Source organism: Procambarus clarkii, chromosome 31 (genome assembly GCF_040958095.1).
Source record: "Procambarus clarkii isolate CNS0578487 chromosome 31, FALCON_Pclarkii_2.0, whole genome shotgun sequence".
Lineage (NCBI taxonomy): Eukaryota > Metazoa > Arthropoda > Malacostraca > Decapoda > Cambaridae > Procambarus > Procambarus clarkii.
In genome coordinates, this window is record NC_091180.1 from 21,996,422 (window position 1) to 22,140,600 (window position 144,179).

Below are 144,179 nucleotides of genomic sequence, written 5' to 3' on the forward strand. Positions count from 1 at the left end.
GACACTCGCCAGGACCTGCTGACACCAGTACTGATGACACCACTTCAGCATCTTCTCCCCTTCTTTCTCCCATATATGGTGTCACAACTACCTATGTATTTGAAAAAAAATTTGAATTCATACCTCTTTATATTTAACTACAAAAAAAACTCAATAGTTGTTATACAGAAAAACCTATTATTGTATATGACAGTGAGTAAGATCAGTGATTCTAGCACAAATCTCCATTTTTATGTTTTTCTTCACTTGATAAGTTGAAAGGTTTTCTCTCCAAATTTAATTTTACAATTTTATTAACGCCTGATGCTAAAGACATGTTTTATTGACCCATGTCAACATTATCAAAGGTAGATTTTGAAGGGTTACAAGATTTTGTAGTACCAGATAATTAACCAGAGATGAGATGAAGAAGAAGCACCTCAATTATGAGCAAATAGGTCAGCACTACTGACCAATGATACAGACTAGTCAACAGTCCGCAGCATACACAGCAGTGCTTAACCTAATAAAACATGGGCAGTTAATTTAACAATGGCAGACGTGTAACATGACTACATACTGGAAAATTGCAGATGTAAACCAACATCCAACAAGCAAACCAATGTACACTATAAGTGAATGATTATCAAATATCCTGGACTAGTCAATAGTGAAGAGATCGATCATTAGAACATTACCCCTGTGATGCAATACCATCCAAAACATGGGAGTAATTAATACTCAACTTCATTCATGACTAAAATTTACCTTAAATAACCTCCCAACATCTTCACATGTAGTTCTACAAGCCAGTCCATGTTCAAGTTCTATCCATTTTATTTTATTAAGGTGTGCATTAGCAACTTTATCCGTTTCAAATTTTATATCACTTTTAAACCACTTGAAAATACATTGTTCCTTTTCAGCAAATGCAACCTCCAATTTGTTTGGATACACAGGAAATCCTGCCATCATATTTTTTGGTAAATCAACAGTTTTCACAACCGGAGGATTCAAATCAATGGCATACTGAATGTCTCCTATTATCAAATTGTGACTTTTTGAATTAACAACAAATGAGTCATAGCAGGTCATATCTTCCGGTACACTTTCTTCGTTATCTACTCTTAGCATCTTCACCGGAATTTCATCATATTTAAAGTCCTCGCTCTTCTTATTTTTCTTTTTCTTAAAGACAGCTTTCAGTATATTCCCACTTATCCTGGCTAATGTATTGCCCAACTCATCTTGGGTCGACCTCTGCAGATTGAAAATTCTGTCGACATTCCGCCCCTCATCTTGATACCTGAACGACAGTCCCACTGTCATCGTCTCGCTCTCGTGAGTCACCACGACCTTCCGGAGCGACATGTCGTAGATCCTGCGAAACTGTGGGGAGTAGAGGCGACAGTTGTAGAGCCTGCAGCACGACACTCCCAGGAGCAGCGCCCGGCCTCGCATGACCAGCTGTGTTTACATGTCAGTCAGTCAACGTGTTCGCATCCAAGTCACCCTCAATTTGGATACCAGCTCGGATTCCTAATAAAATAAATAAATAAATAAATAAATAAATAAATGTTTATTTAGGTAAGGTACATACATAAAGAGATTTTACAAAGTTTGTTGGGTTAATAGATAGAGCTAGTACATACAATGCCTAAAGCCACTATTACGCAAAGCGTTTCGGGCAGGAAAAACATTAATGACTAAAGCTTAAAACTAATTTACTAACTAACTAAACTAAAAGCTTTAAACAGTCTCCGTGGTGTAGTGGTAAGACACTCGCCTGGCGTTCCGCGAGCGCTATGTCATGGGTTCGTATCCTGGCCGGGGAGGATTTACTGGGCGCAATTCCTTAACTGTAGCCTCTGTTTAACGCAACAGTAAAATGTGTACTTGGATGAAAAAACGATTCTTCGCGGCAGGGGATCGTATTCCAGGGACCATAGGATTAAGGACTTGCCCGAAACGCTACGCGTACTAGTGGCTGTACAAGAATGTAACAACTCTTGTATATATCTCAAAAAAAAAAAAAAAAAAAAAAAAATAATGGGAAAAAGAATAAAATGTGTTGAGAACAAATAAAAATAGAGGTAAAAGAGGGGGGAACATGATTGAAAAAGCAGCACAAATACAATTACAAATTATTACAGAAAATTACATTCAAACAGCGTTGTTTAAAAAAAAAAAAAAAAAAACATACATGGGTTGACAACAGAGGGGTAAGGTAATTATGTGGTCCAGATGTGGATATTTAGAATTGGTTATATAATTAATTATCAATAATTATATATAATATAATTATAATTATATTAATCAATAATTATATTAATAATCAATAATTATATTAATAATCAATAATTATATTAATAATCAATAATAATCATCATATTTTATTTACAAGAAGGTACAATAGGTTGGTGAGATTACATTAAAGTGATATTTTTATTAGAGCTGATAAGTTAGCCAAAGAATCTGCCTTTAAAGGAGCCGTTGAGTGTAACCTTGGATTATCAATGAGCAATCTGAGAGCAGCAATACCCCAGTAGTATTCTTTATTATGTACCCCATAACCATCCCGTGGGCGGTGGTGTAAAGGATTACAGAGGCACATAATCGGTTCAGGAACTGAACCCTCTAGTTCGTTTAGCTAAGCAAATAACAATCTTTTGACGCTAGTTACACAATTGTTGTAATGGTTTGGCGCTTTCCCCTGATTCAGACCTTATGTTTCAAGCTCAACAAACCACAATGTAGGACTGAGAACAGGAGATGCTTTTTCACCCACAGGGTTATTAACCCATGGAACCGCCTATCCACCGTAGGCATAAATGCCAAAACTCTGTTAATAGTATAAAGTTTAACTGGAAAAGATCATCAATTTTGCACGGGAGACATCTCCCTTCACGCAGGGTGCAGTCGCACCTCCACAAATCCGGTACACTTTCTTCGTTATCTACTCTTAGCATCTTCACCGGAATTTCATCATATTTAAAGTCCTCGCTCTTCTTATTTTTCTTTTTCTTAAAGACAGCTTTCAGTATTATCAGTACTATCAGCTCTTAATACTGGTAATTCTCAAAAGGGCCACCACTTACGGCCTATTCATGCCCGTGCAACCTTTTGGGTGGCTTAATCTTCATTAATCAATCAATCGATCATCAAGACACCTTCGACAAACCACCGGCTTCCTGTCCTCGTCGAGGCCACTAGTGTTAGTGGCTCTCAGGTAAACTAAACTCAGGTAAATTCAGGTGAACAGTAACATGTCAGCATTAGCTGATGGTGAATCGTAAGCAAATTGAGAGGTATTAGGTTGCAATATCCTGGGCCACAGTTGCCGTACATATAAAAAAAAACAAATAATAGCTAAATAATGTATATCGATACTCTTAAAGGCTGACAAGGAAATTAATAAAAAACTGTACATGGATATTAGTATTAAAGATTGGCAGCACATGGGAAGGCGCGCGGGTTAGGGCAGGGTTGCCAGATTGGGCTATAAGTAGCGAATTGGGCTACGTTTGAGAGTCCTTGCTCCCAAATGTTTAATTTCGCTACTTGCGACTTTTTGTGCTAATTTAAAAGAAAGCTGGGCTAATTTGGCCTATTAATGTTAGGAAATTCAATGATGATTATTTATGCTTTTTTAATGTAATGTGTGCAAATCACAGCCGCGTCCAACAGTCTGATTGACTAGACCACTTGCCGCAGGAGGCATGGTCAGAGACCGGCCCCCTGGGGACGTTGATCCTAGGAACCTTCGAAAGAAAAAGTAACCGCAAGGCAAAGTAATCCTCCCCAGGGATCATAGTTTTCCCCAACCTTAATTGTTATTAATACTTCATCCCAAAAGCTACAGCTGGTTCCACAGATCAAGTTCAAGTTCAAGTATGTTTATTGAGACAAGAAAAAATACATCTCAAAGGGATAGAATAGTTTAGGCTATTTCTACCCCCCTCTACCTCAAGTCCCTCAAGGGGCGCACAAATTTAGTGAGTACAAATACACAAATCACAATTCAAGAATCTTTTATGATGATGACAAAGTCGTCCGCGTAGTTTAGCAGCCTGCAGTGATGTAGGAGTTTCAACCTCATTATTCTTTCCATTAAACAGTTGAAGAGAAGGGGGCTGAGAATACCTCCTTGCGGTGTGCCATTTTCATGTCTTTTGTATTCAGAGACCTTGAAGTTGTCATGCCATGAAGTTTTACTCTTGCTTCTCTGTTTGTGAGACATTTTTTGGTCCAGGAGAGCAGGTTGCCTTTGACCTATTTGTCGATGAGGTAGCAGAGAATAGCTGGAGCGCTAGCCAGTTCAAAGGCTTTCTCGAGGTCCAGAAATATCAGCATACCTGGTCTGTCATTCAAGTGGGCTAACAGAGTTGTAATACATTCCACTGTGCCAACCCCTCTTCTATAGGCATACATATCGTGGTGCAGTTTAGGCATTTTCCACTCCAGTCTGTTGAGTGCCATTCTGTCAGCCGTCTTGGCTGCACAGCTTTGGAGAGAGATGGGCCTGGGATTAGCTGGATCTTTGGGTTTTGGGATCGGCACTATATCTTCTCTATTCCAAGCTGTAGGTCTAGTTTGAGAAGTCCTGGCTAAATTAATTAACCTTAGGTATGCAGCGTCTCCCTCTGGGCCGAAGTTTTTAATCATTTTATAGGTTATTTTGTCGTCTCCAGGGGATGTATCCTTGGAGTTTTTCTTAGCCCGATGGAGCTCATCCAGCGTGAAGGGGGCATTAGTGTCAGAGACTTTTTCACATGCTGTAAGGATTCTGTGCCACCTTTCTTCCTCTAATCCTATCTGCACTGCTAATACATCTGGTGGAAGCTGATTGCTGGATGTTCTTTCTGCTGTAGCGAGTAATCCTTATACTCGCTCCATTATCTCATTATCTTAATGGCATAACTTATTACACAAGCTATAATCCTATCCCTATTTACAGGTAACGGTTTTTCCGCCCTCCTATCTTACTGTGAGGTGTAGTCACCGGGCTGCACTTTGAATCGCTTTGACAAAATCTTGTTCTGCCTGATTAATGTCTTCGGGAAGATCATAGTTTCTATGCCACTCTGAAATGAGGTTTTGAAATCGGTCCCAGTTTGCTAAAGCAAAGTTCCAGGCTTCAGATGGAAGCGGAGGTGGGGTGGGTAGGTCTAACTTAAGATCAATTTGGACCCCATAGTGGTCGCTTATGAGTGTGGGCTCAATTGACCATGTTGTTGCATCTCTTAGGGAGGCTGAAACGAAGGTTAGGTCTAATCTACCTCCTTGGATGTGGGTGGGTTCATTCTTGTTTAGGATTTAGATTTCTGGTAGCTGGTCTAGCAGATGTGCAATGTGAATGCCGGTCTCATTTGTTGTCTTCGAGCCCAGTGCCAATCGATGATGGGCATTAAAATCTCCACAAATGATTGTGTTTGTTGTTGTCGCGTGTCCAAATAACAGGAGAGATGCCTTTCAGCATGTGGAGACCTGTACACATTAAACACTTCAAGTTTGTCGTGTCTTAGCTCAATGGATACTCCCATTACCTCTGTACCTGCTCCACAATCGGGTGGGCTGGTTATGGACTTGGAGATCAGGTCACATTTTACATAGATTGCACATCCCCTGGATTGCCCGTTGATCCATGGAAGGAAGAAGCCTCAATAGCCTGAGATTTTAGGTTCTAATCCGGCTCGAAGCAGACTCTCCTGCAGTATCAGGATGTCTATGCCTTTGGTTGCTACTATGCATTGTAAGTGCAAAAATAAGATATTATGTTCCTAACTCTGCTCTCCTCTCACTATATTATGCACTAATTTATCCCTATCTTAATTATGGTATCGTGCATAGGGGGTCTACCACTGCAAACCACCTTAAGCCCATAATCACCCAGCAAAAATCTTCTATCAGAATAATAACAAACTCTGCTTTCAGACATCACTCAGCTCCCTTGTTTAAATCCCTAAACTTGCTAAATATTAACTCCCTCCACACATTCTCTTGTGTCAACTACATTTACAAAACCCTGTTCTTAAATATATATATATATATATATATATATATATATATATATATATATATATATATATATATATATATATATATATATATATATATATATATATATATATATATCAGAATGCACTCTCCTGGGTGCCCCCATTGGCCCACGAGCAATCGAGGAGGTCCTGGCTGCAAAAATCACTGACCTAAAGAGAATGCAGGACAGGATTGACAAGATTGATGCCCATGATGCTCTCTTTCTCCTTACAAGATGCCTGTCTCTCCCTAAGTTGACCTACTTTCTGAGATGTTCTCCATCCTACAGCAGCCCTAAGTTAAATGTGTATGACACCCTTCTGAGGTCCATGCTGGTGAAAGTCCTGAACCTGCCATTGGACGACTCTCAGTGGGAGCAAGCAACCCTTCCTGTAAGACTCGGCGGCCTTGGTGTCCGCACAGCCTCCCAAATTGCTCTACCAGCCTTCCTTTCCTCCTCTCATGCATCGCACGACCTCGTCAGAGATATTTTACCTGCAACCCTGAGAGATTCAGCAGGAATACACGATCCTGCTTTCACTGAATGTTCAAATCAGTGGAATGTTCTTGCAGCCCCAGAAACCATTATAGAGCCAACAAAACAACACAAACAGTCCGGCTGGGACCACCCTCTAGTGGAAAAAGTAGCTGATGCCATGCTAAGCGTCGCAACATCAGACAAGGAGAAAGCCCGCCTCAGAGCAGTTCGTGCCCCCCATGCAGGAGACTTCCTCCTGGCAGTACCCATGTCTGCAATGGGCACGCGCCTAGATCCAGAATCCCTTCGTGTAGCAGTGGCCCTCCGCCTTGGTGCCCCAATTCACACTGAATACAAGTGTATTTGCAACAGATTCAGATTCAGATTCAGATTCAGATGTTTATTCAGGTAAGGTATATACATACAAGTGATGTTACATTAATGGATTGATATATAGATAGAGCTAGTACATACAATGCCTAAAGCCACTATTACGCAATGCGTTTCGGGCAAGAAAAACATAAATATCTAGAACTTAATACTAATTGAGCATAAAGAATAAAGTTGAGAACAAATACAAATAAAGATAAAAAAAGGGGGAACATGACTGAAAAAGCAGCACAAATACAATAGGTTGACAAACAGTGTTGATTAAAAAAAAAAAAAAAAAAAAAAAGAAAATAACAGACATGGGTTGACAATAGAGGAGTGAGGTAGATTACAGGGAATTTATTAGGTAGTGTTTAGTTTTTATCTTAAACTGGTTGAGAGAGGTACAGTCTTTAACATGGTTGGGAAGGTCATTCCACATTCTGGGCCCCTTGATTTGCAGAGCATTTCTAGTTTGATTAAGACGTACTCTAGGAATATCAAAACTGTATTTATTTCTGGTGTGGTGCTCATGGGTTCTGTTACAACCTTCTATGAAGCTTTTAAGATCAGGATTGGCATTATAGTTTAGCGTTTTATATATGTATAATACACATGAGAGAATGTGCAGTGACTTAATATCTAACATATTCAGAGATTTGAGTAAGGGTACCGAGTGATGTCTGGGGCCAGAGTTGGATATTGTTCTAATAGCAGCTTTGTGTTGGGTAATTAGAGGACGTAAGTGATTTTGGGTAGTAGAACCCCAAGCACAAATACCATAGTTGAGATAAGGATAGATAAGGGAGTAATAGAGAGTCACCAGGGCAGGGCGTGGTACATAATATCTGATCTTAGAAAGAATGCCCACAGTTTTTGAAACTTTTTTTTATATATTTAGAATGTGTCCCTGGAAATTCAGCTTGTGGTCAATGAGAATGCCAAGGAATTTGCCATCTAATTTGTTACAAATTTGGGTATTGTTTATTTTGAGATTTATATGACTAGAGGATTTATTGCCAAACAGAATATAGAAAGTTTTGTCAATGTTAAGGGTGAGTTTGTTGGCAGTTAGCCAAAGATGGACTTTATTTAGCTCAGTATTTACTGTGGCATTTAGAGCAAGAGGGTCAGGACTGGAGTAAATGAAGGTTGTGTCGTCAGCAAATAGAATTGGTTTGAGGTGTTGGGAGGCATTTGGAAGGTCATTAATGTAGATGAGAAAGAGGAGAGGGCCAAGTATGCTGCCCTGAGGAACACCAATGTTGATGGGTAGGGTGGGAGAAATTGTATTATTCACAGAAACATATTGGAGCCTGTCAGTAAGGTAGGACTCGAGGTATTGTAGGGAGTGTCCTCTGACTCCATAATGACAGGGTGGAAGCAGACCAATACGGACTGCATGGGTTGCATTGCGGAAGCACAAAGGGCTGGCATGCAAGACACAACGAGGTCAATGACATCATCAAGAGAAGCCTCGTCTCAGCTGGGTGCCCAGCGGAGAGAGAACCTCGCATCCTAGGGGTCCAAAACCCGGATTTCCCAGCACTTCGCCCTGATGGCATCACCATATACTCATGGAAGGAGGGTAGACAGTTGGTGTGGGACTACACATGTGTATCCACCCTGGCTGACACCTATGTACACTTCGGAGCTGATCAAGCAGGTGGGGCGGCCAACCACAGGGAAACAGCAAAATCACTCAAGTACAGGCGACTGGAAGGTCAATACCTCTTTGTTCCCATAGCGTCTGAGACGCATGGCCCCTGGGGCAAGAGTGCCTTGGGATTTCTCAAGGAATTGGGGTCCAAGCTCATTGACGTCACCAGAGACCCAAGGGCTTCCAGTTTTTTATTTCAGCGTCTCAGTGTGGCGATCCAGAGGGGAAATGCTTGCTGCGTCCTCGGTTCCTGTCCAGAAGCGGAGGAGCTTCAAGAGATCCATAACCTTTAGGCATTTGTCTTGTATGTTTTGTAACCTTTAAATACACAATAAAGGAAAAAAAAAAAGGGAAGGGGGTGGTAGGAGAAAAGCACACAGAAACTGTATTGGAGGGAATACACATTCCCTCCAATGCGTTATGTGTGGTTTCCTCCGAGGCTATGGGTCCCCCTTCTTCCAGCCAGAGGTGGTACTCCCTTCCCTATATATATATATATATATATATATATATATATATATATATATATATATATATATATATATATATATATATATATATATATATATATATGCAGGATAATATTAATAAAACAATTAAAATCGTGTAGTATACTCTATATATATCAAAATATATTATTTTGAGACCCGTATCAGTCACTAAACAAAAAATTGGGCTACTCTTTTTTAGAAATTCGCTACTTTTAGAGGGTCAGGTCGCTACTTTGAGCAATTTGAATGTGGCAACCGTGGCTGGGGTTAGGGAGGTTGCGCAGGGCGGCCCTCAGTTGGTCAGGCCAGCATTGTGGTGGTTGTTGTTCTCGCGCCATTTCCCGGTTTATGCGGACAATTAAGCGAAACCACCCCAGTGGGACATTATCCTCGGCACCATGTCCATTAATATTGACAAGGATGCCTTCTTTCGTCGCATGAACAAAGTATATTCCACGTGGAAGGTGAGAAGTGATGGTGTATGTTGTTATATTGTGTAGAGGAAACCTAGCTTTCGATGGTGATGTATACTGTAGTGTAATGTTGTCAGATGTGACCATGTTCTTACCATGGTTTCAGCATTCTTGTGTGAAATAAGTTATAGTTGTGTGAGCAGGAGACTGGCCTCGGAGGAGGAGCTGGTGGTGGTGGTGGTGTGGGCGAGGTGTTCACTCTAGGGTCCACCACCACCAGGGTCAATACACCAATATACAAAAAAGCTAATTCATAAAACAAAGTATTTACATCCAGAATAGGTAAGAAAATGTGTTTATATCTGAATGAGGCTCTTATTTAACTCTTGAGGCAGCATTATGCCAAGATCCATGATGTGAGGTTTGTTACTGGATGGGTGACTGCATTGGCAAATCCTCGGCCTTGTCTGGGCGAACCCTGATGAAATAGCCTGGGCTCACAATTTGACACTAGACAAAAAATTGTTTTTTCTAACCAGAAACGTTTGAACCTAAGCCGTCCACGTAACCTATCGAGGTGATGCTCGTGGGAACCTTGATATTATCGTGCTTTAATTTTGAGTAAAACCCTGCTGTTTTGATAGTTTGGCAGCTCTCGTTAAAAATGCGGTGAATTGAACCAGAAGATAGGTTGGATAAAAATTGTAATTTTAAGAAAATGTATAATTATTTGTTCAATAAAGTATGCAACAGACTGTGGGCCAAAGTCACTAAGCAGTTGCACAAGTACTTACGAACGTGTACATCTTTCCTCAATCTTTGATGGCTTTGGTTACATCTATTAAACAGTTTACAAGCATGAAAACTTCCCAATCAACTGTTATTGTTATAAACAGCCTCCTAGTGCTTCGGAGCTCATTAACCGTTTAATAATTGTAAACAAAACTGCCAAAGATTGAGAAAAGATGTAATGTACAGATTTGTAAGTGCTTGCATAATTGCTTCGTGAATCTCGTCCCATGATAGAAAGGGAGATTTTCTTTCTGTATGCCATTATGTCTAGTTTCAAGTACAATAACTTGTTTTAATTTGAGTAATACTGTACAGTACTGGTGAACCTACCCTCGTGCATCCTTCACTTAAATGTGGCAAAGATGAGCACCGGCATGAAATGTCATTTTTAAAAATTCGCCCTTATAAACAATAGTACAGTACAGTATTCAAGCAGGGAAAGTTTGTCAGGCAAAACATTGACAGAAAAAACTGTCTCTGTATTAACATGAAATGGTGAGATGCTAAGCCAAAGGTATTGGTGGATCACACAATCAGCAGTCACAGCAGTCTCCATGGTGTAGTGGTAAGATGCTCGTCTGGTGTTTCGCGAGAACTTTGGCCTGGGTTCATATCCTGGCCGGGGAGGATTTACTGGGTACCAATCTATAACTGTAGCCTCTGTTTACCCAACAGTAAAATGGGTTCCTAGTTGTTAACCCTTAAAATGCGCATGGCGTATACATACGTTTAAGCCCGATGGTACCATAAGTTAAATTTTTCAAACTTGTTCTAACGCTTTAAAAAATTTTGTGCATAATCTACTAGGCAAACACTCCAACTTTGTCTAAATGATCATCAACGTAACCATTGACCATAATAACTATTTCAGCACGTAGCTTCAGGGAGCCACCGGGGTTCATCCAGAAATGGGAGTTTCATTGCATTCATCGCTGATTTTTTCCTTAATTTTAACTCGTTGCAAACAAGTAACATGGAAATTTTTTAAAGAATTGTGCATAGTGGTGAACCAGGGATGAGAGAATTACACACTCCAAGGGCTAGTCATTACTGTTCTTTACACACTCCAAGGGTTAGTCATTACTGTTCTTTATAGTTTGGATAATGACGAATAAGAAAATGTTTCTTCATTTTTGCATGTTTTTTAAGATCAGCATTATCTACCTCCTTCATTACATTCTCAATCTTTTAGTTCAGCACAGTATTGTACTGTATTTAAACACCTTGACACGACACACAATACAAACGTTCTTTCACCTTGGAATTGTTAACATTGATATGGCTTTCAATATCGCTTGTAAAAGTGACAAAACGGTACAGTACAGTATAGTAATTCAAATATTGAACTTAATTAGTTAAGCAATATTATAAGAAAACTGGTATTGTACATTATAATTTTTCTTTGTGTGGTATTGATGTAATAAAGAATGAACTTCAATTTATTACATTTTCATTTATTCCACAGAAATTGGAAAGTAATAAGGAGGATGGTCTTGGCAAAGCTGATGCTCTCGTCTCTGTTGTGGGGGCTGACCAAGAAGTTATTTATTCAAAATCAACTGCCACTCAGACCTGGCTTTTTGGGTATGAGCTGACAGACACCATAATGGTGTGTTGTGAGAAAGCTGTGTACTTCTTGGCAAGTAAGAAAAAGGTAAGCTGTCGTTCATGTATAATATATATACTCTTAAATTTAAAATAGTAATTTTAGGCTTTGTCCATTGTTCATTTGCATTGAAAGCTTTCAACCACTGTAATGTGAGTTTAATATTTCAGGTTCCCCAGTTCACATAAAATAAATTATTCCTCCAAATTTTTTTTTTTCCCAATATTGTGAAAATGTTCTCTGCTCACGAGAGGCTAAACAAAAGTTGTATGTGATGTACTTTGGCTGTGATGGAGCAGGGGAAGTGTGGATGTTGAGTGAGTACTTGCCTGGCAACAGTAGCCCCAGCTACTTTGGCCACACAAGTTGCTGCAGATAAATATGCCCATGCCCTCATCCGATGCCCACTTATTTATTGGCAGTCTGCGTTGCCGTTAGACGAAAGTGTTAATGCACATGATATTACTTGGAATGCCAGATTCAACTTTTATACAAGATGTAATTTTTATATCTAAATTCATCACAATGTGTGTTCTCTTGGCACTATTGCTTATTGAAACCCCTGAATAACTGAGGGTCGGGCAGTGCAATTTAAGTGTTAGGTTAATAAATTAACATTATTGAAGCCCTTAATTGATCAAGCAAACATACTCCAACAAGGTAAGCTGAAATCTAAATTATTTGAGTACTGTTCTGTAAGTACTGTATATAAAGATCCTCCCCTATGTAAATTGTTAATTGTGGTACAAAAAAGCTGCGAATATTAATTTTTTAACCTTCCTGGCAAGAATTCCTGCTAATTTGAATGTCTGGCTTACTCAGAGAGGGGGTTGGCTGTGAAAGGGTAAGATCGAATTAGTAGGAGTAGACAGTTTATATAGAGGTCTGGGTTTTTAAGAGTGCCATGTATATCAATTGTCAGTTACACAATTTATGACTAAAGACCATCTTAACATACCTAATTATGTTAGACAAATTGTAGTAGTAGGTACAGTAATAGGTGTGAATATAGGAGTTTGAGAAAGGTATATTTGTAGCTTTTTTTGAGCTACTGTTAGGGATGGTATTTGCTTGAGTCACTAACAACTAGCTGCACTTAATGGATTGAAATTACTGCTCTGAAGGCCAAACGTCTGGTCCACATTAGATTTTGTAAACTTCTGTTTCTAGGTACCTGAAATAATTAGGATTTTCTTTTGACTATGTCAGAGAAAGGTTTAATGCCCCAAATAACACATTCTTTCATTTTACGACCAAACATTCACAATGTGCCAGTCCTTCAGTATTGTTTACTGTCATTTAGTTTCTTTAATTTTACTTGATACATACAGTACTTTAAAAAGGAACATTTGTTTACTTTGAATTTTTTATTGCAGATACAAATTCTGGAAGGCTTGGAGAAGAATAAAGATGAGAACAGTAATGTACCACCAGTAAAGTTGCTGGTTAGGGACAAGGTGGGTAACCAAAAATTGCAATTTGCTGATGAGGATAATTGATAATCAAGACATTAAAAAAAATGAAATATTGTAACTACAATATAAGTGGACAGAATGAGGAGCCTTTTATGTTAAGACAACCTCCTTATCTCTGGATTGACTAGGGCATGATTATGGCAGAAACTCACAAGACACAGGAAATGCTGGCATACAGCTGAAGTAGCTTTGTAAACTCAAGGTAGTTTCAAAGCAAAATAAAATGTGTATTGTGAAAATGAGCATAAAATTAAATGGTTTTGTAGAAACTGCATTGATATTAGGGCAAAATTTAAGAAGCACACAAAGCATGCATAAAAACCGGCAAATCGCCAAGAGAAGGTTAAGCTACATGTCTCCTTCATGATTTGTGTGTAAGATATGGAGGGATTACTTATAACCTTTCCACCTATTATTCTCATGATCTGTGTTAAAGTAGAGACTGACATGAAAAGAAATATAAATGCCTATCAGGTATCATTGTTATTGAGTTGAAGTATGGGGTAGTAACCAACTATTAATTACTAATCTGCATTTGGCTAAAATGCAATATTTATTGACATTTCAGAATGAAGAGGTAGAGAAGTGTTCAAATAAATACAAGTCATAGAAGAATTAGTTATTAATGTACAGTTATCAACACAGTTTTCTTAAATAAAAGCTTCAGTTGAACTAAATCAAATTTGTGTGTGCGCGTGTGCACTTTTAGGTAAACATAACTGATGTGATGCTATAACTAATGAAATCGTAATCTATGTTTTGTAAATATATATCTTTTGTTTGCTAAAACTTTTGTATTTCTTTCCAGAATGATAAAGATAAGGCTAATATAACCAAATTAATTGATGCCATCAAGGGTAGCAAAGGTGGTTCAAAGATTGGTATATATGGTAAAGATAAATTCTCATCAGATCTCATTGATGCATGGAGAAAAGCAGTGAAGGAAGCCAACTTTGAGCAGGTAGGTCTTATCTGCTACTTTTACTACACTATTAATAGGATCCACACTGGTATTGTGGTCGGGCTCAGGGAGTAGAACAACTAAAAAAAAAACATAAACCAAAAACTGGGAATGCTCCAGGTATGTATACAAAATTTCCTTGACTAATACAACCATTATTATTCATACTTCAGTCTACCTTTTGATAATGGGGGCTCATTCCATTCTTTTGAATTCAGATCTGATAAAAGATCTGATATTGATACAGATACAATTATTTTGTGCTCATGCAAGATGGCAATTGTGATGAGTGAAACTTTGAGGGTAAATTGGACAATTCAAGATGTTCAGACTGTACAGAGGAGGAATGTACTGTATTATGCACATGATTGTAGCCAATTGGGAGAATCAACACTGCTAAATAAATAGAAATAATACTGTACTTTAGACAATGGTTATTATGATGTAAAGGAAGAAATTACATTTTAAAACTTTGCAACAAATTGTGTGATGTGTGTTAACCAAAATATTTATCGGACAGATCATTGGTTAGTTTTTCTGTACATTTTTAAGGTTGGCAGTTATATTGCTGATAAAATGTTTACTTCATTTATAGCTGGACATGAGCTCTCACATGGCAATTGTGATGTCGGCTAAAGAGGAATCTGAAATTGCCACCATAAAGAAAGCTTGCACTGCAACAGTGGATGTTTTCTCAAAATATCTAAAAGAACAGATCATGGATATTATTGACAGAGATAAGAAGGTGAGTTTACCTGTTCATCTTGTTTGCTATACTGTACTTCATATCATATTTCTCAAGAAAACGATTATCATAACATTCGGCTAAAAAAAGACATGCTCTGTATTGTGTTGAGTTTCGAGGAGCTTGAGTTTTTTTTTTTAACTTTTAAGAATAATTGTAGACAATAATTTTCTAAATTTAAATTAATTTGGAAAAATTAATAGATTTGTATGTATTTAGTGTACAGTAGAATGGCAATACAGATACAGTATTTACCCCTCTTAAGGAAGATTTCATTCGCTGTAGCAATTGTCAGTTTTTATCTCCATTACTGCGATGCTGGTAGTTTCTCTGCCATCCTTTCTTGTAGCTCTACTACTATTTTGTTTTCCATATGCATTTGTATACCTAACTTTAATGCCATCTCTATTGTGATGTTTGTGCTTACTGAAATGAATAGCTAAATTGACTGGGTTTGTGATGATTTTTTTATTTTTAGGTAAAGCATGCCAAACTTGCAGAAGGAGTGGAACAGGCCATGACAGACAAGAAATATGTAGGTAATTTTGACACGCAGCAGATAGAGCCATGTTATCCTCCAATTATCCAATCAGGAGGCAACTATGCTCTGAAGTTCAGTGTGTCCAGGTATGTTGTTTTACTACCCTTTAGTGTTACATAATACATTTTTGTACTCTTAAATATGACTTGGTGACAGTGTTTTGTATATAAAGGTTGAATTAAGAAAAAAAATGTTGAAATTTCAAGACCAAGTAACTTTACCAATTGATTAGTTCTCTGCCACATAGTTTAGGACAATAAGCTACATATGTACATAAACAAGGATGCAGTATAAAATGACAAAAGAGGAATGAACAAATGAGATCAGAGAGCACAGCAAAATAATAAGGGGGAAGTACAGTTACAAACAAAAATGTAAAAAATGTCAAATATAGATAAAGGGAGCCGGTCGGCCGAGCGGACAGCACGCTGGACTTGTGATCCTGTGGCCCTGGGTTCGATCCCAGGCGCTGGCGAAAAACAATGGGCAGAGTTTCTTTCACCCTATGCCCCTGTTACCTAGCAGTAAAATAGGTACCTGGGTGTTACCTGGTACCTGTCAGCTGTCACGGGCTGCTTCCTGGGGGTGGAGGCCTGGTCGAGGACCGGGCTGCGGGGACACTAAAAATGCCCCGAAATCATCTCAAGATAACCTCAAGATAGATATCGGAAGTACAGTTACAATACAACTGAAACAAAGAGGAAGTAATCATGATTACAGTATGAGGATTTATCACACTTGAGTGATATAGGTAGTAATGAAAATAACCTCCAATCACAGCTTTTAACAGCAGATATGATAGTGCATTAGAAAAGTGGGAGACATAATTACACCAGGGCACCCGAGAGTCCAGGAACTAGGCACACACCCTGTAAACATTACATGGTTAAACAAGCTCCTTACCAATTTAAGTACTAGTATATTACACACTATGCAGCAGACAGAGTTAAATACTACAAAAATCTATAGCTTTGTAGTAAAATTGGTTCACTTGCACATGTGTTAGCCCCTTTTCCCTACCTTTTACCTAATGCATTCTATTTTATTACTTTACAGTGACAAAAACCCCATGCATTTTGGTGCTATTGTTTGCTGTATGGGGGTACGTTACAAGAACTATTGTTCCAATATCTGTCGCACTTTTATGGTAAATCCGCCTGAGAAGATGCAGAAAGACTATGAACTTCTTTTAGAGCTTTTTGATAAGCTGATCAACACATTGAAGGTGGGCTATATCCAGGTTTATTTTTGTACTGTGTACATATTTGTCCATGGTGTTATCTATATGCTCAAGTGTTTGTGTTTATTTTGTAATTTTATTATACATTTCAATGCATGAAGAGGTTACCACATATGCACCATGCTATGGTTATGTGGTTATGCACCACATGTAGTAATTAATTTTTTTGTCTGATTATTATTTTAGTTCTGTAATCTTTGTCTGTTGTAAAGTGTTCCCCTATATTTTGTTAGTGCATTATATGCAGTTGTTTTTTTAATAAAGAACTTACATTAGGGTTGTGTGTGGGGAAAAAATATATAAACATTTAAAATCAGAATAGGTGAGATATACGACAATAAATATACTGTATATTGACTGATGAAGAGTGCTCCTGTTATTTAAACCTCTTCCCTTCTATGCTGCAGGCTGGAGTCAAACTTTGTGATGTTTATGAGGAAGTCTATAAACACCTCAAGAGCAAAAATTCTAGTCTGACAGATAAGCTCACAAAGGCAGTTGGGTAAGTATAGTTAAATATTTTTTACAATTAGCATTAAAGTTGGTGGAATAGTTTGGAAACCAGGATTAGTGCAAAGAACCGTGAATGTCGTTTATTTTGGAACATAGTCCCCATGATAAATGCCAAATAATGACTTTAAAACAGTGCGAGGCTTACAAAATTATGAAGTTTTTAATTTACTATAATGTACATTTAAACTATTGGGGGAGAAGACACTGCATTCTAATAACATGCTAACCTTACATGCGACTTCAAGTTTTGTGTTCCAATGACACTATCCCATCCGAAATTAAAAAAATACTGTTTTTGCACTATAAAACTTGCAAGACAACTGTTCCATTGTACCATATAGTTGATGAAAGATTAAAAGAGCTTGACCTAACCACACAGAAGTATCTCGGGTGATGTGATCACAATTTGTAAGATTATGAGAGAAATAGATAGTGTATCTGCTGAAAAAAGGAAAAAAAAGAGATGATGTTTACCATTCATGAAAAAGAGGTACTGTAATTGGTTTGAAACTTCAGGTTGGCAGCCTGTGTAACAGCCTTAGAACATTTTGAAGTTTGAATGCACTGGGTATAATAGCTGGAGGGTAAAGATTTATAGTTAGGTCTTGATCCCAATAGATGTACTGTAGTTATTTAAGCCGAATAGATTATTTGCACATATCTTGTCAGTCACTTGGCACTGTTGGATATGGCCAGTAACTGACTAGATAACTATAATGATAACCTTGCCCTTGGCAAGGAATACCTATAGCAAGCCATATACACAGGCTTCATGTCTTTGACAGGGTGCCTATATTCCATATAGTTCAATTTATATTCGCAAAAAAATAATGGCACCAAATAAAAAATTTGGGCTAGTTTTCTTACATTGAATATCAAGGTGATATTTAGGTGATACAAGGTGATGAGTAATATTTAGCCATTGTGCTGCTTCTACTGTGTGAAAGTGCATTTTTTTCTGGGGAAAGCCCCTTTGGCTCCCCCGGAGCTATCCAGGCTGCTATGTATATCATTAGACTTTAACATCAGTCAGTGTCCGATGCATTAGACACTGTTGCGACATATATGTGTTATGGTCAAAGAGATAAAACCTTCTATTACTATCATAATGGCCTTCCAGTGATACTGAAGCTCTGTTTTACTCAGCACTGATAGATTAAACCAGGATGACGTATTGCAGTTTATAAAGCACCTCTTGGTAAGTGTTTAAAAGATGCTAATATATAAGCATTATAATATAAAGCCAATATATATATATATAATATAATGCTGATATATAAGCATATATAAACATTTAACTGGCTTGGATGACTAATGGATATTTTTTTTCTGGGAAGTCTATATAATAATTTCTGTATTTGATTATAAATTCCTATTTCTCTTCCCAGTCTGTAAGTAGACTTAATGACATTATTATTTATAATAATTATATCCTTGAAATCAGATCAGATTTAAAAAATTATTGCAGCCTAACTATTAGTGTTGATAAAGATGACACAATTCTTTAATTTGTCTTTTACATCTTGGTTACAGGTACAACAAATGCAGTATTTTAATATTTTATAAATCATATTGTTACTCCACTTTAGTCTTGAACAAATCGTATAATATTCTGCGTATAGATAGGAAGATGTGAGAAAGTTTTAGCTCTTGCTACTATGCTTTTTAATGTTCATATAAATTTTGTAATGTATTCTCATAATTAATGGATTTGTGAGCAGAAAAAAGTAAGACATAACCGTAACGATGCTGTCTGAACCATCTGTAATGTTCTCGTTTTATTCTTTACATTACTCTGATCATGGTGACATTTGACGTGAGAAACTAGTCTGGGCCACTTAAATGAATTCAAGGTATGTCTTTAGTGTAAAGAAGGTGGTTGTAACTGTTGTAAATGTGCAACACAAACTAGCGATTACCAGTTCCATCTTTGTATTCAGTAATGTCTCCTCTGTTCCGTAGAGTGACTCGAAGCGTGGCTCCAAGCACTCCTCTATGATTAGCCCCCTCTCAGGTACACACTCCCTCAATCTGTTGTTCATATCACTTTTTGTTTCTTTATTCTTCACTACATCATTCTGCAACACTCGTTTAATCGTTCTATCCACATCTATCCTTTCAATGCATAAGCCATCTGAAACTTGAATAGCACTACCTGATATGTAGTCATACAAGAAATTCCTTATACTGTATTTTATCTTTATTACCTTGATGTAAATGTAATCTTTTTAAATTTAATATTAATGTTTTATTCTACTTTTCAGATTTGGCATGGGTATCGAGTTTCGTGAGTCTGCTCTTCTCATTGGTCCCAAAACAAATACTATTGCAAAGAAAGGGCAAGTGTTTAATGCAAATCTTGGGTTTTCCGATCTCACAAATGATAGTGCCAGTGATTCTGGTAGCAAGAAGTATGCTCTGTTTATTGGGGACACAGTCGTTGTCAATGAGGTGAGTGATAGTGAAAAGTTTCTTTTTCTTGGGTAATTAAAAAATTGTCCAATAAATTAATTACTGCATTTTATAATTAGAGATCAAATATTTATTTTATTATATTGCATATTTGTGGCCGATATTGTAAGAGTAATGAACATATTCATAAAGAGAGATCCTATCCATTTGCCTTATCTTCCACACTACCCACTACATAATTGCAACAACCAGTACAACACACTTTAACAATTCATCCATAACAGTACCCAGCTGCTTAATAATTTTGCATTCCCGGCGTGTGCACCCCAGCCTACCCCAAGGTGGTCCGAGCATTTTGCGTGAGTGGGCAGCCACACTAAAATGTGTATACTCTCTTTAGTTTTCTCACCGCAATTCTCTTGCTATGTCATTCATTTTGGTATCAAATTGCTCCCAATAGAATTCTCTACAGGGGTATATGCATTTAAGGTCAAAAGGCCTGGCGTGCCACCCGCAACAAACCTGAAAATCGCCCGAGCGTTAACCCATGAACGAGCACCCAGCCGCACACCACCACTAAAACGTGTATACTCTGTTCAGTTTCCTCACCTCAATTTTCATGCTTTGTCGTTCATTCTGGTGTGAAATTGTTCACAACCTAAAGGCACGCATTTTAAAACTAGTCACATAATAATCGAACAATTAATGGAATTTTAACAAATATTTTAATTTCGGACATAACATTCATCCTTGCCTGACATCTGTAAGATTATTAATGGATGCAAACTGCTTTGCCGCCAGACGAAAGTGTTCATGCAACCAGATGTGAAGTTCATCTGTTCATTTGTCATTTATTGTACTGTATTTCATAACATTCATTCAGTTTGCCATATTGTTGGCTGCTTCAAACACTCGTTTTGTTTTATCCATCTTGTCCTTTGCCTTCCTCAAATTCACTGCAAGGTTTTAATAAGGGCTTCTCATGTTTAATAAATTTACTTTCATTCTTTTCCAACATTCTTCAAGCCATTGAGCTACATAGTCTCCCTGGTTTAATGCCTTCTTTTGATAATTAGTTAATTAATTAATTACTTTGAGCCATTTATAGTGGAAGGGAGTGAGATGTGCACCTTGACTTTAGCAAAACCTTTGATACTGGGTCTGTTTTGGAGCTCTGTTATCATATATATATAAATGATTTAGACAGAATTGATTAGCAGCATTTCCAAATGATACTGAATAACGCGAATAGGATTCTGGAATTCATATCTAGAAGCGTTGGCGATTAGACATCTAATGTTATTTTTCATCTTTTTCTTGCTTAGAAAATGCCCTTACAGGTGAAATAACATCTACTATTAATGTTTATATCTTTGTGATGATTCTACATTGCTAAACATGATGCTTAAGGAAAAAGGTCTGAATAGATTGTAATGTATGCCTTTTTTCTCTCCCCCTTCAGGATCAACCAGCCACAGTTTTGACAGCATCCAGCAAGAAGAAGCTGAAGAATGTTGGGGTTTTCCTTAAGGTAGGGAAGTTAATTCAGCAGGAGTAAAGAATATGCTGCTTGTAAGAGTTACTAGACAAAAAAAAAAAATCATCATTAGAAACCACATTGGGTGGCTTTTGGTGTTGGTTATACATTTGTGAAAATTTTGTTTTGTGTGTATTAGTTGGATTTAGTAATATACTGAAAGATGGTAATTTGAGACTTGTGCTAACTACTAAAGAGTATAAAAGTAGTTAATTATTGTAAGTTAAATTATAAACTGTTTTGCAGTCAGAATGAATATATTTTTTTAATATTACATACATCATCTCAGAAATATTGTTTGAAATCATATCACTGTTGATATGGTTTTCGTATGTAAAAATTAAGATTAGCCATAAGGTCAGTCTGTCCCAATCCCGTCTTTAACATTGGTACAAGTTTCTTACATTTCGTAGTGATCATTTACCCTATTCTCATATTCTATAAACAGTTATGTCGTGCTTTTTGCATTTTTAACATAAATTAAGATAATACAAAATTGTAATTGTGATAATTTTGAATGTTCAGGATGATGATGATGATGATGGTGATGGAGATGAAGAAGACACAAAAGAAGATACGTCGGGAATCTTGGGTAGAGGAAAGCGAACTGCCATCTTGGATTCAAAGCTTCGGGTGAGTTAATAAGTCTTGTGTGCTAGTGGAATTTTATTTTATTTTCATGCATTTTCTATATTGTTCATTAACAATAAGCATCCTTATCATGGTTTATTTTGTGGGGTTTGCTTTTCTTCAATGTTTCTGAATGATTATTCGTTTTCAGGATGACTTCAAGCTTTAATCACTTGCTTTTTATTATAATGATGGAACTCTGTTAAATTGGTCATTGTATACCATTGAGTTCCTTTGTCCACACTTTCATGACAAGAAATTGGCAGATCCTTTATAAACTTGATAGCTGTCGCCCTTAGAGCCAGACCATGTGCTGACTATTTTGTTAAAGCTGTAGCCTCAAAGATACAGGTCTATAATTGAGGGGGGGGGGGTCTTCCCTGCTGCCACTTTTGTAGATTGGAACGATGTTAGCCTTTTTTCCACACATCAGTTACAACTCCTATACGCAGGGATGCCTAAAAAATCAATTTAGAACGAAAAAAATGTTTTTATTTGAAATGAAAAATCGTTTTATTTTATTTATTTATTAAAATTTAGTGTGGATGCAAGTGTGCCATTTTGTTGTAAATATCAATAAGCATCTTATTATATTCCTCGCATTTTTCTCTGGACTGATGGCTTTCCATCTCATGAAAGTGGGAAATGTAGTGGTGGTGGTGGTTGATCAACTGCTATTATAATTTGCTGAGCGACAGTTCATTTTTTCTACCAGGTAACCAAGACTTATTGGATTGGCTTTTTAAATGTTGGCAAAGTATGTTTTATGAAGTCAGGACAAAGGTCAATATTAGGGTCTGAAAGGAAATGCTAATTTGTATGGACACTTTAGATGGCCATAGATTATATCTGTTTCATATGCTCTTGTTTTATTCAGGCGATGGAGTTGTATGGACGAGAGAATTTCACAAAAGAAAACTTTTTTGATAGCTTATTTGATTTGAGCAGGCTATATTGTTTTTCATTAACATAGTAATTTGATGACCCAATAAGACAATACTAATAGGTACATTATTTTGTGATAATGCAGGGATCCTGGGAGTTGCTATTTTTTATGTTTATTGTCTGCGTGTATTTGGGTGTGTGCATGTGTGTTTGTGTATGCATGTCTTTCTAGTAATATTGTATCACAGATTGTGTCTCAATATGGTGGAACACCTTGTCACATTTTTTTTAATTATATAATATATATATGTATATTATATGTATATATATATATATGTATATATATTATATGTATATATATATGTATATATATTATATGTATATATATATATATATATATATATGTATATATATATATATTATATGTATGTATGTATACTGGCAGCAGGTTTTCTTTTAAACATATCTCAATGAATATGACTGCATATTCTGTATTTATTATCTTCTGATTTAGGGCTTCTATCCCTCTATTTTCTTAGCATCAGAGCTTGGCTGAAAGAGGAGTTCTCCAAAACTCATTTTCGTAATTTCAAGGTGAAGAAAAAAGTGAATTACTATAGAATGTATTACACTTATTTATACAATTTGCACAACGTTTCGAACCTCCATGGTTCATTCTCAAGTGAAAAGAATTTTCAGAACTGGTTGATTTATACCCGCACAGGGTCAGGTGATAAGACAATAAAGGTAAAAACATGGGGGATACATGAGGGATAAATGGGGGATGAAGCACATAAGAATAAAGGTAACTGCGGAAGGCCTATTTGCCCATACGAGGCAGCTCCTATCTACATACAAAGATTAATCAGGTGTAATTGGCCTGTTGTGTTGGACAGTGTCTTCTGTGTTGGCATCGTTATGTTCTGGTCTTGTCCTTACTCTCATGGTGGGTAGAGTAAATAGTTCCGTGATTTGAGTGTTCATGGTAGGTTGTTCTAATCTTATGTGAATTGCTTCAAGAATTTGTAATCTTCTTGCATCTTGGGTTTTGTCTATTATACAGGTATTTATCACCTGACCCAGTGCGGGTATAAATCAACCATATACAAAAATACCAAAATAAATATATAATTGCTATTATTTAGCGATGACAATATTACAGATGACCCCTGACTGATATAAATCAGTCAGGGCTATTATCACAACCCTGTGTGATCAGCTCAGCTCAGTAGAATAATAGCAGGATTGTTGTAATAATTAGCGCTGTGGGAGAAGTGATGCTGAGGGATGGAGGGAGATTGCATCGTTGCCTTGTCTGGATGTGTAGAGGGTGGCCACTATGCTTTTTGGGAACTCTACAAGCTTAGGTGGTGCATACAACATGTAGATACTTGTATATAATGTGTATATAGTGTAATAACACTGCAAACAGTATTGTTGGGGGAAAAAGTTTAGTGCGTGTGACCTTGAATGAGTGAGGGAGCCGCCAGCTGACTGTGTGTATGGTGACGACTCTTCGTGCCTGAACTAACTATATCAGCTTGTACAGTTGTGGTGAACAAAACATGTAGATTCTTATATATAACGTCTGTATATTGTGAATAAAATATAAAACAGGATGGTGGGAGGAAAAAGTGGGCGAGAGAGGTGTTGTTGAGGGAGTGGCAACGAGTGGCGGGCTGGTGTGTGGCGGTCACTCCTCATTGCTTTTTGACTCTGAATACCAACTTAGTGGTTTGTTATGGTGAACAAAACATGCAGATACTTATATATAATGTGTGTATAGAGTGTAATAGCAGCAAAACTATTTGTTTATTGTTTTATGAACATAATAATTGAATCACTAATGTGCACACCATACTTTTGAGTATAGCGATTATTCACCACTTTTATTATATAAATATATTACAATACACACTATTGAATAATAATACTGCAAAAAACTAAGAAAAAATCAGAGACATTGAAATAATTAAGTGATACCTTTGTGGCAACTCCCACCTGTCAGTGCGGGTGACGCTGACCGGCGCTGATGACCTCTCTGTCAACGCCCACTTTTTGCCAGACTTCCTCGGTCAATTGCACCCAAAATATGTCGCCTTCAATTTTTATTTTTACTTTTCCCGTCCTCAGGGAACACTAACATTTTTAGAAGACGAAATAATTTTTTAGAACTTTTTTTTTCTTGCGCATAGGGGTGTAAATGTCCTCAGGACCCCTGAGCAGTGGAAGGGTTAAATGAGCGTGCGGACGCTGCCGCCAGGGAAGCTGTCCGCTCTTGTCCCATTTGCCGTAAAGGTATTCCTTATTCCGACTTTTACCCAGTTATTCATTGCTCCATCCTTACCTGTTGGCAGGATTGTTGGTCTTCTGTTACTGGTAACAAACTGTGTTCTCTTAAGAGTTACGTGTCCTCCTGGCCTAACTCCTACTACTGTAACCGGCGGTGGGAAACGGCTCTGGCAAGGTTGCGTATTGGCCATGCGCGTTTAACTCACGGTCACTTAATATAGTGCCGCCCCTGCTCCTTATTGTCCAAATTGCATTGTCCTTCTTACGGTCCTGCATATCCTTGTTGAATGTCCCGACTTCCAGGACGAGCGTGTGTCTTGCTTTTTGACCATCCCTAGCGGTCGCTTGTCCCTCGATAGAATTCTTGGTGAATCAGATCGGATACTTTTGATATCGTTCACCTTATGCGTTTCTGTTCCTATATTGGCACCCTTGGTGATATTTAGGGCCCTCTGATTATTCCGCACATTTTATGGTGCTAACCCTTCTGGCTTGGTGCCTTTTTTGATAATTACTTACTTTCTCGGTTGGTGCATTTTCCCACCAACGACGTTTTCTTGGTTGGCGCAGCACAAGTGGTTAAAGTTGTTTTTAATGAAGCTTTTGAAAGTAGATTGGAGAAATGCATGATTTTCATGGCACAATAAATTTGAAGGATTTTGAACAGTTTAGAAACACTTTAGCAGGGATTGAATTGGACGAATGGAAAGTATTTTGTGACAAGGTGTCATGTTGTTCTTTCAAAAAGAGAAATGAACAAGTATGTCCAGTATGTGTCCTTCCAATTAATAAACCATGTAGGTTTGTAAATAATATCGCTCCTCAAAGTGCATCCCCCTGAATGCTTCAGCTTTTGAGATTGAATCTAATGCTTAATATCTCCCTTTCTTACATGTTGGTGTAGCATCAAACAGTGAGTACAGATTGTCTTTTTGCATGAGCTAGCCTAGATATTAAACCACTCGCTGATATTTTCTTCTCTTTCTGACCAGATTGTAACATTACAAAAATACTTCCAGAATGTTGAACAGATTCAGAGTCGTGATATCCATGAGCACTATAATTAAGCAAGTTGAAACTGAGGCATGAATACTCACAGAACACGTGCAGATTACAGATTGGATGACAGATGAGACCGAGAGGAAAGGAATGGAAAATGGTATTAAAGCCAATGTGATAACATAAGAAGCTTAGTCTTGTCAAAAAGCATTCCTAATGTACATTTTTAAGAGTTGCAATTATTGCACTGATGACGACTTGAAATTTGGATGTATAATTAGCGCATAATGAAGTTGCAGTGATGGCCACCATTTTCAGTTTACCCCCTTCTAAACACTAGATATTCCCTGGCTATCACAAACATGGTTCCACTCCACACACCCAGCTCTTTTCAATCTTTGTAAATTTACAATCATGCTAAAAAGACAAGAAAAGAAATAAGAGCTACCAAATGATTCGGCTAAGAGTAGCCGACTTGGTGCTGATATGTGAATAATTTAATGATATCCAACTGGACAACATATGTTGATACAGGTGGGAAATTTTTAGGAGATTGACTCTAATGAAAGATATGACAAGCTCATTCTAAGCTTGCCGCAATGAAAATTGTCGGCTCTCCAAAAATCTTGGGCATGATGGCAATGTTAGTCACAAATTGACGAATATCACAAGCTCCTGGGTTAAGAGTGCTCCAGATTTAATGTGGTCTAGATTATAAGTATTCAATTATAATTGAAAGTTTCCTCTTCTATTCTAACTTAGTAAACCAGAGGACGCGAATAGAAAATGGGACAGTACGTCATTTTTCTGAGCCGATTTCATTTCAAATTATGTCCATTTTTGGCCATAGCGCGCATACGAGCGAAAAGCGACGTTATTTTTAAGAGGATGGGTTGGAGTGAAAGCCTGAGTGTTTGCCTTAGACAAGACATATCTCCTCAGTTATATGCTTGCCTATTAGTGTCTGTGGAAAGTGATGTAGCTAGTCCTGCCTCATGGATATTGTACCTGATGCATTTCTAAATATCAGTGTTTCACTACTTGCTCGAGAGCATTCCACTCATTTACCACTTTTTACTGCAGATGAATATTTACTTACATTTTTCTGGTTGCTGTCCTCATTATTGTAGAGAAGAGAAAGAAACACAATAGGTATGATTACTGTACTTTTCTTTCAGTAAAAGATACTGAAGGAAATAATCAAGGTGGACAAGAACAGCCTCTCTGAATCAAAGAGAAAATAAATCTCAAGCACGTACGTGAAAAATCGAAAGAAATTTAAAAAAAAATACGGTGGAAAGTGGAAGCAAACGAGTCAAAGAAATATTATGAAATGTGCTTGCACTGTCTGGACCATCATTACGTGACATGTTTTAAGGGTGGACATGTTCTGGTGGAGGCCACCTCCATCCAAAACTTGATTGGCAGTTAAGTTGACTTGAGTGATGGAAGCTAAAATTAAAAGAACGAGATGCAACGAGGCGAGGTGAGCCTGAAAGTGCACAAGTCAAGACCAGAGATTTGCCACTTGTACCAGAAATATGAGATCTGTGCTTTGAGGACAACAACAACAAAAAAAGTTTAACCAGCAATCACTAGAAAACAATCATGGAGAACATGGTCACAGTGTACAGGGACATGGTGAAGGACAGTCTGTTTTAACTTTAAGAGGAAATAAAATGAATGGGCAGAAGTGGAACCTGGAGATACAGTGGACCAAAGGGATGCAAGAAATTTTTTTTTACTTGCAAATAGTTAATGTGTAGATTGGGGTGGAAGCAGAGGTGATGGTGATGGCCAACTTAATCCACAGCTTTGAAAGAGGTTTACGTATTGATGGATATAGAGCATTAAGTAAAAAGAATTCTAATAACTATAGATGAGTGAGACAGACCAGAGGTGATGTAATGAGTAAACAAAATTCCAATAGGGACAATCTTTGCTAAATGAAGGATAATAGGACAAATTAGTCAAAGATGTAAGAAAATGCTTGTATGCAGTGTGAGTGGTAAGCAAGTGGAAGGCCTTGGGAAAAGATGTGGCTGCCACATCTATCCATAGTTTCGAGAAAAAGTTTGATAAGATAACTAAAATATGAGTAGACATGTTTAATTGTTAAAGAAGAGAATAAATTTTCCAAAGTTCAACATTCACTGCTGACTAAACAGGTGCTGGTGTTGTCTTGCTGATTTATTGCCAGCTTCTTTACACTTTATATTTTAAGTTGGTATATATATTCTAAGTTTATAATGGAAACTGTGTTTAACATTAATAAGTATCATGTAATGACACAATTCAAGATAAATTTGTGTTGGTTATTTAATAGTTTTACAGTTTTAATATAAATTGTTAAAGTTAGCAGTTCAGCACTGCAGTTATTATGTTTCTTACATTTGAATAACCACTTACTTATTTTGTGATAAAGGTTTCCTCCAATCCCTGGATACCAGTCGTGGAGCAGTATTATAGCCCAAGAACACTGCTACATAGTTATTATGATATTGTTGATTGCATCTGCAAGACTCGGTTGTGATGCGGAGCTGGACTACTAGATATAAGCAGGGAAAGCAATTTAGCAGGGAAAACTTGTCACACTTTTAATCATGAGATATTACTGTACTGTATTTCCAAGATGGGGTTAAATGATAAATCTCATTTGTTGTGTGTAAAATTCCAAATGGTTTAGCTTGCTGATCAGTTGATGTTCTGAATAGTAAAGTTTATTTAATTTGACATTGCTCTTGCTTCATAATGAGGTAAAGATGTGTTATTGAAAACTTGAGTTATAGTATCGATGCTGGTATGGTGCCCAAAGAACATAGTGGCCACCCTCTACTCAGCTAGACAAGCTATGCAGACGACGCCACCTCCGTCACTCAAATGGCTCCTCCCAACATAATCCTTTTGCTGTTATTACACTAATACACATGTTATATACAAGTATCTACATTTGTGTTCACCATAGAGAACCACTGAGCTGGCATTGAGTATAAACAACAGGTGGCCACACCAGCCAGCAGACGACGCCATCTCCCTCTCTCCTTCCCTCAGCATTACTCCTCCCACCATACAGCACAGTGCTAATTATCACAACAATCCTACTATTATCAAAATCCTGGTAATTTTTATCAGTCGGGGGTCTTCTGTAATACTATCATTGCTAAATAATACCAGTTACATAAATATTTAGACATTTTTAGGCGATGCTGTGGTCACAAGCTGAACAACAATGCTGTTAGCTCATGCTGCGTACACCAACCCTGGTTGCTCAGTCAGTACCGAGGCTCTCGCATCCGGAATGTCACCCACGATTTAAAAATATGGCGTATGTTTACGAGAGCGCTGAGAAAGCTGATGTGAACCCCCGTGTAGCCGCGAAACGTTTAGATCTTGCACGGTACACCCACACATCATATGTGGTGAGCAATTCATATAATGTGTTGCGCAGTTTAAGGGTTAATTGTTGTTTTCATAAATAATCGTATTGATTAAAATTATGGCACAAATATGCCCTTGAAACAAAAATAAAATGTTCCATGATATTTTTTAATATGTAATACTCTTAAACAACTTGTTTAAAAAAAAATGTGGTTGAAGAGAAGTGGTGGAAGTTACACCTTGTGTGTCATGGGAAAACTCATACCAAGTCCATTCCATCCAGCAGTCGACCTCAAAGACTCGTTCATAAATTTTGACCTGTTCATTCAAACCAGGAATTTTCACATGTATATTAACATTGTTATATATTAGCATTCTGTGCATATTTAGGCATTGGTTAGGTTAGGTGTTTAGGTTCAGTTGGCGATTAGTTGTATTTGTAGTATGTGGGTGAAGCATTTACAACATTGTGGTTCAAACAAAAGTCGCCAGCGGAGCATTTGTTCAAGAAGTGTTTAAACATCATCAGTTGTGAGTCATTGATTATGACCTTGAACTATCTAATGCAATTATTAGAAACATACAAATTAAAGAAATTAATTCAGATTTAGAAGAACTTAAGAAATGCTCAGAGACCTGAAAGCTGCAGTATTAAAAGCTATGACAACATTTGTAATAATAGGTACTTGTATGGTCAGCACAGTAACCGGACCAGGCAATGCGATATAGTCATACGCAAATTCGGCTTGGCTATAGGCACATCTGACAGGTTAGTGAGGCTGAGCCACTACCAGAATATTCAGATTGTAAACTCTGTGGTAAACCTTTAATGCTTTCACTAGAACACTATATTGTTGATTGTGAAACTGTAAAAGACTTCAGACCTCCTGACCTATTGTATCACCAATTGTGTAACTATTTCATTGACTCAGGTTTTCTGGACGACATCCTAACAATTTATCCAAAATCTGCTTGTCCATTTTAAAGAATGAAGAACAATTTTTATGAATATTACTTTTAAGCTGCATCACTTATGAACCCATCCTTGCCCTTGTGTGGCAATGCACAATAGAAAGTTGCTTTCACATATTCATACATTTAAACATTGTAACCATGATATATATGTACTTCAGCCTACAGTTCAGACGTATTGTCTTGTGTATGACCCTCTGTCCTGTGTGACAGTGAATACCAGTATTATCCTCACTTTAATAAGATATAATTGAAATCCTCAGATTAAGCAAAATTATAATTTTGTCAATAAAGATGTTAATAATAGTTGAGTCGTGTGTAAACTGTTTTTATTCATAGTGCTTGGTGGGTACATGGAATAGACTTTGGCCTTTGTTTGAGGACAGGCTGCATGGGAAATATATGTTTGCAGTGAATCACACATTGAAACTAACTGAATATTTGTTTTTATAGTCAGAACAATCGACAGAGGAAAAACGCAAACAACATCAAAAGGAATTGGCAGTATCGATGAACGAGGCAGCCAAAGAACGCTTAGCATTGCTTAAAGGAAAAAAAGAGGATCAGAAAGTGCGCAAATCTACAGTGTCCTATCGATCATCCAACCTCATACCCAAGGAACCTGAAATATCTGAACTCAAGATCTTTGTTGGTGAGTTTTGAATATAAAATACCATAAATCAAAATTAAAACAGTATTGTTTCATAATGACTTGGGCTGACATCCATGCTCAGAGGTTTTGTGCAGTCTTATCGTTTTGTTTAATTAATTACAATTATCTCCTTTCAGACCGAAAATACGAAACTTTGATTCTACCAATTTACGGCATGCCAGTTCCATTCCACATCTCGATGATCAAGAATATATCTCAGAGTGTGGAGGGAGATTACACATATTTGCGAATAAACTTCTTCCATCCGGGCTCTAGCATTGGCAAAAGTGACGGTGTATTCCCAAACCCAGATGCTGTGTTTTTAAAAGAAGTGTAAGTACTGTATATGGAAATTGTAAAGTACAGTATCTTTACTGTACTTTAAAGTACAGTATCTCAAAGGAAATACTGTACTCTCATTCTGTGAAGGTTGTAAAAGAAAGTAAAATGAGCTAGATGATTTTGAAGCAATGACAATGCACAGCTTTGAGAACAAGTATGAGTGATGAACCATCAGGCGGTATAAATGCACTGGATACAATAGCTAGGAGACGGCTCTAATTTACATTTTGCTCACTTTTTAAGCCTTTTATTTGCAGTAGTATAGTATGTGCAACTTTTATGTCTGGATTAAAAAGTTTTTCCTTTTTTTCATCAGTACCTATCGTAGTACAAATACTAAGGAACCTGGAGAGTTCTCGGCCCCATCTTCTAACCTGAACACAGCATTTCGACTCATCAAGGAGGTGCAGAAGAAGTTCAAGACGCGAGAGGCAGAGGAAAAGGAGAAAGAAGATCTAGTAAAACAAGACACACTTATTGTCTCCAATAACAAATCTAATCCAAAGTTAAAGGATCTATATATTCGTCCAAATATTGTGCAGAAGAGAATAAATGGCACATTAGAAGCTCATACAAATGGTTTCAGGTTAGTAACCATTTCTCAAAAAAATATTTTGTAGGCCAAGTGCTCTTTTGGCTTTGACATAAATTGTGGACTTGGTTACTTTCAGCTGAACAGGCTTGTTAATTTAAATTAAATATATATTGTTTGCATTTACATAGGATTTTTGGGAAAGTACCTAGATATAAGGGGTGGTGTGTGTAATTATTTTTAGCCTGGTCATATTTTAGTTTAGTTTATTTATTATCCACCCCATACCCATCCTGTAGGCAGTAATGGAAAGGGTTACAGAGGCACATAATGGGGTCAGGGACTGAACCCCAAAATTCATTTAGTTAACCATGTTAGTGTTGATGAGATAGTTACAAAATTTATTACACATTGTCACATCAATAATAGGCTTGAGACCGACAACAGGTACAAATTAAATCTAAAGTCTAAATTAAGCAACTGACATATGTGGAGAGCTAGTGTCACAATTGATGTGTTTGTCCTGCACACCGCCCCCCATCTAGTGGGCAGCGGTGGATAGGTTACAATCACTCACTACCTACAGTTAGCAAACTGGGGATGTTTGGCCAAGACTTCTGGTAGCAGATCATTTTGAATTAAATTTTCTCATCTCATGAACATTTCTTATAGAATTGTCTCTGAATTCTCACATTTTTTGCACTCGATCACATTGTGATGGAAATTTGTTTAGGAAATAAATTTTTTGGATTATTTTCTAGGCTAGATTTAGACTAAATTGTATATTGGATTACTTAACATTTTACTATACAATAATAACCATTACACCGCCTCAGATACACAAGCGTCCGTGGCGATAAAGTAGACATTCTCTACAACAACATCAAGAATGCTTTCTTCCAGCCTTGTGAGGGGGAAATGATTATTCTACTTCATTTCCATCTTCGGGTGAGTTTGTAGTGGAAATGTTATTGGTTTTTGTTCATTATATAAAGGCATATGTTCTTTATCCATAAACATTTGAGAACAGTGTAGGTTGATAATTGGTAATGCACATCCAGCTGAAATTGCTTAATGGTTATGGTAAGAAGAAAAAATATACAGATTGATGTTAAAAATTAGTTGTTGGATGAAGCAAATATTCATTCGTGGGGGGGAGGGGGGGATCATAGGTGACATATTTTGGCCTCAATAGGGCACGGAAGTCTGGCAAATTTGAGGCGCTGACAGAGCAATCGTCGGAGGTGGTCGGCTCCGCCCGAGCTGTCAGGCGGGAGTTGTCACAAGATATTACCTAATTATTTCAATGTCTCCAATTGATTTTTTCTTAGTTTTTTGCAGTAATATTATTCAATAATGTGTAGTGTGATATATAATATAGTGTGTGAACCATTGCTATACTCAAAAGTATGGTGAGCATATAGTGATTCAATTATGTTCATAAAACAATAGACATAGTTGTGCTGTTATTATGCTATATACACAGGTTATATTCAAGTATCTGCATGTTTTGTTCAACATAACGAACCACTTAGTTGGTATGGTGAGTCAAAACAAGAGTGGTCGCCACACACCAGCCGGCAACCGGCACCACCTTCCCTCCCTCACCAATACCTCATTTGCCAACATTCCTCCTTCACCATACTGTTTTTGCTTCTATGCACTATATACAGATGTTTTATATACAAGTACACATTTTGTTCACACAACTGTACAACTAAGCTGGTATGGTGAGTTCAGACAATAACAGAGGTCGCCACACAGTCGGCTGACTCTCCTCCCTCCCTCACCAAAATGGCTCCTCCCAACATACTCCTTTTGCTGTCATTACACCATATACATTAGTTCAGGCACTAAGAGTCGTCGTTATACACAGTCAGGTGGCGGCTGCCTCACTTACTCAAGGTCACAAGCACTAAACTTTCTCCCTCAACAATACTGTTTGCAGAGTTATTACACTATATACACATATAAGTATATACATGTTGTATGCACCGTAACTGTACACCTAAGCTTGTAGAGTGCCTAAAGAGCATAGTGGCCTCCCTCTGCACAGCCAGACAAATCATGCAGACGACGTCACCTCCGTCACCCAAATTGCTCCTCCCAGCATAATCCTTTTGCTGTTATTACACTAATACACACATTATATATAAGTATCTATATTTGTGTTCACCATAGAGAACCACTGAGCTGGTATGGTGAATGCAGACAATAACAGGTGACCACACAGTCAGTAAACGATGCAATCTCCCTCCGTCCCTCAGCATCACTCCTTCCACAGCGCTAATTATTACAACAATCCTGCTATTATCACAACCCTGGATATTTATATCACAGTCAGGGGTCACCTGTAATATTGTCATCGTTAAATAATAGCAATTATATATTTATTTTGACATTTTTCGGCGATGCTGTGGTCACAAGCTGAACAGCAATGCTGTTCGCTCATGCTGCATGCGCCAACCTTGGTTGTTCTAACGGTACTGCGCCCCTCTCACCTGAGAATATTGCCCACGATTTAAAAAAAAAATGGCGTCTGTTTACAAGAGCCCTGAGGAAGCTAATGTGAACCCTGTGTAGCCGCGGGCCATTTGAATCGTTCCTGGCACCCTATGGCGTATATGTACGCCATGTGCACCGTGGGACATGTTACTCATTGCGTATATATACGCCATGCGCAGTTTAAGGGTTAATAACCGAACGAATGCTGGCACACGTTATTTCGATGAGGGTGATGGTTCTGTATCTAGATAATCAAAAAATTTACAGTATATAAAATATTGCTCTTTGTAAATTGTCACTTATACCTTCTCTTTTTTTTCCAGCATGCAATTATGTTTGGCAAGAAGAAACATATTGATGTACAATTTTACACTGAGGTTGGTGAAATAACTACAGATCTGGGTAAACACCAACACATGCATGACCGTGATGATCTGTCAGCTGAGCAGGCAGAGAGAGAACTGCGCCATAAACTAACCTCTGCCTTCAAGAGCTTTACAGAGAAGGTGAGTAACTTCATTGAATAATGGTGAGACTAGTAGTTCATTTAGTATATTTTAACAATTGCTGTAGCTACTATTGTTTATTGATTGTCTTTGTATTTTGCAGCATTGATCTTGTAGTTGGTGTTATTAGGTGTATGCTAGTTACGTTTGTTTAATGATTATAGTATATGGGGGGAGCCGTGTGGGTCGCCAAGGTAAGAATATTGGAAAAGGATGCAAAATTAATGTATGTTAGAAATATAATATGCATACATGATGAGACAATGTTGGAAACGTAACCATACAATATTCAGCACCATCGTGAAATGTGCAGGTAGTGAAGGCAAAAAGTAAATTGAAGATGCACAAAAGTTTGCAATAATGGTAGTGTCTAAACTAAGAGGACAGGTTAAGTGATCTCATTCTAACATTTCTATAGGAGAGAAGCATGGGAGAGGAATGATTATTGTATATAAACTATTAAGAATACATAAGGTGGACTTAGGTGGATGATGGAAGCTCATTTGAGCCAGAGAGAAAAGAGAAAAATTATTACGTATAGAATACTATCTGTATTCTCTAGAGCATAGGCATGAGAGTTACATAATAATCTACATGGGGGAAGATATTAGAGGGACTGGTTCCAAATCTGAAAATTGGGCTGTTTTCTGTTAGAAAATTGGGCTGTGTTCTGTTGTTAGGATATAGGCCGTGGTTTCCGTTCGGTTAGGAAATGGGCTGTGCTTTCCGTTTGGAAATGGGACGTGTTTTCTACTATAAAATTGAGCCATTAAATAAAATGCAAAAATTATTATTTATATCTTATAATCTCAGTCAGATGGTTAAATTAATATTAGAGATCAGGTATGAGTAATGAGGCCAGGCTAAGAGAAACCTTTAACAATAGAAGAAAGGCAAGAGATGATGCCTTAGGAATTGCTCATATATTGTACAATGAGAATGGTAAACATTCATAACTTTAAGATCGTGTGAAAGAATTCTGGAATGTTGGGAAGTTTTAATACACAGTAGGTATGAGACAGAGTTCTAGTACTGTTATCTGTACACGATTAGTGTTCTGGTAACCAAGTTTGTGGTCTCAATCCTGACGAATACGATCTGATTGACTCGGTGTGCGAGATGGCCAGGGGGCTACTGTAAATACAGGTACTGTACTTTGCTCAAGTGTGATGGTATTGGTTTTGTGATGCTGCTGCAATGTTATCTGGAAGATGGGACATATGCTTGGTATATTAAAAATTATGAGATTCGTGCATTTTAGGCTGATGCCTCCCCATCCAATTTGTCTGGTTCGTGGGGTGGTGGTGGTGAAGGGCCTTGTAGGCCTCTCACGTATCATATACATGTGGTCTTAATTCAGACACATTTTTTCAATAAATTGTTCAATTTTTTTTGTACTTAGATTTTCTTCTTGTCGGTTCTAGGACTGGTTGTTTTGAGGAGCAGTTGTCATGGTGGTTCAGGTTTAGTGGGAGAGGAGAAAGAGTAATTACCATAAAAGCAGTTAATCAAACAGCATAATTAAGTTATAATGTATTCACTTGAATTATAAAAAAGGTTGAGGGTTGTGTAAGGCAGAGTTTATGGCTTGTGGAGAAGATAATGGCTGAGAAAATTCAATTGGAATTACTGTACATTGAAATAATCACAGCAAAAATTATAATTTTATATCTTTGACTGAAAAGTTGAGAAAGTGCCATTTTCTTAAATCAATTACTAAAGTGTGGTAAGTAAAGAACTAATTATCATTATTTTTATTTTTTTAGGTTGAAACTATGACAAAACATCAGATAGAATTTGATACTCCATTCCGTGAACTTGGATTCCCTGGTGCTCCCTTCCGTTCAACAGTGCTTTTGCAACCTACCTCAGGTATGGTATATTACTACAGTATACGGTGTACTACTGCTTGAATGAACTAATTGGGACTGACCTCCAACCATTCCCATCCCAACTTCCATTGCATCCTGCAATGACTGATCCAAACATCTTAAACACTAAGAAACAAAAATCTGGAAACCATTCAGTATTCATTAATTTATATCTTAACAAACTCATTTTTGTTTTTCTAAGTTCAACCTGACAAATGGTGCTGCTAGACCATTTCTTTTCAGTTCATTTCAAACATTCCTCAGTAATGGTAATTTACATTTGGAAATTTATTTAACCTCTGGATCGTCCTGCCATATATTGAGTGTCTGTTTTCAAACAAACCTGACATCTTTAACACAAACTGTCAATAATTTCAAATCATTGTATGACATAGAGCTGGAAAGATGGGACACCACAAGCATAGTTCTCATCATGTAACTACGCTATATATTCATTTATTCATCTTTACCAAGTGGTGCTGTGGCCCCAAGCTGTACAGCAGTGCTATGAGCTGTTTCTTCATCCTCCAGCCTTGGTCGCGTTTTCAGTAAGGCTCTCACAGCTAGCACGGATGCTGATGATTTTTTTTTCAAGATGGTATCTGTTTACAGGAGACCTGAGGCACAGGATGTGAGCCCTGTGTACCCATGGGAGTTTTGAATCGCTCCTCTATACCTAAAAGTGCCATATGGCACTGTGCACCCCTGATCGGGTGCCTTAAGGCAGTCTGTGCAGTGCAGTGGTTAATGTATTGACATATGTTTTAGTTTTTATGATATCTCTTATTGACTTTTGTCTGTTTTGTCTATGCTCACAGGCTGTGTTGTTAATTTGACTGAGTGGCCTCCGTACGTTATTGTTTTGGATGAAGTTGAGCTGGTTCACTTTGAGCGAGTTCAGTTCCACTTGAAGAACTTTGACATGGTGTTTGTGTTCAAGGACTACTCCAGAAAAACATCTATGATCAATGCAATTCCCATGCAGATGCTTGATCATGTTAAGGAGTGGCTGAAGTAAGTGTTCATTTTAAGCCAAATCTTGGCTAAAGCTACTTCCTGCTTATTATAATAATTGTTCATAAAGCTTTAGCATGAATATAGTAATCTATTAATTTTTCAGCACATCATAACCTGATTTAACACTTTTGTTAGGCGGGGACACGTATTGTCTATAAATTACTACGGAAGTCGGACGTGGATGAATGTTGTGTTCAAAATTAATATTTGTTAAAATTTCAATTATCGTTTGATTATTATTGGACTAGTTTTAATGCGCGCCTTTATATTGTGAACAATTGATACAAAAATGAACGACGTAGCACAAAAATTGAGTTGAAAAAACTGGAAAGTGTAAATATTTTAATGTGGGTGGTGGGTGCGCACTCACAGGTAAAACTCTGCCGAACACTTTGATACCAAAATAAACGACGTAGTACAAAAATTGGGGTCAGAACACTGAAGAGTGTAAATACTTACATGGTGATAAGCAGCCAAAGTGAAAATATTTGTTAAAATTCCATTTATTGTTTTATTATTGTGGGACTAGTTCTAAAATCCTCACCTTTCAATTGCGAACAATTTTATACAATAATGAATGACAGCACAAAAATTGAGGTGAGAAAACTAAAAAGAATATACTGTACACATTTTTGTACTGGTGTGCACTCACGAGAAACGCCCGGCCAATCTTGGGTGTGCTTGGGCTCACGTCCCGGGTCAGGCAAAGTGTTAATATTGTATTTTGGTTCATTCCTAAGGCACTGGTATGTCTTTCAATTTTAAAATGATATACTCTGTTTTCATCTTTGGTTTAATGTTCATATCATGATATTAAATGTTAAGTCTGCTATATTAATTTCATTTTTAAAATCTTGGTTAGGGTATTATACAAAAATTGTAGAGAATAATTTTTGGGTTTCAGTTTGGTCTGTGTTTCAATCTCATGGTTATTGTTTTTCTTCATTGTCTTTACAAGCCTTATGTAAATATGTATGTATGTACTGTACAATATTTGTGTCAAAAAAAATATTGAAGTAATGCCGTGAATTGCTAACCCTTCTACTTTTCACAAAATTTTGGGATCCACATCCTTGTGCTCATTAACACCTACCCATATGCTCCTCGTCTCTGAAGTTTTCTTCTCCTACCCTTATAATCACTCATCATCAGTCTGTCATAAACCTTTTTTCAATCTTTCAATTTATAGCCTTGCAAATAGCTAAACTGTGATGAATGTGTTTTCATTTAATAATAAAATCAACAGCTTTTATCATTTTTTTGCCTTTTTTCAGCTCTTGTGACATTCGGTACTCTGAGGGTGTGCAGTCACTCAACTGGTCTAAAGTCATGAAAACAATTATTGATGACCCTGATGGGTTCTTTGATCAGGTATGGCAAAACAAAAATTCTGAATTGGTAGTTTTATTACAATTTTGAGTTAAATTGAATGAGGTACTGTATTCAATTTGTATAAATGTCAGATTTTCCGCACTGCTATGTACTATTCAGGTTTGCCAGGTCAGATTTGTCTTGTAGATCAAATGCTACCTAAAACATGCTTTAACTTTGGCATTTCTCTTGTTTTTTATTGTATTACATTTTCGTATCATGGTACCTTCCAACTATTCATTACCTCCAAATTAATTATATTTGTGCCTGGCAAGTATTTAGTAATAATAATTTCAGGTATGAGTTTTTTTTATGTAACTGTAAATCTTCATGTATTGGCTGTGCACAAGAGTTAACATAAATACACTTCTTTTCTGAATCAAAGGTTTACGAGTTTTTCAATTTGTCACGGTCCTGGTGAATCATGTTAATTCACATCTGCAATGAACCGGCTCAATCTTAAATAATATGAACAAGATCTCAACATTATCTATTTGTTGAATGTTAATTTGTCAATCTAAGTAGGTATCCGACATGCATTCGGTTACTTTTGGAACTGAGAGTTTTGTGCTTACAAGTTTGTCTTTAATTTACAGGGCATTTGGCCTATTTACTCACCACAGCTGTATTGAGTAGATAGGCATCATTCAATAAGAGTATTTTGTTCATAAATACAAGGAGGACATGGGAAAGATAAAAAGAGAATAACAAGATTAACTCATGTTTCAACTGACAATGCAAGAAGGCACACGGTTAAAACAAGGCTGCTTAGAAAATGCACAGCAGCAGATGCTAGTATGAACAAGGCACTGAGGAGGGACTGAAATAAGTCCTAGCTCATGAGGGAAGCAGAAATGCAGTTTGAAAATTACTCAAATTATTCTCCGCTCAGCAATTACGCAATATACACATGGAAAATAATGGAAGATCAAGTTCCGAACCTGCACAATAAAATTAACATGCTGTAACATGCTGGAGTGAGAGAAGGACGTAACAAAAGGTCATCCTGTGACCTTCAACCTCCTACCAACAGATATGGGAATTATTGTTAGAAGAGCAGTAGAAGCTTTCAAGAAGGAAATATACACATTTCTACTGTTGGAGTTACCAGATCAGCCTTGCTGTGGTGGGATGTATTTTGCTGACATATATCACATTTAGAATACTGATGAACCCGAGGATTGTGGAATATTTGAAGAAAGTAACTTTGTAACTAAGACTGGATGCTCTTAAAAGGGAAGAAGCATGCCTGACAAACCTGATAGTGCTCGGTATGGATGCCAAGATTCATAATGATAGAGAAGGATGGATGGATTGTATTGTCTTTAATTGCCAAAATGCCTATCAAATTTTGATAAGACATATTAGATTCTGAAAATAGACAAATATACAGAGATGTCCTTTTCCAGGTAAGGGACAAGAGAATGAGGTAAGTTAATATGGAAGTAAGAAACAAATGAGCAAGAGAAATGGAAGGAAATATTTGAATGCTTTGAGAGGGGTAAACTGTTGGAATTAGTTTTAACCAGGTGTGATGGAATCGACTATTATTCACAGCTTCAAGAGCAGGTATGACAGTAGTGGAACGTTGGAAGGCATAAATGCACCATTTACAGTCCTAATTACCTGGTGCAGCTTCTGGGGTTCAACAGCCCCGCGGCCCAGTCTCCGACCAGGCCTCCCATTTAGTCGTCTGGTCAACCTGGCTGTTGGACATGGCTGCTCTCAGCCTGACATATGAATCACAGCCTGGTTGATTAGGTATTCTTTGGCCAAGAGATAAGGCTCTAGAGCTAGACTTCACTTCCCATTACCTACTTCCTAGTAGGCAATGGGCACTGATTTTGATGGGTACAAGTTTTTTTACTTAGATTTTTGTACTTTTATTAGGGAGGCTGGTCTTTCTTGGACCCTGACTCAGATGATGAGAAAGCAGAGCAGGAGGAGGAGGACTCTGAGGATGATGGAGCATATGCACCTACAGATGAAGAGTTGGGATCTGAGGAGGAAAGCGAGGATTATTCTGAGGGTGATTCAGAGGCATCCGATTCTGAATATAGTGAGGGTAAGTGGGTTACATGTACAGCCCTATAAATTGGTCTACATTTAAATATCATAAAAATTATTTTAACACTTTGCGCCGCTCGGCGTGTGCTCCCCAGCCCACCCCAAGGTGGGCCTGGCGTTTCCTGGGAAAGCACCACACTAAAATATGTATACTCTTTCCAGAGTTCTGACCACAATTTCCATGCTTCGTCGTTCGTTATGGTATCAAATTGTTTGCAATCTAAAGGCGCACATTATAAAATTAGTACCATAATAATCGAACAATAAATGGAATCTTAAATTTTTATTTTGGACGCTCATTATCACACAAATATTTATAAACATTCCAGTGTTCTGACCTCAATTGTCGGTCGTACTACGTCGTTCATTTTGGTATCAAATTGTTTGTGATCTAAAGATGCACATTTTAAAACTATTCCCATAATAATCGAACAATAAATGGAATTTTAATAAATATTTTAATATTGGATGCAAAATGAGTCTCCGTCAGACATAAGTATAGTTAATTATAGAGGCAACTTCCTTTGCCGCCGGACGAAAGTGTTCATAAAGATTTTAGCAAAAATATCAATGTTATATTCTTAGGTTGCTAGCCAACTGTGCTAATATTGCTATTTCCTGACTGCAATTCCATGCAATGTCACCAATGTCTGTATGGCAAATAATTCACAACACTGTTGGAATCCAGCAACATGCGAAAAAGCATACAGGGCGTGGGTGCACAGTCTGAGTACGAATTCTGGGATGATCCCACTCGGACCTGTTTCCCCGAGTCCTGATCCATGTTGGTTGTGGGAATCGCCCCAGTATAAAATGAAGTATTTTAAGGGACTTCTCATTGGGTCCTCATCGCATTTAAATTTAGTGATTAATAGGCAACTTCGGTGTTCGAGACACCAGGGCCAAAGGCTTAAGTGCGAGTTGTGGCAGTACTGTAGTAAGAAGTGGTTCAATGGAAGCACTGCATAAAGCTTAACAGTAGTTAATTCATAACTCGACTTCTAGTACAATGGGTGCTTAATTTACTCTCGATTTATGGCAGCAAAGCTGTTAATGCATTAGCAAGACAATTGATACCTAACTAATTGATTTCGGTCTACTCGTGGACAAAACCTAACCTTACATGGTTGACAACCGATCATTAACATGGCAGCGTGCAATCGGCACCTTCGGTTCTATGAGGCTCCATTACCAGATTATCAGGTCCCTTGTAATGAGTGGTATTCAGCTGCACTGGTTGGAGTGAATGTTTCTTTACCTACCTGTCTTACTGGCCCTGTTGTTGCTCGGGTCCTGGCCAGGGTAGAATCCTACCAATGGAAGGTGGTGGTACTTGGTGGCTGGCTGACTCAGTCTTTATTTTAGGTGCTGATTGCATGGTATCTAAACCCAGACATTTTCTCACGGCTCTCCTTCTTTTTAGAAGATTGGTCTATTGATATTCCTAGCTGGTTCAAAATTCTCAGCTGTGTGTGTCTGGTTTTTCTGATGCATTTTAATTGCGTCTCTGTGGTTAGCAGGTGGCTGAATTGGTGTTCCACATGCTTTTGCCATCCTGGTAGCTGTATTAAGTTGCTCTGTAGTCATTTTGCTTAAATCTCTCCCATTGTCAGCATTCTTCCATCTGTTCCTGTTGTCTTTTAGTTTTGCTTTTTTTTTTTTTTTTTTTTTACCTGTATCTTGTGCCTAATACAGTACTGTCACCTCTTATCCTTTGGCATTGGCGGAGCTACTACTGCTTGCGTTTAGTGTCAACTTTACCTTGGCCTGCTTGTGCACCGGCTGAACCTTCTTGTTATTTCTTTCCCTCAGTTTATGGTTCCATTTTGGTTCGTAATTCTTTCTTTAGGGCAGTTTTTGTCTGTTAGTGCTTGCCTTCGGTTGTAGGGGTAAGGAGCTACACATTCTCTGGAGGCAGGGCATTTGTTTTTTCAGCCTAGGTGAGTGTTTTGTTAATTTGCAGCCTTCTCATTTTCTGGCAAAGAATGAGTAGGTGGGCTTCAGGAGGGGTCTTTTTTTGGTTTTTGATGGGCCAGGGTACATCATGTGTTGTGCCTGGTGGCAGCTCTTTGCCACTTGCCTTCATGCCACCCGGTCTGCCTTGGTGGATGCTTTATGGATTGATCCATCTTCTGTAATATTTCGATCTCCACTCATGTGGTTACTTTTCATTGGCTCATTTTGGTTTATTTACTCTTACTGGTTTAATGTTTTATTTTGGCTTAATATTATTATAATTAACTTTAGATTATATTTCCTCCTCACTAAAACCTTGGATGGTTGAGAGCGTAGCTACTTCACTTAAGTAACCTCATCTCGGGTAAGTTCCTGCTTCTCCCTCAGAATAAACCAATGATAATGTCAATGTTTTCTAGTTGCAACATTTTTACTGCAGATCTTGGAAGCAGTGAAGAATCGGGTATGGATTGGTCCGACCTCGAAAGAGAAGCTGCTGAAGCCGATAAAGATGCTAATGACTTCCAGGATGAGTACACGAAACAGAAGAAGACAAAAGGTGGCGATTATCGTAGCAAATATAATGATCGGAAGAGGTAAAAAATTTAATTTTACATTAAAAATCTACAAATGAAATTTAATAAGAATAACTTATTAAATGTATTTCTGGATTACTTTTTTTTTTTATAAAGAATGATAATCATTAACAGTTAGCACCTTAGGTTAACAATTTTTTTAGATTGGAATTTTATCCACATATTATGTTTCAGGTTAAACCGCAAGTCCTCTCTGAAACTCGGCAAGGACAAACGCACGAGCAAGTAAACACATTATGGGCTTGTTCCCTTGTAGGCTCATTATACATCTCATAATTAATTTTTATTTTTGTTACACTAATAGCTAAATGGATTCCTCTTTTCACAGCACAAATGGCATACTTGCAGAGTGGGTTTCAGTCTCATCATCATTAATTTAGACGATTCAGTTGTAGATAGATGATTTTTTTTTTTAACCGTCTTAATTTAAGTGAACGTCATACACTTAATGCAAATATCGTATTGACATTGGCAGTAAATATTTAAAGTATTTCTTCTGCCTTACAAATACAATTGATAAAAATCTATCTAAAAGAAGTAGTATAATACAGTGAACTGCTTTAATGCACTAATTAAGCATTATGAGCAGTGTAGCTAGTGCTCCAGCTGCTGCCTTTTTAAGTTAGTGCTCCAGCAGCAGCACTGTACTAGAACCTGCTGTTAACCCTTTGCGGACTGTATTTGAAAAATCTTGCTTACCCACAGGACTACAGTTTTTAAATTTTTAAATATATTGGAAATTTGTTTAGAATTCAACAAGACAATCGACTCGTTATATTCAACGACAAAAACACGTTCTAATGAATATTTAATTTTAATTTAGACATGCAGACCTGTACTGTATAATTAACTTTTGATATACCTCTGCTCCTTGTTCTTACTCCAAACAATATTTAAGGTTTATGTAATTTTTGTGACAGTGTTTTGCGCATTGTCGTGCTGTTTTCTTTGTGTCTGGATGCACACCAGGAAATATTTTCAGCCCACTAACAGCTATCCACTCATTGCTGTCCTGTATGTTTGTAGATTCAGTAATAATAATTTGAATGTTAAAACTTCACTTTTTCATATTTCAGTTGAGTCGATATAAAATTTCTATTAAGGGATGGCAACACATTGATTTAGTCTACCCATTCTCCCAGAGACAAGAGATACAGTTAGGAATATTACAGTTGCTGTAATAAATATACGATTTTGTTACTTATTGAAAGAGGAGGGTAGTATAAGTTCTTCTTGACTGTCAGACACAGTTGGGCTAGTACAAACATATTCTAACCAATCTTTGTCCAACACAATTTAAACAGGAATTTCAAAAATGTATTATACACTTGGGTTATGACAAAGTTGCTGAACAACTTGGTGTCAATGTAACATAATGGGGAAGATCTGCACAAAGTCATCAATCCCAATAAACAAATCTGTCGAAAATTAATTAGTCTATATGCATATACCCCTGTAAAGAATTCTATTGCGAACACAACGATACCAAAAAAGAACGACGTAGCACGAGAAATAAGGTGAGAAAATTCAAACGAGTATACACATTTTACCGATTTTGCGCGCTCACGGGTAACTTTGCCGACTTTAGGCTTTGCTGTGGGAAGTCACGGTGGGCTTTTGGACCTTGTATGCATATACCCCTGTAGGGTATTCTATTGCGAACACAATGATACCAAAATGAACGACGTAGCACGAGAATTAAGGTGAGAAAACTGAAATGAGTATACACTTTACGGTGTCGTCGCCCACTTGCCCGCACCCATCGGAGCATGACGTCATTTCTGCGGCGCGCACAATAGTGTTAAGCTTTGGAGCAGGTCTCTTGTGACAGAATTTCAAAATGTTTTGCATAGCAGTGTTCAGGAAATGAACAACGTAAGCACCAAACATATAAAAATTTTCATTTATTTAAAGATAGATTGCCAAGATATTGGGAGCAACTTTACGTTCCTAATTGGTGTCATTCAAAGCTAATACTATGTCTGAGACTCTTTGTAAGTCTCACTGACCAATCGGGCAGTAATCGCCCCATCCTCCTGTTTAGGTAGTACTTGTAGTAATGGCGAGGATCATCGTACATATATTTACGTAAAAGGTAATTAGAAAGTTGAAATTGGTACTATTAAATTTTGACAAACTGGAAAAGTTTTTGTATTAATGTTGAAAACAAAATCTAACCTTTCTAGGCCTAATATAATAAATACATGTGCTATACTAGGCCTAGGAATATTTGAGTTTGATTTTTAGCTTTACAGTGGGGCCTCGATTTACAACGGTAATCCCTTCCCAGAGATGTATCATATGTATTGTTGAAATATGGTAAGTCGAAGCGACTTTTCCCATAAGAAATAAAGGGAATTGAATTAATCCGTTCCACACCCACCAAAATATTAATTTAATAACACTTGACCCCCACCTATTCCAGGTAATATAAGAGGGGTAGGAATGATAATGAAAAATAGTGCCTATTTTAATTACAGGCTGTCATGACCCATTCACAGCCCTTTTCACTTGGCTGATGTAGTATGGTGACCCATCAGGAAGGATTGTATACTATAGTGGGCTCTTGTGTGGCTCTTGTCGGCTTGCTTGAATGCGGGTGATACCGTGCAAAGATATCACGTGTGGTAGCTAGTGACGGTAGCTAGGTAGTGGTTCAGGAATGGCATGAGGGGATGTACTGCAGGAATGCAATATGTCGTCAGTAGGATAGCTAAAATGTGACAAAAGACTGTATGTAGGGTGCGGGCTTCAAAAACGTGTGGTTCATCACACAGATTCACACATGGACGGCTTACAACATGGACAAATGCCAGAGAGCTAGTTAGAATTTATCTACCTTTCACGGATTTATTTAAGCTTAACGCTCTTCAATCTACACCTCTTACACATTCATAAACTGCACTGTTATTTAACACAGGACAATCTGTTGTCTTCGTTATCTTAACTGATTAGTTACTCAAACTATAACGAGAGCAGTACATAGAACAACGTGAACATCATAACAGCATGAACAAGCCAAAGGTGTTTGCCTGTTTGGCGCTGCGCCTGTGGCTTGTTCATGTTCTACTATGTACTGCTCTCTTGTTAAAAAATGATCACTCAGATGAGTTGTGATGGTCTTCACACAGTTTGTTGCATGTGGTTTACCTTATTGTGATTATATTGCAACTTGTCAGTTCACTGTGAATTCTTTTAAATATATCGTGCTGCCGGACTCTGTACATCTCTGTAGATTAATTTATTGATAGTGCAGTTAATTTGACATTACTGATGGACTTGTATAATGTTAATATAGCTATACAGCCCAATAGCATATACCAGCACATCTGACATTGATGAAAGTCCTGGTGGGAATGAACTTGGGCGTATATGTATATAACGTATATGCAACATTAAAAATTTTGCCTACTGTCTCCACCAGTCAAGGAACTCTGTACAATAGCGTGGGTATATGGTAGTTTCCAATAGGTTGTTAGGTCATGTGGGCTTGATGACATCATGGCCAGCCAAAACAGCCACAGTTCATCCGTCCCAAGGTAATCCCTCAGGATTGCATAGAGCAATATACCACACTCAACAGCTACCTTGAGATGCCAAGGTGAAACTTGCACTATACCCATAAATGCTAATGCAGCATATCTTTGCTAGAACAACCTACACTGTACCTTGCAGTATCATCATACTGCTTGAGCCAAGGGCTCTCATCAGACACCAAACAAGCTAAGTCTATTTGCAACATTAACGTAGCCAAAATGCACATAACCTGTGCACTTCCCACAGCGGGTTACCTTTTACCTTCCATGAATTGCTGTTGTACCATGCAATAGCCATACAATAGTGCAACATGAGCCTGTGGTGGGAATCTGAGACACGGCTCTCACAATGTGATATTCAACAACAACAACATTGTACAGAGTTAATCAAGTGTGAGTGGTTTGAAGGCACAGAATGATTGGCTTGGGCACATTTCCACACTGTTTTTGTAGTTTTCAGTTACTATTGTTTGATAGTGATATTTATGGAATTATTATATTGTTTTAAAGTTTTAACACATTTTATTAATACAGTTGAGTACTTGGATACTTTGAGAATGGATAAGTGGTAATAACACATGGTGGAATGATGGATTAAATTGTTACTGTGTAGCGTAAGTGTATAATTGCCTAAGTGTTGTTACAGGATTAGAGTTACACTCATGGGAGTGTCCCCTCTCCCATCTTCCTAGACCTATTTTTTGATTTACAGCACTGTGAGACCTTTGAGACCTTTTCACTAAACTACAACAGTCTACATTTTTTTTTTTTTTCCAAAAATGGACTATCTGATTTTTTGGGCAATTTTGTTTCATTCGTTTGTATCTGTGACCTCTTGTTCTTGAAGGTGCAGGTTTCAAGAATATCTCTTGTAAATTTTATCGATTCCTGTTACTATTTTGTAAGTAGTGGTCATATCCCCTTGTTCTTCTATCATCTAACTTTATGGAATTGAATACCTCTAGCCTCTCATCATAGCTCTTGTTTTTCAGTTCTGGAAACTATTTAGTTGGATGCCTTTTTGCTTATTCCAGCTTATTGATGTGTTTCTTGAGGTATGGGCACCATACATTCACTGCATATTCCAACTTTGGTCTTGCATAGGTCGTGAACACTTTCTTTAATATTTCTCCATTCATGTACTTTTAAGGTTATTCTGAAGTTGGAAAGCGTAGCATAGGCTATGCACAATGTTGTATATATGGTCCTCAGTTGACAGTCTTTATTGAGAACCACCCCTAGATCTCTTTCCTTATCATAATTGTTTAAACTTTTTCACATAGTTTGTAGGTTGTGTGTAGCCTATTTTCTCCTATTGCACATTCCACCATGTGGCATTTATTGACATTAAATCCCATTTGCCAAGTGTTGCTCTTATCCATTTATTTGTGTCCAGGTCTTCTTGATGGGCATGATAATCGTCTTAAGTTTATCTTCTCTAGTAGTTTAGCATCATCAGCTAGCATGTGCATGTAATTCTGTATTCATTCTGGTAGAACATTAATGTAAACAATGAACATTGCTTGTGAAAGAATTGAAACCTATGGTACTCCACTAGTAAAATTTCTCCAGTTCAATACCTTGCCTCTAATTACAGCTCTCATTTTTGTTGGAAAATATTTAATCCCTGTCAGAAGTCTCCCTATCACTTTTCCAGTATGATCCAATTTCCAGAAAACCTCTTACATGGGTCTGTCGAAACCTTTTTAAGGTCCAGATAAATAAAGTAAACTCTGTCATCTCTCTCCGTTAAAATACCTGTGGCTCTTATCATAGAAACGAGTAGATTTGTTACACAGGATCTTCCTGATCAAAAACCATACTGTTATATGATTTCTCTCCAGGTGTTTTTTGCAATTGGTTTTTCTTATTTTTCTAATGTTTCTTTCTAATATTTCAACTCAGACTTGTCTTGGAAACAAGACTTCCTGACTTGTTTGCTTGTTCTAATATTTCTTTCTCTAGCCACTTGTGCATATCCTTCTTGCACTGCTTGATTACCTATGTAACCACCTCCATCTGTACTGACAAAAGCTCCTTTTCTTGTTGAATTTTCTGGCCCAACTTATTGTATTCACTAATGTTTAGATTTGCTTTAATTTCTTCAAAATTTAATTTTAATACTTCAATTCCTCCTCCAGGACTTTATTTTTAGCTTCCTAGTGATTCTTGGCCTTGCATAATTCCTGTATTTGCACCTCATAGTCATTACCTCTCTACCCAAGTTTTCAATACTGTCCCTAAAATTCCTAATTATTTCCACATAACAGTTTGCCAGCTCGTGGGAACTGCTTGTATTAATACGAGGCTGGATCTTGGTGGCTTATTAAAGCCACCAAGATCCAGATCTGTTGTGTTTTTCCTTTTATCAGCCTCCATGTTTGTGTGTGCAATTTCCTAAATGTTGTTACGGGATGAGAGCTACACTCATGGTGTGCCGTCTTCCCAGTACTGTCATATAACCCTTTTGAGACCACGACGTTCTGACTTGTTCCTACCATCTACTTTTTTTTATATATATTTACAAAAGTGAACCTTCTAATGTATTTTTGGCAGATTTGTTTCCTAAGTTTGAACCCATGTCCTCATGTTCTTAAAGTTGGCGTTTCCTAAAATTCTTTGTCAATTTTGTTGATTCCTGTTATTATTTTTTCTGTAGTGATCATATCATCACACATTCTTCTATCTTGTAGGATTGGTATATATAAGGCCTCTAACCTCTCCTTGTTGCTTATGTTTTCCAGTTCTGAGAGCATTTAGTTCCATGTCTTTGTACATTTTCTAGTTTGTGTTTCTTGGGATATGGCCACCATGCAACTGCTGCATATTCCAATTTTGGTCTCTGAAATACCATTAACAATTTCTTTAATATTTCACCATACATGTATAAAAGTAATTCTAAATTGGGAAACCGTAACACTTAATGTTCGTTGTGTCTCTCTCATGTGCGTGCACTTTATATTATTTTAGGTAGTTTACTTACAGATTAGGTCGACTTTTAACATGTACAGCCCGTGCAGTTATTCAAATGAGTGAAGGCCCTCTAATTATTCTCTACAACCCAAAAGATGTATGCAAACCAGACTGGAATGCAGCATTGACTGATCAGTTGTTTACTTAGACTTGTTTAAGAATATATTTTTACAGCATAATCCTTTCCATTAATTTTGATTATAAAGAAAGAACATACACAAGGAGTCGTTGGGGATAACACGATTGTTTATATTTTGGCTGCAAAGGGTTAAATCATTAAGTTGTGTGCCAGAAGTTGCATTTAATTACCATAGTCCATGTTGGCAGTGGGTGTTACCAGGAGCTGCCACTATTAAGTCAGTGTTTGCAGTTTATCTGATACTGCTTTTTATTTTTATCATTTAATTCATCCCCATCTGCATGGTGAAGTTGTTGTAGAATGGAAGCAGTGATATCTCGGCTACACATTGTTTGGAATGATTGATGCATTAGATTTTCCATTGTAACTGAACTTTTCCTATTTTTGCTAAAGAAAAAATGACTATTATACTATAATGTTTGTCATGCAAACATTTTAATATATTTGATGCGAACTCAATCACATGGGAAAGTGGGTCTGTAAGATAGATATTTTGTTTATAGTTGCACTGCAAATCCTGATTATCGAGATTATTCCTCTTCTTCTGGATACAATTTGTATCATGGTGCACTTTCTCTAGAGTGTAATCATGCTGGTTCAAACAGTTTTCAGTTAGGCTAGGTTATGTAAAAGTGAGATATTATCTAATCAAGCTGTATATTTAACCACATTTTGTATGGTTTCTTGGATATCAGTTTATCAGGAAATTGCTTAAGCTTTCATTTGCTTTGCTCATATATTTTAACAGATTAATGCATTATAATCTATAGCATTACTTCTGTCTTTAAAAGTCCTATGTCAGTACCTTACACAGCTCTAACCATGGCTTGAGATTCAACTGCAAAGTGCTGAGGAGCTCTTCAGTTGTGGACTTTCATTTTTTTCTTGCAATAAAGAAAAGAAGTTACACATTACTCTATAAAGAAAAGTGTTCAGTTACATATGTATCCTGAGTGCTTAAAAAGTTAATTACATTATTTATAAGATTCAATTAAACATGACAAAATTCATTATCAGCTTAACTGACAATACCAGGATACAATTTGCATTTTAAAATGTTGTAGTTTTTATGTATGAAAACCAGGAAAAGTCTTTTTTTTTAATAGCTGAATATATCCATCAGTAATAAACCTTCTATTTCTGCTAATTATCACCAAGATTGTCTTGGGCAGGTGCATGAGCACGTGCATGTAAATATGTATGCTGTCACCTTCATATGAGATCACCTTCACATGGTCTGCTTTCTGCCCTCAAGTGTAAATCCAAGGAAGTCTAGTGAGATCCTATACCAAATTGTTCCATGTGTGTCAAAGGTACCCCCTGCATAAGGGACTATACACACTAATAAATGTTAGTATACTGAATATACCTAACAATGAATAATGATCCTATTATCCAGTTATTGATCTTTAGTGGAATATAGGAAAATATAAGTAAAAATTTGATCGGGTTCCATTTTATCAGAATTAAACACACTTATTTTTCAGTGTGATGTTCTTGGTGATCACGAATTAAGTAATGCCAATTGATGGTTAAACGTAATGTCCATTTTCTGTGTTTTAATTGATAAAGATTAGGCCTGGGCAGCTGTGATCTTCATTGTATTTAGTTATTGTTGCTAGAATAACATGTTGGCAGACTTCATGTGAAGTGTGTATTATCTAGATTGTATGTTGGTAAGAGCAGTGATGTGTTCAAGGCTACAAACTTAATTTGCAAGGCATTAAAGGCAAATAGTTGGTTAAAGAATTTTCTTGTTTGAGTTTTATGCTTTAAAGACTAGTTTTCATAGTTTTAGAAGTATAGGTTAATTTGATCACTGCATGAACATAGAGTAAAACATAGCCAAGTATAAAAATCGTAAGTGACTTCTTTCAAGACTCTGCTGCCCCTGGCAGTCAGCAATGAGCTTCCAGTTTGTATCTACATTTTCATTCAATCTAAGGTAAATACAGGAGCTTTAGAAGTCTTTTATATAAAAAAAAATACAATGCAATAATGTTTTCTCAGACCCCTTGTCTTATTTATGTACCTAGTAGCCGTAGAGTTTTAGAATGAGTTTCTCGGCTATTTGCTAGTCTGTCAATTACGTATTCTCAGAAGGAAAATTCCAAATGTTTGGTAATTTATAAAAATTTTGAATCGTTTCTTTGTTAATACTTTCCTCCCTCGCGGACCCAAATATGGGTCCGATATCTTTCTATCACTTCCACACAAGCTAGAGAATCTATCTAGAGAATGCTTCAGGGTATTGACTTGAAACTTCATATAAAAGTGAGTTTCTTATTGAAGCTCTACATGTCATATCACTCAACTTGTCATTTAAGGTGCTACAGTATGTACTGTATCTCAAGAATGATGCGAGAATTGTTCAAAATTGAAAGTTGTGTAATTTATATAGTCTTGTTGTGCAATCTTATCATAGTGAATGCTGGATTTATATCAGGTATGATCCTATAAAACCTTGCGCGATTCTTTAATGAATACCTAACATTACCTTTTGATAATTACCTTACCTTACCTTACCTAACATTACCTTGCCCTGACCTAATAGTCAGAGCATAAGCTATGATAGCTACTGACAAAATAGCCCAGAAATGTGCATACAGTATGCATAGTGTATGTTAGCTCCATGTTATCCCTGCATCCCCAGACAAAATTAATCCATTTCTATCTTGTACTGATATGATTGATCATCATGGTGTTGGGTGCAGTTCGTTGTACTTTGGTTTTAAGCATTTCAATATATGAACATTCCCATGTGCATTTTCTTGCATTCACAGTTAGGTCACTATTAATTAATAATCTTAAGATAGTTCTTTACAACAATCATATTCATGAAAATTTCATTTGTTAAGCTTTAACTCTTTCTATGTAGTTAGGAAATCTAATTTTTTTTTTACTGGCCTACAACAGATGTTTCGGAATTAATCTCCCACAATTGTTTAACCTAAGTCATGACTGGAATGCTGCTATTCCATTTTGGATAAATAATTTGTTTTGTACACGGGTACTATTTGTAAATCTCATATTCTTAAAGTCCTTTGGAATGAAACATCTCTCTACAGTCCTTTTGTTTATGTAATGTTTTGAAGCACACCCTTGTTAATTTAATATAGTAAATACCCAGTTTGTAATCAGTTGTTTAGGTTTAAATATTCAGTGCCTGGTTTTGTAATGAGATGCTTCCCAGGTCAGCCTGTCCCTGTAAACTTTGTTTAATCTATATGAATTCTAACATTAAGTTTCTTTTATCATCCTTTACATATAAACACAGAAATTATTTAATTTCTTCCAGCTGTAGTAAAAAAAGTATTTAAAATAATTGATCATTTAATTCAGTACAAATTAACTGTGTTGACTGTTTTGTTTTTGGATGATTATTCAAATATGCTTTTTAATTTGTCCTCATATTTGGAGCTTGCAAACATTTTCTGCATTTTGTCCCATACCTTGTTAGAGGTAGTGTTAGTTTATGGTAGTGTTACTCACTTATAAGGTTCAGGGCCAAGAATGTTGAAGCACTCACACTGCCCAGACTGATCGTGGAAACTTCAGCTTTGTTATAATTTGTTATATTTAATGCTTAGCTGCACTTTTAATTGTCTTGGTTACCAAGTATTCTGTGGAAGCTCTTCTTTCCTTAGAAGTTGGCTTCTCAAAGAATTAAAACTAGAAATTTCAATTGATATTAGGTAATAAGGCATTAAATAGGGCCATCTGATATATGTCAAAGGTTTCCACTACTTTAATTCCGTTAAACATGTAAATTGCAACTTTTAGTGACGAGACAAAGTTTGAGACAAATTAAAATTTATTTAGCAAATAAATGCAAGTAGGAAAATATGGTAAAACGACAAAGCCGGGAAAAAAAGGTGAGATACTGTGATAGAAAACCAGACTTGATTGAGTGGCAATGTAAGTGTACAGTAGATGAAATGTAACCATCATTTATTACTGAAATGTAAATGCAACCTTTTAAAAAGCATGTTTGTTCATGTTGGTATCTAGATCATTATTGCTAATGCAAATTACCAAGAAATGTACAAGTTGATTGTAAATGTAATCACATCTTGCTATAATAACAAGCAAACCTTTACCACCCCCCCCCCCCTTCCTCACCCACACTGGATCATTCTGGCAACAAGAGTACGAGTAATTAATGCTGCTGCCATGATTGTCCTCCAACGACCTGTCACATAGTTAATTGCACGTACAATTAATTTGTATGTACCTGGAGATGTAATGTCAATTTATTTGTGCATAATTTGTAGTGTGATATTCTGTAGTAAACATGAAATTTTACTGTCTACTGTATGTTAAATATATGGATATGGATATTCTCCATGGCTATTCATGGAGAGAGACATCACCTTGCATGATTCAGATGTGTTAATCTCATTACAACATCTGTGCCTGTCATGAGCTGCATACTGACACTGAATTATTGCTATTTTGTATTTTGTTCAGTTTGTATATTTGTTAAAATAATGTACCACAGATTTGTATATGGATCATTAAGAACAATTATGTGTAACAAAGCAAACAGTTCAGTCTCTTTCATAAAATTTTAATTCATTCTTATTCTTTATTTCAGTTCAAAGCACAAATCTTCCAAGCATGACAGGTAAGCTTCAGTTTTGTTTTACACAGGTTTTGATGAGAATATTGGCTGACCTCTGATGAGTTGATGTGTTGATAATTGTTGCTTCGGGCCACCAGATCTTTTCTGTGGTCATGTATTTTTTTTCCAACCACAGTGTTTCTCCTTACGTGCCTTGGCCTTATGTTTGCCTGTGGCTAACACTTTTTCTCACTGTATGTATAAAAATAATGTGCCGACAGGTCTTATCAATTTTTTTTTATAACACAATTACTGTATATGCTCCTTGTTCAGCAACGGTTCCATCTGGGTTTTTACGACATTGCCAGAGAACCCATGTGGATCCTGAGCTGGTATGTCGACGTCTGTACCAGAATACAGAAGCATGTCCATGACCATACCAGTCTCAGTCGCACAGCGCGAAAAACTTTAGTCCAAAATGGTGCCGTTTTGATGGGATGCCTGTGGGCTGAGCGGACAGAACACTGGATGCGTGATCCTGTGGTCCCGGGTTCAATCCCGGGTGCCAGCAAGAAACAATTGGCAGAGTTTTTCACCCCGGATGCCCCTGTTACCTAGCAGTAAATAGGTACCTGGGAGTTAGTTAGCCATCACAGGCTGTTTCCTGGGGGTGGAGGCCTGGTCGAGGACCGAGCCGCCGGGACACGAAATCATCTCGAGATAACCTCGAGATAGATGTACTGCTTAAATGCCAGTCGCTTCTTGAACAGTACAGGCAATTCGTCGATTACCACATTCTGTGCAGGTACAAAATAATCGCAGAACTTTCCTCTCATGTCACTGAACACCTTCCGTACCTTCCACAGTCTGTCGTGTCTGTCCTCATTTGCATTATTCTTGAAATGCAGGCACCTGAGAATCGAGAGGAACTTATCACGCAATATATATCGGTTGAACACGGGCAATGGAACAAGGCTGTCTTTGCTCCAATAATCCTGGACGACAGCTTTCTCAGTGTGCTTCATCATCATGCTGAGTGCGAGAAACACATGCATTTCATCAATTGTAGTGTCCTTCCATCGCATGAAGCACGAGGCAGGTAAAATGCCGGCGTCTATGAGGCTGTGAGCGGACCTACAGTATTTGTCTCGGTCACAAGATGGGTCATGAATTCGTTGTCGAAATACGCCTGGAAATATTCTATTTCTGCCGTATCATCACCTGTAAAAGGAATAATGGCGTAACACCAACATTTGTAGCATCAAACGTTGGTATTTGTTTAACAAATGTGGCACAATCCTCCCACACAAGTGCACCCGGGGGTTTGGTGTTGGCACCAGCACCACGGCCAACACCACCACGAGCACTAAAAACACGGCTACGTCATCTGGTGCTGGAGCTGCACGAGGATGTCATTGAAGCCCTAGAAAGATTCATCGCATGTGCTGTCACTGAATAAATTTGTGTCTGGGGACAATGGTGGTGGTGATAACAGTGTTGACCCAGGCGGCGAGGCGCGTGTACCATACATGCTCACCACATCATCCACCTCATTCTCTCCCTCACTCGTATCAGACCTCTGTGTTAGGTTTTTCTCTGGATCATAGTCTTAAGTCATCATCCATAGCACCGTCATCATACAAAATGTCGTGTATCACCTCCTCCTAAGAGTCGTTTTCCATGACCATGGGTCACCGTGGAGTGGGAGCTCGTAGACGATGCGTCAGACATGGTTGCTGCTTTGAAACCGAGGCTCCCCATGGCCGCGGGGCATGCTGGTATTTTTTTTCAAGATGGCGGACGATCACTGGGGCCCCCAGGCATCCATTTCTTACCCACATCACCGCGCACCAGTTTTGAATGGAATGTGAAAAATAAAAATACCTGGAGGCGCGTTGCACAGTTGAGGGGGTTAATAGTGATAAATCTAGGTACAGTACTTAGGTATGGTAAAAATAAAGACCATAAACAAAATACAAGGTTCAAGACTCGGTCATATCTGCCTATAGTAGGAAAGCAGCATGGGAATAATGGTGTCTGGCAACCTAACATTTAGGGAGCATAACCAAGCAAATATAGTGTCAGCTAGGAAAATGATTAGATGGATTATGGGAACCTCTAATAACCATTCCAGGGACAATTTCTATTATATTGTTTCCTCCTATCTCTTCATCCCCCATCCTTTTTAATTAAAAATGTCTATCCGTTTAATATCTCTTGTTCCTCCAATCTGGTGAAGAGCAGTTTGAGTTAATGGTGTGTTTTTCATCAGTAATGATAAGTGGACAAGTTTTGTATAAAACTATATGACATGCTCTGTAGTATAACTACTGTAATCTGAATTATACATTTTACAGCTCTGGTAGCAGCAAGCATAGATCTTCACACAAGTCATCCCATAGTTCCCCACACAAGTCATCCTCCCACAAGTCCTCGCACAAATCTCCGAGCAAAGATAAGTCTAAGAATCGGCATCATTCTAGTGGCAGCAGCAGCAAGCATTCAGATAAGAAGAGGTCTCGAGATGACTCTGGTGACCGCCATCATAGCAAAAAGAAGAGCAAGTAAGTACATTTTCTATTTATTAATCAATAAATATTGCTACTCGCTGATGAATGTACAATAATAGACTGCGAAGTTTACATTGGGATGCACTTCTAAAGATATTGTGTAGATTTCAGTTGCATAATATTAGATTAATGATAATTCAGTATTTGACCTAGTTGATATGATGGAGGACATAGGTTGGACATCATAACATTACACAGCCAGTAGTTGGAAAGACAGGGTCCAAGAGCTAACAGCTTGATCCTGCAAGTACAAATGGGTGAGCCCAGGTGGCTCCCTGACAGCCTTCCTCCAGGTTGTTGGGGGTGTTTCATTACATCCACCATGGAACCAAGGGTGGAGTAGCTGGCTGACTGTGGGCTGCCTCCCTCCTACTCGCCAAATGAGTGGGAGGAGGTGGGGGCAAACATAATTTCTTCAAGCTAGTTGAGGAAATTTTGATCATTTGTTTACATTGTTGGTGGGGAAGGGAGTTCTTTTGGTGGTTCATATTGAAGACAGTAATGATTTGTTTTGTCTTGCTGACTTATCTGGTTGCTTCATGATATTGACCTTAATAAATAAATATATAAATACTACTACCTGCACCTCTGTGAGGGGTCAGGTACTAGCACTAGTTCCCAGTAGGGCAATAAAACTGAGGCTGTTACAGACTAGTAGATGGCACAATATCGGTGGCTTCAGGGAGCCACCAGCTCAGAAATTGGCGTTTCTTTACATTCAGTGGCGTTTCTTTCATTTCTTTATGTGAAGTACTGCTACAGCATGTGTATATGAGCACGGTCCACAAGGAAATCTGAAAGTTTTTTTTTTTTTATTCAGTACAGCACATAACATAACTTTAGATTGGCCCTTTCTGTTCCATCAAGCTGTTTGATATTTGTTGTTCAAATGGGAGTCCACTGTGCCTGTAAACATTAGTGATAATGCCTCGTCCCAGGTCAATTATGTACAATTTTACAGCCCATAGTATGAGTTTTGATTGTTTGCAGAGAGTTCCGTTGAAATGTTTTGTGGAAAATTTTTACCTGTACTAGAATGCTTGTTTCATGGTTTTTCAAAGGTAATTTTAACATTAAAAAATAACATGTACAATCAAGTTTTTATGATGCAAGATTTATTAGTAATTTTTCTAGTGTTACCTTAACAATACAAATTTAATAATTTCTTAACCATTAGGGTGTTACAGGTGCACTGACCCTGAGATTAACAGGTACATTATGGTTTAATTTTCACAGGAAGTAAATTTGGTTGGGTCATGCTGTTAAACAGTTGTTTCCTGCCATGAAGAGGAGGGAGAAGAGAAGGTGATACAAAATAGAATAAGTGCTGGAGATCATCGAGAGTGTGGTTAATGGTGTTGTCAAGCAAGGAATAAATACTAGATCTGGCTGGAATAGCTACGCAAGACACTATTGAAGAGACTTATGACTAAATATTCCATTGGCATCCTAAGGGGTACGACCCCCGCCACTCGCTCGAGGATCTTCGCAACAGGCAAAGTGACATTGTGATTTTGTAAGTGTTAAATGCTCTTACTATGTAGTTATCTGAAGGAAAGATATGCACTGGAATTTAGATGTGAACAAAGATTGATACATGTGTATCATGTACAATTATGAATTAATTGCATATTGATGATGTTTTCAGCCCTGTGTCAGGGTTCTTTAGTAAACTCCTGTATAGAAATGGTCCAAGTTGTAGTATACTTCAATATTAATTTACATGTTCATTATACCTGTATATTGGAAACAAATATTCATGTAAGTAAATTATAAGGTTCGGTGAAATTATCTTTGGAAAAGGCGGCACTGTTGAGAACAAAATTTCAGGTTTGAATGTAGTTAAATTGTACGATATATCTTGATTGTAATTTTTGCAAAACACATTAAACCCAGAACTGTAATGTATTTAAGTCTGGATTTCTTGTGATAAAATTTAAGATTGAAGCGATGTTTTGAATGCGAATCTTCAACGTAAATGAAAGGGAACATTGTCTACATTAATTGTGGAGAGTACATAATCATGTTTCTTTTGACACAGATCAGCTAAAAGGGTATTAGTTTTAATTATTTTTGTACTGGATGTGTATTTAGCATTTTATCAGTTTTAAAAGAAAATTTTAGTACAGTATGTGTGACAGGTACATCACTCGTTCAGCTGCTCCCTAGTAGCATAAATGTGTCCTTAGTTACAGTAACCGAGCTTAATGTATTATGAATGGGTTCCAAAGTTGATATTGACATTTCTGAAGATTTTTCCTTTATATTATGTATACAAGAGCATAGAGAAGTGATGGCAATTACTGTAACCCTCTGAAATCTACACATGAAGATCGCTATTGGTAAATTGTCATCACTGGGGTAGTGTATCCAACTGGTATTGGTGACAGTTTTGAAATATAAGGCATGAATTGACTGATTTGCAAAGTTACTGTGGAAGAGGACATTTTCAGGTATGTAGGCGAGTGAATTAATATTGTATTGCATTTTATATTCAATCTGTGAAATTCATTAAACTTGTTTTCCTAAGTTGATATTATTGATCCCAGCATAGATAATAAGTAAGCATTATTAACCCTTAGTGTGGTCGTCACGTATTGATTTTAGTTATTGTCACATGAATTTATACAATTGTAAATATGGTTATATCTGTATGGATGTAATGATAACCTCATCTATAGTAAAGCAATTAAAAATTAGATCGTGTTCATGGGTCTTGGCTATCTAGTAACATCAGCATGGTACTCTTGTGGCGGATCCAGTGAAGGTCGCGACCGAACTGGGTTCCCACTTTTCTTCTGTTAGCTCTGGTTCTCATCTTCCTCAATCCTTCCTTCTTCGTAAGCCTGTTCTTGAATCTTATCCTTTAGATTTCCGCACTCATCTCGGCCTTCCCTGTAGCGACCCTTTCTCTCATTCTGAACTTCAGTCTGCCCTGGCCCTCTGCGGATCTATGGCGGCGGGCTCGAATGACGTTCATTATGAGATGCTTCGCCATCTCCTTCCGTGCATGTCTCGGTATTTACCGAGTCTGTATAACCATGTCTGGGAGTCGTTGTCCGTCCCTAAGGACTGGCTCAATGCCGTTGTATTTCTTATTCGGAAACCAGGGTCTCTCAGTACATGCCCTAAGGACTTCCGCCCTATTGCTCTCACGAGTTGTGTTTGCAAGCTGTTTGAGCGTATGGTAAATGTCCGTCTGATGTGGTTCTTGGAACACCATCACCACCTCTCTCCTTCTCAATTTGTTTTTTGCAAGTGCCGCAGCACGACTGATGTCCTGGTAAACTTGGAGGTCTATATTCGTACTGCTTTTGCTCCGAAGACCTCTGTTGTTGCTGTCCTTTTTGACCTGGAAAAGACACGACTTGGAGATACCATATTCTGTCCCAACTTCGTTCTTTTAGCCTTCGTGGTAATCTCCCCCTCTTCTTTCAAAGCTTTCTCTCTCGTACCTTTCGAGTCAGGCTTGGTACCACTCTCTCTGCCTCTTTTCGGCAGTATGAAAGTGTGCCCCAAGGTAGTGTTCTTAGTACTACTCTTTTTCTGGTTGCCCTCAATGGTCTTCTTTCCTCCCTTCCTTCTGGCATCTTCTCCGCTCTTTATGTTGACGATCTTACTCTTTGCTGTCGGGGTGATGATTCACCTCTCCTTCAACTTGTGATTGATGCCGTGTCATCTTGGGCCACCAATCATGGCTTCAAATTCTCTACTACTAAGACTTGTGCCATGACTTTCTCAGAAGCGGGTCGTTCTTCGTCCCTCTTTGTCACTTTATGGTCATCCCCTTGAGTACAAAGATTCCACGAAGCTTTTGGGGTTATTCTTTGACACTCGTTTGTCTTGGTTGCTCCGTGTTGAATGCTCTAAGGCCCTTAACCTACTTAAGGTTTTGTCCCATACTTCTTGGGGAGCGGATAGACGTACGCTCCTCTATTTGCATTCCTCTCTCGTCCTGTCTAAACTTGATTATGGTTGCCCTGCATACTCTTCTGCTTTTCCTTCTACTCTTCACTGACTTGATCCTTTGCACCATACTGGGTTGCGCCTCAGCTCTGATGCTTTTCATTCAACTCCTACCCTCAGCTTGTACGCCGACACTGGCTTCCTGTCTCTCCAGGACCACCGTGATCGCTACAGTCTTCGCTATCTTGTATGATCCTTACAGCATCCTCACTCTCGCCTCTATCGTGCTTTGACTTTTACCCCTCCTGTAGTTCCTGTTCTTCTTTACCACCTTCCTCTTTCTGTCCGTTTGTCTCGCTTACAAGATTCTCTTTCGGTTCGTATTACAGTTTCTTCTCGTATTGTTCCATCCTTGTCCCCGTGGAGGGTCCCTCTTCCCAACTTTTGTACTTCTCTGACCTGCATTACTAAAGCTTTTACCCCTCCTACACTTCTGAAATGCCTCTTCCTTGAGCACTTTTCTTCTGACTCCCACTCCGTTCCCATCTTCACCGATGGGTCTAAATCTGCTGACGGCGTGGGCTACTGTTGTTTTTCCTGACCACACTAATGTGTTGCCTTCCTCTGGAAGCTAGCATCTTCACAGCAGAACTTTATGCTATTCTCTATGTTCTTCGTCTCCTGCTTTCCCAGTGTCAGTCCTCCTTCGTGGTGGTAGTTGACTCTCGTAGTGCCCCCATGGCTTTAGGGTCCTTTAACACTTTCGCACTTTCCGCAAAGGTCACTCAGCCAACCGAATGTGCGCGCAGCGTTTTTATCGCTTAAGCGTAAAAACAAAAATGTGTATACTCTTTTTACTCTTCTGACCTTAGTTCTCATGCTACGTATTTCATTTTGGTACCAACGTGTTCGCAATAAAATTCTCTAGAAGACCATCAGTAAAAAAAGTCACGAAACGTATAGGGATACCAGCACCAAATAAATAACTACGAAGATGACTCGCCGTGAGCGCCCATCAGCAACAAAATGTTTTTACTCTTGGGATTGTAATCACCTCCACACTTATTCTACAGCGTTAATTTTGGTATCAATGGACTCGCAATGAAATTCCCAACACGGTGATATGAATATAAGCGTAGAATAATGATGCGGCCCGCCCGCAAGAGTGTGGGAAGTGGTGAAATTGTTACCCGGTATCGGTGACGGGACGACGCACGGCGCTTTGAAAGTTTATACTTATTTCACTCTCATGACATTAATTTTCTATGTACGTCATTCATTTTTGTGTCAATGTGTTCGCAATAGAATGTTCTATGTGCCCATAGGTAAAAAATATCAACAAAGCGTAAGTTAGAATAGCGCCAAATATAAAACAACGCTGGAACATATCAGTGAGCGTCAAACACACACGAAATGTTTTTACTTTTGTTATGTTTGTCAAGTTTATACTTGTTGCACACAGTTATTTTTGGTTGTATATTGATCGGAATAAAATTCCCTAAACAGACATATGCATATAATACATGATATGGGGGAAGCATTACCAGTATAAACGGCTAAAGTCACCCACCTGCAACCCGTTTGGGACAAAATACCATTTGATCGAAGTTATCCACACCTTTCATGAACTTATTGTACCATGCAGCCTAGTGGTGAGAAAGAGAGCCTCATAGCGCGCAGTTTGAAACAAACCCAAAGTAAATCGGATAAAAATTGAATTTTATACAAATATTTTAAAAGAGGACTCAACTTTATGTCCACTATGCGTTAGCGTTAGACGAAACGGGACGCGCCGGCGCGTCCAGATAGCGCGAAAGTGTTAATCTGGTCCACCTGGTGGTCATCGAGATTCAACATTGGCCGTTTCTTATCTCCAGTAAATTTAAGTCGGTTGCGTTTTGCTGGGTTCCCAGCCATGTTGGTGTCTCTTTAAATGAGCATGCGGATGCTGCCACTAAGGATGCTATCCGCACTTGTCCCATCTCCCGTAAAGGTGTTCCTTATTCCGACTTTTACCCAGTTATTCATGCCTCCATCCTTGCCCGCTGGCAGAGTTGTTGGTCTTCTTTTATTGGTAACAAACTGCGTACTCTTTAAGAGTCGTGTGTCCCAGTGGCCTTCCTCCTGTCACAGTAACCGGCAGTGGGAAATGGCTCTGGCTAGGTTACATATTGGCCATACCCTTTTAACTCATGGTCACTTAATGGTGCGCCGTCCTGCTTCTCATTGTCCAAATTGCATTGACCCTCTTACGGTCATGCATATTCTTGTCGAATGTCCCGACTTCCAGGACGCGCGTGTCTTGGTTTCCGACCGTCCCTCGCAGTTGCTTGTCCCTCGATAGAATTCTTGGCGACTCGAGAAAATATTGTTCGCCTTGTGCATTTTTGTTCTCGTATTGGCATCCTTGGTGATATTTAGCGGCCTCCGATTATCCCACACATTTGATAGTGCTACATAGCCTTCTCGGTTTGGTGCCTTCTATTGATAATTACTTACTTGGTTAATAAAAATAATATCTATAGGTTAAATATCAAAGAAATATAAATACCAGTTTTACAAAGTAATGTAACTCGGTCTCTTGGTGTGCCATATTGGATTTTTGATGATTACTGTACCTAATGGTTAAAAGAAACTACAATAGTAGTGTTCTTACCTGTTATTTGTTTTATTCCAATAACTCATTTATATTACAGTACAGTATTTATATAAAAGAACATTGTCTGTAAAATGTTGTATGACAATTTAGGATATGTCATCTGGCTATAAAATCTTGTAAACAAAGTGAATTGATTTGGTTAAAAAAAATTAATCTAAACAAAAAATTAGCTAAATTAAAGCAGTTTCCCTTTCATATTTATTAACATTTAAAAGGTACATACTACATGGCTATTTATTAAGAGGATTTAACAACTAATGGATTAGACACTCTGAAGATGTTGGGAAGCATGGCAGCCAAATGCAGGAACAATTCTTCTGAAATTCCCTGAAAAATAAATAAATGTTAACTTCAGTTTAATTTATTGTGAAGATGCATCATAAACATATTATACCTATTTTTGTTATTTTTGGAGGTAGGAGCAGTTGTTAAGGTATCCTGCTGGTTCATACTTGTGCAAGAGCAAATTGGAAAAATGCTCAATTTAGCTTGGAATAACCTCCTTTAAGGTACTTGCAGATGGAATAAACTTGAACACAACTATATTTATATTTCAAATCCCTTTAAGAAGCACTAATAAAAAACTGCCCTTTTAGCACTACTGTACTTATAAAACTGCTAAGGAGGACTTTCCCTAATTGCTAGTTAACCCCCAATGCTAACTACCCTCAACTACCACCCGGTGTTACACACTGTGTTCCATCACTGCCCACCTAGCGAGGCAAAAAGGGACCCGACATCTGAGTGGACAGCACCCGGGATTCATAGTCCTGAGGTGTCTGGTTTGATTCCCGGTGGAGGCGGAAACAAGTGGGCAGAGTTGTTTTCATCCTGATACTCCTGTTCATCTAGCAGTAAATAGGTACCTGGTTGGTAGACAGTTGCTACAGGCTGCTTCCTAGGGGTGTGTAACAAAAAGGAGGCTGGTCGAGGACCGGGCCGCTGGATGCTAAGCCCCAAAATCATCTCAAGATAACCTACCAGTCACAAGGTTGGGATAAACAGGCGAGATAAATAATTCAAAGCATTATTTTTGTTCTTTGACAACAGTACCACATAAGGCTAGAACTACGAACAGTAAATGTTCAATCCTCAAACTGCACGCCTGTATTCTGTATCTCTATCTCAGCATGGGCATAAATGTTTTTTCTTTATATTACTGAAACCATACAGGAAGCACAAATACAGTATCAAGAATCCTCTGCCATGGTTTAACTGGTAGAGCTTAGCAGTTAGCAAATTTGGGTAGCTGGTGGGTGGGGTAGCTAGACAACGAGTAATGGGGTGAAGTGCCACTCGGCAATATCTTTTTCTATTTGTCAATTTATCCCTTTATTTATTTACTTTTTCCCATGTTCAAATAATGTCTTCAGTTTCTATATACTGTGAAATATAAATATGTACAAATATTTATGTTTATCATCACAGCTCATTGTGATTTTCTGATCTTCAGTTATCAAAATACCTAATACAGAAAATTTAGATGTAACTGTACCATAACTCTTCCACTGAATCTGAATCCTGATACTCTGATGTACAGTGTTTTGTCTCACTTGAATGACAGACAACAGATAAAAAAAACTACTTGAGAAACACTTGCCAATCAGTCTCCCAAAGTGAAAATATTAATTTCCAAGGCAAAATATTTACTGTATTGCATGCTGAATTTTAATTTAGCGTGTAATTAAGTTTTCTGCGGGGGAGCCCCTTCGGTTCCCCAGAGCTTATCCAAGCTGATATGCTAATGTCAGACTTTGGCATCAGTCGTGTGTATGGAGTTCTGTGGGCCTACCGGGGACCACGAGCCAGAACCTGGCCCCACTCAGTGAGGCATGGGGGAGCAATGGCCTATAGAAACCCTTGTGGTTGGAAGCATTCTATGTATGTCACCTGTCGGGGTCAGTGATGACTGATACCAAAGTCTGACATTAGCATATCAGCCTGGTAAGCTCCGGGGAGCCGTAGGGGCTCCCCCCCGAAAAATTAATACAGTACAGTAACAGCAATTTTTATCTGCCATTTATATTTACCTTTGGTACGAGGAACTGCATGTTTTTCATTTCGGCCCCACCCCAAGATGTCATCTCCATCATGAAGCCTTTAATACACTTGTACACTAGCTCAGCACGTTTCTGACACCAAGACATTGTCATTTCCTGCAAGTCACACATTTTTCACATTATACTTTGGAAACATTTGTATTGCATCATGAAAATACAGTACCTATACAGTATTGTATCAGTTGACAGAAGGATCATCTGACCTAAGTTGGTTTTATGTTCTAACTTAATAAGCAGGAGCTTGCCCAAGCAAGAGATTGGATGGCCTCAGGTAAGAAAAACCAGCCCAGGGAGCTCCGGATGTTCCCTGAAGCTATCGGGCTAATGTTTCATATATTAAACCGGGGCATTAGTCTAAGGAGTTTGACCTACTGGGGACCACGAGCCAGAACCTGGGCCCCCCACCCCCCTCAGAGAGGTTGCAGGGAGCTATGGCCCTGGAAAACCTTCCCTGTGGTTGGGGTTTTCCTTATTTGCCATCAACTGGGGTTAGGCACCCAGAAAGGTAGGCATAACAAAACAAACCCCACATGGTAAGAAAATTACAACTAAAAACTGAAAAGAGGGGGTAAAACTCCCTCCAATTCCAAGTAAAGAAGCAAACGTCACACTCCACTACTGCGCTGCTCATCCGTGCAGCCATTCCCTCCCTGAGAGGAGGAGGAGGAGGATGGGGGGAGGGACCCTAGACCACCCCGCACCGGCTACCTAGCACTCTAGTTTATGAGTGTCTCTCTGGCCTCAATTTCCAAGGCGGTGTTTTGCCTTTGTGGCAACCTCTGCAGTGTTGTTGTGTGTAGTGGCTAGGTGTTCCTCATCAGTGCCAGGGCTGCATCCACTTAGTAGCCCTCACTATTAAAAAGACTCGTACATACTAACAGTTTTGTGGTCCATTTGCTGTATATCCTACAGTAAATTCCCTGTCATTAGTTACAGCTTAAACTGACTGTACAAAACTGTAAAGGAATGTGAAGGTGTTAGTGATATCCATACTCACCTCGGACATGGTATTAGTAAGCAGGAGAGGAATTGTGAGCGTGGTGATGTCCCCAAGACAGGCAACCTGTGTAAAACATGCATCATTCAATGGGAATTTCCTTTAAAATATTGGCAAATGTTTTAGAAAGATATCTTTTATTGTCAGGAATTGATCTTTAAACTACTGTACATACCATGCACAACAGTGATACTAATTTCAGCTCATATGTCTTCATACATGATTATTTGCATTATCCTGCAGACAGCACTTAGTAGAACTGCAAGAGTACTATGCAGTGTACAGTATAAATAAAGTACAAAAAATATATAATCAGACTTTGCCTTCAAGACATTTCTAAGACCAAGGATGACTGGGTGGCGTGAATTAATGTCCCCTGACCGAAGGGAGTCGTCCACAATCATATGGAATACCACATGAACATCGGCAAGATTGGAATGCCGAGTAATGTAGAAATCCCCCGCTTTGAGGTGCTGTGGAACTGGTGGTGGAGGCTGAAATTAAAATATTTACCAAAATGTAAATAATTAGATAATTCTTAAATGAGCTTTGTTAATGTATCTTTTAAGCTTAAATCCTAAATACTGTATATATACAAAAGCATTTGTTTTAGTGCTGCTTTAGTGAGCCTTTCTGTATTTCTAGTGTTTAATAAGATGCCACATTTGGATTACAGTACTACAGTATTACCACAAACATCAACCATTCATGTGTTAATTTTCTATTTTATTTATTCTTGGTTTGCAGCACTGCATATTGTACAGCTTCTATGGTTGCCATCTTTTGAACTACAGCTGCTATGTAGTCTCATATTTTCATTCATGTATAGTCGTTGATATAGTAAACAATTTACCACTCTCACTAGTCTTTCTTGGGGAGGGTAGAAGCCCCATTGGTGACTCCTTGAAGCTATGTCACTGATATAGCTTTGCAATGTCTTTCCCTTGCAAAGACATCCTTGCAAATGGTGAGGATCAGCTGTAATTTATTTATACAATAGCTCAGTTGTAAAATTGCATTTTAAAGTTTTTAAAATACTGTTACAATAAAAATGTAAGAAATACCTACTGGAGCATCTTCATCACAGTCATACTGTGGAGGAGGATGATCACGGCGCCACTGCACAACTTGAGGAACAATGTCTCGAACACACTCGAGCTGGTCTTCTAAATCTGGCAAGTGAAGTTCTGTTGATCTACTACAAACACGACCAAAATCTAGGAAAAGGAAAAATGAACATATGTATGTACACTGTGATGGTGCCCCGCCCTACATCCTTCTTATTCCGGCGTAAAGAGTCATATCTCTGCAACCTGCATGTTCTCTGATGCTCGGGGAGCATTTTGGTATATATGAAGCTATGCAGAGTTATTGTGTGGGAGATGAATTTACTGTTTTAGTATTGGCTCTACAGGTGGCTTATGCCTTTTATTATTGCAAGATGGCACCAAGGCGAGAAGGTTCCCACCAAGTTGTGAATCTAGAGTCCAGGTGTGAAGCATTTAAACCGCCCAGCTGACTGTGTTGCAAGAGATGGAGTGAGGAGTGTTGCCGCCGCCTGACAGTTCTACATATTATTTACTGTGCGGATCCAGTGTAGACTTTTCTAGTAAACTTATCGTTATTTTGTGGTGACGTTGTGGACCGCCATGAGAAGAGACCCCACTGCGATAACACTAGATTTATTCACAATGGAATTCTACGTAAAATAGCTAATATGTTGAGAAATACAACAAAATGATACCTATACTGTACCTCTGAAACCTTGCTCTCTCTGGAAACTAACATGTAAGTGTCTGGCTGCATATAGACAATAATAATGCTGTAATAGTAAAAAAGTAACATTTATAAGTAAATATATGCACTGGTTACATTACATTGTATTGAGATATGTTTATAGCATTGCTGTTTTTTCTATAAGGCTGCTAATCACATTAAAAAACCTGCATTGAGTGTACCGAAATGCCCATTTATGGATGAGCCCCAATGGTTTTCTGAAATCATCATCTGCTATGCAAGTGCCATCCATCTACTACATGCCATCAGTCGCAGAATTCTCCGACTTCCCGGGGCCCCAGCGCCAGAACCGGGTCCCCTCACAGAGACGCAGGGAGCCATGGCATTTATATATTAAGTTCTTCATTTATGCCACCACTGAGGAAGACATCAATAAGTCAGTGAGACATAACAAACACAGCTGGCCACCTCCAAAACCTGCAGACTTGAAAACAGCCATAGAACTCTCCAAACTATGTAAACATATGATTGAAAATGTTGCTCCTTATGGAATGGAAAGTGTCAGGGAGCCACTGGGGCTCACCCAGAAATTGACGTTTCATTACACTCAATGCTGGTTTTCAGGGGGAAGCCCCTGAAGCTAACTACCCACAGAGGAGAAAAGGGCACTTACCAGGGAGGAGGGAGCACCACAAGTATCAGAACAAAGAAGATACAGTTAAATGTTGAAGCCTGGGAACATTAACCAGATACTGTACAGGTACTAGGCCGCCAGAACCTGTTCGACCTCCAGAATCCTCATGCCCTAATATCAGCCAAGGACATATTAGCAAAAAGAGCCAAAAAAAGAGTGGCACATTTTCAGATGTCATGGGCATGAGGGTAGACCACAGACTGCTTGATACCTGCTTGATGGGGTTTTGGGAGTTCTTCTACTCCCCAAGCCAGGCCCAAGGCCAGGCTTGACTTGTAAAAGCTTGGTCCACTAGGCTTGTGCTAAGAGCGACCCGCAGGCCCACACATCCATCACAGCCCGGTTGGTCCGCCACTCCTTGGAGAAAATGATCTAGTTTTCTCCTAAAGATGTTCACGGTCTATTGGCTAAACTTAATGACATTGTGGACGACCTGAATCTGCAGTGTCTTCGAACAGCCTTGAGCACACAGAAGAAAACCCTGTGCACATGCAACTCCAAGTGCCCCGAGATCCTAGCTCACACACAGCAGAAATGTGGGTTGGAACAGCCACAATAGCAAATAACCACCAATTAGCTGAAACGGAGCACAGGAGCCAGAGCGACAGAGAGGGCACCTCGCACGTCTACCATCAGCATAGAATTGTGGGTGAAGCAGCTGGCTGACCCCAAGCTGCCTCCCTCCTCCCCAAAAACATAGGGAGAGAAGGGGCAAATGAGCTAGCGCTAGTTTCATGAATTTTTGATTGTTTACGTTGTTGGGAGAGTTCTTTTGGCAGATGCTGCAAACTCCAACAGCAGTTGTCTGTTTTCTTTCATTGACTTTCTAGGTGCTTCCCTGGTGGTGGCAGACATGATTAAAGTTCATAGACAATTTGATTAAAGTGCCACTGCTCACTGCACCTCTCTAGAGGGGACCAGGTACTGGCTCACGGTCTCCGGTAGGCCGAAAAGAACTCTGTAACTGATAGCACCTAGTAGTTTGGCACTATATCAGCACTGTAGCTTCAGGGAACCACCCGGGGCTTCCCACCAGAAAGATATAATTATTTAAAATGTAGTTCCTCCCTATTAACCACTGCACTGCGCAAAGCGCCTTTAGGCGCTCTGAGATTTGTGCTTTTTGTTTTTTAATTAGGCTATATTTTAATATTTTTAAATGTTTTCATTACTCTTTGTGTTTTGAAATGGAAATAGTTGACTTTGGAAACATTTTGACATTAACTTTACCTGAACAATTATAAAAATAACAAAAATATATCCTTGAGAATTGCACCAAGACATTTTTGCCGAAAATGGGTGAGCAGTGCAGGGGTTAATCCTTCCATTTGCAATGAAAAGCTAACTGGTATACTACTTTACTTACAATGTGGTGAAAATAAAGACACAATACCGTACCACGCTTGATTCCAGTGTAAGTGTTTATCCGATCATCTACCAGTAGCACTAATCCATTCAAGTTGTGAGAATAGAGGCTCATTGAAGTCTGAATCCTCTGTGGTGGGATGTCACTGAAAATTATCCACATTTATTAGTGAACACATTCAGATAATATTAATCATGGCAAACTAAGTAGACAAGGGGTAACAGAATAATGTTCATGGCATTGAAATACTGTATAACAGAAAAAGAGGGTAAAAAACCAGCGTTGAATGTAATCAGAACCTGGGCCCCCTCAGAGAGGCATGAGGAGCAAAGGCCTACAGAAATGCACATGGGATTGAGCACTTTATGTCTGCCATCGAAGGCACCCAGAAAGTTAAGCGGCTCAAAACAAACCCCAATTCTGGTTAAAATGACTAAAATAGACATACGAGTGGACAGAACTCCCCAAATGAGAACAAGCAAATGAGCATGACTTCACACGAGCCGTGCCACATGTCTGTGCAGTTCCCCCTGTCTGTGTGGGTCTGGGGGAGCCCCAGACCCACCGCGCCGGTGATCCACACTCCAGTTCGAGGCTGGATGTTAAGACATGCAAAAAAAAAAAAAATAAAAAAAAATGCCGCACACCAGGAAAAGGGGAAGGTCTCGCCCAGAAAATGGCGTTTCATTACATTCAACGCTGGTTTTCTGGGGGGAGCCCATTCGGCACCCCGGAGCTACATCAGCAAAGACAAAAACTATAGCAACTTACCCGGCAGGCGGTCGGTGCTCGCATCTCAACTCGAAGTCGAGACAACAGGTTACAACCACCGACCCAAAACGACACAGGCCCGACTAGGTCTAGGAACATTAACGAAGTAGCATGCAGCCAGGACCCTGTTCGACTGCCAAAAACCCTGTGCTTGAATGTCAGCCTAGGACACGTTACCGAAGATGGCAGCCAACGCAGCAAACTTACGAACGTCATGGGCACGGGGATAGACCGCAGACTGGCTAGACCGAATTGCCCAGTAATTACCTAAGTGTAGTTACAGGATGAGAGCTACGCTCGTGGTGTCCCGTCTTCCCAGCACTCTTTGTCATGTAATGCTTTGAAACTACTGACAATCTTGGCCTCCACCACCTTCTCCCCTAACTTGTTCCAACCGTCTGGAATAACCCAGTGGACAACCTGAGATACCCGAACCATAGAACAGGGAAGAAGAGAAACCAGATCAATCCAAAGCGCATCCCCGGTCACTGAGGCCATGGCAGAAAGCCTCAACCAGACACAACACATCATGCACCCCCTGCCTCACCAACCAAGCATTAACAATCCAATGACCCCTCTGGAAAGCAGTAGTCTCATTCTTTACCAGAAAAAAAGGAGACGGCTGCAAACGAATGAACCTATCACCTCGACGAAAAGAGCAGAAACCCCTGCGCCAGAGGAGAACATGAAGCTCCCCAACCTGACCCCCAGAGGCTAATGCCAACAAGAAAAGAGCGTTAGAAAAACAATCCTGAACCGAAGGGGCTACAACAAACCGAGGAGAAGACAAATAAGAGAGCACTCTGTCCAAACACCAGGACAGCTCAGGCGGCGCCTGAGTTGCAGCCACTCTTGTTTTGCTCATCATACTAGCTTAGTGGTTTACTATGGTGAACACATTTGTACAAGGGTATATACAATGTGTGTATATACCCCATGTACATATGTGCATAGTACTATGGGAGGAGGAATTGTGGTGAGGGAGCGAGGTAGAGAATCGAGGTAGCCTCACTGTGTGTGGCAGCCACTCTTGTATTGCTCATCATACTAGTTTAGTGGTTCGCTATGGTGAACACATTTTTACATGGGTATATACAATGTGTGTATATAGTGTACTAACAGCAACAGGAGTATGTTGTGAGGAGCTATTTTGGTGAGGGAGGTGACGTAATCGTAGTGTCGTCTACTGGCTGCTGTGTGATTTCTCATGCAGTGTATGGTGGCCACTGTAAAGTTTGGACACAATACTGGCTTACTTGCATAGTTCTGGTGAATAAAACATGGAGATAGGTATACATAACATGTGTAAATAGTGTAATACAAACAATAACAGTATGGTGGGAGGAGCAATGTTGGCGAGTAAGATGTTGGAGGAGTGAGGGAGAGACTGAATGTTGGAGGAGTGTGTGGTAGTTGACACTAGCGAAGTTCTGAGTGTGTTCATGGTGAATGTATATAGTGTGTAAATAGACTATATATATACATAATTAGCATGATACAATGGAAATATGTGCCGGATATGTGTACACGTGTCATGCACATAACACAGTGTCTTCGGACAGAACTGATGTTCTACTGCCATAATATAGTGTACGTGTTCATTATACAAGGAATGGCAAGAAAAGGCAAAACAAATGTATTTGGAAATGTACGCAAAAAATGAACAAAAATATATTCGCGGCAACTCGCGCATCCTGCCCCGGGCGCCCTACCGGTCCCCCGGGGGCGTACACCACGGGTGACCAGGGAATGATGACTCCACACACGAAATCACAGACCCCATAGCAGCCAAGGTACGTAAAATTTCGACCTTCTGTTACTATACCCATACTCAGGGAAGGATTTTTGACACTTTCAAAACAGAAAAGAATTTTTTCAAGAGATTTTATTTCCTGCGCACTGGGGGGGGGGGGGGTGTCATATTTGGAGGCCGTGCAGTTAAGGGGTTAAGCATCACTGCAGGTGCATTTGATATTTGAAATGCCTACTTTCACAAGATGCTACTGTGTGTGTGTGTTGCAATGAAATATTATACTGTAACAATATTTCAATATGAAATTATTATTACTGTACATGGAATTGTCTCTAATGTACTGTGTTATTTACATGAACATACCTGACATCATGTGACTGATATTTACACAACTGGAGTACATGAGCCGAGAGAAGTCGTAAATTGTGCATCTGCTTCATCTGCGCTCCGAGATGGATGGTGAAGCTCTCCTCTTGTGTGGGATCCGTTGTTTCCACCAAAACCAAATCTGAACCCGATGCTATGAAATCCCTATTAAAAGATTTTGATGGAATATGAAAATCTATTTTATTGTTACAGTATTTACAGAAAATATAATATCAATTTATTGCAAGTTACTCAACCCTGCATGTGACATGTTGCGCAGTTTAAGGGTTAAAGGTTTTGATTACAGCCTTAATTTTATTTTATTTTTTTTTTAACGAAAACATGAACTGAACAGATGCTTGTATCTCTATTCATATGAGTTATTGTTTGATGACAGTACTGTATATGTTTAGTCACTCTTCTATGTACTCTGAAGATTGTCTTCAACTTTTGTATAATTAAGGATCCAAATCTGCACATGATATTTACGATAAGGTCTGCCCACTGCATTATAAACTATCAGTATGGTCTTTGGAAACTTATACTAAAAATTTCTAGCTAGTAATCCACACATGCTGTTAGTCTTTTATGTTTGTGGCTTGATGTTGCATCATTAAAATGCAAAATGGCCAACCTTTTTAACTGAAGTGCAAGTAGTCCCTATGAAATCTCCTCATGTACAACCAAAGGTATACTGAATATCAAATAGTGTACTAAACATAAAATGCAGACTTGCTTATAATATGAATTTGCTGTATTTATTTATTTTTATTTAAACAGAAATGATGTACACCATACTTGGGAGATACTGGAGTCGTGATTTCTCGTCCAGCGAATGACTCCATTACAAAGTTCTTAAACTCCCTTTTCTGATTTTCTCTCAGCACAGATATTGTTGAATCCCACTGGACCTCCATTAGCTGGGAATCCTCCAGGTGCCGGGTAGCAAGGTCATTCACATCATCATCTGTCAAGTTCACGCCAACCTTACTCACTGTATTACTCATCTCCTTTGTTTGCCTGTTAACATAAAACATAATTGTTACTTATCAATAAATAAATAACAAATTTCCAGTCACACATATTCAAATTAATTAAAATATATTTTAATATACACACACTGTTTTAGATATATTGTCCCTTCTGCTATCAAACATTTTTAATACAGTAGAAAAACCAAGCGTTGAATGTAATAAAACGCCATTTTCTGGGTGAGTCCCGGAGGCTCCCCAGAGCTATCCAGGCTGAATGGATATGTTTAACTTTCTGACATCAGTCAAGTGCATGGTAATGTATGTACTAGCTCTATTTATAAATCCAACATTATGTTTGTAACTCATCTTCTATGTTATGTACTTGTACCTGAATAAACATTTGAATTTGAATTTGAATTAATTTGAAAAGTCTCCTCATCCTACCTTTTTTAAATTTAAATAGGCTTCCTTTATACACTTTATTTATTCCCCCTCAAGATTTTGTATATAGTTACCATATCCTCTCTGCTTCTTCTCTTCCCTAAGGATGTGAGGGTGAGTTCTCTCAACCTGTCCTTATAGATGAGGCCTTTCAACTCTGGTACTAATGTAGTTGCAAACCCCTGAACTTTCTCTAGTTTTTATGCTTCACAAGGTGTAGGTTCTATGCTGGCGCTGCATACTCAAGTAACGGTCTCACATAGGCAGTTTGCATTGACTTGAAAGCCTCTTTGTTTAGATTCTTAAAAGATGTTCTTATGTTTGCTAACTTCCCCTTATGCTGCTGATGTTATACTATTCCCATGAGTTTCTGGTGTTAGTGTTGGGGATTACATCAACTTCCAGGTCTTTTTCTCTTATTGTTTCTTGTAATTGCCTTCCCTTATAGTATAGTTAAATACAGGTCTCATGTCTCCCTTACCTATTTTCATTACTTTACACTTATTTGGACTAAATTACAGCAGTCCATTTATCTGCCCATACCTAAAGTTTGTGAAGGCCCTGTCATGACCCTTACAGTCCTCTTCAGTTTTTCCTCTCATTAACTTTGCATCATCTGCAAATATTGACATGTATGAGCTCACTTCCTGAGAGGTCATTTACATAAAAGAGCAATGGTCCTAGGACAGAGCCTTTTGGTCCACCAGTTTCCACTCAGCATGACATATCCTCTCAAACTATGACCTTTTGTTTCCTGTCCATCTGTTCTAAAATCTGTTGATTTAAATGTTCTAAAATCCTTTTTCTGATTACTTTTTCTAGAATCTTGCAAGGAATGCATGGTAATGACACTGGCCATAGTTTTCTTCTTTATATCTGCCTCCTTTTTTGAATACTTGAACTATATTTGCCTTTTTCTAGATTTCCAGTACCTCTCCCATCTCAGGTGTAATTTTGAAAACTACAGTAAATGGGTAACACAAGATCTCTGCAGCTTTCTTTAGTAACCATGGTGATATCTAGTCTGGTCCTACTGCTTTTGCTACACTTGGTACCTCCAGGTTTCTTTATACCTCCTCTTCATTAACTTCAATTCTGTCTAGTGTTGTTTGTAGTATACAGTAGATAGAGCAAGTATTTTTTATATTCTTATTAGAATTGTAATAAACATAAAACCAAAATAATATTCTTTTTACTTAAATATCTACCCTTGGTAGGAAAAAACCTTTCAGAGGGTGCAACAGCTAAAAAATTAAGCAAACTGAAAATCTCCTAAAAAGAGCAACAGTTAATAATAATTATACAAAGAAATCAATATACAATACCTTTCACTAATTTCTTTCAAGGCAAATTCCCTTTGAGCCACAAGGGAGCTCATGGCCCCAGCATAAGAATGTTCAAGGCTGAGCAAGTTGACCACTGCGGGTGAGTGAACAAGGGAATGATACATGGAAGCCAGCATCTCATTTTCACATCCTTCATCCTCTAGCCTCTTGCTCACCTCCAGGGAAGATATGACACATTATACAACCCTCAGTCACAAAGTGTTAAGCATCAAATATGCATGAAATTGTACTGAGGAAACAGTTTCAATGAAATCTTTGTGAAAGTTCACTACTAATTCTATTTAATGCAATCAGTTATGTGTTAGTTGATCTGATTAGGGTACCACTGCATAAAATCTGAGAAGTCAATGGGTTGAGGGGTTTAGAGGCCACCCCACAAAATTAAATAAGACTCATCTTCATCAAAATCAGTACGTTGCATTATGAAATTTGTCTGTGGAATGCCATTGTACCTGCCACATTCATTCTCATTGCTGTTGGATGGATAATAATAAAGTTTACTACTTGTAATATATATCTTTGTTACCAAAATCTTCTAGCTCTTGCAAAGTTATTGAAATTTTATGTGGTATCAATGGTTGCTTGAGTGCTTGTGCACACACATGCTTCGAGCTTTAAGGATGTTGCATCAGACATGGTGCACCAGGAGGCCTGGTCAGAGGTCACAGTAATGTTGGTGTTCTCGGTGATACCGAGAATCATCGACAGGTATATGACAGTTACTGTTTATATCTTGGCATGAGATTAGGGCACCAAAATTTCTCCAGTATGACAAACAATTGCCAAAGCAATCTAAGGATAGAAAATTCAACTATACACAACACTGGCTGGGTGGAAAAAGCACTCACTGCTATCATGGATGTGTGGAGGTAACAGAAGAGTTTAAGTGTACTCCAACTTCTGAAAAAGCTGAAGAATCCTAAGTACAGTACTCAATTGACAAAGAGTGAAGCAGTTACTATAAAATTGACAAAATAAAACTCTGCCTCTCAACAAATAAATTAATAAGATTTAAAGATATACACTTATTACATAATTTAAACACTTGAAAGATGTACAAAAGATGATTAATGGTTTATCTATCATTTTTAACAACAACTGATGGGTATATATATACTACTGTACCACCAAATCAAGATTAACATGATAAAATGTATCTCTCAACTTGGAGAGCCACTGAAGAAAAATCAAACAAGAAAATTACTTGCGAGTATTTATTAGTCCAGGCAGCTGAAACAGTATCAATATTTATTGTACCATCTCTTAGATTTTGGATGGCACGCTGATCTTGCTGGCAATAATATTGCTCGGTCTTATCTTGGATAAATACTTGAAGCTTTTCACTCAACTCTGCAACATTCACAAAGTAATCATTTCAAATACTGTACACTACAAATGTATAATAGAGTAGCTTTTCTAATACTGCTGCACCTCTAATTTTGAATCAAGAATAATTTGAAAATCCTAAAGTACAAAACTGTATTGTAGTATAAAGAATGAAAATTAAACTTAAAGTGCATTGCAAGAAATAATTCTACACAGTGTAAATGCAAAATTAAGCCAAATTAGAAATGTACTAGGTAATAGAGATGTGCATGGCTTACTAGCAATATTAAGAACATGGCATGAAAAACTCGCATAGGAGTTTTAGGAGTCACATACGGTAATATGTGATTCCTAGTTTTATTACTGACCTAGGATGTTTTGGCTTAATTTTTTATTATGAAATATCTCAATATACAAGATAAAAACATACTGTATCACTTCAAAATCAAGTAAATTATTTATTTGTAGTGCTAATAAATTGGAACATGTTCGCACCATTAAGAAGGTATATAGGTATGTTGTGGTGCTGCATTAGGCGATGAGCCAACTCAACATGGCAAATACTTGATGGAATGGTTATGGGAACACGCACTGTTATAACCCGAGGTTCTGCTCCTAACGTCACCTCGCACAGGCAGTCTTCACTTCGAGCAGCACCCATCATTTTATGCTATCCTAAATATAAAGCATTTATTAAAATTGTGGTGGATGCAGATTGACACTAATGTAATGCTGCATTATTTACCATCATTGTAACTATAGGAATTAGAAAGTTCATAAAATTATTGAATAAGAAAGAATCTTCTGACAGTGTGTATCTGGATTATTAACAAAAAATTTGATATAATAATATAAATAGAAAGCTTTTTTTCTGAGCAAGCCACTCAGTTCCTTCCTCAGATAACATTCAGTTTTAACAAAGTAAAAACAATAACAAACTCTGTTTTCAGACAACACCTGGCCCCCCTGTTTAAATCCCTAAACATGCTAAACATAAACTCACTCCACACATTCTCTTGTGCCATTCACATGTACAAAACCTTGTTCCTGAATGGAAATCCTGATTTGAAACTCTTCAAAAATAAAAATAAAGTCTTGACCAGGCAACAGCAGAGTCTGGTCAATTATCAATAATGGTGTTGTTACTACTATCACTATCAACTATCATACTGGTACTATTCAGAAGTGATAGCACTAGTATGACCTTTCTGGGACAAGTAAAAAGATCCCTGCTGTGCTGATAACTAATAGTAGAATGTTGCCTTTAGGAGCAACCAAGTGGTGCAGATTAGAAATTAGGGCATGAAAATGAGTTAGGTTTGTCTTGGCTTAAATGTTTGGTCAGCAGACATCTTCATCTATTTCAAGATAGAGAAAACCCAAAATATTTATTAAATAGTCTAAAAATTATGAGTTACTGATTTATTTAATAACTTATTGGTCTGGTTGATGAAGCAGCTGTAGGTGCTTATTTGCTTCTTGGTGGGTGGTGTTTAATACTTAACTTCTATGTCAGATATTTATTAATTTTCGTGGGTTCCAACTGTTAGTTACAGGAAGCCCATTAGGCTTACTGGGGTTCACCAAAGTTGACGACTAACCTTCCGAAGGATGGCCAGACGACCTACACGTCCACAGGTAATACAGGAGAATCCAGGACCCACTGTTTCCCTGCACCTCTCGTACAAACCAGCTCTGAATTCCCACTCGATGCCCCAAGATCCCAACAGATGACGGCAAAGTATCTCTCGTGTTTTCCGTGACTCCAGGCGATGTAACAGTTCAGTCACCTTACAGCATAAATATAAGCCCGTAGATAATAAATGCAATACGTTTTCTTGGGACCCTCTGGCGGAACAGTAGTCAGATACCCCTCACAGAGGTCAAGGTTGAACACGAAATCCTTCTTCTTCTGCAGTTTGCATGAAGGTTTTTCCCAGGAAATCCTGAGGAGGCGGCGCCTGTCACCCATCAGCTGATCAACATAAACAATCTCACAATGCTCAAAAAGAAATTTAGTTATTTAAAAAATATTAAAGTAATTTTTGTATAATTTATAGGCATATATAATTTCATATATAATTACAAAGCCCATAATAAATTATTTTATAGTCTAAATTTGATTTTAATTTTGAATTGATGTAAGTATGGAGTTAATTTGTTCCAATAGTGCAAGAATAAGGTAAGGTATCATGGCGGACGGTGTGAGGGAATACCTTGAGGAACCTCCGCCCAAGTTGGTCCCCATCGAGGCTGTTGCAGTTGAATTGAAGGATGACACCCCCGGGGTGAGCGGGGAGGTGATGCTGGTTAACACTGACAGCTTCGAGGAGTGCAACCATGAGCTGGACACCCAGTTCAGCGGTGGGGAAGACGGGCCTGATTCCCCCATCAGGAAGGTTCAGCAGGAGCAGGTGGGCGGTGCTTATTATGTATTAGTGGCTTATTACCCGTTCTTTATCCGCATTATCCGCTTGTATATGAAGGTTTCTCGCCTCTGACATAAACTAACTAGCCCTAATACTTATGGTAGATACAAAAAACAGGTTTTAGTTCAAAATGGTATCAAGAAGTCCCATTACTTTACATCTGTTCCCACACAATATGCTATGTTTTGTGATTTATATATGTAATAGAATAATAATTGTCTGACACCATATTGGAATCTGACCCAAGTATCAGTTGGGTCAATCCATGTATCGAATTCCAAAAATGTGCAACCATGTTGGAATAGAGAAATGCGCAAAGAAAGTTGTTTAAAACAGCTTGATAACTTGATAAGCAACAAATTATCATGTTGGAAGAACAACAAAAACATAATCTACATGTAAAACCTCTACCAGGTAAATATTTTAAATAAAACCAAAGATATATGTAGTTGTATGAAATTTTTAATTTTTCATCGCTCGTCGAGCTCAGAACCCACAATATTCACCTTTAAAAAATGCTTATTTCATGTAGGTACGTTCATGAACTTGTGTTTTATATGATGCAAGAAAGATAGAAATATAATCTTCATTTTAAATTCCTTACCATAGGCTTATTTCAAACACTAGCGAAGATGCATGTATTTTTTATAATCGCTGACCTCTGACCCTGCACAGATCGATCGACTGATCAACTTTCTCTCAGAACAATGTTTATTTCATGTAAATATGTTAATCATTAATGTTTTATGTATCTCAAGAAAGATAGAAATACAAGCTTCATTTTAAATATTTTTCCATGGACATATTTTTAAGTTCAAATGAATATACGTGTTTTTATAATCACGTCTGGTAGTGTGTCAGTTATGGAGAGCGGATACCTACGCACTGGCTGATATATTCTGTAATTAACAAAGATATGCTAATGAAGCCTAAAATATCATATGCCTTCAGAAAGATGGAGATATATTTACTATTAAAACCCCCCTAGTATTAAAAATACAGTAGTGAAAAATGTGATCGTCCTGAAGTTACTATACTGTACATGATCCAGATTGCACCACAGCCGCACCAAAATTCAAGTATCAACACTGAAAACTGTATATTCTTGCCTAGTCCCAAGATTTGTGGGTAATTCGGGTCATTTTCCTCTGGCCTGCAGTGGCGTTGCTGCTTCTCCTTCTCCTTCTTCTTCAGGAGGATTGGGACTTGCGGGGCAGGCCTCTTTCCCTGCGCTCTGTCAGGTCATCCTGGACTGGGTTTCCCATTTGTTTTCAGTTCCGAAACGGGACTGGGCAGATCTGTGATTCATACTGGACTTGTCTGATCCCCTGGGTTCATTGCCCCTCCTTCAGGTGACCCCTCTGTCTTGGGTCCGGCTGCTTTTGGCGCCGGGTGCCTGGATGGTGTGTCTGGACCTCTGGGACGCGTATTAGCACATCTTGATTCATCCGGTGTTTAGGGACTGGCTCGGTTTTGTCGTGGAGTGACAGACTTGCTGCTTTCGTTGCCTTCCTTCTCAGTTTGGATCTGGCACCTCGCGTGTCCTCACGTCTTAAACGGGTCATGGTGACCTGTTTGAGTTCTGGCTTACCTCAACGATTGGCTGGTGTAGGCTCCCAGCCAATCCACTTGTCTGCTCGCCAGGGCAGACAAATTATTTCTTATTGGAAAATTTGTTTCATTTACGAATTCTCGGCTCACGAACCGTCTCTGGAAACGGATTGAATTCGTAAGTTGAAGTACCACTGTATATATACTGTGTATAAAAAAAAATTTAAGCTTATAAATAGCATTGAATTTTTACTTTTGCATTATCTGTATATTGACATACTGTAAAGGTAATGCTGTGTAAATAATAAATTGACATTTCATGTAACTAATTTTAAACTTGCATGCAGGAAAAGGAGCTTGTTGGAGGCATGGGAAATGTGGCAGTAGCAGATGATGATGAAAAAGCAGAATCAGAAGATGCTTTACAGATATTGGACCAGAAAGAGGAAACTGAGGAAGAAAACTTGGATGAAGAGTATTTGCAGAACCCTGAATGGATACAAAAGGAGAAACATGTTTTTATCTTGAGTGAATCGGGCAAGCCTATTTACACAAGGTAAGACGTACTGTTCCATATAAGATGGAATTTTTACTTTAGTGGTTACTTGTGAGTCACATTTTCTTCTCAACATTGTTTTTAATTTTTTTTTCTGTATTTAGCCATTAAAACAGAAGCATGGTTACTATGAATTAACTTTAATTTCTTTCATTTTTTCAGTTTAAACAAACATTACGGCAAAGTCATTCATTGCTTTGGTGTTCCTCCTCTGTAGTAGGCACTCTCTTTTCCCCCTGAAAACCAGCATTGAATGTAATGAAATACTTATTTCTGGTTGAACCCCGGTGGCTTCCTGACACACTCCCTGCCCCAGAATATTGGGGCAGTTTCCATCATAAGAACTGAAGGTGAGTTCAAGTCAGCTGGCTTGTAAGTCAACAAGCTAGCTGACTTGCTCTGCCTCCCCCCTCCCCACAAATATGAGAGGAGAAAAGTTGAGGTGAACTAGCTTGTGCTAGTTTTACAAATTTTTAACGGTTTGATTACATTGTTGGGGAAGTTCTTTGGCTGATTTTGAGGCTGCGGCCTCATTTCTAACCAAGCACTGGTTTTGTTTTGCTGACTTTCTAGGTGCCTTCCCTTGGTGGTGGCAGACAGGAATAAATTGACAAAATTTTTCACATGTTCCACTGCTCCCTGCACCTCTCTGAGAGGGCCAGGTTCTGGCTCTTGGACCCCAGTAATCCAAATGGAACTCTGTGACTGATAGCACCTTGTAGTCTGGCACTATATCAGTATAGTAGCTTCAGGAAGCCACCAGGGCTTATCCAGAATAGGCATTTCATTACATTCAGTGCTGGTTTTTTTGCACTATAAAGGCAGGTCAGTGATAATCTCTGTCAATAATATTGACACACAATCTGGATAATCCAGAAAAATAAAATTTCTAATATACAGAAATTTGTAATATGAAAACTAAAGTACTTTAATTCAATAATGTTAAATCAAGTTTAAAGATGTGCTAATGCTTGCCTTTTCCTAATGCTAAACAATAGGTGTTGTGTTATTACAGGTATGGGAAAGAAGACAGGCTAGTCACACTTTTTGGACTCATGCAAGCGCTTGTGTCCTGTGTGGCCGACAGCGATGATGTGATCAGATGTGTAGTTGCAGGAGATCATAAATTTGTGTTTTTGGTGAGATCACCACTGATCTTGGTGGCAGTTTCTCACTCCATTGCTAGTATAGCACAGCTTCTCATGCAGCTCACGTGAGTTAGGCACATCTTTGTCTTTTCCAAGGAAAATTATTAGTAATTGTATTATGCAATAATTTCTCAATTACAATTTCTGAAGGGGCCATATGGTGGCGCCCTGTTGCTAGCTGTTGCTACCATACTGAAATAACAGCAATGAAGCAGTAGCTTCGTTGCTGTTAGGAAACGAAGCAAATGAGATGTATGTCAAGATTTATGAAATATATGACAATGGCACAACAAAATTTATACCAACGCAGAGATGCAGAACTAGGAAACAGGATTGGTTCAACAGAAATTGCAAGAGGGCCAGAGACCAAAACACAAAAATGGAATCAATATAGGAAGAGGCCAAACCCCCAAATATACCAGTGATACAAAGATGCGATAAACAACTACACGGCAGTGAGAAGAGAGGCAGAAAGAAATTTTGAAAATGGGATTGAGGACAAATGTAAAACTGAACCAGATCTATTTTATAAATTCATAAACAACAAATTTTAGGTAAAGGATCATATTCAGAGGTTGAAAATGGGAAACAGATTTACGAAAAATGAAAAGGAAATGTGTGAAACATTAAACGAAAAGTTCCAAAGTGTGTTTGTACAAAATGAAATCATCAGGGAACCAGACACAATAAGTATTCCAGAGAACAGCATAGAGCGCACAGAGGTGTCTAGAGACGAAGTAAAACAAATGCTCCTGGAGCTAAATAAGAACAAAGCAGTTGGCCAAGATGGAGTTTCACCATGGGTTCTGAGAGAATGTGCAACTGAGCTCAGCATTCCACTTCAGCTAATTTTTCAGACATCCCTGTGTACAAGAGTCATAGCAGGTGTGTGGAAAAAGGCTAACATAGTTCCAATCTACAAAATTGGCAGCAAGGAACACCCCCCTCAATTATAGACTGGTATCATTGATAAGTGTAATTAGTCAAAATATTGGAAAAATAATAAAAACTAAATGGGTTGAACACTTGGAGATAGATGATATAATATCAGACAGAATGGTTTTCGATCTGGTAGATTCTGTGTATCGAATTTACTCATTTTCTATGATCGAGCCACAGAGATTTTACAGGAAAGAGATGGTTGGGTTGACTGCATCTATCTGGACCTAAAAAAGGCTTTCGACAGAGTTCTGGAAATTGGAAAATATTGGAGGGGTGACAGGTAAGCTTCTAACATGGATGAAAAATTTTCTGACTGATAGAAAAATGAGGGCAGTAATCAGAGGCAATGTATCGGACTGGAGAACTGTCACAAGTGGAGTTCCACAGGGTTCAGTTCTTGCACCGGTGATGTTCATTGTCTACATAAATGATCTACCAGATGGAATACAGAATTATTTGAACATGTTTTCTGATGATGCTAAGATAGTAGGAAGGTTAAGAAACTTAGATGATTGTCATGCCCTTCAAGATGACCTGGACAAAATAAGTATATGGAGCTCCAACTTGGCAAATGGAATTTAATGTCAATAAATGCCATGTAATGGAATGTGGAATAGGAGTACATAGACCCCACACAACCTATAAATTATGTGAAAAATCTTTAAAGAATTCTGATAAAGAAAGGAATCTAGGGGTGCTTCTAGATAGAAAACCTGAGAACCACATAAAGAACGTTGTGCGAGGAGCCTATGCAACGCTTTCTAACTTCAGAATTGCTTTTAAATATATGGATGGCGATATACTAAAGAAATTGTTGACGAATTTTGTTAGGCTAAAGACAGAGTGCTGGTAAGACGGGACACCATGTGTGTAGCTCTCATCCTGTAACTACACTTAGTTAGGTAATTACACACACACACACACTCTTTAAAAATTTAAACTCCACCACCTTCTCACCTAACTTGTTCCAATTATCTTCCAATCGTCTTCTATTTGCGAAAGTGAATTTTCTTATGTTTCTTCGTGTGTGTGTGTGTGTAATTACCTAAGTGTAGTTACAGGATGAGAGCTACGCTCGTGGTGTTCCGTCTTCCCAGCACTCTTTGTCATGTAACGCTTTGAAACTACTAGGGTGTGTGTGTGTGTGTATATAATTATTATTATTATATATACACAAACTATATTACAGTATATATAATTATTTAGTTAAGACATTAAGATTGTGATTGAATAAGCAAACTTTGAGCATTTCCTGGCACTCAATGTACATAATTTCAAGCAACTAGTTGGAATTAAATTACAAAAATAAAAGTCAGAATAATTGTAATTTTTACTGTAAAATTGTCAAAACAAATTGAAAAATTCTTTCTTTCAGGTATGTCCAGAACCAGATTGTCAGTGTGCTAACATCATCTGCCCTAACACGTATGTTTGAAAAGCGACGTAATTATGATTTCCGACACTTATTAGGAGGAACTGAAAGATTACTAGACAATTTATTGAATATGTTGGACTCTCATCCGTCTTTCCTTCTGGGAGCTATCCAGTGCCTACCCCTGGCTACCTCAGTCCGAGACACCATTACACAGACTATCATCCAGTATTGCTCCAAAATTAAGGTAAATATATTAATGGAAAGATTTGCTTGAAAAAACAATTTTTCTGGGGTCAAAGCTATCCAGGCTGGTATGCTAATGTCAGACTTTGGCATCAGTCATGTGTATGGAGTTCTGTGAGCTTACCAGGGACCACGAGCCAGAACCTGACCCCCCTCACAGAAGCACGAGGAGCAATGGCCTATAGAAACCTCGTGTAGTTGGAAGCATTCTATGTCTGCCATCGACTGGGTTAGGCACCCAGAAAGGTAGGCATCCCAAAACAAACCCCTATTCTGGTGAAAATTGCAACCAAAAGCTAAACAAGTGGATAGAACTCCCCAAACAAAAACTAGCAAACTAATATGACGTCACCCATCGTCGTGCCACTGTCTGCGCAGCTCCCCCCTCCCTGGGAAGAGGAAGGGGTAACCCCAGACCCACCGCGCCGGCGATCCACACCCCAGTTCTTGAGGCTGATGCTACATGTATATCGGCTCGGTTGTGTGCTCTGGCTCCAGTCTTTTTGGGGCGCTGTGCCTTGTGAGTGGCAGCTGTACTCCAGGGGTGAGAGAGCCAGGAGTTATTCTTCAGTACTCAGGCTGCATGTGCCTAGGGTTATTGTAACCACGCGATTATCCAGGATTCGAACATCCGGAAAACGCCCTTATACAGCCAAAATTGTGACCGAATGAAGTTATCTCAATATCCGGCCAAAATGACCATGGGAGCCAGATAAAAGCTGGTTTAGCCGGATAAAAAATCAGAGCCGGTTAACTTGCTGCCGATGTTACACTATCCGGACAGTCAGCCGGATAATCATTGAATTGTCCAGATATGAAAGCCATGGGGTGGGCCATACAGTATTAATCCTGTCTGCCTGTGGCTCGAGACGGAGGGTGGGTGGGGTGGGTGGGTCGTGTCGGGAGATTGAAAAGATCGCTTTGTAAGGTCCCACACAGGAAGAGATTCAGCTAGCCTCAAAGAGTGTCCGTCAGTCAGGAAGAGATTCAGCTGTTCATGAAAATATCTATGGAAAACATCACCATGAAAGATGCTAACACTGTTCATCTATGCTGCTTGTATCAGATGCATCATCACTGAACACAGAAAACGATTCATTTATGTATCAACTATATGACTATATATAACTATATTTACAAGAATGTAAATACTGTACTATCCAATGTATTCTCACAAACCCAATGTACCTTCTTGTATATATATAAATAAATAAATAAAATAAATAAATATAAATTGGAGATAGCATGGGTGGGCAAGGTTGGTGCTCAGAGCTACAACTGGATACGCTCGCTATATCATCCTCATAGGTGCTGTATCACTTGCATCTGACCTTTGTGTTAGGTCCTTATTGCCCCTAGCTTCACCAATATTATGACCCTTATGTTCTTCAAACAATAAGGTTTAAATTTCACGACAACAAACGATCTTTCAACACCGTGTCCAACAGGTGTTTGGGAGCCAGAGGGGCATGCGCCACCCATGGTTGCTCATTCAGTAGGTACTAACCCAGCCAGCAGCCATAGGGCATCCTGTGATTTTTTTCCAAGATGGCTACCTCTCACTGAAGGTCCTAAGAGTCCATTTCGTACACAACCAACATTACACACATTTAGAATGGGTACGGAAAAATCAAAGAGTTTTCTCGGTTGGTGCAATTAAGTGGTTAATAATAATTTAATATTCTGTATATATAACTGAATGCCTGTCTGTCCAAAGCAGGAGCTTGGGGCTAGCCTCACCCAACTTTCACACGTGAAACCTGGGGGTATGTGCGTGTCAGCCCTGTTTGGGTCAGAGCATCTGCCATGCTTCTAGAAATATCGGCATCTTGCCCACGCTTGGTCCCATGATTTGTGGGTGTTTCAGGTCATGTCTTCCAGCTTGCGGTGACGTTGGGGGTGGTTCCTGACCCTCTGGCTTGGGTGGTTTCCATTTTCACGAAGTTTGACTTAAAATCAGGTTTTGTGAAAATCATAGAAATGCCTCCTCCCTCTCCCTTCCTGGGTGAAATCGGGAGAAAAGAGAGCAAGAGGAGGGGGGATGTTTGGAGATAGAGAGAATGGGCAGAGATTGAGAGAAGGGGGACAATTGAAAGAGAGGGAGATTTGGAGAAGGGTGAAAGGGAGGGAAGGGGAAGTATATGGAAAGAAAGATGAGAGCAGAAGATTAGGAAAAAGAGGGAGAGAGGAAGAGGGAGACCTGGGCTCAGCTGGGTACTGCATCGAGTTAATTATATTTAGCTGTCAGGGACAGGCAGCCTGTGTATATACATATATTAGGCTTGTTTTGAGATCCCCCCAAAACTCAAAGTATAGACCTTTCCAGGATTCAACCCCAAACACTGCCAACTCATTGATACTTGTTTTGCTAGGTGAAAGGAAACATGCCAATCATTTCTGTCTCGCACAGGAATTGAACCCAGGATCCTCAATTGTGAGCCTAGAACAAAGCCAACTGCATTACAAGACCCATGTTTGGAAGCACATGTCTATGACCAGTCCTTGACTAGTGAACATTTAAGAAAGCTCAGCATAATTCTGAACTTGGGTACAACTGAATTCCATACTCAGGTTGCTGTAGCTCAGTCGTTTGCTTCAAAACTTTATGCAATGTTGGGGGGAAAACAAAAAAGATGTGCTAGAGAATAAGGTAAATATTTTTTGATACTTGTATTATACTGTGTGTTTTCTGGGGGAGCCCCTACGGCTCCCCGGAGCTTATCCAGGCTGCTGTGGATATATTGCTTCAGATGCTTACCTTTCTGGGTGCCTGACCCAGTCGATGGCAGACATAGAATGCTTCCAACCACAGGGGGGTTTCTATAGACCATTGCTCCTCGTACCACTCTGAGGGTGGCCAGGTTCTGGCTCGTTGTCCCTGGTAGGCCTAAGTAGGCCCATTCACACTGATGCCAAAGTTTAACATATTCGTATCAGTCTGGATAAGCTCCAGGAAGCCTCCGGGGCTCACCCAGAAAATTGAGTTTCATTACATTCAACGCTGATTTTTTCTTTCGTTTTTTTTTTTTTTTCTTGTTCCAGGAGGGAGAAGTCTTCCTGTTCATTGCCTGCACCATGTACAATTATATAAAATATGGCCTGCTGTCCTGAAAATAACTTTGACACACATAAAGTACAGTATTTTATTAAATTCTATGTGACTAGTCTTGGACATATTAAAAAGTTTAGTTGAAAGTAATGATGTCAGTTATAACTTTCAGTAATTAATAATGAAATGTTGTGGTTTTACAGAACTTGGTGTTTGGTTTGATCATTTGCCACAACCAGCTGATCTCTTTGGTACGCATGAAAAAGTTTCTTCTCCATCCAGCAGACCTCCACTTATTATTTAATCTTGTAAATGCAACAGAATCCTTGAAGACAAGTGAAAACTGGATGCCAATCTGCTTGCCAAAGTTTGATCCAAAGTAAGATTTTATGTTTTATTTTCACCAATCTTCACCATTCTTGTTTCAACGAGTTATACAAATTAATTTGCATTATATTGTGTGTTATTAATGTGCTTTCAACCTCTTGCCATATTTAAGAACAAATTTATAAGAATTTCATAGGTTAATTAAATAGTGGAAGTGAGAAATGATATATCTATACTGTATTATCAGAAATATGACTTCAGATAACATCTTCATAAAAATCTGTCTTAAGAATTGTAAAAAGGGAAAATACAAGTCTTGAAATGGTTATGTAAAATGGATGACACCAAGGTATGTGATGCAAGAATAATGTTTACAAGAGCAATATATCGAGTGGTTGGTTTAACATAAAAGTTGTTCTATTCTAAGTATGTTGTATGTTAAGGATTGTCTACTATTGTCTACGCTCGCTAATCTGCATCATATCCCCCGCCCCTTTCCTCTGCGAGTCAGCCAAACTTGCAAGTTGGCTTACTTTTTAACCAGGAAAGTCCAAAAAATTAATATATTCATAAAATTCTTTTACCACAACCAACATAATTTATATTTCCATAAGCAATAAACATAATTAAGTAATTAGATGCTCAGATAATTTATTGTATTGACAATAACAGAAATTTCAACTGTTGGAGAAATCATTAGCTGGCCTTGTAGGAGATTGTCATTTTGCTTGATAAAGGGCTTCAATGTTGTTTATTTGCCTAACCTAATCTAACGTAACACTAAAATTACTGTACATGAGCTTTTCGAGGTCAGCTGTCTATCAAGTTTTGATAGCCAGCTGCTGAGTTCTCATTAGCTGAAGGCCCTGAGCTTTCTTTTCTCAACAAATAAGAAGACTTTGGTTTACCTCCTCTTTTCATTGGCATTTTCTGGGGGGACCCCCTTTGACTCCCCAGAGCTTATCCAGGCTGATATGCTAATGTCAGACTTTGGCATCAGTCATGTGTATGGAGTTCTATGGGCCTACTGGGGACCATTGCTCAGAGAGGCAAGGGGAGCAATGGCCTATAGAAACCCCCGTGTGGTTGGACGCATTCTATGTCTGCCATCGACTGGGTCAAGCACCCAGAAAGGTAAGAGCCTCTAAACAAACCCCTATTCTGGTGAAAATTGCTACCTCAAGCCGAACAAGTGGCTAGAACTCCCCTAAAAGAAACGAGCAACGATCATGACATCACACGTCGCCGCACAGCTGTCTGCACAGCTCCCCTCTCCCTGGGAGGGGGAAGGGGAGACCTACTGTGCCTGGGTGTGGAAGCCTTGGGGGCCATACCCAGGATGCTCACTCCAGTCCTTTGGGAGACAGTGGTTTGCATATTACTTGGCTTGCCTCGTGTTTTAACAGGCTGTGTTGACCTGGATGTTTGATTTGGCTTGGTTCCTTACCCTTTTGTCAGCCACCCCATTTGTTTCCTCTCCTCTTTCCAAAGGAAGCATTCGCTTGGGTTTACTCTGGCATTTTCCTGCTGTCCTATTGACTGTTTTCTAGGAGTTCTGCCCCTGCTCGGAGGGAGGGGTTATGCATGGGTCACTTTACTTGATAACGAGGAAAGACAAGTAGGACACATGTCAATAATACGATAATGCATATTAAAGTAGCTTAATTTTCTTTTAATGTTTCCATAACATTTTCAGTGGGTATTTGTATGGTCATGTGTCTTACCTTGCTGATGATTGTGAGGCATGTCTCCTGTTGCTGTCTGTCGACAGAGAACAGTTCTTCACACTGTCTGAAGCAAAACAAAAGATTGTTGATGTAAGTAGAATTTTAATGAGTATTATTTGGGAGGTGAAAAATAAATTGAATTTTGTTTGAAACGTAATTTTCTTTGATGAGCACTGGTGATATTCAAAACATGGTCTAATGCCTAATGAGATAAGTGTTCTCTTTGTATAACATTGATCTTGTAGCAAGTCAGGCCAATTTTATTTATACTGCATTGACAGTTTGTGATTTACATTAGGTGTTCAATTTCATTATAAAACAGGTTACTGCTAATTAATGTTTTCTGATTCAGGTTTTTCAGCTTTATAAGCAATAGTGTGCTGCTGTGAATCACTGCTGCAGTCTGGTAATTCTTGCTTATGATAAAACAGTGAAAGGACAAATTATATTATTCTCTTTACGTATCTATAATCTTCTTTCACTATATAAAAAACATCTCCGCAATTGCCTCCCAATCACAGTAAAGTAAGAAATGGGATAAAAATTATGTATGTATATATATATATATATATATATATGTATGTTTGAATATATTCTTTTTTCAGCGGCTACGAAGACATCACTGCCTAGAAGGAATAAACACTGCTATACGTACATCTTCCTACACTGTAAAAGCCATTGGGGCACCTGAACTTAGACATTTTCTCTACAAATCCAAAACAACTGCTCAGTTTACTTGTCCAGAATACACAGCTCCGTAAGTTGCCCAACTATTCTAGTGTTAGGCCTTAAACATCATTTAAGTTATAACTGGTGCTTTGCAAATTGTACTTCAAATCTTCAAATCTGTGTGTCACAGTAGGAACTCTCCAAATATTTCTAGATAAGTGTTGGCCATCTTTTGAACTCTATCCTATGGGGCCCCATTTGCTTGTGTGTTGCTCATTGGTTTAGTGTTAGCTTCACATGTGTGTATTTACACACCTCACATGTGTAGACTTTCGATACTGTTCCCTTCTAGCTACATGCGCTTAAGGCACCCCTTCCCTAGTTTGATTTGGTTAGATCAGGTTTGCTTTGGTTAGCTTTAGTTAGGTTATATTATGTTTGGTTGGGTTTGGTTAGCTTAACATACACCAGTACATACTTGTTTCATTGGCATTATAAATTTGCTCAGGAGAGAGAGAATCACAATCTCAAATTTGGACACATTCCTCTGCGCCTCTATTCACCACACAAGAGACATTCCAGATTCATCTTCCTTTATAAACTGAATGCTCTGATAATAGATCATAACAGTATGTTTTCTCTTGACTTCACTGCTTGTTGAAGTCCTAAACAACATATTTCCTGCATTTCTAGGCACACTAGTAGCAGAATGCAAAAAATATGCACAGATATAAATCAGTGAGAGAGGGAGGAAGGGTTTTGCCCGCATGTAAACAAAAGCAAACAGTGGCACCACCGGCAACTTGGTGGCTAGCTGAGGAACTACATAGGCTTCTCCGGGGTCAGATCACAAACGAATTGATGGAATAAACGAATGATTGAGATCCGATAGCAAGGTCGGGGAGTGTAGAGTGGAGCAATCTCAAGAAAATAGCTAGAGAGAGCCACTGGGGTTCTACCAGAAAGGAGCGTTTCATTAGATTCAATGCTGGGGTTTTGTTGTTTTTAAAGCTGTACCTGCAAATTACTGTTTAATTACTAAGGAATTCCAATCAGTTTGAGCATGGTTGCTCTGTACTCTACCGATGAGGTCACCAGAATTAGTTTACTCATAAAGGGGATTTTACAAAATAGTAAGCAAAAATTTTTTGTAAGGCTTCCTTCTTTTTATACCATTGTTGTAAACAATAAACTAAAATTTCAATGTGGCTGGAGGATTTTACAATTTTACTTGTAAATAATTATTTGCACTTGAAAATTGTTTCAAGTGTATTCTCTTAAGATATATCATCATGAAAATTTTTCCTACTTGTAAAGTAATAAGCCTTCATTTTATCAATGCTATATTTCTATATTACTACTTTATTTTTCATTTGATAGAGATATATGGTGTTATTTGATTGATATATATTGAGCATTATATATTTTAGTAAAATCAGATGACTTTCACTGTTTATTATGTTTTTTTCTTAGCTACCAGACGGAGAAAGGTCAACGGCGTTTGTTTGGCTTGTATCAGCTGCTGCACCATCGCGTACATTCTGTGTCTAGACCGTTAAAGATGGTATACATGGTCATGGACACACACACACTACTGGGATGGGTAATTCAATCTTTTTAGCCAATTTTACTTTCAAAAGAATGCTAAAGGTTTCTGGTATACTGTATAAATATACATAAGAGTATTGAAGAAATTTGGGAGGAGGAGGAGACAGAGGAAGCCAAGATGATAATGGCTAGTTGTAGTGAGTGAATAGTAGTACTGCATGGAAAATGTCTAGATGGGATGCACTGTGTTAATAAAAAATGGTTGATACTGTACTTTCTAAAGATTTTGCAGTGGGCATTGAGCTTTGACACCCATTTGTCTTGGTGGCCCCATGTTGCTCACCTCTGAGTTAAATGTTATAAGGCCCTTACCTTATTTGAAGTCTTGTCCTAAATGTCCTGGGGATCCAATAAATGCATAATCCTTTATTTGCACTCTTCGTGTGTGCTGTTTAAACTCGATTGTGGCTGCCCTGCCTATTCCTCTGCCTCTCCTTCAACTCTTCGACGTCTTGATACTCTGCACCATACTGGGTTACCACTTGGCTCTGGTGCCTTTGTTTGCCTCCACCCTAAACTTGTATATTGAAACAAGCATCCAATGTCAACAGAATAATTGTGATCATTATTACCTTCACTACTTCATGTGGTCGCTACAACATTCCCACCCCCACTTGGGCTGGAGAGGGGATGTTGACTACTACCCTTCAGGAGGTACTTTTTTTTCTGGGGGAAACCCCTTCGGCTTCCCGGAGCTTATCCAGGCTGATATTCTAATGTCAGACTTTGGCATCAGTCATGTGTATGGAGTTCTGAGGGCCTGCCGGGGACCACGAGACAGAACCTTGCCCCCTCAGATGAGGCACGGGGAGCAATGGCTTATAGAAACCCCCGTGTGGTTGGAAGCATTCTATGTCTGCCATCGACCGGATCAGGCACCCAGAAAGGTAAGCGCCCCAAAACAAACCCCTATTCTGGTAAAAATTGCTACCAAAAGCCAAACTAGTGGATAGAACTCCCCCAACAGAAAACAAGCAAACAAGTGTGACATCACATGTCGCTGCTCTGCTGTCTGCGCAGCTTTCCCCAACTTGGGGGGAGCTGCGTTGGAATGACCCAACTTGGTTCAGTACCACCAGACTCTATTATTTGATTTTCAATCCCTTGGAGTTTACTAGCTGTTCTCCATATTACACCTTCCTGTAATTACTGAATGGAAGTACAGTACCTATGATGGCCAGCGTGATACTAACTGGGAACTGATGACAAAAACTGTCACCAGGTACCCGACAAGGCAAGTTTACATTTCGTATTACCGAAACTAGAATCAGTGCACACACACACATGCACCAGTGAGGGTCTCAAAATGGTGGTGTGCACTCTCCATCATATATTTAAGAGAGCTAGAAATCTATTCCCTCACACTGTTGACAGTTTATGTGCTTCATTTTCATAAACATGCAGTTGTCTGCAATTTCTCATATACTTTCTAGGTGGTCTCTTGGAGAGGGTAATCATGACAATCCCCCTGCTCCTTGTGCCTCTTCGAGGGGGGATATTGGCAGGTTTTGACTCTGGTCCCCAGTAGGCCAACAAGATGCCTACAACTGATGTGACTAAGTATTTGGAAGCTATATCAGAAACGGCTTCAGGGAGCCACCAAGGAATTCCCCCAGAAAGGAGCATTCCAATACATTCATTACATGCTGGATTTTTGGAATGTATTTTAACTCATGATTTTGTTGTTTGCACCAATTGTTGTTTTGTTTTGTTTATTCATTTGCATGAATAAAAGTCTTATATCTGAGTGTGGTATAAGACTTTCAAACCCCAGGCTAAAAGTTCAGACCTGGCAGACCTGGATCCAAATGAGCTGTTGTTTGAGGGGGCTGAAAAATTTAGTTGGTTCTACTGTAATACTGTTCATTAATGTCTTAGCTATACAGTCTGTTAATTTTAGGGCTTACACAAAGTAATCCAAGTTGGTTGTATTTGCATAATTTTGGAACCATTTCTTTTCTAGAAGCAAGTAGTTTAAGTAATGTCTCTACAGTAATTGATATCACATTGATTGATATACATAGTTGTATATATACGAGCACATTGATATACATAGTTGTTTGCAGGCCAATACATGTGATAATTATGTTAGACTATCTTTTCAGGTAACTAGGGAGTTTGAGCTGTATGCTGCACTGGAGCCACTGGTAACCAAACATAATGCAATTATCTATGTTAATAAACTACTAAGATGGATAAAATCTGACGAGAACAAATTATTCATACTGAGCTCTCCAACATTTTAATTCTTATCAAATACACAATTTTATTTTCATTATTGTACTTTTGTACAAAGTTGATCTCCTTACCTAATATTTTATAATCTACAATACTTCATTTAAATTTACCTTATGAAAAAGACTTGCATGACATGTAAATATTTTTATTTATAAATTTAAATGGTTAATTTTACGAGAAAATATACATTCCAAAGAAATATATGCTATTTTGTTGACTAATACTTTACTTGTTCATGAAATGCTTTAAAACAGAACTAGTATTTGCTTTATAGGCTAATAAAACTTCCCCTTTCCAAAGGGAAGAGACCATCTCGGAAAACCCTACCCATGGCAAAGGAAGTTTGACGGGGACCATGGACATGGTCCATGGTCCCCAGGACCTTACAAGCAATGAACCATAAGAGCCTTTTTAGATATCCAAAAGCCCAGATATAAGGCCAAGACATACAGTATCCAGTCAATTTAAGAACATCTTATTTAACATTCTGCCAGTTCTAAAAGATGGGTTTCAGATCAGTAACTGGAGATGTATTTACCTAACAGGAGTCAGCAGTCATCTGTTCCTATACCCACCCATGATGAGAGAGAGAGAGAGACAGGACAGACACACACATATATATACATTATATATAATTCATTCATTCACCACTGGGGATGTGGGGCTCAACCCCTGCCAAAAAAGTGAGAGCAGCATGAAGAGGATCAAGTGGGTGTGTCAAAGATGTAGCAAGGTCTGGGTTCATTATATCTGGGGCTACAGAGTTCGATCTTGCATCACATTTCAACGTGGGCCTTTGGGCCACAACTATTTTCTTAGGTCGAACCTTACCACTGGCTTTCTTGAGATCCATGGCAAGATATATAATAACAACTTTTATGCTCAAATGACCAAAAATCCGACAAAAAACGGAAATCCCTGTGAAAAATTCACGCGGGATAGTCACGGCGCGAGGCACTGGTAAACTGAGGTGCGATCGCCATGCCACCATGCGCTAGTCGGCCTGTACGCATATTAACACCCTCATATTCCGGTGCAAATTTTCAGAGCGCATCCTGCTTGTGTTCTGAGAAACTCGTATACAGGGACACTCGTATTCCGAGGTACCACTATACAGTACATTACATCAGCATTTTGTCTGGCATCTATGGCCATGTCATAGTGGTCTAGCAATGGAGAGAGGCAGAAGCTATCTGTTCTGAACCCATGTTGCCCAGGGCTATGCAAGCACTGTGATTCCATGTGTTTTGTGATCATCTTGGCACTCTTTCAAGGATTATGACTTGCAATGTTAGAATTATTGGTCTATAATTTTTTGCATCAGCTTTGCTACCTCCTTTGTGAAGTTGCATGACCTGTGCTGTTTGAAGTATGCCAAGTGCCTAGGCTCCATCTCCAAAAGTTGTTTAGGGCCTGTGATAATGGTTTTTCGCAATTCTTGATGAATGTAGAATTCCAGCAGTCCAGGCCTGGCAGTGTGTGCATGGGCATGCTGTCTATGGTTCAAAGTTGAATGGGTGGCCCAACGACCTGAATGGGTGCCCAACATTTTTTAATCCTCTGAATTTAATGCTTGGAGAGGGGGCAGAAGCAACACCCACCAGCTCTAGGAAGTCATACAGAAGCCCCACTCATTACAACAAGGTGAAACTCTTGAGTGGTTGTAACTAGGGGTGTTCAAGATAGTTTTTTTGAGTAAATTGTCTGTAAAGTCGCTTGCTTGTTTCAGTGCTTCATTTTCTATGAACCTTCAGTTGTCTGTATTGCTTCACTTACTTTTTGGACACTGTACAGCCAATCCTCTCAAGTTGTCACAAGACAAAAAGATGTACTAAATTGCCAAAACTGAACCTAGCCTAACCAATGACCTGTGCAAAAAATGTCTGCGAGTCACTATGATTCAAGTAAATCATATTTTATCCAGTGGGTATTTTGACGTCAAAATGTGGTGTTATTTGAGAGGACAGGTTGCTCTGCGATGGGGGAGTAGAGCGCCAGGGGCCAGATTCGTGTAGTAGTTACACAAGCACTTACGAATCTGTACATCTTTTCTCAATCTTTGGCAACTTTTTTTACAATTATTAAGCAGTTAATGAGCTCTGAAGCACCAGGAGGCTATTTATAATAACAACAACAATTGATTGGGAAGTTTTCATGCTCTTAAACTGTTTATTAAATGTAACCAAAGCCATCAAAGATTGAGGCAAGATGTACATGTTCATAAGTACTTGCGTAACTACTTCGTGAATCTGGTTCTGGTTCTGGTAGGCCATATAGGACTCCTATAGCTGATGTGACTCAGTAGTGAGGAGTCATCTCAGTGAGGAGCCTTCAAGGAGTACTTGTACAAAACTTTAATTTCCTGTATATTCAAGATATGTATAGAATCTGTAAAAGCAAGTTGTAATAAGGATAAAAAATACGAGCTGAAGCATTTACAGTATATTTGTACAAGATTTACACAAAAAGCTATATGACTGAAAAAAAAGCATACTGTACTTTGTAATAATACACACTGATTTAATGAATGTAATGAAATGCCGAAACACTAGATGGAAAAATCAGAATATACTTTACTAACAGATGCAAATTGAAACAGGAATGTTCACAGAAAAAAAAAAAGATGCATGAAAAAGAGAATGACTGGCCACGACCTATGCATATTCATTATAAAAATAAATATCAATGTGACATACACTTGGTATACCAACTCTCCAGCCAACATGCACTGCTACTGTTGGTACCAATACAGGGAGTGTATACCATATTTGCCGGCGTACAAGACAAGATTTTTTTTTTTAATGTAAAAAAAAGAATGCTGTGTCTAATGTGAACGTTTATGGATGCGAAACCAAGCACCATAGGCTAGGGAGCCGTCAGGCACAAAAATCGTTGCTAATAATAAAATATTGAAAACAAGCATAGTTATCACCGTGTGTTTTCACAAACTTACGAAAAATTGTTTAAGATATACGTCGGCAGTTATAAAGGAAGCTATCATCATCTCGCTACCTTACCCAGCATACATAACCCACTCCTGATATGTCAATTATTTAACGACTTACCTTTAAGAAACATTATCTAAATACAAAAATTCTCCTCGAAGTATGTAATTATCAAAAGAAGGCACCAAACCAGGAAGGCTATGTAGCACCATCAAATGTGCGGAATAACCAGAGGGCGCTAAATATCACTGAGGATGCCAATAAGAGAACAGAAATGCATAAAGCAAATGATATCAAATGTATCCGATTCACCAAGAATTATATCAAGGTAAAAGTGACCGCGGGGGATGGTCGGAAAGCAAGACACGCTCGTCTTGCAAGTCAGGACATTCAACAAGGATATGCACAACTGTAAGAGGGACAATGCAGTTAGGACAATAAGGAGCAGGGTGGCGCTCCATTAAGTGTCCGTGCGTTAAGCGCATATGACCAATACGCAGCCTCACCAGAGCTGTTTCCCATTGCCAGTTGCGGTGGTAGGAGGAAGGGCACAGGGACACTACCCTTAACCACTGCATTACGCAAAGCACCTTAAAGCGCTCTGAGGGTTTTTTAATTAGGCCATATTTTAAGAGTTTTTTAATGGTTGCATCACTTTTTCATTTCAAATAAAAAAAAGACATCAAGAAATCAAAACTGACAAAGAAAATCAAGACTGACAAAAGGTCGGCAGGAAATGACAATTAGAAAGGGGAAGAAAAATGAAAAGGAAAAGGAAAAAAAGATTTCTGGCAAAATTGGTAAAGACAGCAGCAGGAGCATAAGGCTTCAAAAGGACAGAGGACTGACCTATGGAACATCACACACTGGCAGCTGCCCACCAAGTCTCCTCACGACGCCAGCGAGCCAGATAGGGAGGGAGTGTCCTGATGTGGCAACACAAAACATCATATCCAGACATACAAGTTTCACATCCTGTATAGCGATTCTCTTGGCCAAAATATAAAGAACTATACAGCTGATCTTAGAAGTAGGAGGAGTTGGAGTACAAAATCTACTTATATTTTAAATAAATGTATGATAATATATTTTAAATAGTTTTTCCCACATCATATCCTTGTAAAATAGGGGTGTGTCCTATGTGAGAGTGCATCTTATGCAAGGGTGCGTCTTTTACGCCGGCAAATACGGTACTCACCATGCTCGCAGAGTGATATGAAAAATATAAGTACAACTTGCTTTCCATTGCCTCACTTTAATCCTTAGGTTCAACAGGCAGGAATGTTTAGCACTAATTTTTTTTAAATACTAATGGCACACTAATAAGATATTTAAGAATACTTCCTCTGGATCAAATGATGTCTCAAATTATATTTACTTACTTTTTTTTTTTTTTTTTGTGAAAGGTAATTATCTACTAAACTGCAGTTCTGTTCATCAAGAATGTTCCAGATTGTCATGACAAAAGTAAAAGTATATTTAAACAATTAAGCAGTTTACTGTTTTATGAGAAAAGAAAACATTTGTATGTTTACAGTGCTAATATTAAAAGATGCGTCTTTGGCAACAACCAGATCTTTAAAACTCAATTACCAAAAGAAATGGCTGAGAAGAAAATTCTTTGATATATGTTAACAATGAAAAATACCAGTGTGTCTTGATCCAACAGGCATTTGTATCATACAAAATATATATTACAAAAAGGATAAAATCATATCTGGCAATTAGTGCTAATAGTTATTTCATATATCAAATTTCATAATATGAAAGATACCAAAAAATCATGCGTACTCTTGGTAGTTATATATAAAATCTGAAGCAAATTTAAAATATTGAGGCCTAAATTGGTATTTTAATTAATATGAATTTTGCAGGCAAAACAGTTCAATAAACTGCACAGAAATATTTTTTTTTTTTATGAAAATATAGAAAAGTTTAATTTTACATACACTATTATTTATGAAGAGCATATATGTTTGAAATCGTTTCCGAAGAATAGACCATGGAAACCAAAAGGCAAATGCAAATTAATGTACCCAAAACTGGCAATGAAAAGTCACTTACAGTACTAATTGCTTCAACTTCTCGTAACACATTCACCATTTCATTGGACATGGATCAATTTTCTGTTGCCCAAGTGCTATCTCAGCCTTCATGTTAAATTTTACAGATTTTCTCATCAGCCATTTGTGTATGAAAAATGTTGGCTCTTTAATTAAAATTTAAAGAATATACATAAAAAAGCTGAAGGAATGTCTACCCAATAACTTGGTACTGGAATGTGCAACGTAATGTGTTGAAAATATCTTAAAAACAAAAATTACCATGAGCAGTGGCTAGCCAGAATGCCCATCAGCTAAGCAGATATAAAATATGTTATTCATGGTGAGCAGTGTTAATTCAACAAGTGTAACTGCATATTATATCTTAGTCACATGTACAGTATTATATTTTTGATCTTATAAGTCTTAGTGAATTTAATTTACAATGATTGTTCAATGATGTGTTGTTTTATTGTTAACATAATTTCCAATCAATTATGATCATATATCTTCTGTGGCAGAAGCGCCTCAGTCAATGTTTATCTTACCCATCAAGTTATCACTAGTCTGGTAAAGAGTATAATTTAACATAATTATTACTAGATTATTTAATGTAAAATGATTAATTTACTTAACTAATCAATAGTAGTGAAATTACTAATGGAATGCTTAAGATAAGAATGTAATAAGAAAAAAGAAATTGCAGAAATTTACAGTTAAACCTAATATTCATGTTTGAAGAGTTACATAAAAATCTCAAATACCCAAGTTGCACAATCACACAAAATGACATTCCAAAAATGTCACAACCAAGAGTTTTTCATAAGTATGGGGAACCTGACAAAATTAAATATTTTGAACAAAGTTTTGGTAGTGACATTACAATCTGTGTTGGAACACCAGACATGATTGTACATTGGTCCACAAAACTTAAGCACATATGTATCACATGGTTCAATGATCACAGACTCGGGCTTTTCCCTAATTATTGACAAGTACCACAGTCTTAGTAAAAAGGAACCTAAGGCTCGGGTGAAAACCTAGTACGTGTAGTAGAATACAGACAGATGTTGACAGCAAACAGTTGGTAGAAAAAAACATACAGACAAAGGTAGTGTCAGAGGTGATGGGTTACATTAGCAAGGTGACATGCACATGTTTAAGGGTCTAGACAGAAAACAGTGACAACAAAGATATGACAGAGGGATACTCTTACCAACAGCTGATCTTTAATTAAATTAAACAAAACAAAACAAAAATAACAGAAAGCATACATGCTGGAAATAATAAAAGATGACAGCAATTATCATAGCCATAAATATTTTATAAATGAAGTAAAGTAGTAAGATGGGTACATCCCATTAACTGTGACCACATGAAATTTGCAATATACCCTTTAATATTGTGAACAGTAAGAAGAAATCACTAGAAAATGTTTAATACAAACTAGGAGTCGAAGCCTTAAGTTTCCAATTACCTTAAATTGGCTGTCAGACACATTACAGTGCAACCTCAATATGGCAAATTATATGAGACCCCCATGCCTGGTTTGTTGCAGCCTTCCAGAGGCATTTGCATGATGTAATTTTTTTATGACAAAAATACATTGCTATGCCAGTTTCTCCTAATGTTTCATTTATCTACATATCTTTTAATGTAATCAAAGAATTATTAAACAAGTTACCATTCTTAAACTATTTCCCAAACTGTATGTATGAGCAAATTTCACTAAACAAAGTTTAATTTCAGCTTATCTTATGATGGACAACTATCTGGAAAACTTGAGTGTATAGAAATTTCACTCTGTCAGTATTTCTAAGGATCAGACCCTTAACCCTTAGACAGCGGCTATGGAGGAATGGTCATATTTGTCTATGCACAAAAAATTAAGTCCAAAAAAGATTTGTTATTATAGAATTATTAATTTGTATGCAGAATATAAGAAAAACATGAAGATAAGTAAATATTTATTGTTTCACTGGGTGGAAGTGCTCTGTAAGTCTGCGTCTGGCACTTGTCAACGTCTGGTGCTCACCTTTGCTGGCTCTACCCGATTTATTATCTGTTTCGCCAGTTGTTTTATCACTTGTTTTGTTTTATTTACATCCAAAAAGAGCTTTTATATCCATATTTGCATCATACATGCAAAACTCAGACAATAATTATTTAAATCATTATATGATGACCGCATTTCCCTAGTAACATTCATGACAATAACCGGATTCAGACTATGAAATGGTGGCAGGATTTTTTTGTGGGTCAAGGTAGATGCCATTACATCCACATAGACCTATTATATCCATATTTGTATCATACATGTAAAACCCAGACATTTTTTTAAATATTCATATGATAACTGCATTAACCAGTGAATCAACAATTGATGATAACCGCTGTCTAAGGATTAAATCTAATTTTTTAAAGGTAGGGTCATGACCCCAAAATGGTATAAATGAACCAGGCCCATCAATATTTCCCGAGGTCTATGAACTCTGGCTCGGCATTCTAAGCAAATAAGCACACCATTCACTTTACCAGACATTTGTTTGGTGAAGTGGGTGAGTAAATATGACCTGCAAAGTGTGCCCTGCATCAGGTGATTTGCCAAAGCAAGGTTGCATTCTACTGATATATGATATCTAAATTTGTAATTAAAATGTGAAATTATACTATGACCCGATATAATTTACACGTCGTTTTAAAACCCTCAAACTGCACACACTGAAGTTGGTAAATTTTCAGTTGTACATAAAAAAAATTCTTGATATCAATAAACATTTCTTTCTGATGATTGGAAAAAATTTATCATTTAATTTGGCAATAGTGATGTGAGGAAAGGTTGAAAATGTCAAATTTGAAAGTTTTTATCATCATTAATATCTTCTAGGTCTTCATAAAAGTCCTTGAAATTTTGTTTGGCATCAATGGTTTGGCATTATTGACATCAGAAAATGGATTGTGATGCACCTAACTTGTGCCATTTTTTTTACTACATTACTTGTAATTCCCAAAATGGAAGTTAAAGCTTTCACAATTTTGTTCCAATATAGGAAACAACTGCTAGAGGTCTTTAGTGTTGAATGATGTCAAAATACAATCTGTAGGACTTTTGAATATTGCATGGCACATTAATCTCCCACTGGGACTAGGTGCACTGACTATTTTCATTTGAGAGTTGCATGAGCAATTTAAGGGTTTTAAGTATATCTTTTAAAATGGACAACAAAGAAAATGCAGTAAATTATAATTTAAAGCAGTGTGGAAGCCTTGATTCATTTTGTCTAACTTGAGTTGAGGATTAGTATTTTTCTACTAAATTTGTTAATGTGGACTTAATGTACCTATTTCACACATTTGACCATGAATGGAATATGGTTTAGACATAATGTACAACTCTGGTTTCAAATGGCCAGGTGACAAATAACTAGTTACTATTGGTGTCCGGAAGCAACCAGTCATTCTGAAATCTCAATCAAATATGGAACCTGAACAACGATGAGTTTACTGCAAAGTATAGTCACTTTGGTAATGTTTGTAGTGTTGAAACCTGCCACAAAAGTAATAATTCTTCTGTTGATATGAAAGAGGCTACATTATTAAATAATCCACCTGAACAAAGCAACAAGGAATGACTCGCCAGATGATGATGTGGTGATGAATAAATGAGTGACAACACTGAATTGTGTATATGGATAACTGCAACTGTAGTAGCAATATATCTTGAGAGGAGATAATGAATATGGATATGATGATGATATGCATAATGTTTTAGATCTATGTGAAGCCTTTGTTTTGCTCACTGACTGACTATTAGTTCCACACAGTGGATCAAAGGATTGGTAACAGAGCACTACTTCTTCTCAAATAAATTTGAACATATTTGTCTTTCAATCAAAACAACAGTGCAAATCTTGACACAATCCTTATGATTGAGCCATACAAAATAAGTGTACTATAACTTTACAGTGCCTGGTGGTAGACTAGCATTGCAGGTACGGTAGTATCGGAGATCATTGATGAACCTCTGCACATTTTGTGTAAAAGTTGGAAGGTCCTGTTAAAAATAAAGAAGTATAGTGTTTTAAGATGTAACCCAATTTTCCTATTCAGTATTCTAAAAAAGATGAAGTAATCATATAATGAACCTTGGCCAGAAGATGAGAAAACAAACAGATACAGTAAAGAGGCAGGATCAGAAAAAATTTGCCAACTGGTCATAAATATGGGAAAGTAACCAGATAAAGAAGCTTGGTCAAGCCTCCAAAGAAGGCTTGGGAGCCTCCGTGGCTCCCTGGAGCTCATCAGGCTAATGTATGTTATATTAGACCAGGACATTAGCTATGGAGTTCAGACCTACCAGGGACCATGAGCCTGAACCTGGCCCCTTCAGAGAGGTTTCAGGGAGCAATGGTATAACCTCCCAACCACAAGGGGGTTTTCCAGGGTCATTACTCCCTGAAACCTCTCTGAAGGGGCCAGGTTCTGGTGCTGGTAGGTCTGAACTCCATAGCTAATGTCCCAGGTTAATATAACATTTATTAGCCCAATAAGCTCCAGGGAGCCGTAGTGGCTCCCCTCAGAAAACAGAAAAAAATCAGTCGTTAAAATAATTAGGAAATAATATCTTTGTGGCAGCTCTCGCCTGACAGCTCGGGTGGAGAAGATCGGCCCTGGACGCATACCCACTCAGTACCTTAATCTTGCCAGACTTCCTAGCACTGTTATGGCCAAAATATGTCACCTATGAATTTTGTATTATTTTTCTTTTTACCAGGGACCACATTTTAACAATCATAAAAGGGAAAAAATAAAATTCTTACGCATAGTGTTGTCCGCTGTGATTAGTATTGCAAAACCTGAGCAAAAATAGTAAAAAGTTTGCTATTAACACTATTGATGGCTGTGGACGACGGTCATGTCCACTATTTTCTCTTGAGCCCTAGCCGTGGACAGCGCTTGCGTCCAATACAAAAATATTGGTATAAAATTCATTTTTAATCCAATCGACTTCGAGATAGTTTCAAAATAAGCGCCCTTAGAGTGCACACAATTTGATACCAAAAATGAAAGATATAACATGAAACCTGGTGTCAGAACACTTAAAAGATTATAAATATGTTTATGGTCAAAATTGTAAAATATTTGTTAAAATTCTATTTATCGTGCTATTATTTTGGGACTAGTTTTAAAATGCGCACCTTTACATTGTGAACAACTTGATACCAAAATGAAAGAATTTTGGTATCAAAGGACCAAAAATTTATATCAGAACACTGGAAAGATATAAATAATTTTGTGATGATGAGCATACAAAATTAAAATATTTGTTAAAATTCCAGTTATTGCTCTATTATTATGGGACTAGTTTTAAAATATGCGCCGTTATATTGCGAACAATTTGATAACAAAATGAAAGACGTAACACGAAAATTGATATTATCAAACTGAACGAGTATACACATTAGGTTGTGGTGTGCCAATTGGTGTTCGTTTACGAGTAACTTTAGGCTTTCCTGCAGGGAATCATGCCGGTGTGCATTATATGCATATACACCTGCAGGGAATTTAATTGTGAATACAATGATACCAAAATGAACGATGTAGCACGAGAATTAAGGTGAGAAAACTGAAACGAGTAAACATATTTTACTGATTTTGTGCGCTCGCTGGTAACTTTTGCCGACTTTAGGCTTTACTGCTGGGAGTCACGCCAGGCTTTTGTACATTTTATGCATATACACCTGAAGGGAATTTTGTTGCGAACACAATGATACCAAAACAAACGACGTAGCACGAGAATTAAGGTGAGAAAACTGAAACGAGTATACACATTTCAGTGTCACCTCGCGCTTGCTCGCATGCTCACCTGCATGCCGGGGGCGTGACCTCTAAGTTGGCGGCGTGCATGCCCGGCGTGCGATAGTGTTAACAATAGTAAAACACCAATGCATCCAAAATCTGCATTGTTTGCATTTATAATTTGCATCATTGTGATCACAATGTGATCCTGTGTAGTTTTATGCATCAAATGACCAATGCCAAAGCCAAAAATGTAACAAAAATTATTGCAGTTGTTGAAGATTGTTTATGTTACAAACACATAGACATGGAAACTTACTGTATCCGTTTTGAAGTTTTGTTTCAGAGTAGTTCTTTGATCATTATCAAGACCATCCATATTCTGAAGAAAGTGGGGCACAAATGCTGCAAAAAACGTGGTGAAATCCACTGATGCCATATTGTATACTGTGATTGTTATCTGTTGGAAGAGAAGATTCAAAGATACTTTTTATTTCAAATAAATTTTGGTAATATCAGTGCAATGTAACAAAACAGTAAAACATAATTTTTTTTCAAGAGTTCAAAATATTATGGGTTATCTCATTAGAAATGTGAAGCTAATGTTCAACCCTTGAAATGTTTTATTTTGTGTACAATAATTATCTCAATGCACACAAAAAACCAGTGTTGAATGTAATGAAACGCCATTTTCTGGACGAGACGTTTCACCTCAGACGTTTCAGGTCCTGAAGCAGGGAAGAAAGGTGAGGACCAGAACGAACCACAACAGGGGAAGGACGATGCGGACGGAACCAAGGTCGAAGCGACCCCCACCCCAAAGTCCGGGTCCCTATAAGCAAAACAAGGCAGCCTCGAGGCATTCGGGTGAGCAACCAACCGAGCGTGTTGCAAAAACCTAAAGCGCCCATGCAATGCCTGTGCCGCCTGTACCCGTAGAAGATCATCATTAGACTGGGTAAACTGAGTCACCAGCAACAGAACTCACAGGATTTTGGGTCGAAAATGTCGCCGAGCCAACAGGCAGCGTGATGGAGGCAAAAACCATGAGGGTGACCCTGAGACAAGGGGACTGATCAACCCTCGAACTCGCACGAAGCGAGGAGGGGGGGGGGACTCCGGGGTTACATCCATCGGACCCATATACCCCCGTGGGGTTTCCCAGGGTCTTGAGACGGAACTCATGCTCAGGGAATCCCAGGCAGGGTACTGCTAACCGGCGCCCAAAAACTACCAAGCAACTCTCTAAAGCTGAACCTCAGGAATGTGTACACTCATGGGGACCTAGCAGGGGGCACTACCAGAAGAATACCGTAGTAGGTCGGCTACCAAGGGGCAAGCAAGGCAGAACCCCCCCCCAAAAGGCAAAAACAAAAAGAAAACCCCACAAAAGGAAAGGAACCAAACCCCAAGGAACAGGTCCGACCACTATGAATAGTGAAAACAAGCTGTGCAGCACTCTGCGCCCCACCAGTGCAACTGCCTCTTACCCTAAGGTAAACAAGGGTGAACAACACACAAGTACCCAAAGGGCGGCCGAAAAACTGAGCAGTTAAATAGCGCAGCAGAGGCAAGACCCAAGGAACTTGTGGAAGGTAGCCCCAAGCTCCAAGGGCAGTACTTACAGAGGCACCTAGGAAGGTAACCCTAGGCTCATGCAGCCCAAGTACTGTAGAATAACTCCTGGCGCTCGCACCCCTGGAAGACAGCCACCACACTCGAAGCAGTGCTGAAAAACACCGGAGCCAGAGCACACGACCTCTGCCTCTAGCATCAGCCTTAGAACTGATGGTGGATAGCCAGCACGGGGGTCTGGGGCTCCCCCTTCCCCTTCCTGGGAAGGAGGGAGCTGCGCAGACAGCAGCGAGGTGACGTGTGATGTGATGTCATACTCGTTTGCTAGTTTCTTTTTGGGGAGTTCTATCCACTTGTTCGGCTTTTGGTAGCAATTTTCACCAGAATAGGGGTTTGTTTTGGGACGCTTACCTTTCTGGGTGCCTGACCCTGTTGATGGCAGACATAATGCTTCCAACCACACGGGGGTTTTCATAGGCCATTGCTCCCATGCCTCTCTTAGGGGGCCAGGTTCTGGCTCGTGGTCCCCGGTAGGCCCATAAAACCCTATACACATGACTGATGCCAAAGTCCGACATTAGCATATCAGCCTGGATAAGCTCCGGGAAACCGAAGGGGCTTCCCCCAGAAAACATCAAGAGAAAGCAACTGGTTACATGCCGACACAAAAAGGTCCACCTCAGGAAGATTAAACAACTTGCAGAACCACTGGAAGGACACTTTGACAATAGTCCAATTCATGAAAATGGAATGGAAAAGGAAAAGACCATCTGCAAAAACTTTAGATACACCCTACACATGGCAAGGTGGTGGGGCACAGAAAGCTAGATCTCACTCCTCCTTTGTCACTGACAGGTAAGGAAACGCGAAACGTAAGGAGACACAAAACAGCCCCATTGAAAAGCAGAGGTGCACTAGGTACACTAAGAGACAATTCTATCAATATTAAGAGACCAAGACATTTCAATACTCTACCTCTAAACATAACTAGCTGACCTCTCCTAGTATTCAAATAGAACTAATTTTTTTTTTGGATAAACACCCTGAAAGGATACATAATCAACTAGGTTGTGATTCATATGTCAGGATGTGAGCTGCATATTCTAATACCCTGGTTGACCAGACAGGTCTGGTCAACTAGCCAAGAGGTCTGGTTAAAAACTGGGCAAAGTGGACATTGATTTCTGGAACCAACAACATATACACAACAGGAAGGTAGACATTTGAACTGCACAGCTATTTAAAAGTACTACATTGAGGTACGCCTAACTATAAATAGTTAATACATCAAATGGGACAAATTGTACATGGTGATTGGAACAGTAAAAGGATTAAAGACAAAATTAGAAGAGAAAATATAAATCTGAAAATAATTTAGCAGTTTGAGAAAACAGATGTTTGTTAATAATAAAAATCAAGTGAATTGAGAGAAATCTTACCTCTTCCTGCAGTAGATCCTGAGAACGGTGAACCAAAACTTGCAGCAAAACGGTTATGAACTGTCCCAGCATAGAGTTACGGAATACTCCCTGTGATGAAAATGAGAAAATGACAATGTTATGACTATATAAAGAGAGGAATACAAAGAGTTACAACTCTATATACATCTCAGGATGCATATAAAGAAGTACATCATTTGCCCTCCATAGCTTCCAGAGCTAAGTGAATATCTAGTAAAGCCTGGGGAAGATGCAACAAGCCTCTGAGACCAACCCTCACCTAGCTGGAGTCAGAGGTGGCTCACTAAGGAAACAGGAGATTAGAGATAAGCTAAAAAAAAAAAAAAAAAAAACAGCGTTGAATGTAATGAAACGCCATTTTCTGGGCGAGACTCAGAGGCTCCCCGGAGCTTATCCAGGCTGATATGCATATGTCAGACTTTGGCATCAGTCATGTGTATGGAGTTCTATCGCCCTGCTTGATACCTGCTTGATGGGGTTCTGGGAGTTCTACTCCCCAAGCCAGGCTCGACTCGTGAGAGTTTGGTCCACCAGGCTGTTGCTTGGAGCGGCCCGCAGGGCCAAATACCCACCACAGCCCGGCTGATCCGGAACTTCTCTTAGAAAACAGTCCAGTTTTCTCTTGAAGATGTCCACGGTTGTTTCGGCAATATTTCTTATAGTCGCTGGGAGGACGTTGAACAACCGCGGACCTCTGATGTTTATACAGTGCTCTCTGATTGTGCCTATGGCACCTCTGCTCTTCACTGGTTCAACCTTGCATTTTTTTCTATATCGTTCACTCCAGTATGTTGTTATTTTACTGTGTAGATTTGGGACTTGGCCCTCCAGTATTTTCCGTGTATATTATTTGGTATCTCTCTCATCTCCTTTCTAGACAGTACATTTGGAGAGCTTTGAGACGATCCCAATAATTTAGGTGTTTTATCTCGTCTATGCGTGCCGTGTATGTTCTCTGTCTTCCCTCTATTTCAGCAATCTGAAGGGGGAAGTGAGTACCGAGCAGTACTCGAGACGGGACAACACAAGTGACTTGAAGAGTACAACCATTGTGATGGGATCCCTGGATTTGAAAGTTCTCGTAATCCATCCGATCATTTTTCTGGCTGACGCCCTACCAAGGACCACGAGCCAGAACCTGGCCCCCACAGAGAGGCATGGGGAGCAATGGCCTATAGAAACCCCCGTGTGGTTGGAAGCATTCTATGTCTGCCATCGACTGGGTCAGGTACCCAGAAAGGTAAGTGTCCCAAAACAAACCCCTATTCTGGTGAAAATTGCTGTCACAAACCGAACAAGTGCATAGAACTCCCCTAAAAGAAACGAGCAAACGATCACGACGTCACACGTCGCCGCACCGCTGTCTGCGCAGCTCTCCTCTCCCCAGAAGAGGGAAAGCGGAGCCCCAGACCTTACGCGCCGCCTATCAACCATCAGTTCTTCAGCTGATGCTAGAGGCTGAGGTCGTGTGCTCCGGCTCCAGTGGTTGTTTCAGCACTGTACCTAGAGTGTGGTGACTGTCTTGTGGTATTTTTTTTTTTTTGTTTCTTGCCTGGTGTGGGGTCTGCCCCCTTCATCATTGTCCACCCTCTGTTATTCTGGTGATCCCTAACTAGGTTCTCGTGATTTTACACATCGCAGGGGTTCAGCTTTAGTTGTTCTCTCGTTAGTTTGGGCCAACTGGTTAGCAGTACCTTACCTGGGCTTCCCTTAGCTCTCAGCCTAAAGGCCCTGGAAAACCCCATTGGGGCTCATTGGTGCAATGGATGCGTCCTCTGGGTCCCATCTCGCCTTGTGCAAGTTCAAGGGTTGCTCTGTCCCCTTGTCTCAGGGTGACATTCACCCTGCTTCTACTCCCTGAAATTTTCGCACGAGAGGATTAAAAGGCTCCTCTAGGGCCCGGTCAATTTTCGTTACCCCGGCGAGTGATTGCTTCTACTCCCTGAAATTTTCGCACGAGAGGATTAAAAGGCTCCTTTATGGCCCGGTCAATTTTTGTTACCCCGGCGAGTGGTCCCCTGTAGGCATAAGGATTCCTAGTGACTGGATGACCCCCAACTAATAAAGCACATATCAGTTCAGTTAGCTTCAAGGAGCCGACCGGGTTTTCCCTAGCAAGCACATTATGCAGGTGTCTGAAAATGAGGGAAGTAATTACTTTAATTATTTAAATGTATTTCAAGTTGCTACAGCCAAGAGAAAATCTTTTGGCAGGCTGACTGTGGCTAGCAGGCTATAGTTTAGAGACTCCTCCATTTTAAGTAAATGAAAAGCAATGGATGGATACAGCATGAGAGTAAAACCATAAACCAAGGCTGAACTCTCAAACCTGGCCAACAGAGATAAGTATCTGAATCAGAGAGAAGAGATTAATGTATCTCCAGCAGTCTAGATGAAAAGCGTAAACTGCAAATGGTTACTGATCCAGAAACAGAGCTGAATCTAACATAAGGTAAAAATAATTGACCTTCTGGAGCTTATTAAGTCTCTCATAGCTTGGTGCACATTTAAGTGTCTGGGGTAATAAAGTATCAAGACTTAAGGGAGCTACTGAGAGGGCCTTGCTCAGAATACTTCAATATAGGTCTGGGGACCTACATAAATTATATAACAACATTACACTTTTGCAAAAGAAATAGCTAATTAACAAAATATAATATAGTTTGAGTTCTTCCAGGATCTACAGGTATACCAAACGGTGATACTAATATAATAAAACTATTTAATTCAGTTAGTAGTCATAGTTGATGTAATAACAGGAGGAGGTGGAACTTTGTTATCAAACGATGACAGTGATAAAAGTTGCCAAATCTGTGCAAACACTTCAGTGTCTAACTTTTCATTAAGATAAAATAATACATACCTTATGATACAATTTATATTTGGAATTGAGGGATTCAAGAGCTTCTAGGTTGTGCTTGAAGATTGTGATGTCTGGCTGCATGAAGGACTGACCAAAAGCCTGCATGATCTGAATGAACTGTGCCTCATTTTCTATAGAATCCCAGTTTCCAGCTCCAAGAGATATGTGAACAGATGGTCTGGGAAAAAGAAAATAGCTCTAATCATGAAATACGAGATGTTCATATGTACTCTGCTTGTCACAGTAGACATCCTTAAATTAGGATTATTCATTTAGTACATCTATTCATTATTATTCATTTACTGAGAGGATTATTCATTTAGTACATAGCCACAGAAATTGTCAATGCTTATCAAATCATTACAAAATCAATATGCCATGCTTACTTAAAGAAGTACTTCCAATTATGTTCAAGAAGGCATCGCAGTAGATCAAACAATGGACCTTTAACCTCGGGAGATGCTCGTTCAGACACAACAGGATAAATGTGATCCATGCAGAGTGTGATGGTATTTGGAATGAATCTCTTAAAGGACTGCCCTGGCTCACTCACTATCAGCTCAAGCAACTTGAGAAATCTGAAGAAAATTAATACAATAATTTGTGGGGAAAATATATATATAGTAATTGCTGATCAAATCACAAATATATACAGTATAGTAATATATAGTAGTTGCTGATCAAATCACACACTAGAAAGTGAAGGGACGACGACGTTTCGGTCCGTCCTGGACCATTCTCAAGTCAATTTTCACAATCGACTTGAGAATGGTCCAGGACGGACCAAAACGTCCCTTCACATTCTAGTGTATGGTTTGGTCAATATATTTCAACCACGTTATTGTGACTCCTCATCTGCAAGATAGTAATTAGTGTAATTAACCTTTAAAGAGTGGTTTTCATCATATGATTCACAGGGTAATGCAGTTTTTAAACTATTACAGTTTGGGTTTTACACACACAATGCAAATGAGGATATTGCACCTCTATGTAGATGTGATAGAGTTTACCTTGACTCATGACAAAAATATTGCTATCATTTCATGGTTACATTACTAGGAGAATGTGGTCATCATCGTTGTATAAAATTTTGTCATCATTACATGGTATGCATACCATTGATGTTCATATGATTTTCACAACTCCACATGGTTGTAATGAAGAATACCAGGTAAATCAATCATCATTTGAATATAATAATACAAGAACTACAGAAGGCCTATTGACCCATGCAAAGTAGCTCCTATTTATATCAATATAAATTGGAGCTAACTTGGTATAGGCCAATGTAAAGCAATTCATATTTATATTTATATAAATAGGATCTCACTCATATGGACCAATAGGCTTCTTTGAGATAGCCCCTATTTCTATTGTTATAAATATAAGCTGTCTGAAATGGGCACATATAAGGCAGCTCCTCTATATTTGGATATAAAATGCAGCAGCCTCATATTCGGTTATTTACATGTGTGGGTTGTCTTATATTTATATAGCTGTGGGGGCCTAAGCTCTTGGGGCAGTAGCTGTAGGCCTATGCTCTTGTGGCAGTAGCTGTAGGCCTATGCTCTTGTGGCAGTAGCTGTTGGCCTATGCTCTTGTGGCAGTAGCTGTAGGCCTATGCTCTTGTGGCAGTAGCTGTAGGCCTATGCTCTTGTGGCAGTAGCTGTTGGCCTATGCCCTTGTGGCAACAGCTATGGGCCTATAGCTTTGTGGCAATAGCTGTGGGCCTATGCCTGTGGGGCAATAGCTGTGGACCTATGCCTGTGGGGCAGTAACTGTGGGCATATGCCCTTGTGACAATAGCTGTGGGCCTATGCCTGTAGGGCAGTAACTGTGGGCATATGCCCTTGTGACAATAGCTGTGGGCCTATGCCTGTGGGGCAGTAACTGTGGGCATATGCCTGTGGGGCAGTAACTGTGGGCATATGCCCTTGTGACAATAGCTGTGGGCCTATGCCTGTGGGGCAGTAACTGTGGGCATATGCCTGTGGGGCAGTAACTGTGGGCCTGTCCTTGTGGTAGTAGCAATGGGCTTACGCCAAAGTAGCAGCTACTGTAGGTCTATGCCCTTGTGGGAGAAGCTTTAGGCCTATGATCTTGTGGCAGTTGCTCTAGGCATATGCCCTTATGGCAGTAGCTTTAGACCTAAGCCTTTGTGACAGCAGCAGTAGGGTTATGTTCTTGTGGCAGTAGCTGTAGGCCACAGTCTTGGTGTCCTGCAGATCTCATCCAATACAGAATAGATATTTCTCCCATACTGGGTATTTGATACAACATCAACTACAACCAAGACAATCACTGCTCACACATAATGCAATACCCAGTATTATGAGAGGGTTATTACTGTACTTGATTTGTCAAGAATAAATTTAGGATTTCATCTTTGCTTTTGTAATAATAAAATGCTTATATAGGTTCAGAGCCGATGTTAAAATTAATGCCAAAAAACCAGCGTTGAATGTAATGAAACTCCTTTTTCTAAGTGAGCCCCGAAGGCTCCCCAGAGCTTACCAGGCTGATATGTATGTATTAGACCACGGCATCAGTCGATTGGAGTTCTTGCCTACTGTGAACCACAAGCCAGAACCTGGCCCCCTCAGAGAGGCACAAGGAGAAATGGGCTATGGAAACCCCCATGTATTTGGAAGCATTCCATGCCTGCCATAGACTGGGGTGTGGCACCCAGAAAGGTAGGTGTTACAAAACAAACCCCACATAGTAAAAATGGCTACCAAAACCCGAACAGATAGGCAAAACACCCAAACTAAAACAAGCAATCAAGCAAACGTCACTAACGCTCTGGCACAGATCATCCGTGAATGCCCACCACCCTCTCCGGGAGGAGGAGCGGGGGCCACAGACCTCCCATGAAGACCACTACAGCATTCAGTTCTGAGGCCGAGCATAAAAAACAATGCGAAAAACTGCTGAGGGTGCCGGAGCTCATCCAGAAAATGGCATTTCATTACATTCAACGCTGGTTTTCTGTGTCTCCCAGTGCCTCCCCTAAACAAAGAAAAGTGACAACCTGCTTGATACCCGCTTGATGGGGTTCTGGGAATTCTTCTACTCCCCAACTCACTGACTTGTGAGAGTTTAGTCCACCAGGCTGTTGCTTGGAGCAGAGACTACGGAAGGAGAGACAAGGAAGCAGTCCGAGAGTCCCACACAAGACCCAGCCAATGCCAAACCTGAGAGAGAACCAGATGGGACTTCCTCCAGTTCACCAGAACCCGAACCCAGCGAGTTGGGAAAGAACCAAATCCCCGGGGAGCAGACATGCGGACTGGCTGGGAGCTAACACCAGCCAGTCGTCGAGATAGACTAGGACTCGAACCCCTAAAAGACGCAGACGGTCCACCACGACCCGGGTAAGGCCATAACTAACGCCAACAGGCCATGAGCATGCAAGTCCTCAGCAACCAGTGCAGCCAAAAGGGAGGGAACCTGCACGTGGAGCTGCACCATGCCAACATCCCGGGAAATAACACGGGCGAACAAACACGCACTGAGGTGCTCAAATTCGACCCCCAGGCAAACCTGGACCACTGTCCCAGCCTTACTCCACTCCAGTGTGCGGGACATACAGAACGAATGCCAAGCCTCCAATGACAAAACAGGACAGTCTGCTAGCGAGGGCGACTCTGGACCCTTATAAGGCAAAAGGCAGAAGACTCTTTAATTAATTGCTAATAAGTAGTAAAATACACCACATAAATAAATATTTATGGCCCAAACTTACACTACATTTTAAAACTTTGTGTTGTATATTTCAGCACATCATAGAGAGTAAATGAACTAAAGCCATTCTTGTATATTCCATAAAAGCACTTTAACTTATCCCAAACACTTTATACTCTTGGTATAAAATACATATGACTCTTACTTGTCAACTACCCTGACTGCAGCAGGATTTTCTGCACTGATGGCTAGCTGAAGGTGATGTCGGGTAGTGAAGACATCAAGGAATGTCTGTATGGTAGCCTCAACTCGGGCAGGACCCAGCTGAACCCTTAACACCTGCATGACTACCACCATCAATGACAAGATCTCCTCACACACACCTGATTGACAGAGATCTTATTAGTTCTAAGATTTTTTAAGTATTTCATAAATTTAAACAATAGCAGATAAGGACTGTATGTACTGACACCATGACATGCAAAACACCAAAGAAAATTAAACTGAAACAGGTACCCTTTTTAACATCAATGGGTCTTTTCTTTGGTTATTCATATTGCAATATTTTGTTGTAAACAGAGTGACCTGGTTTTTGGCATTAGAGTACAGTAATGTACTAAAAAAATGTGGCTGTATTGTTACATGTTTATTTCCCCCTTTATATCAAGTTTAGAAAACCATGGATGATTTAACTACAGAAAACCACGTGCTTTATGAACCCTTTGGGGATGAGACCCGTTGGATAACTTGATTCGTATATGGGGTCGGTCATCATGAAAATCTGGAGGAAAAATTGACAATTTCATGGCATAAATTTGACAGTATTTTCTTTGTACTCACTAATACAAGAAGTCCTGATACTTTTGCTAACTTTATTATCATGATTGATGGTGCATTGTTATTTACATAGAATAGGTGGTGGTGCATGGTTGTGCATGATAGGAACTGGGTGGATGTTGATGGTGTTGGGTTGACTGTAGTGGAGATTAATGGTGATGAGGTAACTGCAGATGTTGAAGCATTTGGGACAACATGTGGTGAGTCAGGTGCAGGTGGTGCAATGGGAGGTTTCTTGGAAGCATTTGCAAAAGACTCTTTAATTAATTGCTAATAACTCGTGCGAGGTTTGTACTACTGCCACACAGCATTATCAACACTCTCCCCTTTTGCTTTACTTACTACCTTTCTATTATGTATTGACTCATCCCTTTCACTTCTAGAGAAATAGTAAAAAAATCATAGGGTTACCTTTAAGAGAATAAAAAAAAAAACAGCGTTGAATGTAATGAAACGCCATTTTCTGGGTTAGCCCCGGAGGCTCCCTGGAGCTTATCGGGCTAATGTGTTATATTAGACCGGGACATTAGCTAAGGAGTTTAGACCTACCAGGGACCAGTGCCAGACCCTGGCCCCTTCAGAGAGGTTTCAGGGAGCAATGGCCCTGGAAAACCCCCTTGTGGTTGGAGTTTTCCTTATTTGCCATTGACCGGGGTTTGCACCCAGAAAGGTAGGCATAACAAAACAAACCCCACATGGTAAAAACTAAAACAAAAAACCGAACAGAGAGGTAGAAACTCCCTACAAAGCCGGCTCAGCAGAGAAAGCCGAACAGAAGGGGGCCCACTGGTCAGACCCAGAGGCTTAGGCAGGGAGAGTGGACTCGACATAACCTAACCAATGCCTAAATATGTACAATATACTAATATATAATAATATCAATTTATATTTGAGAAAATTCCTATTTTGAATGAACAGCATGTTAAAACTGATGACTGCGTCTTTGGGGTTGATCGTTGGATGGAATGGACTTGGTCTGAGGACGGGTTGAATCTGGGGACCAGTGTTTGCCCGAGTGATGTTCATGGGTGAACTTTAGGTAGTAACTCAGGGCTGGATACAGCATAACTCAGGGCCAGATATAAATAAAACCGGCTTTCCACCCTGTTAAATAGAACCTTCAGTAATCCTGCATTAAGCGAGCGTCCAATTGGAAAAGCTCAGTAAAGTTTAGGGTTGACGATAAATGGGGTTTCTTCATATAATGTACTCAATAAAAAACTGCAAATTAAATATAATAATAATTAGTACCATATGAGTTACTAAAACGTACTGGAATGCTGAACATAAATGGGAAAAAGTAGTATAGCCTGATGAATGATGTCCTGAACACAGTGGTAGTAGAGTTCCCGGCTGGCTTTATCTGTGTTGTTGAGCTCCTCCACCTGGTAATGAATCACTGACAGAGTATCACACAACTTTGGTGCCACTGAAATGAAATTAAAAGAACAATCTTTTAAGTAATAAATACATTACTAAAATGCATAATTCACTAAGGTTTAACAAATGACAATTTCTATGTTACAATATTTTTTTAAACTAACAATTAAAAGCTGATCATATAACTTCAAGAAACAAATACCTAAGTTATTATTAGTCAAAGATTTTGATCTTAAAAAAAAAAAAATCAATGTAATGAAATTGGAGAGACCTTGGTGCCTCCCTGTTGCTAGCCACACTAAAATAGCTCCACACATTTAAATGAGAGCAGGAATGAAGAAGAAATCAATTCTTTTTTCTACAAAGTGATAGGGGCAGACCAGTAAAGTGGTACATAAAGGCAAACCAACAAAATCATTAGAGAAAGGGGGAGTGAAAAATAAGAAGAGGGGGAACAAGTTCCTGAAGATTGTATACACCAACATAGATGGAGTAAGATCGAAGATACTGGAGTTAAGTGATATAATACAGCTGCAGACACACATCAGTCACATCTATGGAAAATCCACAGCCTTATCTAAATAATTGTCGTATGCTGTTTCACAGAGTGGACTCATCCTTTTGGGTGGCTCAGGACGACCCCCCATAATGAGTCAACTTGCGATGTCATATCTTATAACCTTAGTTACAAAAGTATTACAATTATTCTATTTAATGCAATAACATTTACAGTATTAATACTACAATATATTGTGAACAATCACTGATTAAATTAAATTAATAAATTTTTCCGGTCACAAAGGCTGATGGGAGGGATGATATGGCATTGTCCAGCTGGATCAACAAGACGCGTGACACTAGCAACTGCGCACAGTGTTTTTATTAGTGTGTCTTTAATTTCAGGATTTCTCAACTTAGTTCTTTACAGAACTATCAATAAGTTCCAAGGACAATATAAACTGAATAACTAATGCTATAACACACTATATGTATTACCAGTACTGAAAACTGTACTCGCTGAGTTGATACCACGTATACCAGCCCAGCAAGTATAAAATACTGAGCTCATTTATCCACCAAGGACACAGGGTCAGCTAAAGATCTTGACCTGAGCACTCGGGAAGCTGTTCCCAGTATTGTTGTGACTGCTGGTATTTTTAAAGTGCCATCAGTTTATGTACCTGCTGACCAGAGGGAGGGAGGGTGTCAGGGAGTGTCCAGTGCTCAACCCAGAAAATGGCGTTTCATTACATTCAATGCTGGTTTTCTGAGGGGAAGCCCCATCGGCTCCCTGAAGATATATACCCACTTAAGTAAAAAAAGACTTGCCCAGGAGGCAGCAGCACTGCACGCCTCATGACGAAGACTGGACAACTAACAGCGACAAACGCCCCAAAGCCACACAAGGCTGCTGAAGACCTGGAATGTTATCTTGTTAACGGGCAGCCAGGACCCTGTTCAACCTCCAAAACCCCTCGTGTTTGAATGTCAACCCAAGACATGTTACCAAAGACCACATCAAGAGCCACATCCCTTGCACTCATCATGGGTGCGAGGGTAGACCCCAGGCTGGCTAGACTTGATAATCCTATGGACGACCTGAGAGACCCGAGCCCTGGAATAGAGAATGAGGGACACCGGATCTACCCAAAGCGTTATCTTGTGATGATTTCAGGGCCAAGTGTCCCCGTGGCCCGGTCCTCGACCAGGCCTCCACCCCCAGGAAGCAGCCCAAAGCAGGTGTCTAACTCCCAAGTATCTATTTACTGCTAGATAACAGGGGCATCAGGATGAAAGAAACATTTTGCCCATTTGTCTCCGCCTCCACTGGGGATCGAACCCAGAACCTCAGGATTACGAATCCGAAGCGCTGTCAACCCAGCTGTCAGGCGCCACTGACCACCCGGCGTGTCCACGGATACAGAACCCAAGGCGCACAGATAACAACGGAGAGCCATAACTGGACATAAAACATGATGCATTCCTGGCCTGACCAACCACGCATCAATAACCCACGGATCCCTCCGGAAGCTTTGCGACTCATTCTTCGGCAGAAAAGGAGACGGCTGCAAACGAACAAAACCGACCCCAGGACAAAAGGAGCAGAAACCCCTGTGCTGGAGAAGAAGAGCATGAAGCTCCCCAAACCGACCCCAAGAGGCCAAAGCCAACAAAAACAAAGCCTTCCTGAAGCAATCGTTAATCGAAGGGGCCACAAGAAACTGAAAAGAGAGAAAAAGAGACCACCCGATCCAAGGACCAGGGCGGTTCAGGCGGCGCGTGAGCAGGCTGATGGTGAAAAATGCATGAAAGCACTTTTGGAACGGAGCAGAAGTGACATCCACCCTGAATGCAAGCTGAATCGCTGGTGGAGCTTAATCGGCTCCACCAGCGCCGCATGAAAAGAAGTGACAGTATTCGGGATAAGATGCCGGTCCTGAAAAAGCCAAGAGAGAAAGGACAAAACAAAAAGATTAGAAATGGATGACACCATATGAAGGGAAAGGAAATGGCAAAAAAACGCCAAGAGACTTCATACTGTCACCAAGAAGAAAACTGCAGGTGGTACACCATCAGAGAAACCACCTGATCACCATATAAATGGTGATACACTCACGATAAAAACACCAAACACGAAGAGCAGAGGAGTAAGGCAAACAAGCAAGGTACCCAAATGACCCGACCTGCTGAAAGAAGTGGAGCCGCAGAAAATCTCTCAGGTTTCAGACACCGAGCAAGCAGCTCCTGAAATCAAGGCTAGGCCAGCCACCATGGAGCCAGGAGAAGCACTCACCCCTAAAAGAATTCGAGCTGAGCCAAAATGCGAAGCAACAGCTGGAACAGGGAAGTGAGATACACGAACCCTACCTCGACCAATCAAGCCGAAAAGCAGCTACTGCGAAGGCTTCGCAGTCGTGGAAAGGCGCCTTTCACACCAAGAGGTGCTGGGACAAAGCCGACGCAAAGAGGTCCACGTCCACGTCCGGCAAAGTTAACACAGGAAGTCGGCGTCGACAATCCACTCAGTGGACAGAGGAATGAACTGAGACAGGCCATCTGACAGAACATTGGACACCCCCAGGATGTGAACCGCATGGAAAGCTAAACCCCGAGAACTCAGAAGAGCCACTCGAAGCGACCAGCCCCAAAGAGCCACAGACCGAAGCGACCTTCCCCAGTTCAAACAATGAACCACTGGGGAACAGTAATTGAAGCAAAATGTTTAATTGAGAGAAGGAATAAGGAAGAAATTAATTAGCTTTTCTACAAGGAGACAGGTATCAGGAAGCCTGTGAAAAGAAATTATAACCAAATCAACAAAATCATTAGAGAAAGGGGAAAGTAAATTGTGTCTATGTATGCTCTGTGAACCTTGCAGTTATCTGTTTTGCTTCACTTCCTTTCTGGGGCTTTGTTTCTTCATTGAGCGTGATTATGACTCTCCCTGCTCCCTGCACTTCTCTTAAGAGGCCAGGTTTTGGTCTCTGGTCCCAAGTAGGCTATTAAAGAACTTATAAGGGTTGATGTGAATTACATCGGTTGAGATATCTTTATGTAGTTAGTAACAGAGCGCCATTGTTCGGCCCTTCTAAATATATACTATTAATAAAAAATCTAATTATTTGTTAAACCTTATATATTTGTCTATTGAATATGTCACACTGAACCACTTTTAATATATCATGTTACCAACAGAAGCACACTCACTAGCTTCCTGCATAGTTTTATCGTCGACTAGTGCCTGCACATCCATTTTCCGCACTTCAGAGGTAAAGGAATTGATGAAGGATGTAAGATGGTGTTTTCGAGATTCTAGTCTGTGATCCACCACAAAGCTTGGCCACGGTAGCAGAAGAAAATTTACTAAAGCCCGCAGTATTAATCCACGCACCTAGTGGGATGAGCAAGATTAAGTTAAATCTCTTAAATGCACTACAAAATCAACAGAAGTTGACTAATCATGAATAATGACACCAGATATATTGAACATTCTAAGAATTACACATTCTTAAAATGTGTAATTTAATGAAAAGATGGATAATTATTGTCCTAAATGATTTTGATATATGGTATAGAATATTTACTTCTGCTAAGTCAAAAGCGGGTCAAAAGCATCTAACCTGCATCTAAAGTCAAGTGATCCACATTATCATTACTATTACTAATAGTAATAATAGTAATGATAATAGTAATTATCATTACTATTACAGTTTGAAAGTTAAAATAGGCAAGTCTCTGGAACCTGGCATGTCATACCCTAGAATTATTCAAAATACAGTTTGTGTGTTTTTTCACCAAATTAAGAGTTCTGCTATTACAGTACTTTTAAAATTACTTCAAGTCGCATCAAATAAATGAAGTTTTAATGGATTTAATAATTACAAATCTAGGAAAACCCACAATCTGGTAACTGCTCAACCCATGTGTGCTGATTATCAAGACTCCAATGTACAGTACACTATTGTATTATTAGACAAAAAAAAGCTTTAAATGTAATGAAACATCATTTTCTGCATGAGCCCTGGAGGCTCCCTGGATCTTATCAGGCTAATGTATGTTATATTAAACCAGGATATTAGCTATGGAGTTCAGACCTACCAGGACCACGAGCCAGAACCTGGCCCAGTCAGAGAGGTTTCAGGGAGCAATGGCCCTGGAAAACACCCCCTGTAGTTGGGGGTTTTCCTTATCTGCCATCGACCGGGGTTAGGCACCCCAGAAAGGTAAGCATAACAAAACAAACCCCACAGCCGGTGGGGTTTGGTAAGGGGAAAGGTGGGGAAAGGTAAGCATAACAAAACAAACCCCACAGCTGGTGGGGTTTGGTAAGGGGAAAGGTGGGGAAAGGTAAGCATAACAAAACAAACCCCACAGCCGATGGCTGGAGTTGTAATTCTTAGAATGTTGTAATTCTTAGAATGTTAACCCTCTGTCCGCTCAGCCACCGGCTGAGCGGACAGAGGGTTAACGTTTAAGAAGAAGCGGACTTAAGGAGGGGTCTCCTTAAGTCATTGCTCCCTGTGCCTCTCTGAAGGGTTAGGTTCTGGCTCTGGTCCCCAGTAGGCAGAACTCCATTGACTGAAGCCCCAGACTAATACTGTATAGCACATATCAGTCCTATAGCTCCAGGGAGCCGAAGGGGCTTCCCACAAAAAATTGAACAAAATGTAAAAGTATAATAAAAATGTCTTCTCTGGGGGTCCTTTGTGAACCATCCGAGCTCTGAGGCACCACTGTTGCCTCTGGGTTAACCACAATACACAAGACTTCTATGACCATTTCAGAGTCTACTGGGTCTGAGATGAGGATCACAATACCACAATCCTCAACCATTCACCCTTCTCCCCCCCCCCCTTTCCCAGTCAAATGAGGTGGATGAGTAGAGGGAGATACAAGACTTTACACACTGAGGAAAAGCTATGTCAAAATGACTAAGAGTAGTCACAAAAATTCACCAGTACTTAAGAGAGATGCTCAGTATGAATACCAAGCAAAACTCTAAATACTCAAAATACCAACTCCATGACATGAGTAGCAGGAACCCCTATACAGAAGGGGTAGAGAAGGGAATTCCAAATACTCAAAATACCACCTCATCATTTCCCCTCCCCATTACTCGACTACAGTACCAGTATGGGTCAACACAGGGATTACTGTATTTGTGGGTTTGGTTCCTCAGTGGTTCCCAAACCTTACCTGTGGTACGCTCTCTTAACTTTGTGAGTAACCAGATTCTGCTCCTGTGTGCCAAGTAGGCATATAAAAGTTGTCAGAGGTAGAACTATTCCTAGAAGCTCTTCTGAATCAGTGTCTTTTAACTCAGGGGAGCCATTGGAGGGACTAGTACAGAAGTAATTATTTTACAAATTCTTCAGATTTCAAAGATGATTATAAAAAATACAAATCTTTGTCTACAATGCAATATTTGTACTTCCTAGTTTAGTTTGAAATTGTATGTCTAATCTAAATTGTTATTTCTACTGAGGATACATGTTGCAGTAAAAAGTTACTTCCTCGGTAAAATACTAAACTGTAATAAAAAGGACAACATACCTTTATGTCTGAGGAAATTGATGGGGCTTGCACATACAAAGATTGGACCTGGTTCATCTCGAGTGCCACAGGAGACCGTACCATCACAGACAATGAGAGCAGTAGCTGGACTCCACAATTTACGATGAGTGGAGGAGCCTAAATAATGAGGACAGAGAATAAGATAACTATATCATCCAGAAATCTGAGTGAATTCTCAAATAACTAACATTTTCAACTTTTAGTGGCAATTGTCACTGAAACTTATATCTCTTTTGTTATGAAACCAAAAATTCAGCATTGAATATAATGAAATGCCAATTTCTGGGTGAGCCCCTGCGGCTCCCTGAAGCTATTACACCGATTCAATGCCATACTACTAGGTGCCATCAATTGAGGAGTTCTTATTGGCTTACCAGGAACCAATAAGAGTGGTGGCACTATGAAAACCTTACATTTAAAGTTATTCATGTCTGCCACCACCAGAAAAAGCACCCAGAAAGTCAGCAAAACAAGACAGATTACCACTGTATGGTTAGAAATGGGACTGCAGCCTCAAAACTGCCAACAGAACTCCCCCAACAATGTACACAAAATATTGAAGATTCGTGAAACTAGCAGGCAATAGAATACACCACCTACCCCCTCGTTTGGGGGAAGGAGAGGGGCAGGCCGGGCAAGCCAGCCTCTTCCACCACCAGTTATGATGATGACAGAAATGTCCCTATGCCTTGGGAATAGACTGCAGGCTAGCTGGACCAAATAACCCTGCGGATGACCTGAGAGACCCGAACCCTAGAACATGGGAAGAAGATAAACCGGATCAACCCAAAGAACATCCCCGGCCACAGAGGCCGTGGCGAGCAAATAACGGGCAGAGAGCCGCAACAGGACACAACACATGATGCACCCCCGGCCTGACCAACTAAGCATCAACAACCTAAGGACTCCTCTAGAACGCAGCAGTCTCATTCTTCATCAGAAAGGAAGGAGACAGCTGCAAATGATCACACCTACCACCTTGACCAAAAGAGCAGAAACCCCTGTGCCGGAGGAGAGCATGAAGCTCAATGACCCGACCCCTAGAGGCCAATGCCAACAAGAAAAAGATCTTTGGAAAATCAATCCCGAACTGAAGAGGCCACAACAAACCGAGAAGACAAATAAAAGAGGACTCAATCCAAGAACCAGAATGGCTCAAGCGGCACATGAGCAGGCTGGAGGTGAAACAACGCACGAGACAGCTTGCGAATCGGAGCAGAAGTAACAAAAATACCAAACGCAAGCTGCAGCGGCTCCGCCAGCGTCACACAATACGAAGCGACAGTATGCGGCATCAGATGACGGTCCTGCAACAATCACAAAAGAATGGACAAAACAACCTCTACAAAAAGTGTAGTATACCCACGAAGAGACAAAAAGAAAAAGGAAGGACCACCAGGAAACCCCATAACGCCATCGAGACGTGGGCACGCTGGTGGGACACCATTAACGAAGCCACCATCATCACCAAACATATGGTGATAGAGTCAAAATTATCAGATGTGAAGATTTGAGGAGAAAACCGAACCAGCCCCGGAACGGACCGGACCGAGCATCTGAAAGAGGCTAAGCCATGGAAAAAACCCCTGGGTGCGGACACTGAGCAAGCAGCACTGAAACCAAAGCTGTCAGGGAACCAAATGGATCGTCTGCCAAGGCACCCGGAACCCGAACTCGGCGAGCCAGGAAAGAACCAACCCTGGCGAGCTGACATGCCCCGACCGGGAGGTAGCCCCCCCCCCCTCCATGACCCCTGAAGTACCAACAACTCTGATACCATACGACAACGAGAAGCCGCCGCTTGCAGAAAACTGTACAACCAGTTGCTGGGAGAACTGCAGGTGGGACACCTTTAACAAGCCACCTGATCACCACAGAGTTGGTGATCCAAACAAATCAAAACACCAGACACAAAGAGCAGAGGAGGTCAAACTAGTGAAGCATGACACCAAGCTGACCCTCCGAAAAAGGTGAAGCTGCAGAATATACCCAGTTTGGACACCTGGCAAGCAGTGCTGGAACCAAGGCTGGACCGTCCACCAAGGAGCCAGAAGTATCACCATCACCCAAAAGGACTACAACAGCACCAGAACCTGGAGCAACAGCCAAACCTGAAGAAAGAAGCATCATCCCCATCTTGACCAGTCCAGCTGAAAGGCGACTGTGAGGGTCTTGCAGTCAGGGAGCGACATCACGCAAGGAGGCAAACGCCGAGACCACACTAACGTGAAGAAATTAACGTCCAGGCACCCGAATGTCCGGGCAAAGCCAGAGGAAGGAAGTGGTGTCGACCGTCCATACCGTGGAACCAAGAAACTTGGACAGACTGACGACCACGACATCAGACACACAGAATGTGAACAGTACAGAAGCCACACAAAGAACCGAGCAGACTTGCTGTATGAGCGACCATCACTAAAGAAAACCCTGCACATGCAGCTCCATGCACTCGTTAACTTCTGGCTCACTCTACACAAACGTGTACAAGAACAGCTTCAAATGTAATATACCACAAGAAAACAGGAAACTGCATCCAGAGTGACTAGAACTGATGACCAGGCACACATCAGAATAAGAATTGGTGATGGAGGAAGCTGGCTGGCCTGGCCTGCCAACCGGTTTCCCCCCCCAAACGAGGGAGGGAGGTGGTGCATTTTAGCACCTGCTAGTTTCACAAATTTTTAATGGTTTGTGTATGTTGTTGGGACAGTTATTTTGGCCGTTTTGAGGCTGCAGTCTCAATTTCTAACCATGCAGTAGCCTGCTTTGTTTCACTGACTTTCTGCGTGGTGGCAAACCTGGTGGTGGCAAACACGAATAACTTTAAATGTAAGGTTTCGTATTGCCACCTCTCCCTGTGCCTCTCTGAGGGAACCAAGTTCTGGCCAATAAGAACTCTGCAACTGATGGCATCTAGTAGTATGGCAATGAATCAGTGTAATAGTTTCAGGGAACCTCAGGGAGACTCAAGGGGCCCCTCAAGGGGTTCCCCCCAGAAAAATCTACTCACTCCAACATTCAGAACATTGGTGGCAGCAACTAGCATCTGTTTGTTTATTGTATGGCAGGTATCTTGATGCTGGTGTGTCTGTGTCCCTCCAGGGAAAACCTGCACAAACTGCTGCCCATAGAGCTGAGACAGCCAATGCACCCAAGCTCTCAAAGTGGATAAAACTTGAGCATGACTGTAACAAAAATTTAATAACTAAACATGGGGAACTGAACATCACAAAATAAAATCACAACTCTCCATAATCATAGTAGATGATAATATTTCTCAGTTAATGACAAGAGCTGGTATTAAAGTGTTGAAAGTAGTTTCATTAATCATTAGAAATATGGTTTAGAATATGACACTGAAGTAAGACAGTTTAGCATGAAAAGTATACTGTATTCCTTGTAGTCGATGCAATCAAATATGATTAGAATTTTTTAGAGGCTTAGAAAAGATATTAAGCACAGTATAACAATAATATGGAACAAACTGTAACATCTTAATCTTAAAAGTAACATGGAATAGTCAGCTAAAAATTATTAACTGATTTAGCTGATGGACGCCTGACAGCTAGGTGGACAGCGCTTCAGATTCGTAGTCCTGAGGTTCCGGGTTCAATCCCCGGTGGAGGCAGAGACAAATGGGCAAAATGTTTCTTTCACCCTGATGCCCCTGTTACCTACCAGTAAATAGGTACCTGGGAGTTAGACAGCTGCTACAGTCTGCTTCCTGAGGGTGTGTAACAAAAAGGAGGCCTGGTCGAGGACCGAGCCACGAGGACGCTAAGCCCCAAAAACATCTCACGATAACCTCAAGATGGGATAGTCAGCTAAATAGGGAAAGCTAAATTTTGATACATGAACAAAAAGAAGCACAGATGATGGAAATCAATTAGTTTATCTACCAGAAATATAATTATTTCTTTTTAATTACTCATCCTCTGGCATTTTTGCCGAGGAAACATCATCATACGAAAGCTTACAAAACACATGGATATTGAAATACTAAAGAAATTGTTCACAACTTCTGTAAGACCAAAGCTGGAATATGCGGCGGTTGTATGGTGCCCCATATCTTAAGAAGCACATCAACAAACTGGAAAAGGTGCAAAGACATGCCACTAAGTGGCTCCCAGAACTGAAGGACAAGAGCTACAAAAAGAGGTTAGAGGCATTAAAAATGCAAAAACTAGAAGATAGAAGAAAAAGAGGCAATATGATCACTACATACAAAATAGTTACAGGAATCGATAAAATTGATAGGGAAGAATTCCTGAGACCCGGAACTTCAAGAACAAGAGGTCATAAATTTAAACTAACGAAACAAAGTTGCCGGAGAAATATAAGAAAATTCACTTTTGTAAACAGAGTGGTAGAAGGTTGGAACAAAATAGGTGAGAAGGTGGTGGAGGCCAAAACCGTCAGTAATTTCAAAGCGTTATATGACAAAGAGTGCTGGGAAGACGGGACACCACAAGCGTAGCTCTCATCCTGTAACTACACTTAGGTAATTATTTGTTTAGAGGTGACTAGGTGACCACTGAATTGCCTGATCCAAGATGTAGAGTATATATACAAGGAGCGATTGTATCGCAAGATTGTGTGGCAAGATTGCACAACTGAGGTAACCTATGTAGCACTGGAATAATAGGCCCATTAACAAGAACAGTTGTTCAGACTGTGAGGCAGAAATTAGCAAGCATGAACCTCAAAGATGAAGAAGAAAAATGCATGAAGGCCAGGGCAATAAACCATAAAGCAAGTTTGCCCCACCTTTGCAATCAATGCCAAGGAGCAGACTTCCTCCTTAAAATGGAAAGCGAAAAGACCATGCTGCTAAGTCCTGCCAAATAGCAAAATCCAGCCCATGCCAGTACCAGGAGAAGACCAATTAGCAGATAGTGAGAACTATGCTTGGTGGTTCTTGTAATGCCAATGACGATTAGAAGAGGATCAAGTTTATTTGAATGTGCCTTCTAGAGGTCATCGTGAACTGGATTTCTATTTTTCATAATATCTTCCTTGGATATGACCTGGAAGGAGCATTTAGAAAGATAAAAGCAAGGCCAGTACACAATGTCAACCTGCCTTGATGGCATGATTCTGTCCAGGGGATCAGCAGGTTATTGTCTAAAAAAAAAAAAAAATTAATGTTACAGCTCCAAAAACCAAAACAAAAATATGATTGATACTCACACTTCAATAAAGTCCGAATGAAGAACATCTACTGCAGTTTCTACTTCAAACAGTTTCAAGCCTGTGCTGTAGTTTGCCATCTGAACTAGCCTGTAACAAAATGTAAGAAAACTTAAGTATGTAGTACACACAGTGTCAGGGTTTCCAAGAGTATTATTATTATCATAGAATAAAGTGAGATGGACCTTGGTGGAAAGACACTGCTATATGAGACTTACCAAATGCACAGAAAATAGTTTCAACATCTTGAAACACTTGTACAAACATCAGGCCTCAAAGTCACCCAATGCAGTAAATCAAAATCCTTCAGAAATGCAGGGAAATCCTTCAGGGAAAGGGCAGGACCATTGATGGACTCAAAAGAACCCCTCAGAAACATGTGCAACACAGTAAACACTGTACGGGTGTGACAGAAACCACACCAAGCCCCAAGCAAAAAAAAGAGACAATCTGCCAGACACAATGACTCTGGACCTCGTATCGTGCCCGGTAATGGAAGTAAGAACAGAATTCGAAGGAAGATAACTGAGGAGTAAACTGGGTTGTGCAGGAGGAATGTACATAGGGCCTCAAAAGCCTCTACCTGGGCAACTTGGGAAGAAGGAAATCTCCAGAAGGATGATACCCAAGAACCAAGGCACTCAGAAACAAACCCTGGGGAAACTGCACCTAAATGCAACTCGTACAGGTAGAGGGATAAGAAAACCCTACCCTTACCACAGGAGATCTTCCACATTAGGTACTAAGGCCCACAAAGGATCAAATAGGACCCAAGGGCCTCAGTCGGATTCCCCCAAAGTCCCGGGAACTGCAGATGAGGGCCCTGGGGCAAACCATTGTCCACACCAACTACCTGGGATAGAAGAGTCCCAGGAAGAGGCTTCAAAAGAAGGGGAAAGCTGGAAAGACCCAGAAGACTCGGCATGAGCATGAGGCTCGACTACCTCTGCACCATAGTTGGAAGGAGCAAACACTGGATCAGCCCAAGCAAAAACCCCTAGCTAAACCCTGCCCCAACTCTAAAACCTTCAGACATTTTGTAGCAAGATGCAGCGGTTAAATTTAATGTGAATGCATGTCATGATTTGGAATGTGGAATAGGAGGAAACAGACCACACACAACCTACAAATTATGTGAAAAAGATTTTAAAAATTCTAATAGAGAGATCTAAGGATGGTTTTAGATATAAAACTGTCACCTGAGGACCAAATAAAAAACATTGTGATAGGAGCCTATGCTATACTTTCCAATTTCAGAATTGCTTTTAAATACATGAATGGTGAAATCCTAAAAAAATTGTTCACACCATTTGTGAGACCAAAGTTTGAATATGCAGCGGTTGTATGGTGCCCATATCTTAAGAAGCACATCAGTAAATTGGAAAAGGTGCAAAGAAATGCAACTAAATGACTTCCGGAACTGAAAGGCAAGAACTACAAGGAGAGGTTAGGAGCATTAAATATGCCAAAGCTAGAAAATAGGGAGAAAAAAATGAGGCGATATTATGACTATGTACATAATAGTAATGGGAATCAATAAAATTGATAAATGATCATAGAAACATCTGTCTAATGAAATCGGCTTCATCAGTGATCAAGATTTAATAGCTTCACTACACCCTAAGTAATCGACTTAAGATTTTTTAAGAAATTTTCCAATGATTAGAGCAGATATTTTAATAATATAGGATGACAAACTTTTTGTAATATTTTTTCTTGTGCACACACAGAATGCCTCCTGAAATGCTTGCACAACCAAGGGATTAAATAATTATAAAACTTTAAAATTTATCCACTTGTGTACATCTTTACCTCGGAATATTATATTCTTGTTTAACACCACATCATGGATGTGGTGTTAATATAAGTTATGATCGTTTACTTGTTTTCTTCAGGGTTACTAATTTCCTTTTTCCCTTCCTCATTCTTAATGGAAAGCAAAAATAGCTTAAAACAAAAATCACTAAATATAATCTGAGAAAAGTTACATATTAAACATTATTGTTGTAGAGAGATGCCCAAAGATCCCTCACAGCTAGACTGACTTCGCTCCAATGACTTTACACAACATAGTTCTTCAGTTATCCAGACACCCAGAAGTACCCATTGATCTTGATAATTAGGGTAGCACGAGTATAACTTGGCGACTAACATTCTTGATCATTAACTTACGCTAAATATATCTGTATACAATTATACAATAGTTTTTAAACATAACATCAGCATACCATGCAAGAAACATAATTATATAGTACATCATTAAACAAAAAGTATGACCCTTTCAGAGATTAGATTTAAAAAATAAGAGACTAAGCTCGTACTGAGCAACAACACTAAGGAAATCATTTACACTCATATTATTTCACTCTTACTTTTCAATAACTTGAATTGCTGTGGTTGATCTTTTAGGCAGTTCTTCTCCCAAAAAGAGTGACGAAAACCTGCCAATGGCTTGTAGTAAGGATGACAAATCTCTTAGGAGACAATGTAAACGTGGACACTCGTGCTCTGCTGAGATATTGAGTCGGCGACGACCATTCTGCTCAATCATGTTAGACTGAAGGGTAAGGTAAATCTTTGTGGCTTCATTCCATGGCTCATACTGAAAGACAAAATTTGTATATATTATACAGTTATTCAGTGATGAACAAGGTGGGTTCTAAAGAAAGAGGAGATAACAATGATCAGATATTTGAATTAAGACAGCAATTGGGGAAGTCATATCTGAACAAATATAAGGCATGGGATAGATGGACGTCACTTAAATGATTATGTATAGAGCTGTGGATGTCATTTAACCCTTTACTGCACTTATCAACGAGGGTCGATTTCATTGGTGGTGCACATGTCAACTAGGGGATGTTTTTAGGTCTAGCAAAGATTTAAAACTTCTGCAATAAAAACTTCTGAAATAAATTTGAATAAATACATTCGTGGCAACTCCTGCCTTGCACCTGGACTGGGCTTCTAACATGACGGCAATCACCTATGCAATACACAAGATGAATAAAGCTTGCCTCATATCGTCGCTCAGACATTGTACAGGTGCCCACATACTTTACCTCAGCGACAAATGTGATATGCTATCCCGAGACACTCAACATAATGGTACTCCAACTTGAGATGATGATCAAACAATGCAGAGGAGTGCACGTTTTTGAAACTATGAATGTGCTTGTTTAAATGGGAAATCACCACACTCTCTGACACTGGGAAATGCAGTGATGAGATGGGAAACCCAAACTATCTGCAGTTCAACCAAAATACCAAAACTTAAAAAAGACACAAAAGAGAAACAGGCCCAAGAACTCCAAAACAGGGAGATTCTGTAAACCACAACCAAAGGGTCAGGAAGACCACCCAGAAAAAAACAGAACACAGGACTTTAGGGTCCTAAATAGTAAACACCTGACAAGAATTTGCTATAAATGAAATTGTTGGTAATAGGTTATTTCATAGCAAATGATAGTCTGAAAAAGGTTAGCTGATATACAGTATGAACACTTTACCTGTAACAGCAGTTTTTACTGTACACGATAAAGAATATATTAATAAACAGTAAAAGACTAAATATTAATCATAACACCAGTTTTCAAAAGTAAAATAATCTAAAGATTTAAAATAATGTTCAATGTTTTATTAATATATAAATGTGTAAAAATGTATGTGGTAAGGGAATGTTTTATTACTAAACATAGACTTGGTTATTACTTACCACCAATGTAAAGATCTGATCTGGTAGAAGGTCGGCAATTTTGGCTAAAAGTTCCAAGTTTCTGGTGAAGAAGGAATGCCACTCTGACACTTCTTCACTTGTTCCTAATTCCCCATAGTGATGTATATTATTCTCCAATATTTCCTCACAGATTTCATGATCCAGCTCCTCAAGTTCTGCCTGAAGAAATCTTTAGCTTGAATCCAGTCTACTGAGAAACACTTTCTCTCAAAATATAATAACTATATCTTAAAATTACATTACAGCAATTACATTTAAAAGGGGGAGCTTCAATATACTGCACAATACACACACAGTATTCCAATACCTCAAAACTGATGGCATCCAATGGGGTAACTTAAGTAACTTTATAAAAAAAAAAAAACAGCGTTGAATGTAATGAAACGCCATTTTCTGGTTGATTCCCGGAGGCTCCCCAGAGCTCACCAGGCTGATATGCTAATGTCAGACTTTGGCATCAGTCATGTGTACGGAGTTCTTATGGGCCTACCGGGGACCATGAGCCAGAACCTGGCCCCCTCAGAGAGGCAAGGGGAGCAATGGCCTTAGAAACCCCCGTGTGATTGGAAGCATTCTATGTCTGCCATCGACCGGGTTAGGCACCCAGAAAGGTAGGCGTCCCAAAACAAACCCCTATTCTGGTGAAACAAAAACAAGCAAACTAGTATGATGTCACTCATCATCGCGCCGCTGTCTGCGCAGCTCCCCCCTCCCCGGGAGGGGGAAGGGGTAGCCCCAGACCTACCACGCCGGCGATCCACACCCCAGTTCTGAGGCTGGATATCAAAACACGCGAAAAACCGCCGACCAGAGGGAGGGAGGGAATCCGAAGAGCCTCCGGGACTCACCCAGAAAATGGCGTTTCATTACATTCAACGCTGGTTTTCTGGGGGGAGCCCCTACGGCTCCCCGGAGCTAACTACCCAAGGCGCACAAGGCGAGGTGGGACTCAGAGGTCTCCTACATTGGACCACTGAGCCCCAATGGGGATTTCCAGTGCCCTTAGGCTGACTGCTAAGGGAAGCCCAAGTGAGGTACTGCTAACCAGTTATCCCAGAGCTACCAAGCAAACAAACTAACGCCTGAACCCCTGCGACGTGTGCAAGCACGGGGACCTAGTGGAGGGCCAACAAAATCATACAAGTGGTCCTACCGCCACACTAGGCAGACACCCCCTCCCCCCAAGCAAAACAAAACAGAAACAAAAGAAAAATCTGGCAACAGCACAACATCTTCAGGTGAACACAACCGGTCACTATGTGTATATCAGACAGCAGCACAGTCCCTCACGCTCCAACCAGCGACAAAACTACCTCCTACCCAAGGCCAAACAGGAGTAAGAACCACCCCAGCTGAACCCCAAGGGCAGGCAATCAACGAGCAGCAACAGAACCACGTAGAGGTTGTTCCTCGAACGGCTCAGGGAAGATAACCCTAGGCCACAGGGGCAGTACTTACAGGGCACCTAGGGAAGGTGGCCCAACGTGCATGCAGCCCAAATACTCTTGTGTTACTCCTGGTTCAAACACCACGAACACTGAACACCATCACCACTAAGCAGCACTGCTCAAAGGATGGAGCCAGAGTCGATCGAACTCCACCGACACAACAGCCTCTTGAACTGAGGAGAGAAGCCTAGCACCATCCCCCTCCCAGGGAGGGGGGGTTGCGCAGACGGATGCGAGGCAGTTGTGGTGATGTCATGCTATTTTTCCTGTTTTTGATTGGGGAGTGCTTCTTACTAGTTTGGCTTTCGGTTTGCAATTTTTGACCAGCAGTAGTTTTGAAATTTCTACCTTTCTGGGTGCCTGACCTGGTAGATGGCAGACAAAGACTTCTTGCAATTACATGGGGGTGACTTTAGGCAGTTGTTCCTCGTGCCTCTCTTGAGGGGGGGCATGTTCTGGCTCTGGTCATCAGTAAGCCTAGAACTCCTATGATTGACTGTTGCCACAGTCTAACATACACACATCAGCCCAGTATAGCTCTGGGAAGTCAAAGGGCTCTCCACAGAAAAAAAAGAGTATTCTGTCACAGGGTAATGTGGGTACATACATAGTATACTCACTTTAAATGCTTGTCATGGTAATCATTATTATTATTATCATCAGCATTTACTTATCACTTTTATAACTTTGTAAAACTGACCTGATTATGTCTTAGTTGTATCTTGTGAAGAATACCTCGAGCCAGGGATATCAGGGCATCCTCATACCTGTCAAAAGTTTATCACAAATAAATTTAACATTTAAAATACTGTATGCTAAATATGGCAGCAATATAAGGAAAAAAACATTTTGATTATTAATTTGCGCAGAGGCTGTTATTACCATTTAATAAATAAATAAAGTCACTGTTACCACATTATTCTTGATGATATATTGGACTTGTATCCAAGATTGACCATGTAATATATCAATTATACAATGCATGTATATGATGTAACTATATAACCTGAGCTTGTAAAAGCACCTTAATCACCTTCAGTGATTAAGTGCTTAATTGCACACTAGTTTCTTTATCAGCTATCTCACCCTGTCAGAGTAAATGAGATAAATGTATGTGAATGCATGTGTGTGTATATATGTATGTATGTGTGTGTATGTATATGTATGGATATAAAGTATATATGGAAGCTGATCAGAATTACATTTCACCTTTGTAAATTTACATTAATGACACTATGTAAAAGACACATCGACCACTTTATGTAGGGCATACATAAATCTGTGTAGTATCTATGTATTTACGTATGTAGGTTAGCTTAGCATTTTAAAAGCACCGAATCACCTTCTGTGGCTGATTGTTCAATAAACCCCTGAACTATATGTTTAACACATCTCTAACCCTGTCCATGGAGGACAAAAGAAAATGTTTATATGCTGGTTAGCATTGTAAATGTGTGGCCATGTCTGTGGTAGAAAATTATAATAAAAAAAATAAAAAAAAAAAACATTATTCTTTTAAAACATTAACAACCATTGGCACATGAATAATAAATGTCATGAAGTATATAAAATTCCATAAAGATTTGCAGCAAAAATACTTATCTCTGAGAAAAGGCAGCACATGAAGGTTTTCAGGGAAAAACACTGAAGCCAATGCTAGAAAATCACAAAATATGTTTACATACAACAGCATCAATGAAAGAAAATTGTCTCACAGTGCCCTCACCTTCCTACTCCAGTGTAATCTTGAGATCCTTGAACTTTGGAGAGCAGGTGATCTAAAAAGATGCTCCATACATCGAGACAGTTGAAATATGCATCAACACAGTGCTGGTGGAAGGTGTAACGAAAAAGAAGTCCAAGGAACTCAAGGACAGGGAACTGAGAATTGTTTTCAAATCTTCTTAGGTGAACACTTACAAACAGCCTCAGAAACTCTGTAAATTTATCTAGATAACTGGAAGGGGAAAATATATCAATAATTGTGACAACTTAGGATGTAAAATGCAGTTTATGTATCTCAAAAGAATTAGCAAAGGTTAACATTGGATGTCATATAAGTGACTAAATACTCAAGATTTATTCACATGATGCAGTGCAGCTTTTGAAATAATACATATACAGTATAAATAAATACATAATTTTTAAAGTAATCCAAACAACCTAGTTAGAAAATAAGCCTTGTTTGTTTATGTGTGATAAATTCTCATAATATGGCTAGATTATCTGGAAGCTTTAGTGACACACCAACCTGAACACAATACACCAGGAACATGTTAGTCTTCCTTTGCCTGACTCAAGATGCATCTCTCACATAGTAAACTGGGTTACCCTTGAACCATTATAATAACTAACACAATCACAGGAAGACCCACTAACCTTGGATCCAACAACTGAAGTCGTGATGTTGTATTTGGCTCATCTCTCACTAATCTTTGTAATAGATGGAATGTATTTCTGAACATCTGCAAAAGGAATTCTTCAAAATCATGTGGTACACAATTCTTGCTCATGATCTCATTGATGGACCCCATGGCAAGGACGCCAAGAGACTCCCCAGCCACTATATTCTTGTCTGAAGAGCCATTGTGTAGCTTGTTGGGCTAGTTAAGAAAATAAATATGTAAGATATATGAATAAGTTAAACATTACACAAGATTTTAAATCTTTGACTTCATCTAATACAAATAATTAAAGCCTGATTAATAAACTTATTCATGCAATAATGACACATATGCATAAAAAAAAAAACAGCGTTGAATGTAATGAAACGCCATTTTCTGGGCGAGACCCGAAGGCTACCTGGAGCTTAGCCAGAAAACTGTCACCTGAGGACCGCATTAAGAACATTGTGCGAGGAGCCTATGCTACACTTTCTAACCTCAGAATTGCTTTTAAATACATGGATGGAGAAATACTAAAGAAATTGTTCACAACTTTTATTAGACCAAAGCTGGAATATGCAGCGGTTATATCTTAAGAAGATTATATCTTAATCCCATATCTTAAGAAGCACATCAACAAACTGGAAAAGGTGCAACGACATGCCACTAAGTGGCTCCCAGAAATGAAGGATAAGAGCTACGAGGAGAGGTTAGAGGCATTAAATATGCAAAAACTAGATGATAGAAGAAAAAAGAGGCGATATGATCACTACGTTCAAAATAGTAACAGGAATCAATAAAATTGATAGGAAAGAATTCCTGAGACCCGGAACTTCAAGAACAAGAGGTCATAGATTTAAACTAACGAAACAAAGCTGCAGGAGAAATATACGAAAATTCACTTTTGTAAATAGAGTGGTAGACAGTTGGAACAAGTTAAGTGAGAAGGTGGTGGAGGCCAAAACCGTCAGTAATTTCAAAGCATTATATGACAAAAGTGTGCTGGGGAGACGGGACACCACGAGCGTAGCTCTCATCCTGTAACTACACTTAGGTAATTACACACACACACACACACACCTTAACCAAAATAGGGGCTTGTTTTGAGGTGTTTACCTTTCTGGTAACCTAACCCGATGGCAGACATACAATGCTCCAAATCACATGTGCAATTATATAGGCCATTGCTCCTCATACTTCTCTGAGGGGGTGCCAGGTTTTGACTTGTGGTCCCCAGTAGGCCTAAGAACTCCATTCACACTGACTGATGCCAAAGTCTAATATATCCATATCAGCATGGATCACTCCGGGGAGCCAAAGAGGCGCTCCCCAGAAAAAGGGGATAGAAAGGAAACTAACTACAGACCAGTATCATTGACAGGTATTTGCAAGAATGTAATGCTCAAAAAACAATGTTCAGTGCTCTCACAAGCCAAAATACCTTCTTGCACATAAATAAGAAGGAAATACCCAAAATACTTCCCTGTAAATAAATAAGAAGGAAAACTCCATGAAATACCCAAGGAAAGGTACTCCACTCTGATGGCCAAGCCTTGAAAGGGCAAACTCCCGAACACACTAGAAAAGTTACTCTTGTCAGTTCAAGGGTCGCGCTAATCAAACATCCAGGGTGCATACAGTTCAGAGCACAAAAAGCTAAGTACAAAAATAACACCAGATAGAAAGCATGCCTGCAAAGCTAAAACTATACTGGAATGATAGACAGGCAAATTAACCCTACTGGACAAGTCCTAAGATGGCCGGCACTTAGCTTAGAAGCACTGGGACATGCCACGAAGATGATAACAAGAGTACTACTGTGATACACAGGGTAACACATTAGCAACAGATCTAGCCAGCAAGTTGGCAGAGGACTGAGCCCTAAGCTGCCTGGTAGACACAATCAGTAAAAATGAATTCAAGCAAATTTTGAGTGAATTACAGTATCTTGTTTCGTTTCAATCGTTTTGGGAAGTTGTTTGGCATTTTCGAGGCTTTAGTTCTTGTGAACTCAGCACTTGTCTGTAAAGCTTCACTGACATTCCGGATGCTTTCTCAATTAAATGGTGGAATGTCATTTGCTCTCTGCACCTCTGTGAGGGGAGACCCAGGTTCTGGTTCTAGTCTCTTTTAGGCCAAAGAGAACTAATATGACTGATGCGACTTGGTGGTATGGACCAATCTTAATGATATGGGTACAGGGACCCAACAAAAGGCTCCCACAGAAATACATTTAAAGTAAATTCCATATATTTCCTTGGATATGCAGAAATTCATAATTAAATGCATGCTTGGTTAAAGAAAGTTTTGAAATTTTATAGAAGTGCTTCTATAAGGTTTTTGCTATCAGATTCAAAGATATTTTTAAATATTCTACAGTTAAAAAAACTATCAAATGTATACTGCATATCAAATATTTTTTCCACGAGTAATAATGCCACTTGCACCAAAATCCTTCTAATTAATTTTATGGATACTGTAACAAGATTTATCATTTATTGGGTAACAATAGTCAGAAATGTCAAAGCTGGGTAATTACAGGTACAGTATAAACATTTGCAATGAGAAACTAGATCTTATACATAAATGTAATGAAACACATCTATTGCTATATTGGTCACATTGACCTCAGAACACCCCTTTATATGTCAAATGATGTATGCAGTCATCCAGTGATTATGAATGTAAATAAATGAACATAATCAGCTAAATAAAAACAATAAATGGGGCAATCACCTGTGGATCAGCTCCTAAAGAGGCAAAAAGAAAAATAGTATTGAGCAGATGTGGAGTTATGAGGGAGGAGAGAGGAATCCACGAGAAGAGGTGTGTCAGACAGTTGAGTGACAGTGATGCTACAGTCTCGCTCTCCACGTCCAAGGGAGGAAGCACCCAACCTGTACGCGTACTAGTGCCACTCTCCAGGTTGTGAAACATGTTGCTCAGCAATGTACCTGAAGAAGAACAAACAAAAATCACTTAATACTCAACAATACAAGACCATACAAATATATAGTGATCATTTTTCTCTTTAGCATCCATATGATCATTCACAGTTAACTGTAGTACAGTAGTTCTAGCATCTTAAAATTATCCAAAATAGAAAATCCCAGCAAAGTACACCGTCCCCAGAGGCAACAGGAACTGGTCGCTGCATAGGTGGCAGGTCGTGCAACACCTTGACACCTTGACGCCCTAACCAGCACAAAACCAGTCCCTACCCAAGGCCAAACAAAGGCCCCCCCCCAAGCCCCAGCTGGCCCCAAGGGCGAATGCCGAGCAGCAAGAACCTCTACGGGAATGGTTACCGAACGCCCCAGGGAAGATAGCCCTGTCACGGAGGGGCAGTACTCACAAGGTGCTTAGGGAAGGAAGCCCCTAAGCACATGCAGCCCTGGTACTGATGAGAAATACCTGGCCACTGCACAACACAACACACAGCAGTGAATGCCACGAAAGCAAATACCGCCTAGGAAACCGAGGCCAGAGAAGTGTCTGTCCCAATTGACATTAGCTTACGAACTGGTGCTAGGCAGCCAGCGCGGTGAGGTTCGGGCCCCCCACTTTCCCTCTCGGGACAGGGAGGGCTTTGTGGGCAATCGGCGCAGCAGTAAAGTGTGATGTTTACTTGTTTCCTTGGGATTGTAGGTAGTTTCTACCTCTCTGTTCGTTTTTTTTGTTTTAGTTTCTTACCATGTGGGGTTTGTTTTGTTATGCCTACCTTTCTGGTTGCCTAACCCCGGTCAATGGCAGATAAGAAAAAACCCCAACCACAAGGGGGTTTTCCAGGGCCATTGCTCCCTAAAACCTCTCTGAAGGGGCCAGGTTCTGACGCTGGTCCCTGGTAGGTCTGAACTCCATAGCTAATGTCCCGGTCTAATATAACACATTAGCCCGATAAGTTCCAGGGAGCCTACGGGGCTAACCCAGAAAATAGCGTTTCATTACATTCAACGCTGTTTTTTTTATTCTCTTAAAGGTAACCCTATGATTTTTTTTACTATTTCTCTAGAAGTGAAAAGGATGAGTCAATACATAATAGAAAGGTAGTAAGTAAAGCAAAAGGGGAGAGTGTTGATAATGCTGTGTGGCAGTAGTACAAACCTCGCACGAGTTATTAGCAATTAAAGTCTTTTGCAAATGCTTCCAAGAAACCTTGCATTGCACCACCTGCACCTGACTCAACACATGTTGTCCCAAATGCTTCAACATCTGCAGTTACCTCATGGAGATAGCTTCAAGGAGGCACTGGGACTTCCCGAGAAAAGAATACTTTACTGTACTAAAATTCCAACTAACCCACTAGTAAAAACATTTATGAAGTGGCAGCATAATGATTGAACCATATCTTCCATTAATAATATACTGTACAGACACTGTATTAACTCCTGACATAGAAGCACTTCTTCACCTGTTTGTATTGGAGAGGATGAGAGGCCAGATCGAGTTGGGGAGTGGCCGTGAGTGTGTGTTGGGGACGGTGGAGGAGTGGCAGTTACAGCATTTTTGTGCTTCTCAACTACACCCTCCAATAAACCTGTAAATGCAAGCAACATTATTAAATAGGGAAAAAAATTACACATGGTTAATTACACCATGGATCACAGTGCTCATATAAAATATACGGCAACATTAACTAGAATTTCCATCATGAAGTAAGCACTGGAGGTCACAAAGTTCAAGAACAAGAAGTCATAGATTTAAGCTAACAACACTGCCAAAATAACATTAGAAAGTTCCCTTTTGCAAATATAGCAGTAGATGGTTGGAACATGTGAGGTGGTGATCAAGGCCAAAACCATCAGTACTCTACAAACATAATATGGTCGCATTTATGCTATGAACCTGTCGACTTTTTTCCCCTAGAGTTTTTCATACATTTTTATATTTTTTTTCCCTCCATTTCTCGAATATGAACTTACATGTTAACCGACGGGTCCCCAAGGGGTTCAGAAACCAAGTGGTGCTCTGTAGTGTACTTGAAAAGAGTAAAGTGTGATGTAATTTAAGAAACTTTGAGTTATTGTTAACAAGTTGACTTGTGTTAACCCTTGTATGGCACATGGCTATTTAGCGTGTCACCCACAGGCGCATAAAAAAAAAAAAAAAAAAAAAAAAAAAAAAAAAATCTTCTAAACCTGTTAATTTGTGTTCACTGATCATGGGAAAAATAATAATAAAAATTGTAAGTGGCATATATTGCCCGCTATAGGGTGGGGAAGTCTGGCAAAAAACAGGCGTTGACTCAGCATGCGTCTCAGACGGTTTGTTGCTCACCAGCTGTCAGGCCGGAGTTGCCACAAAGAGATAATTACCTAATTATTTCAATGTCTGATTGATTTTTCGTAGTTTTTTGCTGTAATATTATTCAATAGTGTGTAGTGTGATATATTTATATAACAAAATGAGTGAATCATCACTGTACTCAAAAATATGGTGTGGATATTGTTGATTCAATTATGTTCATCAAACAGTGAACAAATACTTTGTCAGTTATTACACTATATACACAGGTTATATACAAGTATCTGCATGTTTTGTTCACCATAACTAACCACTAAGTTGCTATTATGAGTCAAAAAGTAACGAGGAGCCAGCAATGTTTATCGTCTGGAGACGAGTAAAGTAACTTGGGGATTACTGGCGAAGTGTCTCAGAATCCCACCTTGCCGGGCTTTGTTTACTGTTTACAGTTGCAACTTCTTGCAGGGAGTTGCAAAGAGTGTTCACATTAGGTTGAGATAGGGGAAGACAGTGTTGGACTACCCACCTAGTTATGTGCGTATCTCGCCTGGAGAGTTGGAGGACCCGTAAGATTGTGATTATAGTATCTGTTCACCGTGAAGCCGTGACAATATTGATTGCAAGCTTGCGTCATCAGTGGGCATCATTGTTCAGTTAATTCATATAGTCAGCCTGAAGTGTCAGCAAGATGGAGACTGCTGTCATTTCTTGAGGGCCTGTTGAATAGCTGTGTTGCAAGTGCCACTAGCTAGACATTAAAATAACGAATCACTCACTGTTATGTAAACTAGGCTTGTGAATTATTTGCTTGCAATATTGCGTCGTCAGTGGGCACACCTTTGTTCAGGTTAATTCAGTATGCAGCCGCACAGCAATGGATCGGAGTCGTTGCTATTTAGCTGTTGTTATAGTGCCACTTGATGGACATTAACATAACGTAAACTCGATGTTGCAGTAGTTTAGTCTCTTGTAAATAAATTGTTTTGTTATAGAGAACGGTCTTTAATGTTAACCCTTCATCCATTCTTTTCCACCCATGTTCTGCTTTATGCGATTGGTGCAATGTGATTTTTTTTTAATGACGGGTGTTCTTGGGAAATTTGAATTCCAATTCATAGCACCACATTAAATACAAATAGTTGATTGTGAGAACCCGTCGGTTACCCTTTATTGGTTTTAACGTCCTTTTTAACTAGGAGGAACCAGCGGTCCAAGTGGACAGGTTTTCACCCTTGTGGTGGAAGCCTGGCGGTTTGCTCCCGCTTTTCCTTTTTCTATTGGTCTCATGCTTAGAGTAGACATATCTGCAGTGTGCAGTTCTTTATGCTTGAGGTCCACCTCCTAAGGGAGGTAGGCATAGAAAAAAATCTCACAATACTCCTGTAGGGAATTTCATTGCGAACACATTGATACCAAAATGAAAAACCTAGGACCAGAATTGAGGTAACAAAGTTGAAAAGAGTATACCCTGTGTGAACAGCCGCACAGGGCAAAAATCCAGAACATTAATTTGAGGCTGGAGATGACCTTCAAATGCCAACACATCAGTTCAAGAACTGAGGTGGTGGGCTGCTGGCTCCCCCTCCCACCTTGGGAGGGTTAGTACTAACCAGTATGTGTGTGGGGGGAGGGGGAAGGGGCCTAGTTACATGAAG

The 144,179-nt window shown here is 39.3% G+C and overlaps 5 protein-coding genes across 7 annotated transcripts in view; 2 read left to right on the plus strand and 3 right to left on the minus strand.

Moving 5' to 3' along the window:
* The window catches only part of LOC123758715 (2',5'-phosphodiesterase 12), a 25,442-nt gene extending 23,927 nt beyond the window's left edge, over positions 1-1,515 (minus strand). The window contains exons 1-2 of the mRNA XM_045743299.2: positions 748-1,515; positions 1-91 (exon numbers count right to left, since the gene is read on the minus strand). The exon at positions 1-91 is cut by the window's left edge and continues 49 nt beyond it. Coding sequence (XP_045599255.2) covers positions 1-91; positions 748-1,440 — 784 coding nt within the window. The 5' untranslated portion in view covers positions 1,441-1,515. The remainder of the gene's footprint in view (positions 92-747) is intronic.
* A 7,770-nt stretch (positions 1,516-9,285) lies between these two features.
* dre4 (SPT16 homolog, facilitates chromatin remodeling subunit dre4) lies at positions 9,286-60,133 on the plus strand. Of its 2 annotated transcripts, XM_045743301.2 has the most exons (25): positions 9,299-9,480; positions 11,687-11,875; positions 13,204-13,284; positions 14,111-14,263; positions 14,859-15,008; positions 15,487-15,635; positions 16,606-16,774; positions 17,197-17,291; positions 19,567-19,753; positions 21,177-21,245; positions 21,777-21,884; positions 30,861-31,059; positions 31,197-31,392; positions 31,718-31,987; positions 32,770-32,881; positions 34,762-34,944; positions 36,711-36,816; positions 37,634-37,829; positions 39,107-39,203; positions 41,094-41,268; positions 43,666-43,822; positions 43,997-44,047; positions 55,068-55,097; positions 57,392-57,598; positions 58,841-60,133. In XM_045743301.2, the coding sequence occupies exons 1-25, from the start codon at positions 9,415-9,417 to the stop codon at positions 58,845-58,847; spliced, it is 3,402 nt and encodes a 1,133-aa protein (XP_045599257.1). In that variant the 5' UTR covers positions 9,299-9,414; the 3' UTR covers positions 58,848-60,133. The 2 variants fall into 2 exon arrangements, with proteins under 2 accessions (XP_069190608.1, XP_045599257.1); XM_069334507.1 differs by lacking the exon at positions 43,997-44,047 and having other exon boundaries at positions 9,286-9,480.
* Positions 60,134-64,153: 4,020 nt separating this feature from the next.
* LOC123758718 (FERRY endosomal RAB5 effector complex subunit 3) lies at positions 64,154-79,990 on the minus strand. Its single transcript, XM_045743303.2, has 12 exons — positions 79,602-79,990; positions 78,496-78,675; positions 77,879-78,024; positions 76,654-76,829; positions 74,712-74,933; positions 73,911-74,078; positions 71,056-71,168; positions 68,295-68,443; positions 67,550-67,720; positions 67,227-67,292; positions 66,200-66,325; positions 64,154-64,496 (listed from the first exon to the last, which is right to left on the minus strand). Exons 2-12 carry the CDS (start codon positions 78,662-78,664, stop codon positions 64,407-64,409), a joined length of 1,596 nt encoding a protein of 531 aa, XP_045599259.1. The 5' UTR covers positions 78,665-78,675; positions 79,602-79,990; the 3' UTR covers positions 64,154-64,406.
* Positions 79,991-80,166: 176 nt separating this feature from the next.
* Mon1 (vacuolar fusion protein MON1 homolog) lies at positions 80,167-97,577 on the plus strand. Of its 2 annotated transcripts, XM_045743304.2 has the most exons (9): positions 80,167-80,414; positions 82,328-82,536; positions 83,552-83,749; positions 86,002-86,245; positions 89,497-89,672; positions 91,317-91,437; positions 91,953-92,104; positions 93,490-93,619; positions 95,730-97,577. In XM_045743304.2, exons 1-9 carry the CDS (start codon positions 80,193-80,195, stop codon positions 95,868-95,870), a joined length of 1,593 nt encoding a protein of 530 aa, XP_045599260.1. In that variant the 5' UTR covers positions 80,167-80,192; the 3' UTR covers positions 95,871-97,577. The 2 variants fall into 2 exon arrangements, with proteins under 2 accessions (XP_045599260.1, XP_045599261.1); XM_045743305.2 differs by lacking the exon at positions 83,552-83,749 and having other exon boundaries at positions 95,730-96,061.
* Positions 97,578-100,285: 2,708 nt separating this feature from the next.
* The window catches only part of ebo (ellipsoid body open), a 57,965-nt gene continuing 14,071 nt past the window's right edge, over positions 100,286-144,179 (minus strand). The window contains exons 6-23 of the mRNA XM_045743307.2: positions 141,692-141,817; positions 140,017-140,234; positions 137,276-137,499; positions 136,623-136,853; positions 135,597-135,663; positions 133,428-133,607; positions 132,085-132,314; positions 129,713-129,802; positions 127,533-127,707; positions 124,502-124,639; positions 122,156-122,339; positions 118,341-118,496; positions 116,436-116,613; positions 112,933-113,124; positions 112,547-112,724; positions 109,663-109,752; positions 106,968-107,108; positions 100,286-104,903 (exon numbers count right to left, since the gene is read on the minus strand). Of these exons, the coding sequence (XP_045599263.1) occupies positions 104,802-104,903; positions 106,968-107,108; positions 109,663-109,752; positions 112,547-112,724; positions 112,933-113,124; positions 116,436-116,613; positions 118,341-118,496; positions 122,156-122,339; positions 124,502-124,639; positions 127,533-127,707; positions 129,713-129,802; positions 132,085-132,314; positions 133,428-133,607; positions 135,597-135,663; positions 136,623-136,853; positions 137,276-137,499; positions 140,017-140,234; positions 141,692-141,817 (2,900 nt within the window). The 3' untranslated portion in view covers positions 100,286-104,801. The remainder of the gene's footprint in view (positions 104,904-106,967; positions 107,109-109,662; positions 109,753-112,546; positions 112,725-112,932; positions 113,125-116,435; positions 116,614-118,340; positions 118,497-122,155; positions 122,340-124,501; positions 124,640-127,532; positions 127,708-129,712; positions 129,803-132,084; positions 132,315-133,427; positions 133,608-135,596; positions 135,664-136,622; positions 136,854-137,275; positions 137,500-140,016; positions 140,235-141,691; positions 141,818-144,179) is intronic.

Excerpts from the sequence above, each read along its gene's own strand:
- dre4 (XM_045743301.2), top strand. The coding sequence starts at position 9,415 with ATGTCCATTAATATTGACAAGGATGCCTTCTTTCGTCGCATGAACAAA. Across the intron at positions 34,945-36,710 it reads TCAAGAGCTTTACAGAGAAG|GTTGAAACTATGACAAAACA; the intron begins GTGAGTAACTTC and ends TTATTTTTTTAG. Across the intron at positions 36,817-37,633 it reads GCTTTTGCAACCTACCTCAG|GCTGTGTTGTTAATTTGACT; the intron begins GTATGGTATATT and ends CTATGCTCACAG.
- LOC123758718 (XM_045743303.2), bottom strand. The coding sequence starts at position 78,664 with ATGATGGGTGCTGCTCGAAGTGAAGACTGCCTGTGCGAGGTGACGTTA. Across the intron at positions 71,169-73,910 it reads TATCAGTCACATGATGTCAG|TGACATCCCACCACAGAGGA; the intron begins GTATGTTCATGT and ends GATAATTTTCAG. Across the intron at positions 66,326-67,226 it reads TTACTAATACCATGTCCGAG|GAAATGACAATGTCTTGGTG; the intron begins GTGAGTATGGAT and ends TGTGACTTGCAG.
- Mon1 (XM_045743304.2), top strand. The coding sequence starts at position 80,193 with ATGGCGGACGGTGTGAGGGAATACCTTGAGGAACCTCCGCCCAAGTTG. Across the intron at positions 80,415-82,327 it reads GGAAGGTTCAGCAGGAGCAG|GAAAAGGAGCTTGTTGGAGG; the intron begins GTGGGCGGTGCT and ends ACTTGCATGCAG. Across the intron at positions 89,673-91,316 it reads TTGCCAAAGTTTGATCCAAA|TGGGTATTTGTATGGTCATG; the intron begins GTAAGATTTTAT and ends TAACATTTTCAG.